At 38.0% G+C, this 144,179-nt stretch overlaps 3 protein-coding genes and 2 long non-coding RNA genes across 21 annotated transcripts; 2 read left to right on the plus strand and 3 right to left on the minus strand.

The window, feature by feature from the left end:
* Positions 1 to 4,381: 4,381 nt before the first annotated feature.
* Positions 4,382 to 41,044, minus strand: LOC117339669 (coiled-coil domain-containing protein 40-like). Its single transcript, XM_033901386.1, has 21 exons — positions 40,978 to 41,044; positions 39,615 to 39,684; positions 39,097 to 39,208; positions 36,477 to 36,746; positions 36,112 to 36,222; positions 35,586 to 35,827; positions 34,122 to 34,205; positions 32,814 to 33,033; positions 30,194 to 30,351; positions 28,851 to 28,991; positions 26,616 to 26,719; positions 25,252 to 25,495; positions 23,089 to 23,271; positions 22,083 to 22,328; positions 20,615 to 20,828; positions 20,069 to 20,238; positions 19,459 to 19,550; positions 18,811 to 18,999; positions 8,514 to 8,634; positions 6,800 to 6,958; positions 4,382 to 5,020 (listed from the first exon to the last, which is right to left on the minus strand). Exons 1-21 carry the CDS (start codon positions 41,034 to 41,036, stop codon positions 4,775 to 4,777), a joined length of 3,435 nt encoding a protein of 1,144 aa, XP_033757277.1. The 5' UTR covers positions 41,037 to 41,044; the 3' UTR covers positions 4,382 to 4,774.
* Positions 41,045 to 41,163: 119 nt separating this feature from the next.
* LOC117339680 (TBC1 domain family member 16-like) lies at positions 41,164 to 69,332 on the plus strand. 2 transcript variants are annotated; one of them, XM_033901398.1, is made up of 12 exons: positions 41,164 to 41,255; positions 49,596 to 49,861; positions 51,153 to 51,212; positions 52,448 to 53,651; positions 56,942 to 57,114; positions 59,123 to 59,290; positions 61,278 to 61,426; positions 61,952 to 62,086; positions 62,265 to 62,451; positions 63,234 to 63,331; positions 66,515 to 66,743; positions 67,209 to 69,332. In XM_033901398.1, exons 2-12 carry the CDS (start codon positions 49,658 to 49,660, stop codon positions 67,407 to 67,409), a joined length of 2,808 nt encoding a protein of 935 aa, XP_033757289.1. In that variant the 5' UTR covers positions 41,164 to 41,255; positions 49,596 to 49,657; the 3' UTR covers positions 67,410 to 69,332. The 2 variants fall into 2 exon arrangements, with proteins under 2 accessions (XP_033757289.1, XP_033757297.1); XM_033901406.1 differs by lacking the exon at positions 51,153 to 51,212.
* Positions 69,333 to 69,653: 321 nt separating this feature from the next.
* Positions 69,654 to 70,982, minus strand: LOC117339695. Its single transcript, XR_004535292.1, has 3 exons — positions 70,766 to 70,982; positions 70,136 to 70,724; positions 69,654 to 69,745 (listed from the first exon to the last, which is right to left on the minus strand). It is a non-coding gene; the product is annotated as an uncharacterized LOC117339695 (long non-coding RNA).
* Positions 70,983 to 79,516: 8,534 nt separating this feature from the next.
* LOC117339712 lies at positions 79,517 to 85,442 on the plus strand. 16 transcript variants are annotated; one of them, XR_004535301.1, is made up of 3 exons: positions 79,517 to 79,731; positions 80,883 to 84,007; positions 84,039 to 85,442. It is a non-coding gene; the product is annotated as an uncharacterized LOC117339712 (long non-coding RNA). The 16 variants fall into 16 exon arrangements; XR_004535302.1 differs by having other exon boundaries at positions 84,053 to 85,442; XR_004535299.1 differs by having other exon boundaries at positions 80,883 to 83,837; positions 83,894 to 85,442.
* A 1,372-nt stretch (positions 85,443 to 86,814) lies between these two features.
* Positions 86,815 to 118,442, minus strand: LOC117339703 (MICAL-like protein 1). The gene is made up of 12 exons (XM_033901421.1): positions 118,355 to 118,442; positions 114,908 to 115,153; positions 105,719 to 105,767; positions 104,174 to 104,315; positions 103,428 to 103,546; positions 99,772 to 101,886; positions 99,218 to 99,332; positions 95,823 to 95,916; positions 94,173 to 94,246; positions 90,532 to 90,646; positions 88,866 to 88,912; positions 86,815 to 88,307 (listed from the first exon to the last, which is right to left on the minus strand). The coding sequence occupies exons 2-12, from the start codon at positions 115,054 to 115,056 to the stop codon at positions 88,276 to 88,278; spliced, it is 3,051 nt and encodes a 1,016-aa protein (XP_033757312.1). The 5' UTR covers positions 115,057 to 115,153; positions 118,355 to 118,442; the 3' UTR covers positions 86,815 to 88,275.
* Between the last annotated feature and the right edge of the window lie 25,737 nt (positions 118,443 to 144,179).

The raw sequence follows: 144,179 nt of genomic DNA on the forward strand, positions 1-144,179 counted from the left end.
ACACGTATAGCAGGTATTGAACGATTGTCGTCAAAACAAAATATAAAAAAATTGGTCGGTCAATAATAAATCCCAAAGTTGGTCACACCTGACTGACCAGTCTGGACACGTGTTGACCGTTAGTGACACCCCACAGTGACAGTTAGGCTCCCCGGGGTGTAAGTGATGATGGGACTACCAAACACTGCCCCGGGCTGTATTGTACGTCACAACAAACCGCTTCACAGGTATAATGGTAAGTCTGGACACGTGGCGCCTTGTTTAGTGGCCAATGTATACAATGCCATTAGACAATACCGATCGATGTGTTTTCAGAGTGTTCGCGATCTCGCCAATCAAGCTCTGACATGTACTACTGCCTAGGAGGTGTTCACGTACCCAAGTACACCCCGCCCCGCCCCACCCACCCATCCTCCAACAAAACACTGATGTGTCCACGTACCCACATGGTTTTTTTTTTCTGGTTGATTTCAATAAACAATCCTTTATTTTTGGATTGCTATCTTTAACTCCATTTCATAGAAAGCTGACAACGAAATACTTCTTATCAAATTTACAGAATGAAATGCCTCAGAAAATCTCTCAATATAGATAGTCTTATTATTACTATGAAAAAAAATCAAATATCTCTAAATGTGGGCAAAGACTAAAAGAGATGCCGAATAACTCAAACAAATATCTGTAAATGTGCAAAGGACTGAAAGAAATGCTGGAGAACTAAACAATTATCTCTAAATGTGGACAAAGACTAAAAGAGATGCTGGAGAACTCTAAACAAACATCTCTAAATGTGAGTAAATTGAGTCGAAATATCTAAAGAGTACATGAATAGATTAAGTCCAGAAACATATTTACTTTACGTAATAAGGAACTCGACATTCAAGACTCGTTTTCATATGTGGGTGTTCCTCTTAATTACAATGGTAGTTTTGCCGCGGGGGAAAAATCGGCCATCTGAGCAAGTCCGAAAGACGGCACTTTTCGTGGTGTATTTAAAACTAAGAAATATTGATTTACCTTTTGATTTGAAATTTAGATTATGTTATACTCATGTAAAATATGCGGTTATAATAACTTCCTTCTTCTTAACAAAATTAATTTCCTACAGTTCCGTAAGAGAATTCTGGGTTGAAGGAACTTGAAGCACAACCAACTTTATTGGTTTATGGAGAAAGTGGAAGATATCCTGTATATAATAGGTTATCTGGTACGATAACGGTCAGGATACGGTGTAAATAACGCGTGACAGAACATGGAGGCTACAGCAGCAGAACTTGTCGTTTACGTGATGATGATATCGAGAATGAGTTCTTGTAATGACAGGATGTCCCGTTAACGAGGATATAAGCGAAACCCTATTTATTAAACTAGTAATTAAATATTGACGCTAATTTTAATCGGTTTAGTCAGGGACATATAATATATCTTATTAAATATGTTCCTGGTTTAGTAACGTTTAGAAGCTGTATTATGTTCTTTCCAACAGGCACTGTGTTAAATTCGGTGTCAATTTATGCCCTGTGTGATATTTTGAATCGCCGAAAATTCTTTTAATGTACCATTGTTTTACTTTCTGCAGACTTATATTTTTTAAATTGGTGTACATTTTTAGGTCATCTGACCCAAAGGGTCGGGGTGACCTATAGTCATCATGTTTCGTCCGTCGTCGTGCGCCGTGCGTAAGCTTTTCACATTTCAAACTTCTTCTCAAGTTCCACCAGTGGGATTGAGCTGAAACTTGCCTGAAATTATGCTGGGATGGTCCTGAGCAAGTGTTGTTATTTTTCGGGTCAGTCTGAAATCCAACATGGCCGCCATGGCAGCCATCTTGAAAAACACATTTTAAACTTCTTTTCCACTTCCACTGGTGCGATTGAGCTGGAAATTGGTGAGGATGTTAAGAAAGGAGAGCCAACAAAGTGTTGTTATTTTTTGGCCTCGTAAAAACTTTGACATGGCAGCCATGGCGGCCATTTTGTAACATTATTGCGCAATCATGATTTTCCTAAACAACAACTATTTCAAACCTCTTCTCAAATTCTACCAGTGGGATTCAGCTCTTACCAGAAATAACCCTGAGATGGTCCTGACCAAGTGTTGTCATTTTTCAGGTCGGTCAGAAATCCAAGATGGCCACAATGGCAGCCATCTTGTAAAACACATTTTAAACTTCTTCTCCAGATCCACTAATGCGATTGAGCTGGAAATTGGTGAGGATGTTAAGGAAGGAGGGCCAACAAAGTGTTGTTATTTTTTGGCCTCGTAAACACTTTGACATGGCAGCCATGGCAGCCATTTTGTAACAAGATTGTGCAATCATGGTTTTCCTGAACAACACCTATTTAAAACTTCTTCTCAAATTCCGCCAGTGGGATTCAGCTCCAACTTACCAGAAATGGTCCTGATCAAGTGTTGTTTTTTATTCGGTCGGTCAGAAATCCAAGATGGCCTCAATGGCAGCCATCTTGAAAAACACATTTTAGATAGTCTTGATTAAGTGTTTTTATTTTTCGGGTTGATCCAAATTCCAAGATGGCCACCATGGCAAACAGTGCCACTATACCTGCTACAGAGAATGTATACTACAATAGTATAAGGGTCTTTAATTAAGAGTCAGATGATCATTAAGGCCCTTGGGCCTTTTGTTATAGATGTTACATCACACAAGTTTTTCTTACTTTTAAATATGTATAGTCTTTCATACCTTCATACAGTCTTCTGACTGCGAAATCCATCGACGTCGTCAGCCAGGACCACCTCTCACTGGGCGTTTCGACTCCTATCCTGGAACGCCCTAAAGGTGGCGCGTCGACAGTGATTGGCCAAATCACTGCCCGTCGATGGATGGCTTCCAGCTCTTGTCCTCCCTTCTCCACCAAAGCCAGCTGGACGACTTCTCTGCTGTTGTTGCCAGTCGTTGTACAGCTGCCCTTCGGTCTTTCCCCCGGATGCCTACAGCAGCAAACATCCTCCACATGGACTGTGCAGGGAATCCTCTACACCCCATCTCTACTGGCATGACCCACACACACCATCCTTTTGCTCTCACGTCATCAGTAAGGTTGGCGTACTTCTCTCTTTTCCGTTCGTATGCCTCTTGACAACGCTCCTCCCAGGGGACAGTAAGCTCAATCATTATCATCCTCTTCCCTTGCTGTGACCAGAGTAGAATATCTGGACGAAGGTTGGTTTGGACGACCTCTGGAAAAGCCAGTCTTTGTCCCAAGTCAACCCACATCTCCCAGTTCTGAGCTCCGTCCAGTATCCCTCTCTGGTGTGCTGTTGTTTTGCTGCCTGTTTCTCTTGATCTTACAAAGTTGATGTAGGGTTGTTGTATAAGTGGCTTTTCTAATGAAATTTTATGTGATATTTCATATGCATGCATATCAATGTTTTCATGTTATTACAAAAACTTAGACTTTATAAAATATCGGTACCTATATCTATCGTTAAGTATGTGGGTGCTGCATTTCCCCTGTTGGGCCCCCTTTCTCTCGCCCCAAGGGTGCCACATCTTTCATTTATACAACATTGCCAAATAATTCTCAAGTCCAAATTTCATCAATCATCAAAATCCATTTAGTTGTTCAGGACTAGTAGCGATCTAAAAAAGATTGACCTCAATTTCCCCTATTGGGCCCCACCCCTTTAGCCTCAGGAAGCCACACCATCCATTTATATAACATTAGATCTCCTTGGCCCAATAATGCTCCATACCAAATTTCATCAAAATCCATTCAGGTGTTCAGGACTAGTAGGGATTTAAAGGATTTACCTCAATTTCCCCTATTGGGCCCCACCCCTCAAGCCCCTGAGGATCAATACCCTCTTTATATAACGTTAGATCTCCTTTGCCCAATAATGCCCCAGACAGCAGACGGACACTGTCCTTTGCATAAACTCGCCAGTCCTTCAGGCCATGTGACCTAAAAAAAATGTTAATAATAATATCATTACAAAGGGCAATATGACTCTTTAAGTACCTATAACTGTTGATTAGCCTAATTCCCATATCAAAAATTGTCGATATATGGCTACATACAAATATTCATTAAACTTGGCTGATATTTACTCCGGTTATCGTGTTCACAAGGTCCAATAATTATATCATTACAAAGGGCAATAACTCTACAAGTTATACAGTCAAATAATTTCCATTTTTAAACTCCTCCAAGTTCTTGTTGTTATCTGACTGCATATAAAGATTCACCAAGCCAACGGTTGATATTTACTCAAGTTGCCGCGTTCATAAGGTTATTGTTGACAGACGGACGCTGACGCCATAAGCCAACCTTGATCCTTTGGACCAGGTGAGCTAATTCATATCACATGTGTGTGTAGTCATGCGTTTGTGTAGTGACATAAGTATGAATTCTCTGGGTCTTCAGACACTGAACAGTAAGTTTATTTTATGAGTTAGATATTACATACAATACATTACATACAATTTACAAGAAGCAGTGTATGTACACATTTACAACATTGTGTTTCATTTAAAACTATGGACATTATATCACAGAAAGATATCTGTACCAGTAGTTAGCGGTACAGTTCAGTATTCCCATTAAATCCTATCAATCGGCTAGTTTTTGGACATTATAGTATAAAACTTTCTCCCCTGATTATACACACGTTTTGTGTGTCAATGCATTCTTCTTTTAATTCAATACATAATGTTTTTATTTCGGGTGATTTATGAAGAAAGACGACGGAAGATGTTCTCAAGGAAAACAATTTGAGGAGATAACACCAGTCCATTGGCTAAAAGACACTTCTAGTCCTCATTACTTTCAGTGCGTGCACTGAGTGCCAACGTTACGCGCCTCATGGCGGGCTGTACGTGGGGGAACTCCTGGTTCAGTCGGTCCACTATAGCACTTAGAGCCTGCATACGATCGACCTGTTTGGTACTCTCATTCTCCAGAGAAGATTCTGACTTGCACAACATGGTGTATTTTCCATCCTTGGCCTGTTGGAAGTATTTTGTTTTCTGTTGTTTCTCTAGAATTTCTGTCATGTTCTGTAACATAGACAAATAGGTATGTGAAATAAATGTTTACAACTTGATAAAGTCAATATCCTCCCAAAAACCAAGGATTCCAACATGGACTGTCACAAAATTGTAATTTGGAGATGGAAATCCCATCAATAAAATTGTGTTTTTAATTGAAGAAAGCTGTTGTAATTATATGCGTGTACTGGTCAGTAAGATATCTTACTATTAACTATGTATTTGTTATGATCTAAGGGCAGATAACTCTAATTCCGGAAATTTGTATTGTTTTTCATTTCATTTTATTAGTATGTACCTAATTCCGGAAAATATGAACTGGATATCGATGATGTTTTTTTATTTTTTAGTTGTGAGAGAGATGGAATAAAACGATGGAAGGCAGACGATTTTTCCGAGTGAACTTTTTGAATTAAAAACCTCACACAGCCAAGGAAGCCCCTCTAACATAACATTGTTTAACTAGAACTGTCGCCAGGATGGTTGACTAATACCCCCGCAATCTGCACGAGTCAATGGTGAATTGGAAATGTTAATTAGAGGCTACCTAAGATAACCCAGTAAAACCTGTTTATAGTGACCAGTTGCCATAGCAACCATAATTTTGTAAAAAATAAAGTGGCATGAAGTTTCATTGAAATTGGCCCTTCGGTTTAGGAGGAGTTGTCCGGACAAATTTAAAGTTATGGTTCTTATCAGAAAACCTGTTTATAGTGACCAGTTGCCATAGAAACCATAATTTTGAAAGAAAAGAAAGTGGTATGCACATCTACACATGGTCCTCTATATTTGTGTGAAGTTTCATTGAAATCGCCATTTAGTTTAGGAGGAGTTGTCCGGACAAACTTCAAGTTATGGTTCTTATCAGAAAACCTGTTTATAGCGACCAGTTGCCAAAGCAACCATAATTTTGAAAGAAAAGAAAGTGGTATGCACATCTACACATGCTCCTCTATATTTGTGTGAAGTTTCATTGAAATTGGCCTTTTGGTTTAGGAGGAGTTGTCCGGACAAACTTAAAGTGATGGTTCTTATAAGAAAACCTGTTTATAGTGACCAGTTGCCATAGCAACCCATAATTTTGAAAGAAAAGAAGTGGCATGCACATCTACACATGGTCCTCTATATTTGTGTGAAGTTTCATTGAAATTGGCCATTTAGTTTAGGAGGAGTTGTCCGGACAAACTTCAAGTTATGGTTCTTATCAGAAAACCTGTTTATAGTGACCAGTTGCCAAAGCAACCATAATTTTGAAAGAAAAGAAAGTGGTATGCACATCTACACATGGTCCTCTATATTTGTGTGAAATTTCATTGAAATTGGCCTTTTGGTTTAGGAGGAGTTGTCCGGACAAACTTAAAGTGATGGTTCTTATCAGAAAACCTGTTTATAGTGACCAGTTGCCATAGCAACCCATAATTTTGAAAGAAAAGAAGTGGCATGCACATCTACACATGGTCCTCTATATTTGTGTGAAGTTTCATTGAAATTGGCCATTTAGTTTAGGAGGAGTTGTCCGGACAAACTTAAAGTTATGGTTCTTATCGGAAAACCTGTTTATAGTGACCAGTTGCCATAGCAACGATAATTTTGAGAAAAATAAAGTGGCATGCACATCTACACATGATCATTAATATTTGTGTGAAGTTTCATCGGAATTGACCCATCGGTTTAGGAGGAGTTGTGCGGACAAAATGCGTCTACAGACAGACGGACGTACGGACGGACAGACAACCTGATTCCAGTATACCCCCCCTAACTTCGTTGCGAGGGTATAATAACACTGACCTTCTGCTTGACCTCAAGGAGTCCCTCAATATCACCATCCAGGGTGTCAGAGCTACCCTGGAGTTGTTGGACATTGACTTGGTTCTGTTCTAACTGACTGCTCAACTCCAACTGGTGGTCACGTAACTCCTGTATCTCACTATCACAGGAATTAGCCTCCTGGAAAAACAAAAATATCACAGGAATTAGTCTCCTGGAAAAACAAAAATATCACAGGAATTAGCCAAAAATTCAAGATGGCGGCCTGTTGGCCATGTTGTTTTCCGATCCGCCCTACAATGTAATATGCACAACTAAGGACGACATCTGAAATTTGAGAAAGATCGCTTCTGAAAAATAGCTGTAACCCATTTCAATTGTCAAAATCCAAGATGGCCGCTTGACATTGATAAGAAATGAATTATCTGTCAAAATACATTTATAAGCAGCAGTGCTATGAAACACTGTATCAAACCAAACATCATATTTATAACTAACACTAACAGTGCTATCACAGAACCAATCACCATACATTTATAACTAACAGTGCTATCACAGAACCAATCACCATACATTTATAACTAACAGTGCTATCACAGAACCAATCACCATACATTTATAACTAACAGTGCTATCACAGAACCAATCACCATACATTTATAACTAACAGTGCTATCACAGAACCAATCACCATACATTTATAACTAACAGTGCTATCACAGAACCAATCACCATACATTTATAACTAACAGTGCTTTCACAGAGCCAATCACCATACATTTATAACTAACAGTGCTATCACAGAACCAATCACCATACATTTATAACTAACAGTGCTATCACAGAACCAATCACCATACATTTATAACTAACAGTGCTATTATTACAGAACCAATCACCATACATTTATAACTAACAGTGCTATTATTACAGAACCAATCACCATACATTTATAACTAACAGTGCTATCACAGAACCAATCACCATACATTTATAACTAACAGTGCTATCACAGAACCAATCACCATACATTTATAACTAACAGTGCTATTATTACAGAACCAATCACCATACATTTATAACTAACAGTGCTATTATTACAGAACCAATCACCATACATTTATAACTAACAGTGCTATTATTACAGAACCAATCACCATACATTTATAACTAACAGTGCTATTATTACAGAACCAATCACCATACATTTATAACTAACAGTGCTATCACAGAACCAATCACCATACATTTATAACTAACAGTGCTATCACAGAACCAATCACCATACATTTATAACTAACAGTGCTATCACAGAACCAATCACCATACATTTATAACTAACAGTGCTATCACAGAACCAATCACCATACATTTATAACTAACAGTGCTATCACAGAACCAATCACCATACATTTATAACTAACAGTGCTATCACAGAACCAATCACCATACATTTATAACTAACAGTGCTATTATTACAGAACCAATCACCATACATTTATAACTAACAGTGCTATCACAGAACCAATCACCATACATTTATAACTAACAGTGCTATCACAGAACCAATCACCATACATTTATAACTAACAGTGCTATTATCACAGAACCAATCACCATACATTTATAACTAACAGTGCTATTAGACACTCTTTCTAACAAAATATTATTACATAATACTTTTATCCACCTTTTTCAGTGATATAAAAACATGATAATATAAACACATATATACCTGAATCGTATGTTTTATTTTCTTTCTCAGTTCAGCCATCTGTCGTTCAAATGTTCCCTTTGTAAGGACATTCTTATTTGTTTTCTGTTGGGCGTCTCCACGGGTGACAATCGTGTCTCTCCTGTTAAACACAATATTTATAGACTTCAGTCAATTTTAACATCAATAAGTCTTACTGTAAATGTGGATATTTATGCTAATTACGTCCTTTTGATCGCGATAATTCCCTCTACACGTATTATATTGATATCAATTTGCATTATCTCAAACTACCAATGAAGGTGGATTGTTTCGAAAATTACCCCCACACATATAGTTTATAATCATATAAAAATCGTGAAATTGACCCCCTGCGAAAATATCCACATTTACAGTATTAAGAAAAAATAAAATATTCAAAGTACATGTATATAATTATCTAATGAGTCTCATACAGTGAAGACATGGATACATAACTAGGTAATAGTTACATAACCAGGTAATAGTTACATAACCAAGTAATAGTTACATAACCAGGTAATAGTTACATAACCAGGTATTAGTTACATAACCAGGTAATAGTTACACAACCAGGTAATAGTTACACAACCAGGTATTAGTTACATAACCAGGTAATAGTTACATAACCAGGCAATAGTTACATAACCAGGTAATAGTTACATAACCAGGTAATAGTTACATAACGAGGTAATAGTTACACAACCAGGTAATAGTTACATAACCAGGTAATAGTTACATAACCAGGTATTAGTTACATAACCAGGTAATAGTTACATAACCAGGTATTAGTTACATAACCAGGTAATAGTTACACAACCAGGTAATAGTTACACAACCAGGTATTAGTTACATAACCAGGTAATAGTTACATAACCAGGCAATAGTTACATAACCAGGTAATAGTTACATAACCAGGTAATAGTTACATAACTAGGTAATAGTTACACAACCAGGTAATAGTTACATAACCAGGTAATAGTTACACAACCAGGTAATAGTTACATAACCAGGTAATAGTTACACAACCAGGTAATAGTTACATAACCAGGTAATAGTTACACAACCAGGTATTAGTTACACAACCAGGTATTAGTTACATAACCAGGTAATAGTTACATAACCAGGTAATAGTTACACAACCAGGTAATAGTTACATAACCAGGTAAAAGTTACATAACCAGCTCTAGGTCAAGGTCACACAGACCTGGGTAGTTCACCTTTTTTGGAGCTCTGACAAAAAAACTATTTTCATCGATTTATTGGAAACTGCGTATGATCTTTTTTGGCATAATAATGTGCGAGTGAACCGTCACCATCCTCGTAAAAATATCTCTGGATCTTTTTTTCTAAAAATGTTGATTTTGGACATGTGAAATTTGAACAATGGATTGACACCCAGCTGGTGAACACTGTTAACCAACACTACACTATTAATTACCTAGATTTACCTGGACTACACTGACTATATTCACTTTATGAACTGTATTATCTACTATACAAAGGAGTAAATATGCCTACCGGCAATCGTCATAGAAATGGAAGTACAAAGTCAGGATCGGAAAAAACCATTGATGACAGACTAGAGGAAATAACTGAAATGCTGTCCAATGTAGTTACTAAGCAGTACATGGAGGAAAGATACAACAAGCTAAAGGAAGCTATCAGAGCAGAGAACAAACAACTGGTAGAGGAGCTGAAAGGAAGGGTCTTTGATCTTGAGACAGAAAATGAAAATTTACGCCAGACTGTTAGCAGTCTTGAGGGAAAAGTTGCTGAACTGCAAAATTCGAATGAAATCATGGAGGCGAGGAGTAATGATTTAGAGCAGCATGGGAGGAAAAACTCACTCAGAATAAATGGCCTGGAAGACTCATCAGACTCGGAAACTGCTGAAGACTGTGCTAAGAAAATTGTAAAGTTTGTGAATGAAAAACTTGATGTGCAGCTTACCAGTTCTGACATTGACATTGCTCACAGACTAGGAAAATTTAACAAAGACAGACCCAGAAATATCATTGTGAAATTTGTGCGCCGTTTCAAACGAAACGAAGTGATAAAATCCCGGTACAAGTTGAAAAAATCTGGTATTACTATTTTCGAGGATCTCACAAGGACCAATCAAAGGATACTGGCGGATGCTTACAAACTTCCCTGTGTCAAAAACTCTTTTAGTATCGACGGAAAGCTTTTTGCCATACTATCAAATGGAAAAAAGAGGAGACTTTCACTGGGTACTCGGCTCACCGAAAGTTTTTTGAAGAATGATTCCAACTTCCAGTAGACTTAATTTTAATGGATAATATATCGGTATGGAACTTTGGCACCACGGTGCCGCCAGGAATTAATTCCTCCTGGTTAATACCGATAACTTTTGACAGTGTTTGGAATTTAATTGGTAATATAATGTGTACGCGTGTATATGTGTGTCTTTTCTTAGTGTGTGGCATGTTTTCCATGTGATTACGGGACATACATTTCTGTAACACCAGGTAAGATGTAGCTTTTTTGTATATGTAGCCTGTGATTTTTCCCCCCTTTATTTACTCAAAATTCTACGCACATTCCAATATGTGGAAATATACATCTAAAAGTGCATTAATCTCTTTGGAGTCTGTCCATTATATAATCAGTAACATCTGGCAGAACATACTTGCCCAGTTTTTTTGTTGTTTTTTTTGTACACTTCTTTCAAATACCAATGTTTCTCTTTTATTTATCCACTGTTTTTAGATATAAGATTTATTCAGTACATGCTCGAATTTCTTGCCAGTCTGTTTGACTACGTACATGTACATACATTATACTGGTTGTTTGTGGCATAAGAGTAGCTACAATGTATATATTTTTCTGGTTTATATTCATCTAGGTCTATATCATACCTGCCAAGGGTCCAATATTGTCAAACTGGAGATCTCCAGTTTGAGGACTTTCCTCAAACTGGGGATTGTGCGCGACGACATTTTTACAGAACATGGTGCCTTCATCAACAAAAAGCAACACAAATTAATTGATTAATATATTCACTTTAATTACACATGAATGCAACTGAGTAATTATAATGATTAGTGAATATCTACAGAATAGTTAATGAAATTACTGGTCCTGGTGTTTCTTGGCGGATAGCATGGGCTTTCCCAAGCGGGTGAAAACTGGAGAATTTAATAAAATTCGGGACCCGCAAGGGTCATTGATCTCAAACTGGAGATTTTGATTTCTGAACTGAATTTTCGGGAGTCTCCCGACCAATGCGGGAAACTTGGCAGGTATGCTATATTGTATATGTTTTATCTAATTTTCAAGGAAAAAAAATCAGTATGGGTTGTATTTATTGTTCTTGTGCAAAATCCTGTCAAAGTTACAATGTACAACGGTGTTAAATAATCAGTGACAGCTGTAGGGTTACCTACAACGTTAACACATTAAATATTGGTACTTTATATAAAATGCATACGATATCTCTTTTCCGGATTACACCAAGTCCGGAAATGTATTATACAACTTCCGGTAAGATAACTCTTGTCTGACAACAATATGGTGGTGTAGATGCTGTTTCAGAAAGAAAACGTGTGTAGTATGTTAGGTTGGCAGTGGTCTTTAGGTCGTTGACCTCACGTATGTATTTTATGTCTTTATACAGTCTATTTCTTTCTATCTACTCGCTATCTCTTTCTTTCTTTGTTCTCGGGATGGGGACAGTTAATTTGATAGCTTTGTGTTTATACCGTAGATAGCATTTCGATTATATCAGCAAATTGTCGGGGCATTGGAGAAAAAACTAAACGAACTGATATTTTTTCTTACTTTCGATCAATGCAATGCAATATTATATGTTTACAAGATACACACTTTACTGAAGAAAACGAAGGTATCATTAGAAATCAGTGGGGTTACCGATGCTTTTTCAGTTCTTACAAATCCAACTCGAGGGGTGTTGCCATTTTATTTAAAAATAATTTTGAATTTAAAATATTTAAAGAGAGAAGAGGACCTAATGGTAATTTTATTGCACTAGCAATTGGCATTGAAAATTTTAACATAACACTCATTAACTTGTATGGTCCAAATGAAGATAACCCTGCATTTTATAATCTTATATCTGAGACAGTTGAAGACTTTAACAATAAATATGTTATCATCTGTGGCGACTTTAACCTAGTCTTAGACCCCAGTTTAGACTATGATAATAGTTATAAGCATATCAATAATCCTAAAGCTAGGGACAAAGTTTTGGAAATTATTGATAATTTCTCTCTTATTAATATTTTTAGGGAACATCACGAGAATTTAAAAAGGTACTCCTGGAGGAGAAGTAACCCCAAAAAACAGGCCCGTCTAGACTTTTTTCTTCTGACTGAAAACCTACTTTCAAATACAGTAAAATCAAACATAGAAACAGGATACAGATCAGACCACTCTTTCCCATCAATATCTCTTAAACTTACTGAATTCAAAATAGGTAAAGGTATTTGGAAATTTAATAACAGTTTACTACATGATCAAAACTATCTAAAACTTGTTAAGGAATGTATTTTGGAATCTAAAAGAATAAACTGTCTGCCTTTATATAATCTTTTCAATATATCAAACATACCAGATGCAGACCTTCAGTTTACTATTGATGATTCTCTCTTTCTAGAAACCTTATTGACACACATCAGAGGCAAAACAATTTCTTATTCAACCTTTCTCAAAAAACAACGAAATCTTAATGAGAATAATTTAAAAACAGCTATTCAAAAACTTGAAGAAGAAGATGATATTAATTTTGCACAATTAGAATGTAAAAAGAAAGAATTAGAAAAAATAAGACAACATAGAATTAAAGGCAGTATAGTAAGATCAAGAGCTAAATGGATTGAAGAGGGTGAGAAACCAACTAACTACTTTTTTAATTTGGAAAATAGAAATTTTACCTCGAAAATAATTCCTAAATTGCAATTAGATGATGGAAAAGTTATTACAAAGCAAGATGAAATCTTAGATGAAGTTCGCAGTTTTTATGAAAATCTTTATAATGATGAAAATGAAATAGAAGATGTTCACTTGCAAGATTTGTTAAAAGATTGTAATGTTTGTTAACTAAATAGACAAGATGCTGAAAAGTTAGAAGGTCCTATAACTCTAGAAGAAGCAGGAAAAACATTAAAAAGCATGAAAAACAACAAGAGTCCTGGCATAGATGGTTTTACAGCTGAGTTCTTTAAATGTTTTTGGAAATATTTGGGTAATTTTGTGGTAAGATCTATAAATTCAGGGTACATAAAAGGTGAACTATCTATTTCTCAACGTCGTGGAATTGTGACTTGCATACCAAAGGGAGACAAACCAAGGCATTTTATAAAAAACTGGAGACCAATTACATTACTCACTGTGATATATAAAATAGCATCTGGAACAATTACACATAGAATAAAAACAGTTTTAGACAAAATTATAGATAAGGATCAGACAGGTTTTCTCGCTGGACGATATATTGGGGAAAATACACGGTTAGTTTATGATTTAATGAAATATACAGAGGATAATAATATTCCAGGGATGCTGCTTATGATAGATTTCCAAAAAGCCTTTGATTCGGTCTCATGGGAGTTTATTGAAAAAGTATTAAAATTTTTTGGTTTTGGGGAAAACATACGAAATTGGATAAATGTATTTCACAAAAATGTCAGTGCCGCAATCATTCAGGGAGGAAACTTGTCTTCATTCTTCAATGTTAAAAGGGGATGCCGACAGGGTGACCCGATAGCCCCGTATATCTTTATCCTATGTGCAGAAATATTAGCTATCATATTACGACATAATAAAAATATAACAGGCATTGAAGTCAATAGAAGTCCGATCCTACTCTCACAATATGCAGATGATACATCTTTGGCATTGAACGGCTCAGAGATATCTCTTAAAGAATCAGTTAATGAACTTAATTTATACGCTAAAATTTCTGGTCTTAAAATTAATGTTTCTAAAACACAGGTAATTTGGATAGGTAGTAAAAAGTTCAGTGACGATACTTTCCTACCAGATCTTAATTTGCAATGGGGCAAACACAAATTTACGCTATTGGGGATTGAATTTCATGTCAACCTACATGAGATACCAAAACTGAATTTCGATAAAAAACTAATTAAATTAAAGTCACTTCTTAAAACCTGGAAAAGAAGAGTTTTGACCCCTATCGGTAGAATCCATATTATTAAATCGCTCCTCATTTCACAATTTAACCATCTCTTTATTTCACTCCCTAGTCCTAATGAACAGTTTACTTCAACACTAAATTCCATTCTTTTTATATTTTTGTGGAATAGCAAAACAGATAAAGTAAAAAGAGAATTTATTGTTCAAGATTATCTAAATGGTGGTTTAAAAATGATAAATATAAAAGCTTTTATAGATTCATTAAAATTATCTTGGGTGAGAAGGCTTTTTCAAACTACAGCCAAGTGGCAAGCTATTTTGAAAAGTTACATTAACATTGATTTGCTAGCCAATTGTGGCAATGATTATGTGCAGAAATGTGCAAAAAGTTGCAGTAATATATTCTGGGCTGATGTGTTTAAAGCCTGGTACAATTTAAATCTATCAATCGAAAAAAATAGCATTATGAAAGATTCTATCCTAAAAACACCACTATGGTTTAATAAAGATATAACTGTTGGCCAGAAATCAGTATTTTTTAAGAATTTCTATAACAAAAACATAATTATGATAAATGACTTGATATCAGATCATAATACTGGATGTTTTCACACTTTCCAAGAAGTAACTCGCACATATCAAGTAAAAACTAATTTTCTTCAGTATCATAGCCTTTTGTCAGCAGTAAGAAATTTTTTTTCTTCAAAAGAAATTTCTGTATTAAAAATCCCATATCCTTGTTTGCCAATGAACATAGAATTATTCATGAAACACAGAAAAGGCTCAAAGGATTTCTATAATATTTTTATTAAAAATAACAATGTTCCTACAGGTAAAAAGAAGTGGAATGAAGTTTTTAACTTGAATGATACAACTTGGACTAGGATATTCAAGATTCCCTTTATTGCTACAAAAAATACCAAACTTCAGTGGTTTCAGTACAGAGTTAATCATCACATCTTAACCACAAACTCTTTTCTTTTCAAATCACAGCTAGTAATTTCTCCTCTTTGTACTTTATGCAATTCTGAAATTGAAACTATCATACATATCTTGTGGGAATGTTGTTAAGTTCAGAACTTATTAGAAAGTCTTAGAATTTTATTAGATGCTCTTTTTATCCCATTTAATTTCAATAAGCAATCTTTTATTTTTGGACTACTATCTCAAAATCCTAATAACTGTAAAGTTGACAATGAAATTCTCCTTGTTATCAAACAATATATTTATAAAATGCGATGTTTTCACAAGTCTTTAAACATCAATGGTCTGATAAGTGCTCTTAAACAATATCATGAGACGCAAAAATTTATTGCATATAGTAAAGGAGAAGCCTGTAGGAAAAAGTTTGAAAAAGAGTGGAAAAACTGGGGGAAAATCTCCGACTTATAATAACCATATCTCTTTTTTTCTCCAGTGCTGTGTTGCTGATAATCATTAAATAAGCAGATAATAATTACTTTCCATCTCCTATCAAGGTATATTATTTTAATTTTTTGTATTAAATGGTCCCATCCTTCTTTGTCTATCTTCTTTTGTCTATCCCCCCCCCCCCCCCCCCCCCCCCCCTGTTTTCCAATTGTGTGTGTGTGTGTGTGTAAGAGGTACCTATCAGTGTGGAGCGTGGTCAATCCTGCTGATGACTCGGTAGACGTGGATAGAGTTGATATGACCAACACAGAAACTGAGCCCTCGATAGGATTGATCAGGCTACCAGGAAACTGAATATGTATGTGTGTGAGGGTGTATGTATATGTATGTCTATCAGAGTACATTCACATTTATAGGAGTTTGTATGGTTTCCTATGTACATGCATTTACCTTTGTAGTTAATGATGATGATATTATGAAGATGATTAGAATGATGATTAATTATTATGATGAGTATGATGAGATTATGGTGATGATACTATGATGATGAGAGTATGTTGACTTGTATGATGATGTGATTACGATGGTGATGATGAGTATGATGATGCGGATGAGGTTGCTTTTAAGACAATGAAAGATCTTGAGGTTATTCTGATCATGATGATATATAATGGCAAACCATACATTCTGGAACTGATGTGTGTATGTTTGAGGGTGTGTATGTGTGCATGAGGTTATTATCTATTCATGTATTAAAAATGTCTTCAAAAATTAAAAATTAAAAAAAAAAAAAAAAAAAAGTTACATAACCAGGTAATAGTTACACAACCAGGTAATAGTTACATAACTAGGTAATAGTTACACAACCAGGTAATAGTTACACAACCAGGTAATAGTTACATAACTAGGTAATAGTTACACAACCAGGTAATAGTTACACAACCAGGTAATAGTTACATAACTAGGTAATAGTTACATAACCAGGTAATAGTTACATAACCAGGTAATAGTTACATAACCAGGTAATAGTTACATAACCAGGCAATAGTTACATAACCAGGTAATAGTTACATAACCAGGTAATAGTTACACAACCAGGTAATAGTTACACAACCAGGTAATAGTTACATAACCAGGTAATAGTTACACAACCAGGCAATAGTTACACAACCAGGCAATAGTTACATAACCAGGTAATAGTTACATAACCAGGCAATAGTTACACAACCAGGTAATAGTTACACAACCAGGTAATAGTTACACAACCAGGTAATAGTTACATAACTAGGTAATAGTTACATAACCAGGTAATAGTTACACAACCAGGTATTAGTTACATAACTAGGTAATAATTACACAACCAGGCAATAGTTACACAACCAGGTATTAGTTACATAACTAGGTAATAGTTACATAACTAGGTAATAGTTACACAACCAGATAATAGTTACATAACCAGGTAATAGTTACACAACCAGGTAATAGTTACACAACCAGGTATTAGTTACACAACCAGGTATTAGTTACATAACCAGGTAATAGTTACACAACCAGGTATTAGTTACATAACTAGGTAATAGTTACACAACCAGGTAATAGTTACACAACCAGGCAATAGTTACACAACCAGGTATTAGTTACATAACCAGGTCATAGTTACATAACTAGGTCATAGTTTCATAACTAGGTAATAGTTACATAACCAGGTAATAGTTATACAACCAGGTAATAGTTACATAACCAGGTAATAGTTACACAACCAGGTAATAGTTACACAACCAGGCAATAGTTACATAACCAGGTAATAGTTACACAACCAGGTATTAGTTACACAACCAGGTATTAGTTACATAACTAGGTAATAGTTACACAACCAGGTAATAGTTACATAACCAAGTAATAATTACATAACCAGGTAATAGTTACACAACCAGGTATTAGTTACATAACTAGGTAATAGTTACACAACCAGGTAATAGTTACATAACCAGGTAATAGTTACATAACTAGGTAATAGTTACACAACCAGGTAATAGTTACATAACCAGGTAATAGTTACACAACCAGGTATTAGTTACATAACTAGGTAATAGTTACACAACCAGGTAATAGTTACATAACCGGGTTATAGTTACACAACCAGGTAATAGTTACATAACTAGGTAATAGTTACACAACCAGGTAATAGAAACACAACCAGATAATAGTTACACAACCAGGTAATAGTTACACAACCAGGTAATAGTTATACAACAGGTAATAGATGTGTGCAAAAGCCACATAAAGGAGCAAGTCAGCTCATATGACATACTTATTGAAAGTGGAGTCAAAAGGAACACAACAGAGTAAACTGTCACCATCAAACACAACATTACCGTGACACTGTCACCATCAAACACAACATTACCGTGACACTGTCACCATCGAACACAACATTACAGTGACAATGTCACCATCAAACACAACATTACCGTGACACTGTCACCATCAAACACAACATTACCGTGCCACTGTCACCATCAAACACAACATTACCGTGCCACTGTCACCATCGAACACAACATTACCGTGACACTGTCACCATCAAACACAACATTACCGTGACACTGTCACCATCAAACACAACATTACCGTGACACTGTCACCATCGAACACAACATTACCGTGACACTGTCACCATCGAACACAACATTACAGTGACACTGTCACCATCGAACACAACATTACCGTGCCACTGTCACCATCAAACACAACATGACAGTGACAATGTCACCATCAAACACAACATTACCGTGACACTGCCTTTTCCATCTCCTGGATCATTTTCTCTTGCTGTTTCATTAGTTGTGTGTGGCGTACTGTCATACGATGTATCTCTGCATTCATGGCCTTAATCTCACCCTGACCCACCTCGGAGTCCACTGCTGCTCGCGTCTCGCGTGCCAGCTGGGTTTTCTTCTCCCAAAGCATTATCTGGCGTCTATAGTGGAATCATATACATAATAATCAATCATTAACAGGGGCAAACATAACTAATATCCACTCAGCCATTCTGGACAAGTAGCATTTGATAAAAGCTTGTTATTTACTTAAGATTAAAGCTTAGGACAATTAGTTATAATTAGTTATAATACGCAGGAAGTTACATCAAAAGTATTTTAATGAGTACATGCAAATAATGAATTAATCTATCATAGCACTCAAAAATGTGGATATTATAGATTGGATTGAAAACTATGTAAAATGCAGGATATTCTAGGTTTGATTTCCTCTGTAAAACTTGAGGAACCATCTTACTCCATAGTTACCGCATCGTGGTTTGTTTATACAAAAAAAGGACGGATCAGTCTGACTTAGACAGGTGATAGATTCTGCACCATGGTATAAACTTTAGACCAATTAGCTAATAGAATATTAATATAGATCGAATTATACGTACTCTGCCTCTACAAGACTGTTGAGAAGTCTCTCTTTCTCCTCCTTGATGGAGTCTAAATTGGCTTGTTTCTCAATGGATTCTAGTTCAGCTTCCTGTAACACAAATTGTAACGTGAGGACATGTCAGTGTCACAGCTGTGACTGTCCAAACATGTGACAGTTGGTTACTTCAGTAAAAATCATGAAATATAGACTTGGAATAACATAAAACTAACAACCCCATATAAAAGATGGCTGACACTCTGAGTGAGTGAGCTATCGCAGGCTTACTGCTGGATAAATACAGTATAGTTGATTGAGTGAGCTATCGCGGGCTTACTGCTGGATAAATACAGTATAGTAGATTGAGTGAGCTATCGCGGGCTTACTGCTGGATAAATACAGTATAGTTGATTGAGTGAGCTATCGCGGGCTTACTGCTGGATAAATACAGTATAGTTGATTGAGTGAGCTATCGCGGGCTTACTGCTGGATAAATACAGTATAGTTGATTGAGTGAGCTATCGTGGGCTTACTGCTGGATAAATACAGTATAGTTGATTGAGTGAGCTATCGCGGGCTTACTGCTGGATAAATACAGTATAGTTGATTGTGTGGCAGACTTGTCCTACCTTGAGTGCTCTGATGAAGTCCTGTTCCAGCAGGATATTATCTTGTTGTAGATTTGTCTGAATATTGGTTTCCTTGTGAAGATGTTGATTCAGTTTAATCATGTCATTTTGCATGTTGGTGATGTTACGTTCAATATCGTACGTCTCTCGTCTCTCCTCGTCTATGTTTCCTGTGCAAGAAAAAGCAAGTAATTGTAAAATAAATAATTCATCTAACCAGCAGTTATAAATAAGTTTGTTTTGAACTTGATTTATTGGAGGACATTAAGATCTTTCAGTTTCTGCTCAGCAAATTTATCCAGCTAGTTTACATTTCTAAAAAAACAACATGTCTAAAAGATCCATTAGTGTCGGCACAAGTTGAGGTCACATGAATAGATCATAAGTTGAGGTCACATGAATAGATCACAAGTTGAGGTCACATGAATAAATCACAAGTTGAGGCATGAAATATTATGTTATATATCTGAAACAAAACAGATACGAGGTTTGCAAACTTCTTTCATTGTTTAAAAAAAAGAATATTTTTGATTAAGCAAATCTTGCCTTGTGTACGAATCTTTTTCTGTGACAGGATTGTCAGTTGTTTCTTCAATTTCTCGACAGATTCTGATTGGCTGTCCTTTTCCTTGGCAAGGTGAACTAATTCTGTCTGTTGTCGCAGCCAAAGCTGTTGTAGTTCTGCGATCTCTTGGAGGCGAGCTTCAATAGACTTCTGTAGTGAATTGATGTTGATTTCCAGTGGCCCGAGCTCGACACCCTAAAGCAGAGACAAGAAAATTAATGTAACAGCTGATCAAGGGAAACACAAAACAGGCACAACCTAATTAATGTAACAGCTCATCAAGGGAAACACAAAACAGGCACAACCTAATTAATGTAACAGCTGATCACAGGGAACACAAAACAGGCACAACCTAATTAATGTAACAGCTGATCAAGGGAAACACAAAACAGGCACAACCTAATTAATGTAACAGCTGATCAAGGGAAACACATCCTAAAACAGGCACAACCTAATTAATGTAACAGCTGATCAAGGGAAACACATCCTAAAACAGGCACAACCTAATTAATGTAACAGCTGATCACAGGGAACACAAAACAGGCACAACCTAATTAATGTAACAGCTGATCACAGGGAACACAAAACAGGCACAACCTAATTAATGTAACAGCTGATCACGGGGAACACAAAACAGGCACAACCTAATTAATGTAACAGCTCATCAAGGGAAACACAAAACAGTCACAACTTAATTAATGTAACAGCTGATCATCCAGGAAGACGGTAGATGTTTACAATATCTTATTAACATCAACCTGTAACATTTGTGGCTAATCAACTCTGATACATGTACATATCTCCATCAGGGGCTGACATCTCATTTGAGGCAAAGAAGATAAGATTTTATAAATGGAATATCAGTGTGAGACTAACATATTCTTCGTGTGTGATTGCCCTCCACCAGTCCTGACTTACCCCAGCAATACTGATGAGTACCACCAGTCCTGACTTACCCCAGCATTACTGATGAGTACCACCAGTCCCGACCTACCCCAGCATTACTGATGAGTACCACCAGTCCGACTTACCCCAGCATTACTGATGAGTACCACCAGTCCCGACTTACCCCAGCATTACTGATGAGTACCACCAGTCCCGACTTACCCCAGCATTACTGATGAGTACCACCAGTCCCGACTTACCCCAGCATTACTGATGAGTACCACCAGTCCCGACTTACCCCAGCATTACTGATGAGTACCACCAGTCCCGACTTACCCCAGCATTACTGATGAGTACCACCAGTCCCGACTTACCCCAGCATTACTGATGAGTACCACCAGTCCCGACTTACCCCAGCATTACTGATGAGTACCACCAGTCCAGACTTACCCCAGCATTACTGATGAGTACCACCAGTCCCGACTTACCCCAGCATTACTGATGAGTACCACCAGTCCCGACTTACCTCAGCATTACTGATGAGTACCACCAGTCCAGACTTACCCCAGCATTAGTGATGAGCACCTCCAGCTTTTTGTTGTATTGGTCGATAATATTCTGTTTCCTTTCAATGATAGCATTTCGTTTGACAATCTCTGCCTCACTTCGGTTGATGATGTCATTTTTAGCACTGACTTCTTCGTCCAAACCTCTCATAATTTTGTCGAGCCTTTCGACCCTTGTTTGTACATTGGAGATTTCTAATGTTTCTGATGAGATGGTATTCTCCACCTCAGCCATTTGTGTCTCCTACAACAGAACAGGAACATGTTAATACAGAAGCTGCAATGTTCTCAGTTGATAGCTATCAAAGCCGTCCTATGTCGCCTGTTATATGATACAGGGGAGATAACTCATTCCTAATTCAGCCAAGGGAGATAACTCATTCCTAATTTAGCCAGGGGAGATAACTCATTTCCTAATTCAGCCAAGGTTGGTTAGTTAAATCAATGTATTTCTTACAGTGTTACAATCAATTTTGTCAAAAGTGTATAAGGTCGTGCGAGTTATCTCCCTTCCCGAGATTATAAGCGGTATTACCTGTACAGGTACAGGTAGTCACGACAATGCGAGGCTCGCTGTTTCAGTAAGGACGTGTTTCTAATTGTGTGCGTTTTGTGGTTGCCCCAACCTCCCACCCTTTTGGCTTTGGAGAAAATAGACTATTTTATGATTATGTTCATTGGCTTAATCGGGTAGTGATGAGGTTTGATCACACAGATCCTGGTTTTTCCTGGGCGGCGGCATTACCTGTGATAGAGGGTACCCGTCCAGTATTTACAGTTAGAGTAAAAGTCCTTACTTCATGTTATAGTACATCAACAGTTTATATCAGTGGTAAGGTTGTATTAATCGTATCAGTAAATCTTTTGTGAAATTATGTCATTATCCTGCAAATGAAAAACATGAGCCACACATCCTATATTCATGGTTTTCTTGTCTTTGATATAACTACGTAAGACAATATTTATTTTCAGACACACAGTATGGAGGGAGAAAAGCCACTTACAAGCTGTTTGGTGAGTTCGCGTTTTTTAGAGGTGAGTTTACGAGTATACTGTGAAGCTTTGTCCATAGTCAACTGACTTCTCATCTTCTCCATAATGGCGTCTTCCAGCTGCACCTTCTCCAAATATTCTCGCTCAATCTGCTTCCTCAGGGCATTGAGCTCGTTCATCCTGAGTGTCTTATCCTACAAAATAGGCAACAAAATCTGATAAACTAGGCAACACAATCTATATATCTACACCTGTCTCATAAACTAGACAACACAATCTATATATCTACACCTGTCTCATAAACTAGACAACACAATCTATATATCTACACCTGTCTCATAAACTAGACAACACAATCTATATATCTACACCTGTCTCATAAACTAGACAACACAATCTATATATCTACACCTGTCTCATAAACTAGACAACACAATCTATATATCTACACCTGTCTCATAAACTAGACAACACAATCTATATATCTACACCTGTCTCATAAACTAGGCAACACAATCTATATATCTACACCTGTCTCATAAACTAGACAACACAATCTATATATCTACACCTGTCTCATAAACTAAGCAACACAATCTATATATCTACACCTGTCTCATAAACTAGACACAATCTATATATCTACACCTGTCTCATAAACTAGACAACACAATCTATATATCTACACCTGTCTCATAAACTAGGCAACACAATCTATATATCTACACCTGTCTCATAAACTAGGCAACACAATCTATATATCTACACCTGTCTCATAAACTAGACAACACAATCTATATATCTACACCTGTCTCATAAACTAGACACAATCTATATATCTACACCTGTCTCATAAACTAGGCAACACAATCTATATATCTACACCTGTCTCATAAACTAGACAACACAATCTATATATCTACACCTGTCTCATAAACTAGACAACACAATCTATATATCTACACCTGTCTCATAAACTAGACAACACAATCTATATATCTACACCTGTCTCATAAACTAGACAACACAATCTATATATCTACACCTGTCTCATAAACTAGACAACACAATCTATATATCTACACCTGTCTCATAAACTAGACATCACAATATATATATCTACACCTGTCTCATAAACTAGACAACACAATCTATATATCTACACCTGTCTCATAAACTAGACAACACAATCTATATATGTACACCTGTCTCATAAACTAGACAACACAATCTATATATCTACACCTGTCTCATAAACTAGGCAACACAATCTATATATCTACACCTGTCTCATAAACTAGACAACACAATCTATATATCTACACCTGTCTCATAAACTAGACAACACAATCTATATATCTACACCTGTCTCATAAACTAGACAACACAATCTATATATGTACACCTGTCTCATAAACTAGACAACACAATCTATATATCTACACCTGTCTCATAAACTAGGCAACACAATCTATATATCTACACCTGTCTCATAAACTAGACAACACAATCTATATATCTACACCTGTCTCATAAACTAGACCACACAATCTATATATCTACACCTGTCTCATAAACTAAGCAACACAATCTATATATCTACACCTGTCTCATAAACTAGACCACACAATCTATATATCTACACCTGTCTCATAAACTAGACAACACAATCTATATATCTACACCTGTCTCATAAACTAGGCAACACAATCTATATATCTACACCTGTCTCATAAACTAGACAACACAATCTATATATCTACACCTGTCTCATAAACTAGGCAACACAATCTATATATCTACACCTGTCTCATAAACTAGGCAACACAATCTATATATCTACACCTGTCTCATAAACTAGACACAATCTATATATCTACACCTGTCTCAGGAAGCATACACATTTTAGTAGTAGTCTCTACTGGTATTCACACTGATAAACTATATATCTACACCTGTCTCAGGAAGCATACACATTTTAGTAGTAGTCTCTACTGGTATTCACACTGATAGAGTCTTTGAGTAGTATTTTGTATGACAAGGATTGTCATCATTATGCAAAAAATCCTGTTTGTATTTTACTTCGAAAAAAAAAAATCACAATTATAATATCCAGTTTTGGAGTAAGAAGCCAAGAAATTCAGATTGTAGAAGTAAGTAAAGAGTTTACCTACCGTAACTGCACGGTTGAGTGCCTGCTCAGTCTCGTGTAACATCCGTGTGTATGTAGCATACTCAGCCTTTAAAGCATCATGTTTGGCCTGGGATTGACTCAACAGCTTTCTCACGGTCTCGATGTCCCGCTCAGTCTTATTTAATATCAGAGTTAGTTTCTCATTCTGCTCCTGTTCCTTGAAAATAGACTTTTTATATCCTTCAATTTCAGTTTCGAGGGATAAAACTTTCTGCTGTTGTTGTCTGAAATAAAGACAGTGTCATGAAAACAAACAAATCTTACTAGAGATGGCCATACGTCAACATCTACAGGGTTTTACTAGAGATGGCCATACGTCAACATCTACAGGGTTTTACTAGAGATGGCCATACGTCAACATCTACAGGGTTTTACTAGAGATGGCCGTACGTCAACATCTACTGGGTTTTACTAGAGATGGCCGTACGTCAACATCTACAGGGTTTTACTAGAGATGGCCGTACGTCAACATCTACAGGGTTTTACTAGAGATGGCCGTACGTCAACATCTACAGGGTTTTACTAGAGATGGCCGTACGTCAACATCTACAGGGTTTTACTAGAGATGGCCGTACGTCAACATCTACAGGGTTTTACTAGAGATGGCCGTACGTCAACATCTACAGGGTTTTACTAGAGATGGCCATACGTCAACATCTACAGGGTTTTACTAGAGATGGCCATACGTCAACATCTACAGGGTTTTACTAGAGATGGCCATACGTCAACATCTACAGGGTTTTACTAGAGATGGCCATACGTCAACATCTACAGGGTTTTACTAGAGATGGCCATACGTCAACATCTACAGGGTTTTACTAGAGATGGCCATACGTCAACATCTACAGGGTTTTGGAGAAGTGTAATTTTGAGTACAAGGTGCTCTTGGAGGACAACATTTACATTCTGGTGCCATCAACTCTGTGATGTTTCAGACCATATGTTAAAAGCCCTTCATCTCCACGAGAGTAGAGTCACTATACAGGTCCAGACAACTGCCATCACAGTAGGGTTTTAAAAAGGAAATGTAGATAGATGGAAGGTTACATCAGGGGAAGTTGGAGAATCCTTCCCCACCAGTACTTCTCAAGAAATGGTGACAACAAGGAATGATTACAGATGGACCCTCTGATGATGGTGGGCTAATAAAAGGTGGCAGGAAAAGTTTAGTTTTGGAAAGATTGGCATGAAATAAAACAATTGACCATTATGAGAGTATTATAGTGATAGAATATTACAGTAATAGAAATTTAAACATTCATCAAACTATCAATGTAATATTATGAAGCCAATATACAAATAAATCAAAATTATCAGCTGTCATTAGTGACTCTTTGTTCTTACTCTAAAGCTTCCTGCATGGCAGAATGAGCTTCATCTCTCCTCCTCATCCCGATCAGCGAGCTGTTCCACTGCTGAAACAGCTGTTTCTTCTCGAGACCAATTGCCTGTCAACATAACCAAATATTTGTTTACATGACGAAGGGAAAGCTGATTCTTGTATTGGATGTCAATTGATCTACATCTGATCACATCCATTTAACATTGAGTTGTACTCTACGAGAGTGATAAAACATGCCAGTGTGCTGTCATGTCCCCTAATATCAGCCAATCAGATTTGTCAGACTTTTCTGTCAGGCTGTGCTAGAGTGTAATATGACGTTTTATCAAAGATGCAGTATTTATGACGTTTTGGTGAATATCAAGGAAATAAGACGCAGTATTTATGACGTTTTGGTGAATATTAAGGAAATAAGACGCAGTATTTATGATGTCATGGTGAATATTAAGGAAATAAGACACAGTATTTATGATGTCATGGTGAATATTAAGGAAATAACATGCAGTATTTATGGAGTTTTGGTGAATATTAAGGAAATAAGATGCAGTATTTATGATGTCATGGTGAATATTAAGGAAATAAGACGCAGTATTTATGACGTTACGTTGAATATTAAGGAAATAAGACGCAGTATTTATGACGTTACGTTGAATATTAAGGAAATAAGACGCAGTATTTATGACGTCATGGTGAATATGAAGGTAATAAGATACAATATTTATGACGTTTTGGTGAATATTAAGGAAATAAGACGCAGTATTTATGACGTTTTGGTGAATATTAAGGTAATAAGACACAGTATTTATGACGTTTTGGTGAATATTAAGGTAATAAGATGCAGTATTTATGACGTTTTGGTGAATATTAAGGAAATAAGATGCAGTATTTATGACGTTACGGTGAATATTAAGGTTATAAGATGCAGTATTTATGACGTTACGTTGAATATTAAGGAAATAAGACGCAGTATTTATGACGTCATGGTGAATATGAAGGTAATAAGATACAATATTTATGACGTTTTGGTGAATATTAAGGAAATAAGACGCAGTATTTATGACGTTACGGTGAATATTAAGGTAATAAGACACAGTATTTATGACGTTTTGGTGAATATTAAGGTAATAAGATGCAGTATTTATGACGTTATGGTGAATATTGAGGAAATAAGACGCAGTATTTATGACGTTTTGGTGAATATTAAGGAAATAAGATGCAGTATTTATGACGTTACGGTGAATATTAAGGTAATAAGATGCAGTATTTATGACGTTATGGTGAATATTGAGGAAATAAGACGCAGTATTTATGACGTTTTGGTGAATATTAAGGAAATAAGATGCAGTATTTATGACGTTACGGTGAATATTAAGGTTATAAGATGCAGTATTTATGACGTTACGTTGAATATTAAGGAAATAAGACGCAGTATTTATGACGTCATGGTGAATATGAAGGTAATAAGATACAATATTTATGACGTTTTGGTGAATATTAAGGAAATAAGACGCAGTATTTATGACGTTTTGGTGAATATTAAGGTAATAAGACACAGTATTTATGACGTTTTGGTGAATATTAAGGTAATAAGATGCAGTATTTATGACGTTACGTTGAATATTAAGGAAATAAGACGCAGTATTTATGACGTCATGGTGAATATGAAGGTAATAAGATACAATATTTATGACGTTTTGGTGAATATTAAGGAAATAAGACGCAGTATTTATGAGGTTACGGTGAATATTAAGGTAATAAGATGCAGTATTTATGACGTTACGGTGAATATTAAGGTAATAAGATGCAGTATTTATGACGTTATGGTGAATATTAAGGAAATAAGACACAGTATTTATGACGTTTTGGTGAATATTAAGGAAATAAGATGCAGTATTTATGATGTTACGGTGAATATTAAGGTTATAAGACGCAGTATTTATGATGTTTCGGTTGATATTAAGGTAATAAGATGCAGTTTAAATGGAATGGGATCATGCCTTAATACTCTGTGCTCTTGTTTTGATACAGAAATAAAACAGTTACGACACTATATTTCTATCAATATCAGGATATATGGAGCTCAGATTACCAATATCAAACTTGGTCTCCGGACTCCGCCATTATTGGTTATCCTCGCTCCCTAAATCATCACACCAATAGAAAAACGTCTATAAAATGTCTTGTATTGATAATTCTCACACAGTACAACACTGACTGATGTTTTTGGGGATAATAACCTCGATCTCCATGTGAGCTTCAGTGAGAGCCTCTTTGGCGGCTAATGTCTCCTCAGTTTGTGCCGTGATCTGTGCCTCGTACATGGCAATCTCCTCTTTCAACTTGTCGACTCTTTCCACGAGACGATCCACAAATAAATCCTACAAACACAACAATAGATGATAAATATGTACCAGACACTATCCCGAACATCACAAAACATTATCAATAATCACATACTGTATACCTGGTATTTTTCACCCCAGGTTATTTTCGCCCTTGAGCAACACAAAAGATATTCGTCCCGTTTTAATTTCGCCCTAAATTACTTTTACAATCGGAAAATCAGGTGTGAAATATACAACGTTTACCTGTGTTCAGATTTACTTTTGGCCTATATTGATTCAAATAGTATCAGGTATGCATGGTCAATTTTAAGCAACCATGATGAGTGGTAAGTTCACCGTGCCGTGACTAACTACTGACCAGTGTTTTCTCTTGTTCATTTGTCATCGATGGAAGCCACAAGCGACGGTGAACTCATAAAATAAATCTTCACAATGGCAGGAATTTGATGCTATTTTGTGTGCATCATTTTAAAAATGACTTGATTTTAAAGGTCACTTAGTATTAGTTTTTTTTTTAAATCAAATATACTAAACCTAGTACGCTGGCTTAGCCCTTATTCTCGATTTAACTCAACGTGATATTGCAAATTTACTAGGTCTAGATTTAGATCTAGATTTTATTTCACATGTATAGATTGGAATAAAAAACAATACATTATTTTGTAAATTTAGCGTAAAGATATAACACCTGTTGCTTGTAATTTTATAGAATAAAACACACTTGAAAAGTACGAGGGTATGTTTTGGATCCGACTACAATTAGCCTATGTATGATAACTTGTAAATCCTGCAATTGATCTTGAAATTTTCGCTGTCATCTTAAATTCGCCCTATCATCAAAGGGCGAAAATGGCGAAAATTAAACGGGGGCGAAAATTACCAGGTATAGAGTATATTATAAGTTATTTCCAGCTGTGATGAACACTTCATTTGAAATAGACATATGGTTGAAAACAACACCATGGTAACAGAACTGAAATTATATATCATCATCTTATATCCAGGCTGCAAATTTTATTTCACAGAAATTCAAATTCCATGTAAAAAAAAATCACGAAACTTTTAAACACCAACAGATATTTCTGGTAATAATATATGTACAAAGGATAATCAAATTGAGGAGTGTGAAAGGTCTAAACTATCTCATACCTACCTATCGCACGAGGACAAACCTTCATAAAAACTTACATTTGCTTGCCTACAGGAGTTCTATGTAATAACAAACATTTTTTCACCTGTTTTTGTTTTTCTATTTCTGACTTAGACACTTCAGTCTCCGCCTTCTCTGCCGCCCTTCTCATTATGGCTATATCAGATCTCACATCTTCCTTCGCATTATCCATGTAAAACAGACGAAGTGCAAGGTTCTCAACTTCGCTCTGGAGTTCAGAATCTGTGGAAAACAAAAACAAATAACTATCTAAAACAGTCAAAGGGAATTTTGTGGAAAGCAAAAAAAAACGTGTGTATCAGTATAATTTAGGAAGTGTTGTAGATGTGTGGGTATCAGTATAATTTAGATGTGTTGTAGATGTGTGGGTATCAGTATAATTTAGGAAGTGTTGTAGATGTGTGGGTATCAGTATAGTTTAGGAAGTGTTGTAGATGTGTGGGTATCAGTATAATTTAGGAAGTGTTGGGGATGTGTGGGAATCAGTATAGTTTAGGAAGTGTTGTAGATGTGTGGGTATCAGTATAATTTATAAGTGTTGTAGATGTGTGGGTATCAGTATAATTTAGGAAGTGTTGTAGATGTGTGGGTATCAGTATAATTTGGGAAGTGTTTGAGATGAGTGGGTATCAGTATAATCTAGGAAGTGTTGTAGATGTGTGGGTATCAGTATAATTTAGGAAGTGTTGTAGATGTGTGGGTATCAGTATAATTTAGGAAGTGTTGTAGATGTGTGGGTATCAGTATAATTTAGGAAGTGTTGTAGATGTGTGGGTATCAGTATAATTTAGGAAGTGTTGTAGATGTGTGGGTATCAGTATAATTTAGGAAGTGTTGTAGATGTGTGGGTATCAGTATAGTTTAGAAGTGTTGTAGATTTGTGGGTATCAGTATAATTTAGGAAGTGTTGTAGATGTGTGGGTATCAGTATAATTTAGGAAGTGTTGTAGATTTGTGGGTATCAGTATAGTTTAGAAGTGTTGTAGATGTGTGGGTATCAGTTTAATTTAGGAAGTGTAGTAGATGTGTGGGTATCAGTATAATTTAGGAAGTGTTGTAGATGTGTGGGTATCAGTATAATTTAGAAGTGTTGTAGATGTGTGGGTATCAGTATAATTTAGGAAGTATTGTAGATGTGTGGGTATCAGTATAATTTAGGAAGTGTTGTAGATGTGTGGGTATCAGTATAATTTAGGAAGTGTTGTAGATGTGTGGGTATCAGTATAGTTTAGGAAGTGTTGTAGATGTGTGGGTATCAGTATAATTTAGGAAGTGTTGTAGATGTGTGGGTATCAGTATAATTTAGGAAGTGTTGTAGATGTGTGGGTATCAGTATAGTTTAGAAGTGTTGTAGATGTGTGGGTATCAGTATAATTTAGGAAGTGTTGTAGATGTGTGGGTATCAGTATAATTTAAGAAGTGTAGTAGATGTGTGGGTATCAGTATAATTTAGGAAGTATTGTAGATGTGTGGGTATCAGTATAATTTAGGAAGTATTGTAGATGTGTGGGTATCAGTATAATTTAGAAGTGTTGGAGATGTGTGGGTATCAGTATAATTTAGGAAGTGTTGGAGATGTGTGGGTATCAGTATAATTTAGAAGTGTAGTAGATGTGTGGGTATCAGTATAATTTAAAAGTGTTGTAGATGTGTGGGTATCAGTATAATTTAGGAAGTGTAGTAGATGTGTGGGTATCAGTATAATTTAGGAAGTGTTGTAGATGTGTGGGTATCAGTATAATTTAGGAAGTGTTGGAGATGTGTGGGTATCAGTATAGCTTAGAATTGTAGTAGATGTGTGGGTATCAGTATAATTTAGGAAGTGTTGGAGATGTGTGGGTATCAGTATAATTTAAGAAGTGTAGTAGATGTGTGGGTATCAGTATAATTTAGGAAGTATTGTAGATGTGTGGGTATCAGTATAATTTAGGAAGTGTTGTAGATGTGTGGGTATCAGTATAATTTAGGAAGTGTTGGAGATGTGTGGGTATCAGCATAATTTAAGAAGTGTAGTAGATGTGTGGGTATCAGTATAATTTAGGAAGTGTTGTAGATGTGTGGGTATCAGTATAATTTAGGAAGTATTGTAGATGTGTGGGTATCAGTATAATTTAGAAGTGTTGGAGATGTGTGGGTATCAGTATAATTTAGGAGTGTAGTAGATGTGTGGGTATCAGTATAATTTAAAAGTGTTGTAGATGCGTGGGTATCAGTATAATTTAGGAAGTGTTGTAGATGTGTGGGTATCAGTATAATTTAGGAAGTGTTGGAGATGTGTGGGTATCAGTATGATTTAGGAAGTGTTGTAGATGTGTGGGTATCAGTATAATTTAGAAGTGTAGTAGATGTGTGGGTATCAGTATAATTTAGGAAGTGTAGTAGATGTGTGGGTATCAGTATAATTTAGGAAGTGTTGTAGATGTGTGGGTATCAGTATAATTTAGGAAGTGTTGTAGATGCGTGGGTATCAGTATAATTTAGGAAGTGTTGTAGATGTGTGGGTATCAGTATAATTTAGGAAGTGTTGGAGATGTGTGGGTATCAGTATGATTTAGGAAGTGTTGTAGATGTGTGGGTATCAGTATAATTGAGGAAGTGTTTGAGATGTGTGGGTATCAGTTTAATTTAGGAAGTGTTGGCTCTAAGTAGGTACAAAATTATGTAAAATTTCCATTAAATCTTACATTTCTTTTTCTCCTTATTAACAGTTGTCTGAGAATCCTTGTACATGGAGCGGACGTCCTGAAGCTGTTGTTCTTCCTGAAGTCGTGCTTGAGCAAGTTGGGAGTATTCGTCATGGTTTTTCTCCAGCATCATTTGGTATCGGGCCAGTTCCTGCTGAACACCGTACAACTCTACGCCAAGATCTTCTCGCTCTTTCTTACGATTCCTCAATGCTTCTTCCTACAAATATTAAACACATGAGAACCTCTTCCTTACAGTAAAACACCACCCCACTCACTACCAGTATATATCTCACTCTATTTTTTCGACATTAAGGCCATATTTGGCAATAAGCCCACCCCTACCTTCTGAAGTTCTTCCACGTTTTGTACAGGGAAACCATCCTTTTGTTCAAGTTCAAGGACATTCAATTTCAAAACAAGTGTTAAATATAAATGGGCTCATCACAGAAGTTCCCATGGCACAACTACCCCAATAGTCACTAATGAAGCTTAAAGAAACCACAATATTGTTCAAGTCATATTACCATTAAACATGATATTTCATCAAGATTGAAAATCTAAATTTCTACTGATTTGAAGAAAGCAAACAGTGGCAAAATTTTCAAATCTAAATATGGAGAAAAAAAAATCCAAATGTTGAAGTCAAAATTGTAACTGCAGTATGAGGAATCATTTTTTCGATCAATCAGAGGCTTCTGTTTTATTATCATAGTCACAGCAAACAAACTTTCAAAATTGTTGACACTATGTTCAGCATCCCTCAAGATCCTTATTATATGTACCTATTTTCGACAAAATTATATATCATCTAAATTACTACCAATCAGAGGCCTCCGTTTCACTTTCATCTAAATTACTACCAATCAGAGGCCTCCGTTTCACTATCATCTAAATTACCACCGATCAGAGGCCTCCATTTTATTATCATCTAAATTACGACTAATCAGAGGCCTCCATTTCACTATCATCTAAAATACTACCAATCAGAGGCCTCCATTTTATTATCATCTAAATTACGACCAATCAGAGGCCTCCATTTCATTATCAATGCAACTGACCTATTCAAAACATTTGCCATTGTTTTAAGCATCCTTCACAATCCCTAAATATCAAAATTCCAAAACATCAAAATCCCTAAACATCAAAATAAGGCAATACCTATATTTCCACCAATCAGAAGTAAAGAAATGGTGGCCATCTTTTAAAATCCAGAAATAGAAGTCAGGCGTGTTTGTAGTGTCATCATACACCTACATACCAAAATAATACAATTCCGTACTTTGTTCCACAGTGTAATGTACTCACCAACTCTCTCAGCTCCAGAGATACTTTTTCATTCTGCGTGTTCAGGTGGGATTTCAAAGCATTCTGGAATCTTTGCATCAATGGCTGAAATAAAAGAACACATTGTATGATTAGAACACATTTTAAAATTGAATTTCCAGGTATATTAAAGCCATCCACAGTGATGTATCAACAGGTGTGTAACCAGGCGTGTAACCAGGCCCATAACCAGGCACATAACTAGACGTGTAGCCAGGCATGTAACTAGGCGTGTAACCAGGCATGTAACCAGGTATGTAACCAGGCGTGTAACCAGGTGTGTAACTAGGCGTGTAGCCAGGCATGTAACTAGGCGTGTAACCAGGCATGTAACCAGGCATGTAACCAGGTATGTAACCAGGCGTGTAACCAGGTGTGTAACCAGGTGTGTAGCCAGGCATGTAACTAGGCGTGTAACCAGGCATGTAACCAGGCATGTAACCAGGCGTGTAACCAGGTGTGTAACCAGGTGTGTAGCCAGGCATGTAGCCACGCATATTCTATAACGCACAGGGTTCCACATCAATTTGTCGAGATAACTTTTTTTCATTTTATGATTTGATTAAGAATTTATTCTTTTAAAAATATGAAAATATTAATATTCCTGCAGATGGTGTTCTGTCAAACCCTATGATAACTTGCAATGCAATTCGTTGTATACATATAACAGCTCCAGTCAGAGTCTGACTAATGATTCCCGTCCAGGTCAGTAGATTTAGACACAGTGGTGACCAAGTTTGTTGAAGCAAACAAACAACGATTGACATTGTATCATAACAATTCAGGATTGCCATGATAGTTATTGAAGACAGTATTAGTCCATCATCTGTTAAAATACACGCCTTAGTTTCCATATACATGTACAAACTGTATATGACATTTGTATGGTTTCTCACCTGAATATGTACCGAATGTCCCTTTTGGTTACAGGATATAATATATCATCATTACATGATTTACAACATATCACAGAACATTAGTCGTGACTTTCACGGTATGTTTTGTGAATGTGTCATTAAATTTCTCAGTCATTACCGTCAGAATTGCTCAAATGTCACCTCAGTGCATCTAGAAATACCAAACATTTCCTGGGGAGACTTCCTGTATCCCCCATACAAGAGGGCAGCTACAACGGCCTTCCGTCAGACTTTTGGTTCGACTGAGCTTCCACTTTCATTAAGGTTTTGCTACACCATGCCAAGACCTTGTGTTAACATCACATCCCAACCAATTTTTATTTTCATAATTTTTTCCCATTCCATAACTTTACTGCTTCAGCAATGAGAAGCCATTGTAGTGAGGTGACAAAGTGGACTTGGCTCATATAAGTTTTTTTTACCTGTATAAAGTGAAAACCTCTGTACAAAGTCCCGTTTACATTGCTCTACTATTATCAGTCATTGTACAGGTTTGACCGTAGTGAATTATATAAAACGTAGAACTTACATGGTCGGGGTCAAGGACAACCATGTCTCCATCATCATCACTTCCCTCAGATCCTCCTTCTTCTACATCTTCCATTTCTTCATCGTCGTCCTCATCGCCATCACTGTCACCATCCCCGCCATCGTCACCGCCGTGCCCTCCTGTGGAATGATGCACCAGTGCCCCGTAGTCTGTGGTTGGGGGCTGCTGTTGTGGAGGTTGATAGGTGTATGTGTCTTGTTCAGGAGGGGCCCCTTGTCCACCTGATCCAACAACAATGGTTCAAATCACTTATGCATTCGTACATTTTTTGCATGTTGTAAAATTTTATAAAATTAGTGCAATGAATTTGAAGGATACATGTTGGAGCATCTAATATAATATTCCCAATAAAAAGCAATACTAGGTATTCTGTATATCATATAGGGGGATATCTCAGAAACAATTTTCTGAAAACTGAAACATTATACTAAAAAAAAAGTTTGGAAGCACTGTGAGCTTTTACCTATATTCTAAGAAGAGAAAGTTTAATAAATGAGATGCTCACCCTCGGCAGTCTGTGGGGGTGCTGTAATACCATGCTGCGGTGAAGCGAACTCTTCAACAGGCACATCAGGTACCGGGGCTGACTCAGGTGGCTGGTCCGGTTCTACCACAGCTGTGGAGAAACATGTATGATACTGAGGAACAAACTATCAATACAAATATTAAAACACGTTAGTAAAATAATATAGAAAATCAAAAATGAATAATGTCAATGAGTTTTATTATGGTAAAGGTAATTTGTCTTGCTCTACTCCTACAGTGTCTGAGTGATAAAATCAGAAACCTGCCATGCAATAAAAATTAAAAACATAAATCACACATGTATGCAGTCATGATAGAAACAGCCACCGATCAGAAGTTACGTACGTTTAGCACTAGTTGGTTGTGACCTAGATTTGGCACTCGCTGGCCTGGATCCCTCCTTTGATGCTGGCTTTGCTGCTGATGTCGGACGACTACCGGTCTGAGATGGGGCTCTCTGTCCTGATGTCGGACGACTACCAGTTTGAGATGGGGCTCTCTGTCCTGAGGAAGGACGGACTGCTGAAGGTGGTCTCTCACCTGTGGCGGAAGCTCTCCCGCTGCCAGCGGGCGAGGCCGGCTTGGCTGATGTTGGACGAGACCCTGACTTTGATCCTGTACAATCATAAAGCATTTACAATTACAAAAAGTTATTTAAAAAATCTTAAATCATGTCTGCTTTGACATTCACTAGTTTGGTTATAAAACACCTGGGCCCATATTCATAAAAAAACTTAAGTTAAGTATTTCACTTAAGTAAATACTTAAGTAGGACATTTGTACTTAAGTACTAAAATAAACTTAAGTATTTACTTAATTCAAGGTTTTATCTTAAGTTGTATTCATAAAACTACTTAAGCTTAAGTATTACTTAAGTTTTTACTTAAAGTTAAGTAACGTCATGAGGATGTTTAACTTCCTTTAAAAATACTTAAGTAAATACTTAACAACTCAGAAGAAAGATGACTTCACGAAATCGACAGAAATCAACTTGTTTTTAAGAAAAAAATCATTAACTTCAGATTTTGTTGTATTCAATCATTTAAAACAAGATGTAAAGGTTTGAATCGAAGATGGAGGAGTCAATCTCACTGTCGTTAAGGCCCATTACGAAGTCAATACTACAACGACACGGAGCAATTGTAGTTTGTAAGGAACATACCCACATACCAATCAAATTCTATTTAGATAAAACTTCAGTTTTGTTTCTCTTGCTGACTTTCACAAACCAGAAATACTGCCTCAAAGTTTTATTGTATCTTTTATTCATTAATTATAAAAATGTATATCTATAGAGTTCTTACCTGTATATTAAATAGACATTGAGGTTACTTGTACTTTAACTTGAACCCGTTCATGTGCATTCCGGCCCTGTCATGTATTTAGTACTCCCCTGCTTTGATAACGAAACGAAAGTTTTAAATAACAGTTGATTGTTGTGACAGTTCTAGCGTGTTTGCGGAGCGGGATTTTACAGATCGTACAATGTAACTAGGGGTTTGATATGTACATTTCAACTGATGTTTGGTTTAGTGGAAATCAACTAAAACGTACTTGTTCTCTTTGACTCTACGATGAACACGCTATATGCATTTTTGGCCTGAATGACGAGGTTAGTCTAATTTTCGTGCATTCTTCCGGCTCTCTCCTGATTAATGCATCTGATCTGTTCAATCTGCCGGCAACCTGAACCCACGCTTGCCTATTTGCCGATGCCGACATTCCGTCCTTAAATCGTCCACGTATGACATGTTTTCTTTCACTTGTAAACATGTACTAGCCTCACCATCGCCAGACATTATTCGTCCTTTGTCAAGTTTGGTCATCTCGTCTTTTTTGCTGTTGCCATTTCCGGATTCTGATCGTCTTGGAATGCCAGGAACGCCGGTGCCAAATTTCACGTTTTACGAAAGACATCACACAGCTACTTAACAACAACATAGCAACTACATGAAATACTTAAATATTCATACTTAGCTAAGTATGCACTAAGTAAATACTTAAGTCGTTTATGAATAGTACTTAAGTTCTAACTTAAGTTTTATTTAACTAAGTAAAATATTTATAGTTAAGTATAACTTAAGTCAAACATAAGTATTTAACTTAAGATTTTTTATGAATATGGGCCCTGGGCCCAGTTGTTCAAAAGGTGATTAGCTTATTATAATTATTTGATAGGTGAAATCTCATTTCTCCTTTACTTCAAAACCTCAGAGTTTGGTCCTTACATTAAACAGGCAGGAAAGGATTAAGGAGTGCTACAGATTTTTGTAAAAAATTGTCAAGTTAGTTTTACCAGAAATGATTAATCAAGAATTTAAAACTGTCGTTGAACTGTGTTTAGCATAATCACCATTTGAACAACTGGATGCTGATAAGTATTCAACATTAAATCATTTTTAAGTAAAAAATATCTAATTCTATGATAGAGCATGTACAATTGGTTAGTAGTGTTTTGATTAATTGATGCCGTCGAGTATCACTGAAGTGTTTAACCAATTATTGTGTAAGAAATCTGTAATCAAGTTTCGTCAGAAATGCCCAACATCATGATAAAAGGATATTAGCTGATTGGTACAATATGTGAAACAAATTTCAGGTGATTTCCATGATTATCAAAGTGTACACAGAACAAAAACTGTATACATTTAGATTTATTCCCCAAAGAAACATGACTTTTCAGTCGACAACGCTATCAAAATCAGATCATCCAGTAACGAGACACCAATCCCCAAAGTGCGCGATTTGCACCTATCAATCTAGAAATGGGGTCATCACTGTCGTGCTACAGTTGCGATTTCCAGTAAAATCACGATTTCGCTGAAACGAAAGTCGCTGTGGCATTCGCACTGCCTCGACATTTGTTTTAAGAAATGGTGTATTTTCAAACTTGATATCATAAATCATTCTGAGTACACTTTAGGTAAAAATGTGGTACAAATATAAAACATCTCCGGTTTGGTACCTGGTCTGGCCGAGGTCGGACGTGATCCTGACTTTGCTGAGGTGGGACGGACTGGATCTGTTGTTTCTTTGTCTGTAGCAGGCTCAACCTGTTCCATGTCTCCAGTGTCAAACTGGCAATAAACAAATTTATAATCACTGAAAGAGACTAACAATTAGCACAGATGACACACATCTGATTCACTTTTATTACTTAACAACATTATACCAATCACTCAAGTATGAATCTTAAAGTTTAGTACAATGTATTTGGCTAATCATCAGGACATTCTTCAAAATTTTACATCAGAGTTGAGATGTCTTCTTTTACCATATAGGACAATACATTATGTTATACATGTGTATATAGATGTAAGTACAACATAATTTCACTCATTGACTCTTATAGGTCCATGGAAAAAAATATTTCTTGAAACAACTACCTAGTAATGTTTCAAAAACACTAAAACTAAAATAATTTGATATCTTATCAAACATTCTAAAATCATACTTAATACACGGACATATTAACATACTCACCTCCTGTAAAGCTTTCACGGTAGCATCTGCTACAACATTTTGCATGCCCGGTTTTTCACCAGATGGTGGTCTGCGGCACAAAAAAAACAAAACCTGAATGAGAAAGGCTTAGAACCCGCTAAATGGCTCACTGAGGATAATTCTGTGTAATTCCGCACATTAAACAGTTAAAAACAAAATGACAAAATAACAAAAAATATGTTAAATGACAGAATAAACATTCAAATGATGATCTCATTGATGTCAACAAAGCTGATATACATGCACATTTGTATTTGTAGGTTGACCAGTAGATTAATGTACTGAACATTAGACCTATATTTCGGTACACAACTACACACGTCTGGAACATTCCATTCTCATGGCTATGCCAAGTTCAAAATGGCATTTTTTTTTTATCAATTTTCTTTATTGTCATTACTCAGGGGTAATTAGCGACTGTCACTAGATCCCATCTTATTCCTGACTGGCTTGCCAGTTCTTAGTGTTTGGATTTCCTTTGGTGCCAATGATTTTTCTGATATTATATAGTTTGATTCCATTATGTCTTAAAATCAGTAGGGCTTTACCAATTTTACCAGTAAAAGTAGAGAGTATTTATAAGGTCGAATTACTAACTCTAGTCAATAGTTTGAAGCCTGGCAAGCTATTTTTCATCACTCTTTCCTTTAACAGATCATCTGGACACAACAATTTAGTTATTAAATGCCACCATGTTAACAACCCAAATCAAGTCAGCTTTAGAGGTGTTTGATAATGTGGTGGTGGTGGTGGTGGTGGTGGTGGTGGTGGTGGTGGGGGGGGGGGGGGGGGGGGGGGGGGGGGGGGGGGGGGGAGGCATAAATACACCAAGTAGCCTATTTGGAATGTGGTTGAATATCAACCCCAAATGATTTATAGGAACAAAAACACTGTTAATGAGAATTCACAATCTAACTGAAACATTGGCAGACCTACTCCAGAGCTATTGCTTACAGTACTGTATGACAATGACATGTACCACTTTGGTTATGGGTCAATGTTATAAAGAACTTTATGTGTTTCTATTTCAAATTACCCTGCCTTTGACAGGTAAACAGGTTTCTTAAATGCAGGAATATTATCCCCACGAAGAAGTAACTGTTACTTAAATGCTGGAATAACCTAAACTGAGTATGCGTGGTGTCCAAAATGTTTTATCGTTTAGGAATTTATGGAGTGGTTTAGTGGTTCCTTCCATCACAGTTTACACTTAATGACATTTTTAACAAAGTTTCAATTTCATGAAGCATGGTTATTTGCTGATAGTAAAGTTATTATACAATGCGAACTGCATTCGTGTTCAATGCTTTGTCTAAATCCGTATAACAATAACATTATTTACCTCTCTTCTTGGTCTGCCATGTTGTTTGTTGCTAAGCAGGAAATAACATTACTATACATGTATTGTGGGTAATTTACATTCGGTCTACTCTAGACCTTTGTTATAACAGTTATTATAATCTCAGAAAAGTCCGAACGGCAGATATTAGCCAATCAAATAAGGCGTTTCATCAATAGCTATAATTAGATGATTTTTCCGAAACAAAATAACACCATGATTTTATAAACATGCCAATTAATTTATGGAGATATTTTTACGTTAGAATGGAGAAACGCTGGGTAAGTCACCGATTGTATCGAACCTTATCATTACGTATTGGTCAGGTAGAGGCGTGTGTGTTGGACCATGAAAGAATTGGAACAAACAGGAGTTGAAGAAGGAGAAAACGATCGATATATCCAACCACCTCATCCACTGATCCACCTACTCATGTAAACACTTACCTAGTAGGATTTGACAATAATTAAGAGGTTTATTTTCCTGTTATATCAACTGTTTCACAAACACAAGCTTATTGGTAGAGTAGATGTGTTTGCCTATTGCCATTACAAAATACCATCATTTGATGGCGAGGATGAAAATGTACGAGTATTGATCTAAACAAGATTAGGACACAAACTATAATGGCTACCGTGTATACAGTATAGTACCAGCTGCGGCAAATCCCTGTGTTTGTTAAATGTTATTGTTATAAGAGAGGGGACATATGTAAGTTGACAAGAGGTTGAAGATTCAGACCCATTCACTGCATGACATTCACTCGTTTCATGTTTCTCGCCATTTTTACCCCAAAAAACTTGATAGGTTGACATATTACATAAGTACAGAATAGGACACATGGAAGTAAGATAATAATTTATCTTTCATGAAATGAGATTACTGCACACCCATGAACACCGACAAAGTATGTGATAATTGTTAGCTCACCTGTCCGAAGGGCAAGTACTCTTATGGCATGGTGCGGTGTCTGTCGTCTGTTGTCCATCCATGCAGCCGTCAACATTTTCCTTTAAACAGCTTCTTCTCAAAATCCAAGAGGCCTAGAGACCTGATATTGGTCAAATGAATGACCTTGACCCTCATTCAAGGTCACAGAAGTCAAATATGCTGAAATCTTTAAACGCCTTCTCAATAACCAAGAGGCCCAGGGACTTGATATTGGGCCTGTAGCATACTGGGTAAATGGGTGACCAAGTTTGTTCAAATGAATAACCTTGACCTTCATTCAAGGCCACATAGGTGCAATAGGTTAAAAACTTAAAATGACTTATTCCTAATTACCAAGAGGCCCACCCAGGAACTTGATATTGGGCTTGCAAACTGCTGGGGTGAATGGCTACCAAGTTTGTTCAAATGCATGACCTTGACTTATAATCATGGTCACAGGGGTCAAATAGGCGAAAACCTTTAAACAACTTATACTCAATAACAAAGAGGCCCTGGGACTTGATATTGGGTTTGTTAGCTTACTTGGATCACAATCTAGGATTGTGATGTGACAGCTAGATAGGTCACAATCTGGGATTGTGATGTCACAGCTAGATAGGTCACAATCTAGGATGGTGACGTCACAGCTAGATAGGTCACACTCTAGGATGATGTCACATCTAGATAGGTCACAATCTATGATAATGTCACATCTAGATAGGTCACAATCTAGGATGATGTCACATCTAGATAGGTCACACTCTAGGATGGTGACTTGGCATCTAGATAGGTCACACTCTAGGATGGTGATGTCACATCTAGATAGGTCACAATCTAGGATAATGTCACATCTAGATAGGTCACAATCTAGGATGATGTCACATCTAGATAGGTCACACTCTAGGATGGTGACGTCACAGCTAGATAGGTCACACTCTAGGATGATGTCACATCTAGATAGGTCACACTCTAGGATGGTGATGTCACATCTAGATAGGTCACAATCTAGGATGATGATGTGACAGCTAGGTAGGTCACACTCTAGGATGATGTCACATCTAGATAGTTCACACTCTAGAATGGTGATGTCACAGCTAGCTATACTAGATGTTATTGATTTATGCAGTGTCGTACCTACTACACATAGACGTAGATAAATCTCTGTACAATCTGTAGGATGACAATTACAGTTGTAGATAAATCTCTGTACAATCTGTAGGGTGACAATTACAGTTGTAGATAAATCTCTATACAATCTGTAGGGTGACAATTACAGTTGTAAATAAATCTCTATACAATCTGTAGGATGACAATTACAGTCGTAGATAAATCTCTATACAATCTGTAGGGTGACAATTACAGTCGTAGATAAATCTCTTCACAATCTGTAGGCTGACAATTACAGTCGTAGATAAATCTCTGTACAATCTGTAGGGTGACAATTACAGTTGTAGATAAATCTCTATACAATCTGTAGGGTGACAATTACAGTCGTAGATAAATCTCTGTACAATCTGTAGGGTGACAATTACAGTCGTAGACATCTCTGTACAATCTGTAGGGTGACAATTACAGTTGTAGATAAATCTCTGTACAATCTGTACGGTGACAATTACAGTCGTAGATAAATCTCTGTACAATCTGTAGGGTGACAATTACAGTCGTAGATAAATCTCTATACAATCTGTAGGGTGACAATTACAGTCGTAGACATCTCTGTACAATCTGTAGGGTGACAATTACAGTCGTAGACATCTCTGTACAATCTGTAGGGTGACAATTACAGTCGTAGATAAATCTCTATACAGTCTGTAGGGTGACAATTACAGTCATAGATAAATCTCTGTACAATCTGTAGGGTGACAATTACAGTCGTAGATAAATCTCTGTACAATCTGTAGGGTGACAATTTCAGTCGTAGATAAATCTCTACAATCTGTAGGGTGACAATTACAGTTGTAGATAAATCTCTGTACAATCTGTAGAGTGACAATTACAGTCGTAGATAAATCTCTATACAATCTGTTTAGTTTAAACATATTTTATTGTATCAAATATATACAATAGGATTGGGCACAAGTTTTCCAACTTATATCAAGCCCTTTCCATACAATATTATATAACACATACAAAATATACAAGATGACATTAACAATAAAATAATTATTTAGTGTGGGAGTGTGGATAAGGGAAGGGTAAGGATGGGGTGTAAGAAGGTGCAAGTATGTGAAAAGAATGTGACAATCTCCATTTTAATTCTTTTATGAAATAATTTAGACATTTCCACTAGTAATTGAAACATCTTTTTTTTAAGACTGCGTGAATGATTTTTCTCGACCCAGATGGCACAAGTACACAATCCACTACTCGTAACTTTCGGCTTTTCAATGTTCATCATATCCCCTGCCACGGTTTTCTTTCGCTTTGGTCTTTCCTTTCCTTCTGATATTTCCGTTTCCCAAGTGCCATATGAGTCGAGAAAGATAAAAGACGCAGACTTTGATAGAGTTAAAGGGGTTAAACAATTTACATATATATATATGATTTTTTTCTTTTTCCCTTTTTCAAAAACACAATATATCAAATATATTAAGTACTGAAGAGAGATATGTTGAAAAAAAAAATTAAAAAAAATGGGGAGACTTGCACGAATGGAGTGATAGAGAGAGGTAGGTGGTAGAGAAAGTACAAATGTAAAATCAAAATCTATTTGTATCGTGAATATATTTCTGAGTGTGCAGAAATATTTTTTCGTTGTCTGCTTTGGATAATTCATGACTGCCATGTAGAATAAGCTGTAGGTCCAGTGGGATGAAATCATTTAACTCACGGTACCACTTTATTCTCTGATCTATGTACTTGTTGCAAATAAAAAAGAAGTGAAATGCATTTTCAATAGAATGTCCACAATGACAAATTTGAAAATCAATTAAGTTAGCATGAAATAAGTCGTCGTTTAGAGTACTTGAATTAGTTCTTAATCTAGCATGCAAAATATTAGATTTTCTGTCACCAAACAAATAATAAGAGGGGATATTTATGTCATTAAGCTTACGAAGAGAGTTTTTAAAAGCTGGGGCTGACCTACTCTGTCTTATGCCAGGGTCTAAATTATTCCAAAGTCGAATAGTAGACGGGAAAAAAGAACTATTAGAAAGTTGAAGTCTGAAGTTAGGTAAGGAGTAATGATTTGCATTACGGAGGTTATATTCTACATTTTGTGACACTAAAGGAGGTAGTAAAGCTGAAAGATAATTCGGCGTGAGGTTAGCTTGAATTTTGAAAAAAAGTTGTAGTTTTCTGTTCTTTCTTCTATTTACTAGTGGTTCGAGTCCACTTTCTGAATATAATGAAACCCTACTTGCATAAGATGGTAAACCTGTTATAATACGGATAGACTCTAACTGTAGTTTTTCTAGATTGTCTGCGTCACCGAGGGTACATCCGTCCCAAACTTCACAACAATATTCTAGTAAAGGAAGAATATATGCTCTGTAAATTTTGTCTAAAGTTCGTCTATTTAACAAATACTTCAGTTTTCGTAAAACACTTACCTGTTTTGACACATTTTTACAAATATTTTCTATATGCATACTCCATTTACAATTTTCACTTAATACTACTCCAAGGTGCTTATGATTTTCTACAAAGTCTACATTTACATTATTAAACCTAATTTCAATTGCATATTCAAGTTCAAAGTTGGAAACAAGTAATGCCTCTGTTTTAGAAGGGTTGAAATTTACTAACCACTTACTAGCCCAGTGTTTAATTTTATCTAAATCGTTATTTATTTTTCTTTCAATAGTTTGAGGAGATGTATCACAGTATAATAAGGAGGTATCATCTGCGAATAATTTACAAAGACTTTCCAGGTTATCAGCTATGTCATTAATATATAGAATGAATAAAAGAGGGCCTAATACAGAACCTTGAGGAACTCCGGCATTGGTAGATTTAACCAAAGACTTCGTATTTCCCACAAAGACTTGTTGTTGTCTATCACTAATATAATTTTTGAACCACGCTAACAATTTTCCGGAAATGCCATAATTTGCTAGTTTAACTTCCAATCCCCTGTGCCATACACGGTCGAACGCCTTTGAAATATCACAAAAAACTATACATGAAGGACGTTTTTTTTCTAAGTTTTCGCATAAAGTGTGATATAATTCAATCATTTGATGTACTGTCGAATGACCTGGCTGGAAACCAGACTGATATTTATATATTAATGAATGATCTAATAAATAGTTGTGCAAATATTTCACTACCAATCTTTCAAAAACTTTACCAACAGTGCTTAATAGTGAAATAGGTCTATAATTTGAAACTACCTGTTTATCCCCCTTTTTGAATATAGGCATTACTAATGCTTTTTTCCATTGTTTGGGAAAGATACCAGTTTCTAAAGAAGATCTAAAGATAAGAGAAAGAGGAAGAGCTACTGATAGTGCTGTGTTTTTTAACATATGATGACTTATGGTATCAATACCTACAGCTTTACTAATATTTAACGATTTAAGGATGTCGATAATGTCGTTCAAATTGAAAGGTATGTCAGATAGAGTAGCGTCCGTCCTAAGTTGTACAACAGGCACGTCGGTATTGGAATCGTCGATAGTAGAAATGGAAGCAAAGTAATCATTTAAAGTGTTAGCTTTACCGTCTTCTGTAATTTCGATTTGACCAAATTCATTCATTCATACAATCTGTAGGGTGACAATTACAGTTGTAGATAAATCTCTGTACAATCTGTAGGGTGACAATTGCATGTAAGTATATAAACATGTAGACAATGATGTTTGAAGAATGAAATTAATAAAGATTTTCTCTGAATTTTTAGCTCACCTGGACCGAAGGTCCGGTGAGCTTATGTCATTGCGCGGCGTCCGTCGTCTGTCGTCCGTCGTCTGTCGTCCGTCAACATTTGCTTCAAATCGCTACTAGTCAAAAAGTTCTTATTGGATTTTGACCAAATTCAGTCAGAAACATCCTTGGCAGAAGGGGATCAGATTTTGCATAAATGGTGACTCTGACCCCCAAGGGGCATAAGGGGTGGGGCCCAATAGGGGAAATTGAGGCAATTCCTTTAAATCGCTACTAGTCATCAAGTTATGAATGGATTTCAACCCAATTTGGTCAGAAACATTCTTGGGGGAAGGGGAACAGATTTTGCATAAATGGTGACTCTGACCCCCAAGGGGCCAAAGGGGCGGGGCCTAATGGGGAAATAGAGGTAATTCCTTTAAATCGCTACTAGTCATCAAGTTATGAATGGATTTTAATCCAATATGCTCAGAAACATCCGTTTGGGAAGGGGAACAGATTTTGCATAAATGGTTGACTCTGACCCCCAAGGGGCCAAAGGGGCGGGGCCTAATGGGGGAAATAGAGGTAATTCCTTCAAATCGCTACTAGTCATAAAGTTATGAATGGATTTGAACCCAATTTAATCAGAAACATTCTTGAGGGAAGGGGAACAGATTTTGCATAAATGGTGACTCTGACCCCCAAGGGGCCCGAGGGGTTGGGCCCAATAGGGGAAATTGAGGTAATTCCTTAAAATCGCTACTTGTCATAAAGTTATGAATGGATTTGAACCCAATTTGGTCAGAAACATTCTTATGTGAAGGGGAACAGATTTTGCATAAATGGTGACTCTGACCCCCGAGGAGCCAAAGGGGCGGGTCCCAAAAGGGGAAATAGAAGGAATTCCTTTAAATCGCTACTAGTCATAAAGTTATGAATGGATTTGAACCCAATTTGGTCAGAAACATTCTTGAGGGAAGGGGAACAGATTTTGCATAAATGGTTACTCTGACCCACAAGGGGCCAAAGGGGCGGGGCCTAATGGGGAAATAGAGGTAATTCCTTCAAATCGCTACTAGTCATAAAGTTATGAATGGATTTAAACCCAAATTGGTCAGAAACATTGTTATGTGAAGGGGAACAGATTTTGCATAAATGGTGACTCTGACCCCCGAAGAGCCAAAGGGGCGGGTCCCAAAAGGGGAAATAGAAGTAATTCCTTTAAATCGCTACTAGTCATAAAGTTATGAATGGATTTGAACCCAATTTGGTCAGAAACATTCTTGAGGGAAGGGGAACAGATTTTGCATAAATGGTGACTCTGACCCCCAAGGGGCCTGAGGGGCGGGGCCCAATAGGGGAAATTGAGGCAATTCCTTAAAATCGCTACTTGTCATAAAGTTATGAATGGATTTGAACCCAATTTAGTCAGAAACATCCTCCAGGGAAGGGGAACAGATTTGGATAAATGGTTACTCTGACCCCCAAGGGACCAAAGGGGCGGGGCCTAATGGGGAAATAGAGGTAATTCCTTCAAATCGCTACTAGTCATAAAGTTATGAATGGATTTCAACCCAATTTGGTCAGAAACATTCTTGGGGGAAGGGGAACAGATTTTGCATAAATGATGACTCTGACTCCCAAAGGACCAAAGGGGCGGGACCTAATGGGGAAACAGAGGTAATATCTTTAAATTGCTACTAGTCATAAATTTATGAATGGATTTGAACCCAATTTAATAAGAAACATTCTTTGGAGAAGGGGAACAGATTTTGCATAAATGATGACTCTGCCCCCCGAGGAGCCAAAGGGGCGGGTCCCAATAGGGGAAATAGAAGTAATTCCTTTAAATCGCTACTAGTCATAAAGTTATGAATGGATTTCAACCCAATTTGGTCAGAAACATTCTTGAGGGAAGGGGAACAGGTTTTGCATAAATGGTGACTCTGACCCCCGAGGGGCCAAAGGGGCGGTGCCCCATATGGGAAATAGAGGTAATTCCTTCAAATCGCTACTAGTCATAAAGTTATGAATGGATTTGAACCCAATTTGGTCAGAAACATTCTTATGTGAAGGGGAACAGATTTTGCATTAATGATGACTCTGACCCCCAAGGGGCCAAAGGGGCGGGGCCTAATGGGGAAACAGAGGTAATATCTTTAAATCGCTACTAGTCATAAAGTTATGAAAGGATTTGAACCCAATTTGGTCAAAAACATCATTGGGGGAAGGGGAACAGATTTTGCAGAAATGGTGACTCTGACCCCCGAGGGGCCAAAGGGGTGGTGCCCCATATGGGAAATAGAGGTAATTCCTTTAAATCGCTACTAGTCATACATTTATGAATGGATTTGAACCCAATTTAGTAAGAAACAATCTTTGGGGAAGGGGAACAGATTTTGCATAAATGGTGACTCTGCCCCCCCCCCCCCCCCCCCCCCCCCCGAGGGGCAAAAGGGGTGGGGCCCCATATGGGAAATAGAGGTAATTCCTTTAAATCACTACTAGTCATAAAGTTATAAATGCATGTTGTAATCTCAGAGAGTCTGGACTTCATTATTTCTTTAAAGCAGTTGGGATACCCACGCTATAACCAAATATAGCATTGTTTGAGGTTAACAAACAAAAGGAATTGAACATGAACATTATTTTGACATTTGGTCAAATCCAACCAGGTGAGCGATACAGGCCCCATGGGCCTCTTGTTTATGTTCATGGTGTAGTTATAAAGTAAGCTAAAAAACATTGAAAAACTTAGTGTCCAAATTTCGTTCATTCATTATAGTTAATTTGGAATTGTTGTTGATTCTGTTGTGTAATCATTGCTCCTATTGGACATTCCAAATCTCCCAAAAGATTTATAAGATTATTTTTTGTAGGAGATTGATATCTCAGGAGTGAAGGCTACACAGTGGAGAAGTTAGAACCAACAGCCGTCTCCATGGACCCGGTGATGGCATTCAGCACCATATTCAAGAAAGCCTCCAACTTTCTGGGGATTGGGTCAGATTCACCCAAACACCCTCCCCTTGATGGAGAGATCATTTATTGTAAGAACAATGTGTGTGTACATCCTCCAGCTCCCATGACGATGGATACAGAGCACCATCCTGGCTACCTCACTCTCCGATCACAACACGAGGAGGTAAGGTCATCATCACAGGTACAAGCTTAAGGGTCACAGACAATCATCACTTCAAATTTACTCTGGAGGAAAATTTGTAATACCAATTTACTCTGGAGGAAAATTTGTAATACCAATTTACCCTGGAGGAAAATTTGTAATACCAATTTACTCTGGAGGAAAATTTGTAATACCAATTTACTCTGGAGGAAAATTTGTAATACCATCTTCAGGAGTTGGGCTATTCAAATCGCTGGTTTGTCATCACTCTGTCTGATCTACGCCGTCTGTTGTCTGTGCATGTACACTGTATACACCTTTAGGGGCCTCAGACAGGGACACTCGGGACAGCTGATGACTATATACACTGTATACACCTTTAGGGGCCTCAGACAGGGACACTCGGGGCAGCTGATGACTATATACACTGTATACACCTTAAGGGGCCTCAGACAGGGACACTCGGGACAGCTGATGACTATATACACTGTATACACCTTTAGGGGCCTCAGACAGGGACACTCGGGACAGCTGATGACTATATACACTGTATACACCTTTAGGGGCCTCAGACAGGGACACTCGGGGCAGCTGATGACTATATACACTGTATACACCTTAAGGGGCCTCAGACAGGGACACTCGGGACAGCTGATGACTATATACACTGTATACACCTTTAGGGGCCTCAGACAGGGACACTCGGGACAGCTGATGACTATATACACTGTATACACCTTTAGGGGCCTCAGACAGGGACACTCGGGACAGCGGATGACTAAATACAATGTATACACCCTTAGGGGCCTCAGACAGGGACACTCGGGACAGCTGATGACTATATACACTGTATACACCCTTAGGGGCCTCAGACAAGGACACTCGGGACAGCTGATGACTATATACACTGTATACACCTTTAGGGGCCTCAGACAGGGACACTCGGGACCTGCTGGTAACTGTATACACCTTCAGGGGCCTCAGACAGTGTTTGTTTGAAAAGGGTCTCCATGATAGAAACAAATTAACTCCTTATATGTCATGTAACATTAATTATTTGGTTTAAAGTGTAATGAACACGTATAGTAGAGTTAACCATGTTCGCGTTTATGTGTGTATGTGTATGATCTATAAATAAACCACGTGTAATCATTGTCATGTGGCGTTCGATTGTTTGTGCATGCAAGTAGGTATAGGATGAAAGCGCTCGTAAGACCAGAATGCAGGTGACGTCACGAGAAATGGGATAACCTGATTTACCCAGAAATGGTTTAGGCCGGCTGTATATAAGAGCGGGTTTGTTTCATTCTAGAGGAGAAAATCTGACAGAAGCTGGGTTGTGTTTACGACTGGAAAAGACTACAGACTACAGGTAATACTGCAGAGACTGAATAAGTCTCTGGGGAAAGACTGTACAGGTAGTGGTCGCTGAGTAAGTGACCAGTGGTCGTAAGGCAGCAGGGAGGTCAGTGTGGCTACTGCGCTGTATAAGCTGGTGCAGTGTTGGTGCTCGAGGTAGCCGGTGCGCTGTGCAAGGGCCAGGAGCACTTGTAATAGGCGTGCTTGACCTGGTAGTGTTGGTGCGCGAGGTAGCCGGTGCGCTGTGCAAGTGCCGGGAGCACTTGTAATAGGCGTGCTTGATCAGGCATTGCCGGTGCGCAAGGTAGCCGGTGCACAAGGTTACAGTGCCGGAAGCACTTGTAATAGGTGTGCTTGATCTGGCACTGCGGTGCCCGAGGTAACCGGCGTGCTTGATTGGTCATTGCCGGCGCGTCCGACAGCCACGGCTCGTACCAGTGCACGGAGAGAGCACATGCATTAGGCGTTTGCGAGCGTCAGTGCCTGCTATAGTTGTATTTGTATGGTAGTTTTAGAGGTCCGTGGCAAGCAGCACGACCGTTTCACTTGTTCTTGTATGTCATATATAGATTAATCATTTGTAAATATTACTGATTCCATACCTATTGAGATAGGACTAGTCAAGTGCGCTTAAGGCACAGCGTATCCCAGAAGACACTTGGGACGGACTAGGTGCACGTTACAAAATGTACCCTAAACAATATTCTTTTCATAACACAAAGTATATTTTTTTAGCTTAAATTGTAACTGCTCAAAACAAGTAAAGAACACTTTATTGATAATCAGGCCAAAGACAACAGCTGTAGGTGTGTTACAAACTGTAGTTTATTCAAGCATTGATGTCAATTTTTTTAGTTTCATGGGGGTATGAAAAAAATTTTGTTTGCAAATAATTTTTTGTTCATACCCCTATGAAACTAAAAAGATAATTGACATCAAAGCTTATAATTAGTTTTGGAAATAATTTTCTAATTTAAAACATGTTTTATGTACAAATTTACTGGTTTTATATGGGATTCTTTTTCTCAAATCAATACGCAAACTCAATTGTCGCATTAATTGTGACATCACATTTTTCGCTCCATTTTCGGAATTTTTTTCATAGTGGTATGAAATAAAAAATCTCAACCAATCAGAAAGCCGCATTCTGCGTACAAACAATGGAAAATTAATTACATTATTGTATAATGTAAATGTTGTCTACATTTAACTCTTTAAAAACTCATCTAATGAAGACTTTCCTTACAGAACAATGGCCCCACACTGATTCTGACCTGGATACCGAATTCTTCACTGAAGAAGAATCCTCGCAGCATAGAGAATAGTCCCAACCGAACCGATGTGTCGACCCCTAAGGTCAGTCCACGGCGCCCTCCACGCCCAGACTTCGCCCGGTCTGATCAGCCAACTCCTTCCCCCAGCAGTTCTCCACGCGGATCTTGTGTTTCCGTCAGCAGTGACGTGTGTGATGTTGCTAGCTCTAAGGTACATAAACGTATAAGTATTGACAATGGCAGCATGGTGTCTGAATGTTCCCGTGAAGATTACTGCGACAGCTGGGGTCCACACGAAGACCTGGGACGCAAACTCAGTACCAGTAACAAGTCACAAACTGACTCGGGGATCGGCCCTGACGAGGTGTTACAGAATAATGAGTTACCCGCCCCTAGTTTAAGTAAAGGGGTGCGAGTGGGACTAACTGTCAATAATCTCCATTGTCAAAAGGAGGGAAATACCAACGGGAAGATGCCCCCTTGTCTCGACTCCTCTTCTCCTGACACCAGTGATGGTCTGACGCCGGAGGAACAGCTGGCCGCAATGCTCAATAGGAATAAACTACGCGCAAAGCCAACACGTGATCGCATCGACTCTAATAAGTCTGTGAGTATTGAAATGAATGGTGACAATCTGGTAGTGGTAACCGAGGAAGTGGACAGGGCTGAGAAATATGATTTCCAGGACTGTAATATTAACAAAAATGACAGTAAGTTTGACAGCAGCAGTTCCACAGATATAGAACAGAATAGTCTGAGTTCTGACTCCACGCATACAAGTCCTTCAGGGGGACATTACAGTCGGATGGTACAGGAGCTTTGTGAGGACACCAACAGTCTTACAGAATCACCAAAGACAGGTCCAAATGTTCCAACACAGTTACAATTAGTTACTGACAATCAGGTTTATCAGCACGATCTAACAACACCGGACATCAGTGTTACAAGGTATCGTTTGTCTTCCTCCTCGACCAGTACATCTGGGCCTGATTCTGGCCCTCCCAGCCCTTCACTTGTCTCATCACCTGACTGGGACCAGCCTCCCGATACACCTTCAAGCTGCGAATCTGGTGCACACAACCTCACCTTCCCTCACAACTCACTAGGCCCCGGTGGAGTACGACACGAAAACAAATGTGCTAAGGATCAAGTATGCGGGGTATTCTCTGTTGATTTAGGTACGTACAACTGAGGTAGTATGTGGGGTGTTCTCTGTTGATTTAGGTACAACTGAGGACATATGTGGGGTGTTCTCTGTTGATTTAGGTACAACTGAGGACATATGTGGGGTGTTCTCTGTTGATTTAGGTACAACTGAGGACGTATGTGGGGTGTTCGCTGTTGATTTAGGTATGTACAACTGAGGACGTATGTGGGGTGTTCTCTGTTGATTTAGGTACAACTGAGGACGTATGTGGGGTGTTCTCTGTTGATTTAGGTACAACTGAGGACGTATGTGGGGTGTTCTCTGTTGATTTAGGTACAACTGAGGTAGTATGTGGGGTGTTCTCTGTTGATTTAGGTACATACAACTGAGGTAGTATGTGGGGTGATCTGTTGATTTAGGTACAACTGAGGACGTATGTGGGGTGTTCTCTGTTGATTTAGGTATGTACAACTGAGGACGTATGTGGGGTGTTCTCTGTTGATTTAGGTATGTACAACTGAGGACGTATGTGGGGTGTTCTCTGTTGATTTAGGTACAACTGAGGACGTATGTGGGGTGTTCTCTGTTGATTTAGGTACAACTGAGGACGTATGTGGGGTGTTCTCTGTTGATTTAGGTACAACTGAGGTAGTATGTGGGGTGTTCTCTGTTGATTTAGGTACAACTGAGGACATATGTGGGGTGTTCTCTGTTGATTTAGGTACGTACAACTGAGGTAGTATGTGGGGTGTTCTCTGTTGATTTAGGTACGTACAACTGAGGAAGTATGTGGGGTGTTCTCTGTTGATTTAGGTACAACTGAGGACATATGTGGGGTGTTCTCTGTTGATTTAGGTACAACTGAGGACATATGTGGGGTGTTCTCTGTTGATTTAGGTACAACTGAGGACATATGTGGGGTGTTCTCTGTTGATTTAGGTACAACTGAGGACGTATGTGGGGTGTTCTCTGTTGATTTAGGTACAACTGAGGTAGTATGTGGGGTGTTCTCTGTTGATTTAGGTACAACTGAGGTAGTATGTGGGGTGTTCTCTGTTGATTTAGGTACAACTGAGGACGTATGTGGGGTGTTCTCTGTTGATTTAGGTACATACAACTGAGGTAGTATGTGGGGTGTTCTCTGTTGATTTAGGTACGTACAACTGAGGAAGTATGTGGGGTGTTCTCTGTTGATTTAGGTACAACTGAGGACATATGTGGGGTGTTCTCTGTTGATTTAGGTACGTACAACTGAGGTAGTATGTGGGGTGTTCTCTGTTGATTTAGGTTTGTACAACTGAGGTAGTATGTGGGGTGTTCTCTGTTGATTTAGGTATGTACAACTGAGGACGTATGTGGGGTGTTCTCTGTTGATTTAGGTACAACTGAGGACGTATGTGGGGTGTTCTCTGTTGATTTAGGTATGTACAACTGAGGACGTATGTGGGGTGTTCTCTGTTGATTTAGGTACGTACAACTGAGGAAGTATGTGGGGTGTTCTCTGTTGATTTAGGTACAACTGAGGACATATGTGGGGTGTTCTCTGTTGATTTAGGTACAACTGAGGACATATGTGGGGTGTTCTCTGTTGATTTAGGTACAACTGAGGACATATGTGGGGTGTTCTCTGTTGATTTAGGTACAACTGAGGACGTATGTGGGGTGTTCTCTGTTGATTTAGGTACAACTGAGGTAGTATGTGGGGTGTTCTCTGTTGATTTAGGTACAACTGAGGTAGTATGTGGGGTGTTCTCTGTTGATTTAGGTACAACTGAGGATGTATGTGGGGTGTTCTCTGTTGATTTAGGTACGTACAACTGAGGACGTATGTGGGGTGTTCTCTGTTGATTTAGGTACAACTGAGGAAGTATGTGGGGTGTTCTCTGTTGATTTAGGTATGTACAACTGAGGACGTATGTGGGGTGTTCTCTGTTGATTTAGGTACAACTGAGGAAGTATGTGGGGTGTTCTCTGTTGATTTAGGTACAACTGAGGTAGTATGTGGGGTGTTCTCTGTTGATTTAGGTACAACTGAGGTAGTATGTGGGGTGTTCTCTGTTGATTTAGGTACAACTGAGGACGTATGTGGGGTGTTCTCTGTTGATTTAGGTACATACAACTGAGGACGTATGTGGGGTGTTCTCTGTTGATTTAGGTACAACTGAGGTAGTATGTGGGGTGTTCTCTGTTGATTTAGGTACGTACAACTGAGGAAGTATGTGGGGTGTTCTCTGTTGATTTAGGTATGTACAACTGAGGACGTATGTGGGGTGTTCTCTGTTGATTTAGGTACAACTGAGGAAGTATGTGGGGTGTTCTCTGTTGATTTAGGTACAACTGAGGATGTATGTGGGGTGTTCTCTGTTTCATATGCAGGTACCCCTTGGTCCGTAGTTATGCATATTACATTTTGGGACCGATCTAAAAACAACATGGCCGACAGACAGCCATCTTGGATTTTGACAATTGAAGTTTTTTTATGGCTATTTCTCAGAAAGTACTGAAGGGATCTTTCTCAAATTTCATATGTACGTTCCCCTTGGTCTGTCGTATTGCATTTTGAGACCAATCTGAAAACAACATGGTCAACAGACAGCCATTATCGCAAAATCTCAAATTTCAAATATAAGTTCCCCTTGTTTGAAAAGTACTGGAGGGATGTTTCTTGATTTACACTGATTAGTAAGAGGAAGGGAAAATAGAGAGAAGCTCAATCTGACATGGAACCTATAAAGATCATTCAATGGTGGGCACCAAGATCCCTCTGGGATCTCTTGTTGATCAACAAATCAAAGTGGCCAACAGGAGGCCATCTTGGATTTTGGGAATTGAAGTTTGTTATCACATTTCTTCATAAGTACCGGAGGGGTATTCCTCCAACTTCATGTGTGGATTCCCCTGGGTCCCTAACTGTGCTAATTGTATTTAGATTTTTGATCTGAAAAACAAAATGGAGGACAGGTGGCCATCTTGGATTTTGAGAGTTGAAGTTTGTTATTGATATTTCTTGGAAAGTATAGCGGAGGGTAGCTAGCGGAGGGATGTTTATTGATCTTCACATGTAGGGTTCATGTGCTTGTGTTATCAGATTAGTAAGAGGATATAAAGAAAGAAAGGGAAAAATTGAAAGAACCAATGGTCCACGCCAAGATCTCTCTGGAATCTCTAATGTTTGTAATGACATAATGAATAGATCAAAAGTTTGACAAAATTATCATCAGATAAAATAGTGCTAGCTTATATTTGTAACAGATATGTGAGTTTCTTTAGTAAAATATTTCAAACTGAAATACAATTAAGTTGTCAAATTTGTTGTTACAGGGCAGATGCGGTCACTGCGACTCTTTTATAGTGATCGAGGCTGTAGTAAGGGACAGGTCGTCATCGCTAGCAGAGAAAGCCAATACAAAATTCTTCATTTCCATCATGGAGGCCTTGATAAACTTGCTGAAATCTTTGATGATTGGAACTTATTTGCAAAAACGCAGGAAAAGGTAGCTGTACACCAATTTACATTTAATTCATTTTGGAAATTTTTGATGATTTTTTTTCTATTATTGAAATTAAATTTTTAGAACTAGACTAATTCCACTTCAACTTAAAGTTTCTAACTTGTCTGACCCAAAGTTTGTGTTCACCCATGGTGAAGTCTCCATTATTTGTCTATTGTTTGTGTTCACTCTTGGTGAAGTCTCCATTATTTGTCTATTGTTTGTGTTCACTCTTGGTGAAGTCTCAATTATTTGTCTATTGTTTGTGTTCACTCTTGGTGAAGTCTCCATTATTTGTCTATTGTTTGTGTTCACTCTTGGTGAAGTCTCCATTATTTGTCTATTGTTTGTGTTCACTCTTGGTGAAGTCTCCATTATTTGTCTATTGTTTGTGTTCACTCTTGGTGAAGTCTCCATTATTTGTCCATTGTTTGTGTTCACTCTTGGTGAAGTCTTCATTATTTGTCTATTGTTTGTGTTCACCCATGGTGAAGTCTCCATTATTTGTCCATTGTTTGTGTTCACTCTTGGTGCAGTCTCCATTATTTGTCTATTGTTTGTGTTCACTCTTGGTGAAGTCTCTGTTATTTGTCCATTGTTTGTGTTCACTCTTGGTGAAGTCTTCATTATTTGTCTATTGTTTGTGTTCACCCATGGTGAAGTCTCCATTATTTGTCCATTGTTTGTGTTCACTCTTGGTGCAGTCTCCATTATTTGTCTATTGTTTGTGTTCACTCTTGGTGAAGTCTCTGTTATTTGTCCATTGTTTGTGTTCACTCTTGGTGAAGTCTCCATTATTTGTCCATTGTTTGTGTTCACTCTTGGTGAAGTCTCCATTATTTGTCTATTGTTTGTGTTCATCCATGGTGAAGTCTTCATTATTTGTCTATTGTTTGTGTTCACCCATGGTGAAGTCTCCATTATTTGTCTATTGTTTGTGTTCACCCATGGTGAAGTCTCTGTTATTTGTCCATTGTTTGTGTTCACTCTTGGTGAAGTCTTCATTATTTGTCTATTGTTTGTGTTCACCCATGGTGAAGTCTCCATTATTTGTCCATTGTTTGTGTTCACTCTTGGTGCAGTCTCCATTATTTGTCTATTGTTTGTGTTAACTCTTGGTGAAGTCTCCATTATTTGTCCATTGTTTGTGTTCACTCTTGGTGAAGTCTCCATTATTTGTCTATTGTTTGTGTTCACCCATGGTGAAGTCTCCATTATTTGTCCATTGTTTGTGTTCACCCATGGTGAAGTCTCCATTATTTGTCCATTGTTTGTGTTCACCCATGGTGAAGTCTCCATTATTTGTCTATTGTTTGTGTTCACCCATGGTGAAGTCTCCATTATTTGTCCATTGTTTGTGTTCACTCTTGGTGAAGTCCCCATTATTTGTCCATTGTTTGTGTTCACTCTTGGTGAAGTCCCCATTATTTGTCTATTGTTTGTGTTCACCCATGGTGAAGTCTCCATTATTTGTCCATTGTTTGTGTTCACTCTTGGTGAAGTCTCCATTATTTGTCTATTGTTTGTGTTCATCCATGGTGAAGTCTCCATTATTTGTCCATTGTTTGTGTTCACTCTTGGTGCAGTCTCCATTATTTGTCTATTGTTTGTGTTCACTCTTGGTGAAGTCTCTGTTATTTGTCCATTGTTTGTGTTCACTCTTGGTGAAGTCTCTATTATTTGTCCATTGTTTGTGTTCACTCTTGGTGAAGTCTTCATTATTTGTCTATTGTTTGTGTTCACCCATGGTGAAGTCTCTGTCATTCGTCCATTGTTTGTGTTCACCCTTGGTCCATTGTCACACTGTTAGAAAATCGAACATTGAGTTTGTAGTGACAGATGAGAGTGATAGCATGCTAGATAACCACTCTGAAGGTGATCCAAATATTACTTTAATGCAAGATAGATAATAAGACACTCATACTCTTTTTTGTAAAATGTAATAAACTCATTTTCCTTAGTACCAATGAATAAATATCTGAGGAAATGTCCCATCTTGTTTGTCACATAGAACAAGGAGACTGATCGAAACTACAGCCAGTTTCTGATTGTGCGACCACAGCTAACGGACGAGCAGTGTCACCCAGAGGAAGGTGTGTACAGTGTTGTTTGTGACGAGATGTGGAAACGTCATATGACCGTGGATGGCATTATAGAGGAAGACTTCCAACTCCGTAAGGTAAGTCGTTGTTAATTACCACAACAAGATCACAATAGGCGGTGTTCCATAGGACACTTCCAGCTCCGTAAGGTAAGTCGCTGTTAATTACCACAACAAGGCCACAATAGGCGGTGTTCTATACGACACTTCCAGCTCCGTAAGGTAAGTCGCTGTTAATTACCACAACAAGGCCACAATAGGCAGTGTTCCATAGGACACTTCCAGCTCCGTAAGGTAAGTCGCTGTTAATTACCACAACAAGGCCACAATAGGCAGTGTTCCATAGGACACTTCCAGTTCCGTAAGGTAAGTCCCTGTTAATTACCACAACAAGGCCACAATAGGCGGTGTTCTATACGACACTTCCAGTTCCGTAAGGTAAGTCGCTGTTAATTACCACAACAAGGCCACAATAGGCAGTGTTCCATAGGACACTTCCAGCTCCGTAAGGTAAGTCGCTGTTAATTACCACAACAAGGCCACAATAGGCAGTGTTCCATAGGACACTTCCAGTTCCGTAAGGTAAGTCCCTGTTAATTACCACAACAAGGCCGCAATAGGCGGTGTTCTATACGACACTTCCAGTTCCGTAAGGTAAGTCGCTGTTAATTACCACCACAAAGCCACAATAGGCGGTGTTCCATAGGACACCTGATACAGTTACAATATTATCATTAGTCTTGAAACTGTTTATTCAAAGGAAGGTGTTATAATGCCATTTAATTATCATGTCACTTCTGTAGGCTGCTAATAAACATTTGCTTTATCAATGTCATAACAAATAAATACCAGTAACATCAAGGCAAAGAGCATTTGTCAACTAAAAAGATTTTTCCGGTTTTTTGTTTGTTTTTTTTTTGCTGCTGGTCAGCGTGGAACTCGCGATCTCAGAATGTTAAGGTAGACTCCACTTTAAATATAGATATTGCTGTCATTGTCAAATTTGTTGAAATTAAACAATTTCGTTTAAAAAGCTGTGTTACTCACATTAAAAAAAACAGCAACAAATAAAATTTTGTGCAAAATTCAGGATATATATCGACAACGTTCCCACTCAAACACAAATGAAAAACAAAATTAACTGACAAACATAACTGCAAAAAAAACCGCTAAAGGCAAAATGCAAAACGAAACAGGATAGACCGGAAGGTGATAACCAATCTGTGACAAATAATCACAATCTTTGACAAATAATCACAGTCTTTGACAAATAATCACAATCTGTGACAAATAATCACATTCTGTGACAAATCATCACATTCTGTGACAAATAAACACAATCTGTGACAAGTAATCACATTCTGTGACAAATCATCACAATCTGTGACAAATAATCACATTCTGTGACAAATCATCACATTCTGTGACAAATAAACACAATCTGTGACAAGTAATCACATTCTGTGACAAATCATCACATTCTGTGACAAATAATCACATTCTTTGGCAAATAATCACAATCTGTGAAAAATAATCACATTCTGTGACAAATCATCACATTCTGTGACAAATAAACACAATCTGTGACAAGTAATCACATTCTGTGACAAATCATCACATTCTGTGACAAATAAACACAATCTGTGACAAGTAATCACATTCTGTGACAAATAATCACATTCTGTGACAAATAATCACATTCTTTGACAAATAATCACATTCTGTGACAAATAATCACATTCTTTGACAAATAATCACAATCTGTGACGAGTAATTGCAATCTGTGACAAATAATCACAATCTGTGACAAATAATCACAGATAGAGGCCAACACCCATAAAGATAAACAAATACTTGTTATAGCTGCTATCATCATCACATGTATAAAACATTTATAATTTATGTGTTCCAACTTTGATTCAATGTACATAACAGAACCTTTTAGCTGAAACAAAATACTGTTAATTTCATTATATACAAAGTTACAGAGTTAAGATTATTCTCTTCGTCGGCCTGGAGTCGTCCTTACTTTATTTCAGTCAGTAATATGTTGCCATGGTTACAGAGTATTTTCTTCGGTGGCCTGGAGCCGTCCCTACGACACGAAACATGGCCTTTCCTGTTACATTATTATCCCTATCGTTCAACATATGAGGAACGTGAACACATTCGTAACGACCGCTACATCGATTATCAGAACATCAGAAAGATTGGGTGAGTAAAATGTCTCGAGTCAATTAATAAGTTTAGTTGAAAGAAACATAACATGTTGTCATTTTGATATATTTGTATATATTGTGTGATTACGACATTTCAAACACTGAATATTTGTATATATTGTGTGATTACGACATTTCAAACACTGTATATTTGTATATATTGTGTGATTACGACATTTCAAACACTGTATATTTGTATATATTGTGTGATTACGACATTTCAAACACTGTATATTTGTATATATTGTGTGATTACGACATTTCAAACACTGTTATTGTATATTTGTATATATTGTGTGATTACGACATTTCAAATACTGTATATTTTATGTTAACATGTTTAGCCTTTCAGTACATATAGTAGTACAGATGTACTTTGATTGACATAATTAACCAGTATTTAATTTGCTATCAGAGGGGTAAGATTCGGTTGATCTGAAACTTCTTGCTTTAAGTCAAGATACAAGCGAATGATTCCAGTGTGATTTGCTACAAGGAAATGACTTTTGCTTCTGTTTAGGGAATTAATGACAGAGGAAGAACAAGATGAGTTCTGGCGTAAAATTCAGTCAATTGTGGAGAAGGACGTGGTGAGAACTGATCGAACACATCCATATTTCCGCGGAGAAGATAACCCAAACATCGAGGTGCTCAAGTAAGTACATCAATTCAGAAAAAAATGTAAATTTTCGAAAGCACCAGTAAGTAACAATCAGATTAGTAACAGGTGGCCATAACAGGCCCTCTGGGCCTTTTAGTTGTATACAATTTCATAAATTCTCCAAAAAAACTTGATCAAAATTTTATAATTGGCATTTTCATTTGTTGACTAGGAATATATTGTTGAACTATGCAATGGCGAACCCCCACATGGGCTACACACAAGGGATGTCGGATCTATTGGCCCCAGTCCTCGCAGAAATCCAGAATGAGGCTGATGCTTATTGGTGCTTCACAGGGCTCATGCAGCGTACATTATTTGTCAGCTCTCCAAAGGACTCTGACATGGACAAACAGTTGGTAGGTGGTAAAACAAGTCAGCAAATCAGTTCATTATCAATGTAATTACAGAAAAAATGTCCTCAGAAACGACTAGTATAATTAATGATGGGATATGTATCACAGTAAACTAACGAAATGTATCACATTATCACTAAAGAAATATGTCGCTGTAAACTAACGAAATGTGTCGCAGTAAACCAACGAAATGTATCACAGTAAACTAACGAAATGTGTCGCAGTAAACTAACCAAATGTGTCGCAGTAAACTAACGAAATGTATCACAGGAAACTAACGAAATGTGTCACAGTAAACTAACCAAATGTGTCGCAGTAAACTAACGAAATGTGTCACAGTAAACTAATGAAATATATCACAGTAAACTAATGAAATGTATCACAGTAAACTAACGAAATGTATCACAGTAAACTAACGAAATGTGTCGCAGTAAACTAACGAAATGTGTCGCAGTAAACTAACGAAATGTGTCACAGTCAACTTACGAAATGTGTCGCAGTAAACTAACGAAATGTTTCACAGTAAACTAACGAAATGTATCACAGTAAACTAACGAAATGTGTCACAGTAAACTAACGAAATGTGTCACAGTAAACTAATGAAATGTGTCACAGTAAACTAACAAAATGTGTCACAGTAAACTAACAAAGACCTGCATAATCCATGATGGGAAATGTGTACAAATTAACTTATTCGTAAAGAAAAAAAATGTGTGACATATTGTTTCTGTATCTAAAGAACTACTTATATCTTCTTACTATTACTATTTTTTTCCATTTGACAGAATTACTTGCGAGAACTGATACGTATCATGTTACCAGATTTCTATATGCATCTCAAGAGACTTGGCCAGGATGCCATGGAGCTGCTTTTCTGTCACAGGTATGGACCTATAATACAGGTATGGATCTATAATACAGGTATGGACCTATAACACAGGAATGGGCCTATAACACAGGTATGGATCTATAATACAGGTATGGACCTATAACACAGGTATGGGCCTATAATACAGGTATGGACCTATAACACAGGTATGGGCCTATAACACAGGTATGGACCTATAACACAGGTATGGACCTATAACACAGGTATGGACCTATAATACAGGTATGGATCTATAACACAGGTATGGGCCTATAACACAGGTATGGATCTATAACACAGGTATGGACCTATAACACAGGTATGGATCTATAATACAGGTATGGACCTATAATACAGGTATGGACCTATAATACAGGTAGCTCCCTATAGGGACCACCGAACCAAATGATTTCCCATAGACGGTAATGTTAACGTTTATCACTATACTGCTTAAATGGAGTTTTCAACACTGGTCCAGTAGCAATAATTTTGAAGTATGTCATCTCGGAAACCTCTAAATGGAATTATAAAAAAATCTACCAATTTGAACTTTTTTTATATGGGGGCCGCCATCTTGTATTGAAATCAGCACCAAAAATTCATCTAAATTAACAACAAAATACACACTTACTTACCTCCCCCTGACAAAAACAGGCTAGCAAAAAAATAACTGTTTTTCTATATATTTTACATCTATATGTATTGCCCGACCCACATATTAAAACTTTGGAAACTTCTCTCACCTTAATATCCAATCAGTAGGCCCCGATGTATTCACCTTCCTATTAAATCTTCTGCCCAAATGGGGAAAACCCACATTCTATTTTTGATTTGGTTCTGTGGTCCCTATAGAATCGTACACATTTTTCAAATTTAACTTTTCTGGGACAGGATAGGACCTAAGGGTATGATGGCCAAATAGGAAGTGGCTGGCTGCAAGTCTTGGGCTGCTAGGTCAAGTCTTCTAACGGTACCGGAGATGGAGATTCGTATTAGAAAAGGACATAAGAATTGAAACAAATTTTTAGCTAAAATAGAAATATCTTGCTGAATTTAAAATCCAGACAGATGTCTTTCGGTCATATAAGATTATTGATATTGTACTACTGAAAAATATAAACAAATAAGAAATACCCTGAAGATCAAGGGGAGATAACTCCATGCTATCTCCCCACCCCCCCTTATTTCTCGCTTTTATCTAAAAAAAACTAAGACAAGAGCATTTTTGTATATAATTGAGTCAAACCACACACACAGGACAGTAGGCCGGGCTAGGGACAACAAAACTACCAAAATAACCACCAGAAATCGAACCGGGGTAGTGACAACAGAACAACCAATCACATCACCGAACACCGAACCGGGCTAGAGTCAAGAGTACAACCAGAAAAAACACCAAAAATCGAACCGGGGTACTGACTACAGAACAACCAGTCACACCACGGGACTACGAAACACGCGTTATACAGCTACCATTGAAATAAATACTATATTTTCCTATTAACCTGGTCTATGGCCCCCTTTACACTATACACAGGCATATATTTTCATTATAAACAAGCTCAGAATCTAATTTCCTGCTTAAATTCTGCCAAAATACCTCCATGATGAAAATCCCAGCCGAACATGTTCAGATGGGTCCCGTAATCTGGTGTCCAGGGACGCTGAACGGCATAAAATGTCAAATCAGGTAGCTCCCTATAGGGACCACCGAACCAAATGATTTCCCATAGACGGTAATGTTAACGTTTATCACTATACTGCTTAGATGGAGTTTTCAACACTGGTCCAGTAGCAATAATTTTGAAGTATGTCATCTCGGAAACCTCTAAATGGAATTATAAAAAAATCTACCAATTTGAACTTTTTTTATATGGGGGCCGCCATCTTGTATTGAAATCAGCACCAAAAATTCATCTAAATTAACAACAAAATACACACTTACTTACCTCCCCCTGACAAAAACAGGCTAGCAAAAAAATAACTGTTTTTCTATATATTTTACATCTACATTGTATATGTATTGCCCGACCCACATATTAAAACTTTGGAAACTTCTCTCACCTTAATATCCAATCAGTAGGCCCCGATGTATTCACCTTCCTATTAAATCTTCTGCCCAAACGGGGAAAACCCACATTCTATTTTTGATTTGGTTCTGTGGTCCCTATAACACAGGTATGAACCTATAATACAGGTATGGACCTATAAGTATAGTATAGTACTGTGGTAACATCCTAGGTGGTTGGGACACCCCCACCCCACCCCCCAACCCCCAGGGGCCTGAGGGGAAGGGCCAAAAGGGGTACATTTGACAATATTGATATAAACGACTTTAAACATTTTAAACATTTTAATTAAAAAATTAATAATTAATTAAATTTAATTTTTAATTAAACATTTTTGGATTTTGACATCTATCTTGGACTTGACATGTACGTATAAACTTGACTTGGTTGTACGTATAAACTTGACTTGTTTGTACGTATAAACTTAACTTGGTTGTATATATAAACTTGACTTGTTTGGGTATAAATCTGACGGGTTTGTAGTCACTCATTAAATGTATTTGACAGGTTTGTAGTCACTCATTAAATGTCTGACAGGTTTGTAGTCACTCATTAAATGTCTCTGACAGGTTTGTAGTCACTCATTAAATGTCTGACAGGTTTGTAGTCACTCTTTAAATGTCTGACAGGCTTGTAGTCACTCATTAAATGTCTGACATGTTTGTAGTCACTCATTAAATGTCTGACAGGTTTGTAGTCACCAATTAGATGTCTCTGACAGGTTTGTAGTCACCCATTAAATGTCTCTGACATGTTTGTAGTCACCCATTAAATGTCTCTGACAGGTTTGTAGTCACCCATTAAATGTCCGACAGGTTTGTAGTCACCCATTAAATGTCTCTGACAGGTTTGTAGTCACCAATTAGATGTCTCTGACAGGTTTGTAGTCACTCATTAAATGTCTGACAGGTTTGTAGTCGCCCATTAAATGTCTCTTACAGGTTTGTAGTAACTCATTAAATGTCCGACAGGTTTGTAGTCACCCATTAAATGTCTCTGACAGGTTTGTAGTCACCCATTAGATGTCTCTGACAGGTTTGTAGTCACTCATTAGATGTCTGACAGGTTTGTAGTCACCCATTAAATGTCTCTGACAGGTTTGTAGTAACTCATTAAATGTCTTTAACAGGTGGATCCTCCTCTGCTTTAAGCGTGAGTTCCCTGAAGGTGATGCCCTGAAGATTTGGGAGTCATGCTGGGCCCATTATCAGACCGACTACTTCCATCTATTTATTTGTGTAGCTATTGTTAGTATCTATGGTGATGATGTCATTGACCAGGGTCTCCCAGCTGATGAAATTCTGCTCCACTTCAGTAGCCTTGCCATGCATATGAATGGAGATATGGTGCTCAGAAAGGTATGATCACTTTACATTATTGTTCCTGTAGAGGAGACATTTTACTCAGTAAGATGAGGAAAGAATATTTGTACCAGAAACTCTAGAGATGCTGTATTTAAGATAGACACCAATCTAATACCCCTACAAAGGCTAATTTATTCCTTGGAATTCAAATAAAAAATGATAATATCTGTCTTTGGATATACTACAAATAAAAGTTATTACCTCCCTTGAATTAATAACTACTTCGTAAATATGACATCTCTATATTGACCACTCTATATACATATTTATATCATTATTTGATTCTGAATCAATTTGTTCTATTTAATACCTATGGTTAATTTCATCTGTAAATAACTGGAGGTCTGCTATCTAAACCCATTGTATTGTTGTTTTACACAATATGTTATGCCACCAAATGTTTTAGTCTCATTACACAATTTTCCATATAAATCCAACTCATTATTTATTTATTTTCAGGCAAGAGGTTTGTTGCACCAGTACAGAAAGATTCCAAAGATTCCCTGTACACTACATGGCCTGTGTACCCTGTGTGGGCCGGGTATGTGGGACAGTGGACATGTTCCTATAGTCGCCTGTGTTGGAAATCACCCTGATGGGGTCTGTCCTTACCACAGTAACCCTAGTACTCCAAACTCACCGGACCACCAACAACCATAGTTATCAGTACTCCAAACTCACCTCACCACCAACAACCATAGTAACCCCAATACTCCAAACTCACCTCACAAACAACAACCATAGTTACCAGTACTCCAAACTCACCTCACCACCAACAACCATAGTTACCAGTACTCCAAACTCACCTCACCACCAAAACCTTAGTTATCAGTACTCCAAACTCACCTCACCACCAACAACCATAGTTACCAGTACTCCAAACTCACCTCACCACCAACAACCATAGTAATCAGTACTCCAAACTCACCTCACCAACAACCTTAGTTATCAGTACTCCAAACTCACCTCACAAACAACAACCATAGTTACCAGTACTCCAAACTCACCTCGACAAAAACAACCATAGTTATCAGTACTCCAAACTCACCTCACCACCAACAACCATAGTAACCCCAATACTCCAAACTCACCTCACAAACAACAACCATAGTTATCAGTACTCCAAACTCACCTCTCCACCAACAACCATAGTTACCAGTACTCCAAACTCACCACCAACAACCATAGTTACCAGTACTCCAAACTCACCTCACCACCAACAACCATAGTTACCAGTACTCCAAACTCACCTCGACAACAACAACCATAGTTACCAGTACTCCAAACTCACCTCACCAACAACCATAGTTACCAGTACTCCAAACTCACCTCACCACCAACAACCATAGTTACCAGTAATCCAAACTCACCTCGACAACAACAACCATAGTTACCAGTACTCCAAACTCACCGACCACCAACAACCATAGTTACCAGTACTCCAAACTCACCTCACCAACAACCATAGTTACCAGTACTCCAAACTCACCTCACCAACAACAACCATAGTTACCAGTACTCCAAACTCACCTCGACAACAACAACCATAGTTACCAGTACTCCAAACTCACCTCGACAACAACAACCATAGTTACCAGTACTCCAAACTCACCTCGACAACAACAACCTTAGTTATCAGTACTCCAAACTCACCGGACCACCAACAACCATAGTTACCAGTACTCCAAACTCACCTCACAAACAACAACCATAGTTACCAGTACTCCAAACTCACCTCACAAACAACAACCATAGTTACCAGTACTCCAAACTCACCACCAACAACCATAGTTATCAGTACTCCAAACTCACCTCACCACCAACAACCATAGTTACCAGTACTCCAAACTCACCTCGACAACAACAACCATAGTTACCAGTACTCCAAACTCACCTCACCAACAACCATAGTTACCAGTACTCCAAACTCACCTCACCACCAACAACCATAGTTACCAGTAATCCAAACTCACCTCGACAACAACAACTATAGTTACCAGTACTCCAAACTCACCGACCACCAACAACCATAGTTACCAGTACTCCAAACTCACCTCACCAACAACCATAGTTACCAGTACTCCAAACTCACCTCACCACAACAACCATAGTTACCAGTACTCCAAACTCACCTCGACAACAACAACCATAGTTACCAGTACTCCAAACTCACCTCGACAACAACAACCATAGTTACCAGTACTCCAAACTCACCTCGACAACAACAACCTTAGTTATCAGTACTCCAAACTCACCGGACCACCAACAACCATAGTTATCAGTACTCCAAACTCACCTCACCACCAACAACCATAGTTACCAGTACTCCAAACTCACCTCACAAACAACAACCATAGTTACCAGTACTCCAAACTCACCTCACAAACAACAACCATAGTTACCAGTACTCCAAACTCACCACCAACAACCATAGTTATCAGTACTCCAAACTCACCTCACCACCAACAACCATAGTTACCAGTACTCCAAACTCACCTCGACAACAACAACCATAGTTACCAGTACTCCAAACTCACCTCACAAACAACAACCATAGTTACCAGTACTCCAAACTCACCTCACCACCAACAACCATAGTTACCAGTACTCCAAACTCACCTCGACAACAACAACCATAGTTACCAGTACTCCAAACTCACCTCACCAACAACCATAGTTACCAGTACTCCAAACTCACCTCACCACCAACAACCATAGTTACCAGTACTCCAAACTCACCTCGACAACAACAACCATAGTTACCAGTACTCCAAACTCACCGACCACCAACAACCATAGTTACCAGTACTCCAAACTCACCTCACCAACAACCATAGTTACCAGTACTCCAAACTCACCTCACCAACAACAACCATAGTTACCAGTACTCCAAACTCACCTCGACAACAACAACCATAGTTACCAGTACTCCAAACTCACCTCGACAACAACAACCATAGTTACCAGTACTCCAAACTCACCTCGACAACAACAACCTTAGTTATCAGTACTCCAAACTCACCGGACCACCAACAACCATAGTTATCAGTACTCCAAAGTCACCTCACAAACAACAACCATAGTTACCAGTACTCCAAACTCACCTCACAAACAACAACCATAGTTACCAGTACTCCAAACTCACCACCAACAACCATAGTTATCAGTACTCCAAACTCACCTCACCACCAACAACCATAGTTACCAGTACTCCAAACTCACCACCAACAACCATAGTTACTAGTACTCCAAACTCACCTCTCCACCAACAACCATAGTTACCAGTACTCCAAACTCACCACCAACAACCATAGTTACCAGTACTCCAAACTCACCTCTCCACCAACAACCATAGTTACCAGTACTCCAAACTCACCACCAACAACCATAGTTACCAGTACTCCAAACTCACCTCACCACCAACAACCATAGTTATCAGTACTCCAAACTCACCTCACCACCAACAACCATAGTTACCAGTACTCCAAACTCACCTCACCACCAACAACCATAGTTATCAGTACTCCAAACTCACCTCACCAACAACAACCATAGTTACCAGTACTCCAAACTCACCACCAACAACCATAGTTACCAGTACTCCAAACTCACCTCACCACCAACAACCATAGTTACCAGTACTCCAAACTCACCTCGACAACAACAACCATAGTTACCAGTACTCCAAACTCACCTCACCAACAACCATAGTTACCAGTACTCCAAACTCACCTCACCACCAACAACCATAGTTACCAGTACTCCAAACTCACCTCGACAACAACAACCATAGTTACCAGTACTCCAAACTCACCTCACCAACAACCATAGTTACCAGTACTCCAAACTCACCTCACCACCAACAACCATAGTTATCAGTACTCCAAACTCACCTCACCACCAACAACCATAGTTATCAGTACTCCAAACTCACCGGACCACCAACAACCATAGTTACCAGTACTCCAAACTCACCTCGACAACAACAACCATAGTTATCAGTACTCCAAACTCACCGGACCACCAACAGCCATAGTTATTAGTACTCCAAACTCACCTCACCACCAACAACCATAGTTACCAGTACTCCAAACTCACCACCAACAACCATAGTTACCAGTACTCCAAACTCACCACCAACAACCATAGTTACCAGTACTCCAAACTCACCTCACCACCAACAACCATAGTTACCAGTACTCCAAACTCACCGGACCACCAACAACCATAGTTACCAGTACTCCAAACTCACCTCACAAACAACAACCATAGTTACCAGTACTCCAAACTCACCACCAACAACCATAGTTACCAGTACTCCAAACTCACCTCACCAACAACCATAGTTACCAGTACTCCAAATTCACCTCACCACCAACAACCATAGTTATCAGTACTCCAAACTCACCTCGACAACAACAACCATAGTTACCAGTACTCCAAACTCACCTCGACAACAACAACCATAGTTACCAGTACTCCAAACTCACCTCGACAACAACAACCTTAGTTATCAGTACTCCAAACTCACCGGACCACCAACAACCATAGTTACCAGTACTCCAAACTCACCTCTCCACCAACAACCATAGTTACCAGTACTCCAAAGTCACCTCACAAACAACAACCATAGTTACCAGTACTCCAAACTCACCTCACAAACAACAACCATAGTTACCAGTACTCCAAACTCACCTACTGGGGACATCATGGCTGTATCATGTGTAATAGAGGTGTTACTGGGGACATCATGGCTGTATCATGTGTAATAGAGGTGTTACTGGGGACATCATGGCTGTATCATGTGTAATAGAGGTGTTACTGGGGACATCATGGCTGTATCATGTGTAATAGAGGTGTTACTGGGGACATCATGGCTGTATCATGTGTAATAGAGGTGTTACTGGGGACATCATGGCTGTATCATGTGTAATAGAGGTGTTACTGGGGACATCATGGCTGTATCATGTGTAATAGAGGTGTTACTGGGGACATCATGGCTGTATCATGTTACTGGGGACATCATGGCTGTATCATGTGTAATAGAGGTGTTACTGGGGACATCATGGCTGTATCATGTGTAATAGAGGTGTTACTGGGGACATCATGGCTGTATCATGTGTAATAGAGGTGTTACTGGGGACATCATGGCTGTATCATGTGTAATAGAGGTGTTACTGAGGACATCATGGCTGTATCATGTGTAATAGAGGTGTTACTGAGGACATCATGGCTGTATCATGTGTAAAAGAGGTGTTACTGGGGACATCACAGCTGTATCATGTGTTACTGGGGACATCACAGCTGTATCATGTGTAATAGAGGTCTGGTGTTACTGGGGACATCACGGCTGTATCATGTGTAAAAGAGGTGTTACTGGGGACATCACAGCTGTATCATGTTACTGGGGACATCATGGCTGTATCATGTGTAATAGAGGTCTGGTGTTACTGGGGACATCATGGCTGTATCGTGTAATAGAGGTGTTACTGGGGACATCACAGCTGTATCATGTTACTGGGGACATCACAGCTGTATCATGTTACTGGGGACATCACAGCTGTATCATGTTACTGGGGACATCACAGCTGTATCATGTGTTACTGGGGACATCATGGCTGTATCATGTGTAATAGAGGTCTGGTGTTACTGGGGACATCACAGCTGTATCATGTGTAATAGAGGTCCGGTGTTACTGGGGACATCACAGCTGTATCATGTGTTACTGGGGACATCATGGCTGTATCATGTGTAATAGAGGTCTGGTGTTACTTGGGACATCATGGCTGTATCATGTGTTACTGGGGACATCACAGCTGTATCATGTGTAATAGAGGTCCGGTGTTACTGGGGACATCACAGCTGTATCATGTGTAATAGAGGTCCGGTGTTACTGGGGACATCAGGGCTGTATCATGTGTAATAGAGGTCTGGTGTTACTGGGGACATCACAGCTGTATCATGTGTAATAGAGGTGTTACTGGGGACATCACAGCTGTATCATGTGTAATAGAGGTCCAGTGTTACTGGGGACATCACGGCTGTATGATGTGTAATAGAGGTCTGGTGTTACTGGGGACATCACGGCTGTATCATGTGTACTAGAGGTCTGGTGTTACTGGGGACATCACAGCTGTATCATGTGTAATAGAGGTGCGGTGTTACTGGGGACATCACGGCTGTATCATGTGTAATAGAGGTCTGGTGTTACTGGGGACATCATGGCTGTATCATGTGTAATAGAGGTCTGGTGTTACTGGGGACATCACGGCTGTATCATGTGTAATAGAGGTGCGGTGTTACTGGGGACATCACGGCTGTATCATGTGTAATAGAGGTCTGGTGTTACTGGGGACATCATGGCTGTATCATGTGTAATAGAGGTCCGGTGTTACTGGGAACATCACAGCTGTATCATGTGTAATAGAGGTCCGGTGTTACTGGGGACGGCTGTATCATGTGTAATAGAGGTCCGGTGTTACTGGGGACATCACAGCTGTATCATGTGTAATAGAGGTCTGGTGTTACTGGGGACATCACAGCTGTATCATGTGTAATAGAGGTGTTACTGGGGACATCACGGCTGTATCATGTGTAATAGAAGTCCGGTGTTACTGGGGACATCACGGCTGTATCATGTGTAATAGAGGTCCGGTGTTACTGGGGACATCACGGCTGTATCATGTGTAATAGAGGTCTGGTGTTACTGGGGACATCACAGCTGTATCATGTGTAATAGAGGTGTTACTGGGGACATCACGGCTGTATCATGTGTAATAGAGGTCTGGTGTTACTGGGGACATCACAGCTGTGTCATGTGTAATAGAGGTCTGGTGTTACTGGGGACATCACAGCTGTATCATGTGTAATAGAGGTACGGTGTTACTGGGGACATCACAGCTGTATCATGTGTAATAGAGGTGCGGTGTTACTGGGGACATCACAGCTGTGTCATGTGTAATAGAGCTCTGGTGTTACTGGGGACATCACAGCTGTATCATGTGTAATAGAGGTCCGGTGTTACTGGGGACATCACGGCTGTATCATGTGTAATAGAGGTCCGGTGTTACTGGGGACATCACAGCTGTATCATGTGTAATAGAGGTCCGGTGTTACTGGGGACATCACGGCTGTATCATGTGTTACTGGGGACATCACAGCTGTATCATGTGTAATAGAGGTCTGGTGTTACTGGGGACATCATGGCTGTATCATGTGTAATAGAGGTGGGGTGTTACTGGGGACATCACAGCTGTGTCATGTGTAATAGAGGTCTGGTGTTACTGGGGACATCACAGCTGTATCATGCGTAATAGAGGTGTTACTGGGGACATCATGGCTGTATCATGTGTAATAGAGGTGTTACTGAGGACATCATGGCTGTATCATGTGTAAAAGAGGTGTTACTGGGGACATCACAGCTGTGTCATGTGTTACTGGGGACATCACAGCTGTATCATGTGTAATAGAGGTCTGGTGTTACTGGGGACATCACGGCTGTATCATGTGAAAAAGAGGTGTTACTGGGGACATCACAGCTGTATCATGTTACTGGGGACATCATGGCTGTATCATGTTTAATAGAGGTCTGGTGTTACTGGGGACATCACGGCTGTATCATGTGTAATAGAGGTGTTACTGGGGACATCACAGCTGTATCATGTTACTGGGGACATCACAGCTGTATCATGTTACTGGGGACATCACAGCTGTATCATGTTACTGGGGACATCACAGCTGTATCATGTGTTACTGGGGACATCATGGCTGTATCATGTGTAATAGAGGTCCGGTGTTACTGGGGACATCACAGCTGTATCATGTGTTACTGGGGACATCATGGCTGTATCATGTGTAATAGAGGTCTGGTGTTACTGGGGACATCATGGCTGTATCATGTGTTACTGGGGACATCACAGCTGTATCATGTGTAATAGAGGTCCGGTGTTACTGGGGACGGCTGTATCATGTGTAATAGAGGTCCGGTGTTACTGGGGACATCACAGCTGTATCATGTGTAATAGAGGTCTGGTGTTACTGGGGACATCACAGCTGTATCATGTGTAATAGAGGTGTTACTGGGGACATCACGGCTGTATCATGTGTAATAGAAGTCCGGTGTTACTGGAAACATCACGGCTGTATCATGTGTAATAGAGGTCCGGTGTTACTGGGGACATCACGGCTGTATCATGTGTAATAGAGGTCTGGTGTTACTGGGGACATCACAGCTGTATCATGTATTACTGGGGACATCACAGCTGTATCATGTGTAATAGAGGTGTTACTGGGGACATCACGGCTGTATCATGTGTAATAGAGGTGCGGTGTTACTGGGGACATCACAGCTGTGTCATGTGTAATAGAGGTCCGGTGTTACTGGGGACATCACAGCTGTATCATGTGTAATAGAGGTCCGGTGTTACTGGGGACATCACAGCTGTATCATGTGTAATAGAGGTCCGGTGTTACTGGGGACATCATGGCTGTATCATGTGTTACTGGGGACATCACAGCTGTATCATGTGTAATAGAGGTCCGGTGTTACTGGGGACGGCTGTATCATGTGTAATAGAGGTCCGGTGTTACTGGGGACATCACAGCTGTATCATGTGTAATAGAGGTCTGGTGTTACTGGGGACATCACAGCTGTATCATGTGTAATAGAGGTGTTACTGGGGACATCACGGCTGTATCATGTGTAATAGAAGTCCGGTGTTACTGGAAACATCACGGCTGTATCATGTGTAATAGAGGTCCGGTGTTACTGGGGACATCACGGCTGTATCATGTGTAATAGAGGTCTGGTGTTACTGGGGACATCACAGCTGTATCATGTATTACTGGGGACATCACAGCTGTATCATGTGTAATAGAGGTGTTACTGGGGACATCACGGCTGTATCATGTGTAATAGAGGTGCGGTGTTACTGGGGACATCACAGCTGTGTCATGTGTAATAGAGGTCCGGTGTTACTGGGGACATCACAGCTGTATCATGTGTAATAGAGGTCCGGTGTTACTGGGGACATCACGGCTGTATCATGTGTAATAGAGGTGCGGTGTTACTGGGGACATCACAGCTGTGTCATGTGTAATAGAGGTCTGGTGTTACTGGGGACATCACAGCTGTATCATGTGTAATAGAGGTCCGGTGTTACTGGGGACATCACAGCTGTATCATGTGTAATAGAGGTCCGGTGTTACTGGGGACATCACGGCTGTATCATGTGTTACTGGGGACATCACAGCTGTATCATGTGTAATAGAGGTCTGGTGTTACTGGGGACATCATGGCTGTATCATGTGTAATAGAGGTCAGGTGTTACTGGGGACATCATGGCTGTATCATGTGTAATAGAGGTCCAGTGTTACTGGGGACATCACAGCTGTATCATGTGTAATAGAGGTGCGGTGTTACTGGGGACATCACAGCTGTGTCATGTGTAATAGAGGTGTTACTGGGGACATCACGGCTGTATCATGTGTAATAGAGGTCTGGTGTTACTGGGGACATCACAGCTGTATCATGTGTAATAGAGGTGTTACTGAGGACATCACAGCTGTATCATGTGTTACTGAGGACATCACAGCTGTATCATGTGTTACTGGGGACATCATGGCTGTATCATGTGTAATAGAGGTGTTACTGGGGACATCACGGCTGTATCATGTGTAATAGAGGTGTTACTGGGGACATCACGGCTGTATCATGTGTAATAGAGGTCCGGTGTTACTGGGGACATCACAGCTGTATCATGTGTAATAGAGGTCTGGTGTTACTGGGGACATCAAGGCTGTGTCATGTGTAATAGAGGTCTGGTGTTACTGGGGACATCACGGCTGTATAGTGTAATAGAGGTCTGGTGTTACTGGGTACATCAAGGCTGTGTGATGTGTAATAGAGGTCTGGTGTTACTTGGGACATCACGGCTGTATCATGTGTAATAGAGGTGCGGTTTTACTGGGGACATCACAGCTGTATCATGTGTTACTGGGGACATCATGGCTGTATCATGTGTAATAGAGGTCTGGTGTTACTGGGGACATCACAGCTGTATCATGTTACTGGGGACATCACAGCTGTATCATGTTACTGGGGACATCATGGCTGTATCATGTGTAATAGAGGTGTTACTGGGGACATCACAGCTGTATCATGTTACTGGGGACCTCATGGCTGTATCATGTGTAATAGAGGTCCGGTGTTACTGGGGACATCACAGCTGTATCATGTTACTGGGAACATCACGGCTGTATCATGTGTAATAGAGGTCTGGTGTTACTGGGGACGGCTGTATCATGTGTAATAGAGGTCCGGTGTTACTGGGGACATCACAGCTGTATCATGTGTAATAGAGGTCCGGTGTTACTGGGGACATCACAGCTGTATAGGTGTGTCTGGACATCGCGATCAGTTAAAGAGGTCGGTGTTACTGGGGACATCACATGCTGTATCAGTGTAATAGCATGTTCTGGACTCAGTGTATAGAGGTCGGTGTACGGGACATCACAGCTGTATCATGTGTAATAGAGGTGTTACTGGGGACATCACGCGTATCAGTGTAATAGGTTGGTGTTACTGGGGACATCAGGCTGTATCATGTGTAATAGAGGTGTTACTGGGGACATCACAGCTGTATCATGTTTAATAGCAAGGTCTGGCGGTTGCATTGTGTAATGAGGTTACTGGGGACATCACGGCTGTATCATGTGTAATAGAGGTGTTACTGGGACATCAGCGGTATCATGTGTAATAGAGGTCCGGTTACTGGGGACATCACGCTGTATCATGTGTAATAGAGGTCTGGTGTTACTCGGGGACATCACAGCTGTATCATGTTGTAATAGAGGTCTGGTTACTGGGGACATCACGGCTGTATCATGTGTAATAGAGTCGGTGTTACTGGAACATCACGGCTGTATCATGTGTAATAGAGGTCCGGTGTTACTGGGGACATCACGGCTGTATCATGTGTAATAGAGGTCTGGTGTTACTGGGACATCACAGCTGTATCATGTATTACTGGGGACATCACAGCTGTATCATGTGTAATAGAGGTGTTACTGGGGACATCACGGCTGTATCATGTGTAATAGAGGTGCGGTTGTTACTGGGGGACATCACAGCTGTGTCATGTGTAATAGAGGTCTGGTGTTACGGGGGACATCACAGCTGTATCATGTGTAATAGAGGTCCGGTGTTACTGGGGACATCACGGCTGTATCATGTGTAATAGAGGTGCGGTGTTACTGGGGACATCACAGCTGTGTCATGGTAATAGAGGTCTGGTGTTACTGGGGACATCACAGCTGTATCATGTGTAATAGAGGTCCGGTGTTACTGGGGACATCACAGCTGTATCATGTGTAATAGAGGTCCGGTGTTACTGGGGACATCACAGCTGTATCATGTGTAATAGAGGTGTTACTGGGGACATCACGGCTGTATCATGTGTAATAGAGGTCTGGTGTTACTGGGGACATCACAGCTGTATCATGTGTAATAGAGGTGTTACTGAGGACATCACAGCTGTATCATGTGTTACTGAGGACATCACAGCTGTATCATGTGTTACTGGGGACATCATGGCTGTATCATGTGTAATAGAGGTGTTACTGGGGACATCACGGCTGTATCATGTGTAATAGAGGTGTTACTGGGGACATCACGGCTGTATCATGTGTAATAGAGGTCCGGTGTTACTGGGGACATCACAGCTGTATCATGTGTAATAGAGGTCTGGTGTTACTGGGGACATCAAGGCTGTGTCATGTGTAATAGAGGTCTGGTGTTACTGGGGACATCACGGCTGTATCGTGTAATAGAGGTCTGGTGTTACTGGGTACATCAAGGCTGTGTGATGTGTAATAGAGGTCTGGTGTTACTTGGGACATCACGGCTGTATCATGTGTAATAGAGGTGCGGTTTTACTGGGGACATCACAGCTGTATCATGTGTTACTGGGGACATCATGGCTGTATCATGTGTAATAGAGGTCTGGTGTTACTGGGGACATCACAGCTGTATCATGTTACTGGGGACATCACAGCTGTATCATGTTACTGGGGACATCACAGCTGTATCATGTTACTGGGGACATCACAGCTGTATCATGTGTTACTGGGGACATCATGGCTGTATCATGTGTAATAGAGGTGTTACTGGGGACATCACAGCTGTATCATGTTACTGGGGACCTCATGGCTGTATCATGTGTAATAGAGGTCCGGTGTTACTGGGGACATCACAGCTGTATCATGTTACTGGGAACATCACGGCTGTATCATGTGTAATAGAGGTCTGGTGTTACTGGGGACGGCTGTATCATGTGTAATAGAGGTCCGGTGTTACTGGGGACATCACAGCTGTATCATGTGTAATAGAGGTCCGGTGTTACTGGGGACATCACAGCTGTATCATGTGTAATAGAGGTGTTACTGGGGACATCACAGCTGTATCATGTGTAATAGAGGTCTGGTGTCACTGGGGACATCACAGCTGTATCATGTGTAATAGAGGTGTTACTGAGGACATCACAGCTGTATCATGTGTTACTGGGGACATCATGGCTGTATCATGTGTAATAGAGGTGTTACTGGGGACATCACGGCTGTATCATGTGTAATAGAGGTCTGGTGTTACTGGGGACATCAAGGCTGTGTCATGTGTAATAGAGGTCTGGTGTTACTGGGGACATCACGGCTGTATCATGTTACTGGGGACATCATGGCTGTATCATGTGTAATAGAGGTCCGGTGTTACTGGGGACATCACAGCTGTATCATGTGTAATAGAGGTCTGGTGTTACTGGGGACATCAAGGCTGTGTCATGTGTAATAGAGGTCTGGTGTTACTGGGGACATCACGGCTGTATCGTGTAATAGAGGTCTGGTGTTACTGGGTACATCAAGGCTGTGTGATGTGTAATAGAGGTCTGGTGTTACTTGGGACATCACGGCTGTATCATGTGTAATAGAGGTGCGGTGTTACTGGGGACATCACAGCTGTATCATGTTACTGGGAACATCACGGCTGTATCATGTGTAATAGAGGTCTGGTGTTACTGGGGACGGCTGTATCATGTGTAATAGAGGTCCGGTGTTACTGGGGACATCACAGCTGTATCATGTGTAATAGAGGTCCGGTGTTACTGGGGACATCACAGCTGTATCATGTGTAATAGAGGTGTTACTGGGGACATCACAGCTGTATCATGTGTAATAGAGGTCTGGTGTCACTGGGGACATTAAGCTGTATCATGTGTAATAGAGGTGTTACTGAGGACATCACAGCTGTATCATGTGTTACTGGGGACATCATGGCTGTATCATGTGTAATAGAGGTGTTACTGGGGACATCACGGCTGTATCATGTGTAATAGAGGTCTGGTGTTACTGGGGACATCAAGGCTGTGTCATGTGTAATAGAGGTCTGGTGTTACTGGGGACATCACGGCTGTATCATGTTACTGGGGACATCATGGCTGTATCATGTGTAATAGAGGTCCGGTGTTACTGGGGACATCACAGCTGTATCATGTTACTGGGGACATCACGGCTGTATCATGTGTAATAGAGGTCTGGTGTTACTGGGGACATCACGGCTGTATCATGTGTAATAGAGGTCTGGTGTTACTGGGGACATCACGGCTGTATCATGTGTACTAGAGGTCTGGTGTTACTGGGGACATCACAGCTGTATCATGTTACTGGGGACATCACAGCTGTATCATGTATTACTGGGGACATCACAGCTGTATCATGTGTAATAGAGGTGTTACTGGGGACATCACAGCTGTATCATGTGTAATAGAGGTCGGGTGTTACTGGGGACATCACGGCTGTATCATGTGTAATAGAGGTCCGGTGTTACTGGGGACATCACGGCTGTATCTTGTGTTACTGGGGACATCATGGCTGTATCATGTGTAATAGAGGTGTTACTGGGGACATCACAGCTGTATCATGTGTAATAGAGGTCCGGTGTTACTTGGGACATCACAGCTGTATCATGTGTTACTGGGGACATCACAGCTGTATCATGTGTTACTGGGGACATCACGGCTGTATCATGTGTAATAGAGGTCTGGTGTTACTGGGGACATCACGGCTGTATCATGTGTAATAGAGGTCTGGTGTTACTGGGGACATCACGGCTGTATCATGTGTAATAGAGGTCCGGTGTTACTGGGGACATCACAGCTGTATCATGTGTTACTGGGGACATCATGGCTGTATCATGTGTAATAGAAGTCCGGTGTTCGAGAATTATATCATATGAAATGGCACTTTAGATGACACATTATATTTTAACATTATGAATATAAAGCTATAGTTTTTATCTAGTGTACACAAAGTTAACATATTGATATTTTGTGATGTTTGTAGAGATGGTTGTGTTCTCGATGTTAGATTTTTTGTGTTTGTGCAATAGAATTACGTGATTAGCTTCTGTCAGTGTAAAAGACCTACCATTGAGTGGTAGTTTGTGGTCAATATTGAAGATATAATGTATCGCAGCAGTATGATCAAAATAGATGAAACTGACATCACAGACTGGATTACCGGTATTGAAAATCAGAATGTTTAATAATTGGAGATGAATCTCATCACGTTAGCGAGCATGATAGGCAGATGTTGACCTATAGGGATCACCATGTCCATCTGCCTGTCCATCACCCTGTCCATCTGCCTGTCCTTTTTATCACCAATACTGTTATTTACAGACTTATTTTCATACATTATATGTGTACTACTGTGTGTGTATTTACGTTGTCAATGTATGTTATCCTATACACAGTATATCTGGAAATAAAGCCTAGATCAATCAACTATCAATGACTTTACAAAGCAAACTCATAATAATTAACAAATAAATGTTCAACAATCAACTCATTTTTTTTATTAATGTTAGGTGAGCGGTACATGCCCATTAGGCCTCTTTTTGATGATCATGAATGTCTATCAGCCAAAAACTGCCAAGATCTGTGATGTTTGATATTATTATGTTGAATCATGGCCTTTCCGATCAAAACATTCCCCTGTCTACACTCCAAAGAATACCTAGTGTATCAACGCTACCTAAATATTGATGTCATTTTCAATATTGTGTAAAGTGTATTTATTTTTCCTGCATTTTAGTATTTTGGTACATTCTACAAACCATTCATTTATATGCATAGTGGTTTGTTGTTTTATGATGAACAAATACTTTAAACCAGGTGAATGGGGCTATATATATCCCTGTGGTACATGTTGTTGTACTTGTGAATATTATGTTGATAAAGTTGGTAGATCGAACACGCCAATTAGGTGATGGTTACACATGACGTCATAGACATGTGGGTACGTTATAGGTTAAGAATGACGTCATAGATATGTCGATACATTATAGGTTAAGAATGTCATTATAGATATGTCGGTACATTATAGATATGTCGAAACATTATAGGTGAAGAATGACGTCATAGATGTGTCGATACATTATAGGTGAAGAATGACATCATAGATATGTCGATACATTATAGGTTAAGAATGACGTCGCAGATATGTCGGTACATTATAGGTTAAGAAGGACATCATAGATATGTCGGTACATTATAGATATGTCAATACATTATAGGTGAAGAATGACGTCATAGATATGTCGATACATTATAGGTACAGAATGACATAATAGATATGTCGGTACATTATAGATATGTCGATATATTATAGGTTAAGAATGACGTCGTAAATATGTAGGTACATTATAGGTTAAGAATGACGTCGAAGATATGTTGGTACATTATAGGTTAAGAAGGACATCATAGATATGTCGGTACATTATAGATATGTCGATACATTATAGGTTAAGAATGACGTCATAGATATGTCGGTACATTATAGATATGTCGGTACATTATAGATATGTCGATACATTATAGGTTAAGAATGACGTCGTAGATATGTCGGTACATTATAGGTTAAGAATGACGTCGAAGATATGTCGATACATTATAGATATGTCGATACATTATAGATATGTCGGTACATTATAGATATGTCAATACATTATAAATATGTCGGTACATTATAGATATGTTGATACATTATAGGTTAAGAATGACGTCGAAGATATGTCGATACATTATAGATATGTCGGTACATTATAGATATGTCGATACATTATAGGTTAAGAGTGACGTCATAGATGTGTCGGTACATTATAGATATGTCGGTACATTATAGGTTAAGAGTGACGTCATAGATGTGTTGGTACATTATATGTTTAGAATGACGTCATAGATATGTCGGTACATTCTAGGTTAAGAATGACGTCATAGATGTGTCGGTACATTATAGGTTAAGAATGACGTCATAGATATGTCAGTATATTATAGAAATGTTGGTACATTACAGGTTAAGAATGACATATGTCGATACATTATAGGTTAAGAATGACGTCATAGATGTGTCAGTACATTATAGATTAAGAATGACGTCATATATATGTCAGTGCATTATAGGTTAAGTATGACGTCATAGATATGTCAGTGCATTATAGGTTAAGAATGACGTCATAGATATGTCAGTACATTATAGATATGTCGGTACATTATAGATATGTCAGTACATTATAGATATGTCAATACATTATAGATATGTCGGTACATTATAGATATGTCGGTACATTATAGGTTAAGAATGACGTCATAGATGTGTCAGTACATTATAGATTAAGAATGACGTCATATATATGTCAGTGCATTATAGGTTAAGTATGACGTCATAGATATGTCAGTGCATTATAGGTTAAGAATGACGTCATAGATATGTCAGTACATTATAGATATGTCGGTACATTATAGATATGTCAGTACATTATAGATATGTCAATACATTATAGATATGTCGGTACATTATAGATATGTCGGTACATTATAGGTTAAGAATGACATATGTTGGTACATTACAGGTTAAGAATGACAGATATGTCGGTACATTATAGGTTAAGAATGACGTCATAGATATGTTGGTACATTATAGGTTAAGAATGACGTCATAGATATGTCGGTACATTATAGATATGTCAGTACATTATAGGTTAAGAATGACGTCATAGATATGTCGGTATGTTAGAGGTTAAGAATACATTATAGATATGTCAGTACATTATAGGTTAAGAATGACATCATAGATATGTCGGTACATCATGGATATGTCAATACATTATAGATATGTCAATACATTATAGATATGTCGGTACATTATAGGTTAAGAATGACATATGTTGGTACATTACAGGTTAAGAATGACAGATATGTCGGTACATTATAGATTAAGAATGACGTCAGAGATATGTCGGTACATTATAGATTAAGAATGACGTCAGAGATATGTCGGTACATTATAGGTTAAAATGTCGTCATATATTTGGGTACATTATAGGTTAAGAATGACATCATAGATATGCCGGTATGTTAGAGGTTAAGAATGACGTCATATATATGTCGGTATGTTAGAGGTTAAGAATGAGGTTGAAGATATGTCGGTACATTATAGGTTAAGAATGACGTCATAGATATTTCAGATTTATGTTAAGCACAAAGTCGTATATGTGTCTGTTCATTGTAGTAATAATGATATTGTAATTTAGCTGTATCATCTTAAATGTTGTCACTGCTATTTTATTTAAAGAGACAATTCAGTCATGTTTGAAATTAAGATAATGCTGAAACTATACTACTCCTTATAAAAGTCAAATTTGAGAGTAAACATTCTATATTCTGAGTGTTCAGAGTTCTGTCTCAACAAAAGCTTGGTGATGAGTATTATATATGATGATGTCTCTCGACTCGGTGATGTCTCACGAATCGGTGATGAGTATTATATATGATTATATCTCTCGACTCTTAGCATTCCATTCAAACTACCATGTTCTTTGTATAATTTATCACTTTAAAAACACATAACCACATACTCATGTTGGTCAAAATGTGAGAAAAAAATCGTATAAACCATATAATCATATGATAAAGGATTTCTTAGTTTTCAATTAAAATTCCAAGAAAACTATTGTGATATTGGCTTGGATTGTACAGTCACTATATATATATATTCAATGGAGTTTGTGACATACAAATAATGAAGGCAAACAACACTTTATTGTCTCTTTAAAGTTGATGTCTGGATTGTACCATGATAGTTTGTATTTAAAAGCTTAATGCATAATTTTTCATGTACAATTTGTGTATCTGAACATTCATGAATATCAAAAATTTGAATTGTTCCGATAATTTGTAGATCTATGTATAATGTTATTGTACAGATAATTTTGTGTATTTCCTAAATTGGACAGTTTCTGTGTATATCTTGAATTTTACAGTCAGTGTATAAGTTATACTGCCGTTATAGATATATTAATGCTGATGAATAAGGTGCAATAGTCTACATTACTATGTTATTACTGATTTCACTAGTTTTATTTATTAAAGTTGGTTGTATTGAATTGTGGCATTTTCTTTGGTTGAGATTTTTTAAAAGAGCTGTTTTGTAGCACGAGACTAAGGCAGTGGAAATCTAGGTCATCAATATTAATACAGTAAAACTTGTTTATAAAGAACTCCAAGGGACCTTGAAATTGAATTCGTTATCAAGTAGTTCGTTGTATAAATAAAACGAACGGGAATAAAAGTTGATAAAACTCGTTATATGTGTTAATCCTACTGTTACTAGCGAATTTGTAAGACTACTACTGTTAAAACAAACAAGAGTAATAAAAGATTGAACAGTGTGCATAGCACTAAAAATGTCATCTGGTACATTCGACTGTGCCTCGACGAAACGTCGCAATTGTCCATGATGTTCATTGGCCAAAGTAATTCTTGGTATAGGCAACAGGTAATTCTATCTGTGATTGGCGATTCGTTATGCGAGTGCTTATTTACTAAGACGGAGAGATGAAGGGACCCAAGAATTAGTTTGTTATGAATAAAAATTTGTTATATAAATTTCGCTGTACAAGTGGTTACATTACTAATATTATAAAGTGCTACAGTCGGGGAATAATTTCTATTTCGTTATACGTGAAAATTCGCCCTAAGCGAGTTTGTTGTATGTGAGTTTTACTGTATATGCCAAGATGATCTTATGTCCTGTGGGTTTCCCTAACCAAAAGGATCACCATTAATAGCAGCAAGTAAACGAGGAATTCTGGCACGATGAGATGTCCTCCATGAAGGCAGGGCGACTAGAAATCACATTGATCCTCTAAAGATGGCGTCTTTATTTCAGGACAGTCCATTGTGTCAGGACCAGAGTTGTAACCTCGGTCATTAATTCGGGACAGTCCATTGTGTCAGGACCAGAGTTGTAACCTCGGTCATTAATTCGGGACAGTCCATTGTGTCAGGACCAGAGTTGTAACCTCGGTCATTAATTCGGGACAGTCCATTGTGTCAGGACCAGAGTTGTAACCTAGGTCATTAATTCGGGACAGTCCATTGTGTCAGGACCAGAGTTGTAACCTAGGTCATTAATTCGGGACAGTCCATTGTGTCGGAACCAGAGTTGTAACCTAGGTCATTAATTCGGGACAGTCCATTGTGTCAGGACCAGAGTTGTAACCTTTATGGTCATTACTTCGGGACAGTCCATTGTGTCAGGACCAGAGTTGTAACCTAGGTCATTAATTCGGGACAGTCCATTGTGTCAGGACCAGAGTTGTAACCTCGGTCATTAATTCGGGACAGTCCATTGTGTCAGGACCAGAGTTATAACCTCGGTCATTAATTCGGGACAGTCCATTGTGTCGAGACCAGAGATGTAACCTTGGTCATTAATTCGGGACAGTCCATTGTGTCGGGACCAGAGTTGTAACCTAGGTCATTAATTCGGGACAGTCCATTGTGTCAGGACCAGAGTTGTAACCTAGGTCATTAATTCGGGACAGTCCATTGTGTCGGGACCAGAGTTGTAACCTAGGTCATTAATTCGGGACAGTCCATTGTGTCAGGACAGGAGTTGACATTGACAAAGGAGTTGATAACAAGTTAGATAAAAGAATAAATCCAGAACAAAGTTAAACAATGAACCTGTTTATTACATAGGCCAAACATCAGATCTATATATATATATGGTAAGTAAAACTTATAAATCATAACAGCTCTCTACAATCTTGTTCTATGGAATGATAATTTTTACCCCGTAGCCACAAAGTATTCATGCCCTTCATTTGTCGCAGATTTGAGTTGGGAAGTTTTGTAGTTTGTCACTGAATAATAGTGATATGTAAGGACAACATGTGGCAGACAGACAAAACAAAATAACCCTCACTTCACGTAATGGGGGAATATCTTATAATAACAGATTTATGGTCAGACAGACGGACATACTACCTCTTTACGTAATGGGGGAATATCTCATAATAACATACGGACAGACAGGCGGACAGAACGATGGACGGACAGACATATCACCCATTCCTAATGTGGTGCGGGGATATGATATTATAATTACAGACATTTTGACAGACAAAACATAATACCCCTCACTTCACATTGTTGAGGTATCTACTACAGAATTATAGACACCAGGTAGTTTGATTAGATGTTATATTTACGGAATGTACAGACAGACAAAAAATAGACCTATTTCTTCATTTTGTGGAGAGATATATAGTTAGATATGGCAATAGTAGCTTCATGTGGCGGGGTACAAATATGACACAAAATTAGGCATCATTGTCACTGATAACAATAAAATCTGGCAAGTATAACAGTATATGGCCATCGGGAACTAATCACAGTACATTATCAACCCTTTACATCTGTGATACCATCAAACAGTTTGTGGTAGTTACAAATAATGTCCTAGCAGACAATAATCTGACATAACAATTGAACCAATAACAGAAATAATCAACTGTACATATCCCTACCAGCGGGAGTATTCGCAGATAAAGCACCATATTACATTTTCCACTCAGGAAAAGTAGTTTTGATTCTAGCACACACTTGCGTAACTTACTTACTAGAAAGGAGGGTATTTGGTCCCTTTACCTATTTATAACAAAATACAGTAAAAAAGTGAAGTGAAATGGAATGTTTCTAGTAGTCTATAGAAGATGATTGATCCTGGTTCTGATCTACACAGATATCCTGGTTCTGATCTACACAGACATCCTGGTTCTGATCTACACAGACATCCTGGTTCTGATCTACACAGATATCCTGGTTCTGATCTACACAGACATCCTGGTTCTGATCTACACAGATATCCTGGTTCTTATCTACACAGATATCCTGGTTCTGATCTACACAGAGATCCTGGTTCTGATCTACACAGATATCCTGGGTCTGATCTACACAGAGATCCTGGTTCTGATCTACACAGACATCCTGGTTCTGATCTACACAGAGACCCTGGTTCTGATCTACACAGAGATCCTGGTTCTGATATACACAGAGATCCTGGTTCTGATCTACACAGATATCCTGGTTCTGATCTACACAGAGATCCTGGTTCTGATCTACACATTCCGTCAACACTTTAAGTCTTTTTTCTTTGCATAACCTACAAAGCAAAACAAAATCAACATTTAGCACTAATGGAGGGTTAAAAGGGACATAATTCTGTGTTTAACTTTTCTTGTTTGTTTAACCATTTAACTTATTATTTTGATTATTGTTCCTTTATCTTTTTATTTTTTCAATTTTTATTTTTACATGGTGATAAGTGTTGATATCTAATTTCTTTTATTCAGCGTTAGAACATTTTTTGTTTCTCTATTTTACATTCCTATTGCTGTTGCAATTGGAAAAGTATAAAAAGTAAAAAAAAAAAAGTAAAAAATAAGAATGAAAATATTATGTTTTACTTATGTCCCTTTTAACCCTCGATAGTTTTGACACTTAGTACATTTCAACACATATGTCCTGCTTCTAAGTAAAAATAGTGTACAATAATTACCATACTACATATATATTAATTGATAACCACAAACCAATAAAAAAAAAGTTTTTTAGTTTCAAAAGGTGTGTTTATTGTATCTAGTAGACTTTGTGTATAGAATTGTTAACCACTTTTATGATATGATAAATTATATGTTAAATTTTGTTAAACAATTCTCACCTTTAGATTCAAGCACAACTGCAATATCATGGTCTTCTTCCAGATATCTATGAAAAAAAAAAAAAAAAAAATTTGAGGAATAAACTATACTGAGAAAACTTGAATTTGAGGTGGAAAACCCAGCGTTAGCTCACGGCAAATTTTAACAAGTGAGCTTACAACCCAAAGAGATCTTCAAATTCAAACATCCAGTCAAGGAAAATGTCCATAAAAGATCTATGAAGTGTTATCAATAACAAAAGGCCCAGAGGACCTGTATCGTTCACCTGGATATTTCAAGATCCCAATGGACCAAAATGACATTCACCTTTGACCCTTTGGTCAGTTGATCACTCGTTTAATTCCGACTAAACAATTATTCATAAGTGAAAAGATACAAATTTGACTTGACCTCTGACCTTCATATGTGACCTTAGTGCATGTATGTAGTTGCCTGAATTGAACATGATGATTACATTTCATGTAAATCAGTCAATAAATACATAAATACTTAAGTCAGGAAGTAAATTGGTGGATGGACAGAGAATTAAAGGGCACCTGTATTGTTGACAAAAGAGCACCTGTATCTCTGATAAAGGGGGCCTGTATCTCTGATAAAGGGCACATGTATCTCTGACAAAGGGCACCTGTATCTCTGATAAAGGGGGCCTGTATCTCTGACAAAGGGAACCTGTATCTCTGACAAAGGGCACCTGTATCTCTGACAAAGGGCACCTGTATCTCTGACAAAGCGCACCTGTATCTCTGACAAAGGGCACCTGTATCTCTGACAAAGGGCACCTGTATCTCCGACAAAGGGCACCTGTATCTCCGACAAAGGGCACCTGTATCTCCGACAAAGGGCACCTGTATCTCCGACAAAGGGCACCTGTATCTCCGACAAAGTGCACCTGTATCTCCGACAAAGGGCACCTGTATCTCCGACAAAGGGCACCTGTATCTCCGACAAAGGGCACCTGTATCTCCGACAAAGGGCACCTGTATCTCCGACAAAGGGCACCTGTATCTCTGACAAAGGGCACCTGTATCTCTGACAAAGGGTACCTGTATCTCCGACAAAGGGCACCTGTATCTCCGACAAAGGGCACCTGTATCTCCGACAAAGGGCACCTGTATCTCTGACAAAGGGCACCTGTATCTCTGACAAAGGGCACCTGTATCTCTGATAAAGGGCACCTGTATCTCTGACAAAGGGCACCTGTATCTCTGACAAAGGGCACCTGTATCTCTGACAAAGGGCACCTGTATCTCTGATAAAGAGGACCTGTATCTCTGACAAAGGGCACCTGTATCTCCGACAAAGGGCACCTGTATCTCTGACAAAGGGCACCTGTATCTCTGATAAAGAGGACCTGTATTTTTAAATCCAAGAAAAGAAGTCTGCTCAACATTTTTTTTCCCAATCACTTCTGAAATTGCACATCTTGAAACTATGGGTATCCAATATATTAATCTTAATAAAATATCTTTAAACATTCTGATCATGAATTCGAAGTAGCTGTAACAAGGATTGTGTATGTACGGGTGACAGTGGCACCCTCTGATGATCAATGATAAAATGATAGGAGAATATCCTGTGTGGTACAACATGATCTAATGAGCTCATTAAGTACCCAGGACTAATTTCTGTCATACACTGCTAACCCCTATCGTACCAGACACCCACCTGATCCTGTCATCGTCCTGACTGTCCACGATGATACTGCGTTGATTTACAACATCTATCAGCTTCTGTAACAATAATTCTTCTTCCTGTCTCTCTTCTTCTGTCTTCTCTCCATCTGTCAATATTTTAATTTGAGTTTGTGGACTTTAGGTGAAAATGTGATTATACTAACCTAGGAAGGAGATATTCACTGAATCTAGGTCAGTATCTAGATCAACTCTGCTGACTGATATTTTATAAATATTTCTCAGATCTATACAAGAGGCCCCTAGGACCTGTATCGCTCACCTCGTTGGATTTGACCAAACATCAAAATAATGTTCATGTTCAATTCGGTAATATGTAGCTTAATTTGTCAATCTTGAACAATGCTATAAATATATGGTTATAGTGTGGGGATCGACAACAGCTTTAAAGAAATAATGAAGTCCAGACTCTCTAAGGGTGTGAAAAGACCTCAGGGATTGTTTTTACAACATGATTGTGTTTTAACTAAGTCCCTTAGGGTGGGGAAAGACCCTTCTGCCTACTTTTACATCAGAATTGTGTTTATACCTTAACGTCCAGCGATGCTATACATGGTTATGGGACGGATGGTCACAACAATCATTCATGCAAAATCTTTTCCCCTTCCCCCAAGGATCTTTCTGACCAAATTTGGTTCAAATTCACGCAGGACATTTTGACAAGTAGCGATTTAAAGGCATTACCTCTATTTTCAAAATCGGGATCCGCCTCTCTTGCACCATTTATGCAAAGTCTTTTCCCCTTTCCCCAAGGATGTTTCTGACCATATTGGGTTCAAATCTATCCATAACTTTATAACTAGTAGCTTTTAAAAGAAATTACCTCTATTTCCCCTAATTGACCCTACTCCTCTGGCCCCTTGGCGGTGAGAATCGTCATTAATCCAAAATCTGTTCCCCTTCTTCCAAGGATCTTTCAGACTAAATTTGGTTCAAATCCATCCATAACTTTATGACTAGTAGCGATTTAAAGGCATTATCTCTTTTTCTCCTATTGGGCCCCGCCCCTCTGGCCCCTATGGGCCAGCACCACTGTTTATGCAAAAACTGTTCCCTTTCTCCCAAGGACATTTCTGACCAAATTGAGCTCAAATCCATTCATAACTTTATGACTAGTAGCGATTTAAAGGAATTACCTCTATTTCCCGTATTGGACCCCGCCCCTCTGTCCCCTTGGTGGTCAGAATCTTCCTTAATGCAAAATCTGTTCCCCTTTCCCCAAGCATCTTTTAGACTAAATTTGGTTCAAATCTATTCATAACGTTTTGACTAGTAGTGATTTAAAGGAATTACCTCTATTTCCCCTATTTGACCCCGCTCCTCTGTCCCCATGGGAGTCAGTCACCTTTTATGCAAAATCTGTTACACTTCTGTCAAGGATGTTTCTGACCAAATTTGGTCAAAATCCAGTAAAAACTTTTTGACTAGTAGCAATTTGAAGAAAATGTTGACAAAAGAAGGATGGATGACGTGCTATGACATTCGGTCAGGTGAGCTAATAATGCAACTTTGCTGCCTGCTATATATATTTTATAGACATAAACATTTTGTAAGAATACCTGGTTTTTGATAAATGTAATATTTTGTGAGATTACCTGGTTTTGATAAAGGTAATATTTTGTGAGATTACCTGGTTTTTGATAAGTGTAATATTTTGTGAGATTACCTGGTTTTGATAAGTGTAATATTTTGTGATTACCTGGTTTTGATAAGCATAATATTTTGTGTGATTACCTGGTTTTGATAAATGCAATATTTTGTGTGATTACCTGGTTTTTGATAAAGGTAATATTTTGTGAGATAACCTGGTTTTGATAAGCGTAATATTTTGCGAGACTACCTGGTTTTGATAAATGTAATATTTTGTGAGATTACCTGGTTTTTGATAAATGTAATATTTTGTGAGATTACCTGGTTTTGATAAATGCAATATTTTGTGTGATTACCTGGTTTTTGATAAAGGTAATATTTTTTGAGATTACCTGGTTTTGATAAAGGTAATATTTTGTGAGATTACCTGGTTTTGATAAGCGTAATATTTTGCGAGACTACCTGGTTTTGATAAATGTAATATTTTGTGAGATTACCTGGTTTTTGATAAATGTAATATTTTGTGAGATTACCTGGTTTTGATAAATGTAATATTTTGTGAGATTACCTGGTTTTGATAAATGCAATATTTTATGTGATTACCTGGTTTTTGATAAAGGTAATATTTTGTGAGATTACCTGGTTTTGATAAAGGTAATATTTTGTGAGATTACCTGGTTTTTGATAAATGTAATATTTTGTGAGATTACCTGGTTTTGATAAATGTAATATTTTGTGTGATTTCCTGGTTTTTGATAAATGTAATATTTTGTGAGATTACCTGGTTTTTGATAAATGTAATATTTTTTGAGATTACCTGGTTTTGATAAATGTAATATTTTGTGAGATTACCTGGTTTTGATTAGCGTAATATTTTGTGAGATTACCTGGTTTTTGATAAATGTAATATTTTGTGTGATTACCTGGTTTTTGATAAATGTAATATTTTGTGAGGTTAACTGGTTTTGATAAAGGTAATATTTTGTGAGATTACCTGGTTTTCATAAAGGTTATATTTTGTGAGATTACCTGGTTTTTGATAAGTGTAATATTTTGTGAGATTACCTGGTTTCTCATAAATGTAATATTTTGTGATTACATGGTTTTTGATAAATGTAATATTTTGTGAGATTACCTGGTTTTGATAAATGCAATATTTTGTGTGATTACCTGGTTTTGATAAATGCAATATTTTTTTTAGATTACCTGGTTTTGATTAAGGTAATATTTTGTGAGATTACCTGGTTTTTGATAAAGGTAATATTTTGTGAGATTACCTGGTTTTTGATAAGTGTAATATTTTGTGAGATTACCTGGTTTTTGATAAGTGTAATATTTTGTGAGATTACCTGGTTTTGATAAAGGTAATATTTTGTGAGAATACCTGGTTTTGATAAGCGTAATATTTTGTGAGATTACCTGGTTTTGATAAGCGTAATATTTTGTGAGACTACCTGGTTTTGATAAATGTAATATTTTGTGAGATTACCTGGTTTTGATAAATGTAATATTTTGTGTGATTACCTGGTTTTTGATAAATGTAATATTTTGTGTGATTACCTGGTTTTTGATAAATGTAATATTTTGTGAGATTACCTGGTTTTTGATAAATGTAATATTTTGTGTGATTACCTGGTTTTTGATAAATGTAATATTTTGTGTGATTACCTGGTTTTTGATAAATGTAATATTTTGTGAGATTACCTGGTTTTTGATAAATTTAATATGTTGTGAGACTACCTGGTTTTGATAAAGGTAATATTTTGTGTGATTACCTGGTTTTTTATAAATGTAATATTTTGTGTGATTACCTGGTTTTTGATAAATGTAATATTTTGTGAGATTACCTGGTTTTGATAAAGGTAATATTTTGTGTAATTACCTGGTTTTTGATAAATGTAATATTTTGTGAGATTACCTGGTTTTGATAAATGTAATATTTTGTGTGATTACCTGGTTTTTGATAAATGTAATATTTTGTGTGATTACCTGGTTTTTGATAAATGTAATATTTTGTGAGATTACCTGGTTTTTCAAGCAACTCTCTGATCTGTCTGTCAATGTCTTGCTGTTCATCCTCAAGTTCCTGCGTCCTTGATCTAAAAATGACAGTTTTAAAGCTGTTTTATGATATGACAAGTATTAATGTTCAACGATAAATATGATGAAATTCCTCAGCATTATCAGTAAACCTAATGCAAACTCTTGTACTATTATATAATTAAAGTTTTGTGCTAAGCAAGCACAGACAAATTGGATAGTAATCAAGATCAGATCTTAGTGAAGGATCAACAGTTGTATTACTATTAATAATGTAATCAACATTGAGATTTGACAATGGAATCCTAGTGTGTGTCTCGTCTGTGTCACAATTAAACATGGACAACAATGTCCTTCGTGGATACATGTTGTCTCACAATTAAACATGGACAACAATGTCCTTCATGGATACAAGTTGTCTCACAATTAAACAAGGACAACAATGTCCTTCATGGATACAAGTTCAAATTTACCAGAAACAGTGACAGTGATATTTTCAAAATGGTTGCCAAGATTGCCGTTTTGGAAGTGACATGGATGAGAATGCAGACTAACACTGAGCAATATGGCCCTTCTCGCTGGTGGAGAGTTTAGTTTGGTTTGGTTTATTTTGTTTAACGTGCTATTAACAGCCAGGGTCATTTAAGGACGTGCCAGGTTTGGAGGTGGAGGAAAACCGGAGTACCGGGAGAAAAACTGACGGGCTACGGTCAATACCTGGCAACTACCCCACGTAGGTTTCAAACACGCAACCCAGAGGTGAAGGGCTAGTGATCAAGTGTCGGGACACCTTGACCACGCGGCTACCACGGCCCCTGGAGAGTTTAGGACTAACACTGAACAATAGGGCCCTTCTCACTAGTGGAGAGTTTAGGACTAACACAACAATAGGACCCTTCTCACTAGTGGAGAGTTTAGGACTAACACAACAATAGGACCCTTCTCACTAGTGGAGAGTTTAGGACTAACACTAAACAATAGGGCCCTTCTTACTAGTGGAGAGTTTAGGACTAACACAACAATAGGACCCTTCTCACTAGTGGAGAGTTTAGGACTAACACAACAATAGGACCCTTCTCACTAGTGGAGAGTTTAGGACTAACACAACAATAGGACCCTTCTCACTGGTGGAGAGTTTAGGACTAACACTGAACAATAGGACCCTTTTCACTAGTGGAGAGTTTAGGACTAACACTGAACAATAGGACCCTTCTCACTAGTGGAGAGTTTAGGACTAACACAACAATAGGACCCTTCTCACTAGTGGAGAGTTTAGGACTAACACAACAATAGGACCCTTCTTACTAGTGCAGAGTTTAGGACTAACACTGAACAATAGGACCCTTCTTACTAGTGGAGAGTTTAGGACTAACACAACAATAGGACCCTTCTCACTAGTGGAGAGTTTAGGACTAACACAACAATAGGACCCTTCTCACTAGTGGAGAGTTTAGGACTAACACATCAGAAGTTATTACAACACTTTGGCTATCATTAATAAGCAGACATTTTATGTGGTCTGAATTTAGATTAAAAGCCTGAATGTCATGAACACATTTAATTAAATTTAATAAAAGTTAAATTTAATAAAAGTTAAAGACAATGTGGCAGAAAAAAACATAATCAAACCCTCACGCATATATCAAGTCGGCCTCCCTCCGCACAAGTTCATTTTTTTCGTTGACCATCTGAAACCACTCCATCATCATTGTCTCATCCTCCTCAACAGCTGAAACAGGTAAAATGGGTAAAAACAAGCAAAACAAGGCATCGCAAACAATACAAATCCCCTCGCGTGCTAACACTGTTACATGAACTCTGACGCAAAATGGAGGGTGGGGTTATTGCAGGACATTGAAATAACATCAGTTGTCATTTGCACTGAACTGCAATAGACATGGATGGGCTTATTATCAGGCATGGGCTAACGAGGTATTGCCATGCTGGACCAATATATGAAGTTTGGTCAGGATCCGTTCAGAAATGAAGTCGCAACAACGCTGACAAAGATTTTCTATAAATAGTAACCGTCACCTTGACCTTAACCTTGGCGCCCTGAAACACGAACTTGTTTGAGGTATTGCCATGCTTGACCCATATATGAAGTTTGGTCAGGATCCGTTCAAAAATGAAGTCGCATTACAGCGCTGACAAAGATTTTCTATAAATAGTAACAGTGACATTGGCCTTGACCTTGGCGCCCTAAAACACGTACTCGTTCGAGGTATTCCCATGCTGGACCCATATATGAAGTTTGGTCAGGATCCGTTCAGAAATGAAGTCGCTAGAGTGCTGACAAAGATTTTCTATAAATAGTAACGGTGACCTTAACCTTGACCTTAGCACCCTGAAACACGAACTCGTTCGAGGTATTCCCATGCTGAACCCATATATGAAGTTTGGTCAGGATCCGTTCAAAAATGAAGTCGCAAGAGCGCTGACAAAGATTTTCTATAAATAGTAACGGTGACCTTGACCTTGACCTTGGCACCCTGAAACACGAACTCGTTCGAGGTATTCCCATGCTGGACCCATATATGAAGTTTGGTCAGGATCCGTTCAAAAATGAAGTCGCAAGAGCGCTGACAAAGATTTTCTATAAATAGCAACGGTGACCTTGACCTTGACCTTGGCACCCTGAAACACGAACTCGTTCGAGGTAATCCCATACTTGACCAAGAGCGCTGACAAAAAGTGAACATATTACGTACGCACGAACGGAACACTACATCCCCTCCCCGACTTTCGTCGCGAGGGGATAATAAGTAAATCAGGAAAAAACAAGCAAACCAGCAGAAATAGGTAAAACAGCTGAAATAGGTAAAAACAGGTAAAACAGGCAACCATGTAAAACAGGTAAAACAGGTAAAACAGTTACAGGTAAGACAGTAAAAACAGGTAAAACAGTTACAGGTAAGACTGTAAAAACAGGTAAAACAGGTAAAACAGGTAAAACAGTTACAGGTAAGACAGTAAGAACAGGTAAAACAGGTAAGACAGGTAAAACAGTTACAGGTAAGACAGTAAAAACAGGTAAAACAGGTAAAACAGTTACAGGTAAGACTGTAAAAACAGGTAAAACAGATAAAACAGTTACAGGTAAGACAGTAAGAACAGGTAAACCAGGTAAGACAGGTAAAACAGGTAATACAGGTAAAACAGCAACAGGTAAGACAGTAAAAACAGGTAAAACAGATAAAACAGGTAAAACAGGTAAAGGTAAGACCGTAAGAACAGGTAAAACAGGTAAACAGGTAAACAGGTAAAACAGGTAAAACAGTTACAGGAAAGACAGTAAGAACAGGTAAACCAGGTAAGACCGGTAAAACAGCAACAGGTAAGACAGTAAGAACAGGTAAAACAGGTAAAACAGTTACAGGAAAGACAGTAAGAACAGGTAAACCAGGTAAGACCGGTAAAACAGCAACAGGTAAGACAGTAAGAACAGGTAAAACAGGTAAGACAGGTAAAACAGCAACAGGTAAGACAGTAAGAACAGGTAAAACAGGTAAAACAGGTAAGACAGGTAAAACAGGTTATACAGGTAAACCTAAAACAGGTAAGATCTAAGTCAGTTTGACCATAAACTACCTCTCAGCTCCTGTTGTACTCATACCTGTAGGACTGACATCTCATTCTTATGACTCCGATAAAGTTTGAATCATTCCCAATTGAAAATGCTTAAAAACATTATTCAAAAGTATCAATTTCCATAAGGCATATTAAGACCATTTAGTCTATCAAGGCCTTTGAAAAGGATTATTAACAAGAGATCCCAGAGGGATCTTGGCGCCCACCATTGAATGATCTTTATAGGTTCCATGTCAGATTGATCTTTTCTCTATTTTTCCCTTCCTCTTACTAATCTGTGCAAATTGAGAAACATCCCTCAAGTACTTTTCAAACAAGAGGAACCTATATATGAAATTTGAGAAAGATCCCTTTAGTACTTTCTAAGAAATAACGATAACAAACTTCAATTGTCAAAATCCAAGATGGCTGCCTGTCGGCCATGTTGTTTTCCGACTGGTCCCAAAATGCAATATGCATAGCTAGGGACCATGGGAAACCCACATATGAAATTTGAGAAAGATCCCTTCGGTACTTTCTAAGGAATAGGTATAACAAACTTCAATTGTCAAAATCCAAGATGGCTGCCTGTCGGCCATGTTGTTTTTTGATTGGTCTCCAAATGCAATATGCATAACTAGGCACCAAGGGGAACATACATATGAAATTTGAGAATGATCCCTTCAGTACTTTCTAAGAAATAACGATAACAAACTTCAATTATCAAAATCCAAGATGGCTGCCTGTCGGCCATGTTGTTTCCCGATTGGTCTCAAAAAGCAATGTGCATAACTAAGGACCAAGGGAAACCTACATATGAAATTTGAGAATGATCCCTTCATTCAGTACTTTCTGAGAAATAGCGATAACAAACTTCATTTGTCAAAATCCAAGATGGCTGCCTGTCGGCCATGTTGTTTTCCGATTGGTCTCAAAATGCAATATGCATAACTAGGCACCAAGGGGAACCTACAAACAAAATTTGAGAAACATCCCTTCAGTACTTTCTGAGGATTAGCGATAACAAGAATTGTTTACGGACGGAGGGACGGACGGAGGGAGGGACGGACGGAGGGACGGACGGAGGGACGGACGGAGGGACGGAGGGACGGAGGGACGGAGGGACGGACGGACGGAGGGACAGAGGGACGGACGGACAGACGGACGGACGACGGACCACGGACGCAGGGCGATTTGAATAAAAATTAAGTGAATTCGACCTTCTTTGACCACAGAAATCCTGCCTGAGGGGACGGGAGCCATGTGATTAACAAAGTTAGTGCATCTACGACTTTAGATGGCCTCTGCAAAATTAGATCAGGGGTTTCTGAGAAGTCGAAAAAGTAACTTGTTTATATTTGGAGGACAGACCACAGAAGAGAGAAAAGACACTTACTGTACAACAAGTCACTTGAGGTTTCATGTCCGGTAACCTATTAAAATTGTAAATAGACGTTCACCTTTTCTAATCGAGTCCTCCAGATGGCGTCCTCGAACTTCTAGGTCTGTAAGCTTGGAGTCAATATGGGCAAGTTGAGTTTGGATTTCAAGTGGTGACATCTTCTGGAAATCTCCCTAGAATAAGATATACAATAACAGAGATGTATCCATGGGGCCTGTAAGGTGTTCATGACTGTTTTCAAAGATTACTGATATCCGGTGTTCATGACTGTTTTCAAAGATTACTGATATCCAGTGTGAAATCAACTCATTTATTGTTAGTTAAACAGAAAAAAGTTTTGAGAAGTGAAACAGACTGAGAATTTCCATATTCTGTCTGGTAAATATTCATCAATATTCTAACATAAATAATTTGAAGATAATGAATTCTGTTTATTTTATTATTTTATGCAGTGGAATATTTTGTGACAAAGTTATTATTGATATCATGAACTTCATGACTAATACCGATATTTCCTACAAAAATAAATGTAAAATAAAAATGAAAAAGAAATCAGTGATTTCACAGTAGTCATTGCTAATTGTTTAACAAAAGCTTAATTGTAACACTTACATCCTTAAGCCAGCCACCCGGAGATCCAGGAACGCTTCGTTCTTTGTGTTTCTTTATGGAACGTCTTGGTTCCTTGATGTCGTGAGGCGATGGTTGCGGAGGACGTGGAGGGGGCGATTTAGAACCTTCTTTTATACCAGTCTCTTCAAAATCAAATTTAATGTTTACAGCTATTTTCTTTTTCTTATTTCCAATTTTATCTGTTTCTGGCAGTGTATAATGTTCCATTGGAGATGTTCTACTCTCCTGTACCGTTTTCTGCCCTACTGTGGGTACATCTCTTTTATTCTCCTTTGATTTGTGTGACCCAGACTGTGTGTTTTCTGCTGACCTCACTACACCTTTGACCTGTTTCCTCGACATGATTTCTGGAGTCTTTGGTCGGGCTGGTCGCTCTATTTTTGTTTTTTTATCAGCACTTCTGTCCACGTTTTTGTTGATTTTGTCCTCATCTTTCCATCCACCATACTTTTTGTCTTCGTCTCTCCAATCACCACACCGTTTTCCGTCTTCCTTGGTTTTCTTGAGTTGGTGATTTTTCCACGGAGGATCACTACTTTCCGATTTGATTTCATTCCCAGTTTTGATCTCACTGTTTTTTTTAGCAGGCTCTATTTTAGTATTGTTTGTTTCTGTTAATTTGACAGTCTCCGTTTTGCTGGGTGGTATTACGGCCCTTCTCATCACACGAGGCACTTTTGGTTGATCAGTATGAGATGCGTCAGTGGTCGGTCGATCAGTGTGATTTGCGTCAGTGGTCGGGCAATCAGTGTGATTTGCGTCAGTGGTTGGTCGATCAGTGTGATTTGCGTCAGTGGTTGGTCGATCAATGTGATTTGCGCGAGTGGTCTTGCTAGTGGTATCAGCCAATTTTCCCCGATGATTTGAGGAATTTACATTAGCACCATCATCTTTGTCCCGAATATTGGCTAGATTCTTGAGGAGCCCTTTGAGCACATTTTCATTCTTATCTTTCTGTGGCCTTATGGTCCCTGGCTCGACTAGCTCATGGTCTGACAGCCTCATGGCTTGCTCCATGTCTTTAGGAGTTGTGCCCCTTGGAAGAGACCTCGGAGGCTTCTGAGGTGGTGTATTGTCTACTGCGGGATCCTGTTTTTGTATGTTGGAAGATAAAACAGTGTTCCTTTTGAAATTTTGATCAGTCAGAGATTGTGAATTCATTGGCGTGGTTGTTACATTTCTGCCAGTTTTCAGATTCTTTTCAGGTTTTGAGATTTCCTTAAGAGATTCAGAATTTGATGGAGATTTGAACTTTGAGGGTGAAGTGGTTGTATCAGAAGGACTTCTTGCTGATGAATGCATTTCTTTTGACGAACCTTTGATGTTAGCCGGTACCAGAGACGGGCACCCCCCAGCCAATGAAGGTGGCATGGAGGTCGGTAATGGAGGTGGAGATCCCGACGACATCGGCGATGATTTAGGAGACTTTTTTCTCGGAGGAAGAGCGACAGATTCTTTCTCGTTATTGACTGGTTTGGAATCATCTTTTGATTTGATACTGCCCCTTGGTACAGCTCTAGGTTTCAGTTTTCCTCTTGGTGACACTGGAGACTCACTCCGTGGGGATCCTGGGGATTTACCCTGTGGGGTCAAAGGCTTACCCCATGAGGACATAGGTCGTTCAACCCTGGGCAACACTGGGGACTTGACCCGTGTCGACGAAGGACTTGTATCCATCGATTTGGTTTCCTCCAGTTGCCCCTGTGACAGGCCGATCTCTCCACCTTTCACGTTAGTTCTTTGAGATCCTATGTCAGACAGTACCGGTTTTTGCTGCGTATAATTTTTGCTGCTGTCTATCTTGTTTTTAGTGAGATCTACTGATGGTTGAGGGGAAGCAGTACTCTTTTTTAAATCATTCAGTCTAGCAGCAAGATTAGCAGACTTTTCACTACCCTTTGATCGCTGTTGCCAGTAACTTGGTTGATCAGGTGAACCTGGATTGGAGCGAGCGTAAATCTTACTCGTGGGAGCCAAGTCACTCTGACGAAAACACGTACGATGGTAGAGTTTGTTACTCTCCATAAGGCGCTCCATCAAATAGACTTTCTCATGGCAGATTGTACACTTATCACCGATAGAACCCTTTTTCTCCTGTAAACATGACAACCATTAAACATTAGTAATATCTGGCATTATTGCAGCAATTTTGAAGCATGTGATCAGTTTCAAGTTTAAACATGCACAACTATAATTATAGAATCAAAATGTTTATAAGCTTTTCCACCAAATAAAATACATTCTATATCACTTAACATCACAATTTAATTGTTACGCTATTTTTATATCAATTACTTGGATGTACATTTTGGCCATTATCTTCCTGATGAGAGAAGAAAACAAGTCGTAGACATTTTTTACTAACAGATGATAAGTTGAAAATATAATAATTACTGTATTTGACCTAATAAGCTTACTAAGCAAGAGATCCAAGAGGGATCTTGGCGCCCACCATTGAATGATCTTTATTTGTTCTATGTATGATCTGTTCTCCATTTTATTGATTCGATAATAACAAGGTGAATCTAAGAGAGATCTTAGAGAAGAATTTTCTGTGAATTAGAAATAGTAAAGCTAAATTTCAGCTGTCAGCAATTTTACTTTCTGGATCAGGCAAGGGACCAAGGAAAACCTACTCATGACATCTAAGAGATATCTAAGAATTTTTAGTGAATTAGAAATCGTAATGTTACTTCAACTGTTAGCCATTTTGCTTTCTGTATGAGACTCATCATGTGGCATGTGAGTAAAATATACGTCATAAACATCCACCTCCATATCTGTTGGGCTGACAGAAATGGCAATTCATGTATAAAAGTCTTTTGTTAGATTTGATTTGTTTCATTTTAATCCTAAATTTGTCTTCCACAAAGAACTGAGGTCATATTTAGAGATCCACTTTGTCCTTGACCTTTTCAACCAAATTTTACGTTTAACCTAGTGACCTTGATCTTTAGAGAGTTGATTCCTTGTTTGATTCTGACCAATTTTGCTACATAACAAAATGTTAATCAGTGATACCATCAAAAATGTGACCTTGACCTCTACACCATGACTTTAACATTTGGTCAGGTGAGTCCTTGTTTACTTCTGAACAACTTTGATTACATCAAGACAAAATGTTCATGAGTAAACAATATAAAATGTGACCTTGACTAAAAACACAGCAGGGGTTCACTTAATACCATGTACATGTTTCCTTATGAAAACTGAGCAGACATTGTTTCCACCCATTAACCTACCTTTATGTAGCAAAAACAATTCAGAACAATGTTAAAAGACTGAAGATACTATTAGCACTTCATATATAATTCAATTAACACTCCCATCCTCTTAACCTGGAGAAAGGTTGGGGTACACATATTATATAAATTCTTAGATGTTGGTCAAATGTCAAAATGTAGGTCATAGTGACCTAATTTTGACACTACATACTGCCTCATCTAGGTAAACCGAAGTATGCACCAAGTATTAAAATCCAGCGTCCAAGTAGTGGAGGATATAGAGCTCAGACAAAGATATGCAGAACGACAAACAGACAGATGGATGGATGGACAGACTCAGCCAAAAATATCCCAGCATACACAGCCCCTCCCCCCACACACACCCCCAAGGACTAATTACACTTTACGTACCGTTTTTTGGTCACCATTTTCTTTCTGAGGTGTCAGACGTTTAGGTTGTGGACCTGACAAATCCTCCGGACTCTGGTGTCGTTTGAGTGAAGCAGCCTTTCTCACGCCAGGACCTCCCACTGTAACACAAACAGTGTGATGTACTACGGTAGTACTACTACAAACTTAAGGTCTCACACAAGGACCCCCCACTGTAACAGTGTGATGTACTACGGTAGTACTACTACAAACTTAAGGTCTCACACCAGGACCCCCCACTGTAACAGTGTGATGTACTACGGTAGTACTACTACAAACTTAAGGTCTCACACAAGGACCCCCCACTGTAACAGTGTGATGTACTACGGTAGTACTACTACAAACTTAAGGTCTCATACCAGGACCCCCCACTGTAACAGTGTGATGTACTACGGTAGTACTACTACAAACTTAAGGTCTCACACCAGGACCCCCCACTGTAACAGTGTGATGTACTACGGTAGTACATATGTACTACTACAAATTTAAGGTCTTTAAAAGTGTAATGCATTGTTTATCTGTGTAGCTGTTACATTTTAAAAACAATTCCCACAAAAAGAAAGTAAAAGTGTCTGGCCAAAATCGACCTAAACAGCAGATTTACATATTGTTCATTATATGCATTCATAAATATTCGTAAATATTCATAAATATTCATAAAATGTATGAATACTGAATAATTAATTGTGAAAATTAACAGGTGAGTACAAACTGTTAAAGTGCCTTACACTGTGGTTTGTTGTGGAAGTAGTTGTAGTACTGAGAGACATAGGTAACCACACTGAGTCGGTCCGGTACTCGGATTGCCACCATGTCCTCCGCTTCAAGTAACGCTGGAATCCCTAACTCAGTCTCGGCCACCTCAAACGCCTGCAAAACAAAAACTCATCAACATATAAATCATTCATCAGTCTTTGACAAATTTAATGTCACCTTCTTAATGATTCATGATAACAATAGCCAAGAGGGCCTGTATCGTTCACGTGAGAGAGAATATATTTTAAAGAATTTGCTGTGTTTCCCATTGGGCCTCAGGCCCCTGAGGGGAGGGGGAGATCCACCATTTGAGGGGAGAGGAAGACCCACCATTTGAGGGGAGGGGAAGACCCACCATTTCAGGGGAGGGGAAGACCCACCATTTCAGGGGAGGGGGAAATACACATTTTGAAGAAAGGGGGGAGACCTACTATTTGAGGGCGGGAGGAGATCCACCATTTGAGGGGAGGGGGAAACCCAACAACAGTTATGGGGTGATAAAGTCAACAACAGTTATGGGGTGATAAAGTCAACAACAGTTATGGGGTGATAAAGTCAACAACAGTTATGGGGTGATTAAACAAACAACAGTTATGGGGTGATAAAGTCAACAACAGTTATGGGGTGATAAAGTCAACAACAGTTATGGGGTGATAAAGTCAACAGTTATGGGGTGATAAAGTCAACAACAGTTATGGGGTGATAAAGTCAACAACAGTAATGGGGTGATAAAGTCAACAACAGTGATGGGGGTGATGAAGTCAACAATAGTTATTGGGGTGATTAAACAAACAACATTTATGGGGTGATCAAGCCAAAATCAGTTATGAGTTGATAAAGCAAACTACATGTACAGTTATGGGGGTGATAAAACCTAAAACATACAGGGCAAATTGAAATCCTGTAAAAATCATTAACAGTATGTTATTCTGATTCTTGTCTTTTGAGAAGTTTTATAATGGATTTCAATTGACATATTGTTAAAGAGATTGATTGAACTCTTTCAGTACCGTTGTCGACTATAGTCGACATAAAAATGTGCTCCCTCTTCCCCGTTGTCGACTATAGTGGACAGCCTAGTTGACGTAATTAAAATGTTGATTTGTTGAAACCATCACCTGACATATACAATCATCTGATGCAATGACAAATAAAAGGTGGTCAGAACTTTTGAAACAAACATTTTTGTTGACAAATTTGTTTTGATTTCGTTTGGGTTACATGTTTTTGTGTTAAAGCAATAGGTGATAATTTCTTGCTACATTTGTATTTCAGATATCAGTGTATAGGACGTTACAGAGTGTTCAATATGACATCTAGGTCTTATTTAGTTAAATATTTCTTAATTATGTACAAAGATAACACTAACCTTTGTGTTTTTATATGAAAAAAACAACACACCAAAAATGCACATGTTGTCTGCCATTCTGTTTAAACTTCTAGGGGCGAGCCTAATAACTACTTCCGGTACGGAATCCGGAAAGAACACAAAGTAAGGAAAGAGTTAATGTTCTTACCAACTGATTGTTCTCAAAAACATTGGCCTTGGAAAGTGAATCAAAATCTCTGCAAAGAATCAGAACAAATCAGCAATAAACAGCAAACAAACAAATAATTCTGTGCACATGATATTCCACAAAATAAAACAGCAAACTCAATGTGATATCCTCAGTACATGTACAACTCACACAGTGATATCCTCAGTACATGTACAACTCACACAGTGATATCCTCAGTACATGTATAACTCACAGTGATATCCTCAGTACATGTACAACACACAGTGATATCCTCAGTACATGTACAACTCACAGTGATATCCTCAGTACATGTACAACTCACACAGTGATATCCTCAGTACATGTACAACTCACACAGTGATATCCTCAGTACATGTACAACTCACACAGTGATATCCTCAGTACATGTATAACTCACAGTGATATCCTCTGTACATGTATAACTCACAGTGATATCCTCAGTACATGTATAACTCACAGTGATATCCTCAGTACATGTATAACTCACAGTGATATCCTCAGTACATGTATAACTCACAGTGATATCCTCAGTACATGTACAACTCACACAGTGATATCCTCAGTACATGTACAACTCACACAGTGATATCCTCAGTACATGTATAACACACAGTGATTTCCTCAGTACATGTATAACACACAGTGATATCCTCAGTACATGTACAACTCACACAGTGATATCCTCTGTACATGTATAACACACAGTGATATCCTCAGTACATGTATAACACACAGTGATATCCTCAGTACATGTATAACACACAGTGATATCCTCAGTACATGTATAACACACAGTGATATCCTCAGTACATGTATAACTCACAGTGATATCCTCTGTACATGTACAACTCACACAGTGATATCCTCAGTACATGTATAACACACAGTGATATCCTCAGTACATGTACAACTCACACAGTGATATCCTCAGTACATGTATAACTCACAGTGATATCCTCAGTATATGTATAACACACAGTGATATCCTCTGTACATGTATAACTCACACAGTGATATCCTCAGTACATGTACAACTCACACAGTGATATCCTCAGTACATGTACAACTCACACAGTGATATCCTCAGTACATGTATAACACACACAGTGATATCCTCAGTACATGTATAACACACACAGTGATATCCTCAGTACATGTACAACTCACACAGTGATATCCTCAGTACATGTACAACTCACACAGTGATATCCTCAGTACATGTATAATTCACACAGTGATATCCTCAGTACATGTACAACTCACACAGTGATATCCTCAGTACATGTACAACTCACACAGTGATATCCTCAGTACATGTACAACTCACACAGTGATATCCTCAGTACATGTACAACTCACACAGTGATATCCTCAGTACATGTACAACTCACCCAGTGATATCCTCAGTACATGTATAACTCACAGTGATATCCTCAGTACATGTATAACACACAGTGATATCCTCAGTACATGTATAACTCACAGTGATATCCTCAGTACATGTACAACTCACACAGTGATATCCTCAGTACATGTACAACTCACACAGTGATATCCTCAGTACATGTATAACACACAGTGATATCCTCAGTACATGTACAACTCACACAGTGATATCCTCAGTACATGTATAACTCACACAGTGATATCCTCAGTACATGTACAACTCACACAGTGATATCCTCAGTACATGTACAACTCACACAGTGATATCCTCAGTACATGTATAACTCACACAGTGATATCCTCAGTACATGTATAACACACAGTGATATCCTCAGTACATGTACAACTCACACAGTGATATCCTCAGTACATGTACAACTCACACAGTGATATCCTCAGTACATGTACAACTCACACAGTGATATCCTCAGTACATGTACAACTCACACAGTGATATCCTCAGTACATGATGTTGTACAACTCACACAGTGATATCCTCAGTACATGTATAACTCACAGTGATATCCTCAGTACATGTATAACTCACAGTGATATCCTCAGTACATGTATAACTCACAGTGATATCCTCTGTACATGTATAACTCACAGTGATATTCTCTGTACATGTATAACTCACAGTGATATCCTCAGTACATGTACAACTCACACAGTGATATCCTCAGTACATGTATAACACATAGTGATATCCTCAGTACATGTATAACTCACAGTGATATCCTCAGTACATGTACAACTCACACAGTGATATCCTCTGTACATGTACAACTCACACAGTGATATCCTCAGTACATGTACAACTCACACAGTGATATCCTCAGTACATGTACAACTCACACAGTGATATCCTCAGTACATGTATAACACACAGTGATATCCTCAGTACATGTACAACTCACACAGTGATATCCTCAGTACATGTACAACTCACACAGTGATATCCTCAGTACATGTACAACTCACACAGTGATATCCTCTGTACATGTATAACTCACACAGTGATATCCTCAGTACATGTACAACTCACACAGTGATATCCTCAGTACATGTACAACTCACACAGTGATATCCTCAGTACATGTACAACTCACACAGTGATATCCTCTGTACATGTATAACTCACAGTGATATCCTCAGTACATGTACAACTCACACAGTGATATCCTCTGTACATGTATAACTCACAGTGATATCCTCAGTACATGTACAACTCACACAGTGATATCCTCAGTACATGTACAACTCACACAGTGATATCCTCAGTACATGTACAACTCACACAGTGATATCCTCAGTACATGTATAACTCACAGTGATATCCTCAGTACATGTATAACTCACAGTGATATCCTCAGTACATGTATAACACACAGTGATATCCTCAGTACATGTACAACTCACACAGTGATATCCTCAGTACATGTACAACTCACACAGTGATATCCTCAGTACATGTATAACTCACAGTGATATCCTCAGTACATGTATAACTCACACAGTGATATCCTCAGTACATGTACAACTCACACAGTGATATCCTCAGTACATGTACAACTCACACAGTGATATCCTCAGTACATGTATAACTCACACAGTGATATCCTCAGTACATGTATAACTCACACAGTGATATCCTCAGTACATGTATAACTCACAGTGATATCCTCAGTACATGTACAACTCACACAGTGATATCCTCAGTACATGTACAACTCACACAGTGATATCCTCAGTACATGTATAACTCACAGTGATATCCTCAGTACATGTATAACTCACACAGTGATATCCTCAGTACATGTATAACTCACAGTGATATCCTCAGTACATGTATAACTCACAGTGATATCCTCAGTACATGTACAACTCACACAGTGATATCCTCAGTACATGTACAACTCACACAGTGATATCCTCAGTACATGTATAACTCACAGTGATATCCTCAGTACATGTATAACACACAGTGATATCCTCAGTACATGTACAACTCACACAGTGATATCCTCAGTACATGTACAACTCACACAGTGATATCCTCAGTACATGTACAACTCACACAGTGATATCCTCAGTACATGTACAACTCACACAGTGATATCCTCAGTACATGTACAACTCACACAGTGATATCCTCAGTACATGTACAACTCACACAGTGATATCCTCAGTACATGTACAACTCACACAGTGATATCCTCAGTACATGTATAACTCACACAGTGATATCCTCAGTACATGTACAACTCACACAGTGATATCCTCTGTACATGTATAACTCACACAGTGATATCCTCAGTACATGTACAACTCACACAGTGATATCCTCAGTACATGTACAACTCACACAGTGATATCCTCAGTACATGTACAACTCACACAGTGATATCCTCTGTACATGTATAACTCACAGTGATATCCTCAGTACATGTACAACTCACACAGTGATATCCTCTGTACATGTATAACTCACAGTGATATCCTCAGTACATGTACAACTCACACAGTGATATCCTCAGTACATGTACAACTCACACAGTGATATCCTCAGTACATGTACAACTCACACAGTGATATCCTCAGTACATGTATAACTCACAGTGATATCCTCAGTACATGTATAACTCACAGTGATATCCTCAGTACATGTATAACACACAGTGATATCCTCAGTACATGTACAACTCACACAGTGATATCCTCAGTACATGTACAACTCACACAGTGATATCCTCAGTACATGTATAACTCACAGTGATATCCTCAGTACATGTATAACTCACACAGTGATATCCTCAGTACATGTACAACTCACACAGTGATATCCTCAGTACATGTACAACTCACACAGTGATATCCTCAGTACATGTATAACTCACACAGTGATATCCTCAGTACATGTATAACTCACACAGTGATATCCTCAGTACATGTATAACTCACAGTGATATCCTCAGTACATGTACAACTCACACAGTGATATCCTCAGTACATGTACAACTCACACAGTGATATCCTCAGTACATGTATAACTCACAGTGATATCCTCAGTACATGTATAACTCACACAGTGATATCCTCAGTACATGTATAACTCACAGTGATATCCTCAGTACATGTATAACTCACAGTGATATCCTCAGTACATGTACAACTCACACAGTGATATCCTCAGTACATGTACAACTCACACAGTGATATCCTCAGTACATGTATAACTCACAGTGATATCCTCAGTACATGTACAACTCACACAGTGATATCCTCAGTACATGTATAACTCACAGTGATATCCTCAGTACATGTATAACACACAGTGATATCCTCAGTACATGTACAACTCACACAGTGATATCCTCAGTACATGTACAACTCACACAGTGATATCCTCAGTACATGTACAACTCACACAGTGATATCCTCAGTACATGTACAACTCACACAGTGATATCCTCAGTACATGTACAACTCACACAGTGATATCCTCAGTACATGTACAACTCACACAGTGATATCCTCAGTACATGTACAACTCACACAGTGATATCCTCAGTACATGTACAACTCACACAGTGATATCCTCAGTACATGTATAACTCACAGTGATATCCTCAGTACATGTATAACTCACAGTGATATCCTCAGTACATGTATAACTCACAGTGATATCCTCAGTACATGTATAACTCACAGTGATATCCTCAGTACATGTATAACACACAGTGATATCCTCAGTACATGTACAACTCACACAGTGATATCCTCAGTACATGTACAACTCACACAGTGATATCCTCAGTACATGTATAACACACAGTGATATCCTCAGTACATGTATAACTCACAGTGATATCCTCAGTACATGTATAACTCACAGTGATATCCTCAGTACATGTATAACACACAGTGATATCCTCAGTACATGTACAACTCACACAGTGATATCCTCAGTACATGTACAACTCACACAGTGATATCCTCAGTACATGTACAACTCACACAGTGATATCCTCAGTACATGTATAACTCACAGTGATATCCTCAGTACATGTATAACTCACAGTGATATCCTCAGTACATGTATAACTCACAGTGATATCCTCAGTACATGTATAACTCACACAGTGATATCCTCAGTACATGTACAACTCACACAGTGATATCCTCAGTACATGTATAACTCACAGTGATATCCTCAGTACATGTATAACTCACAGTGATATCCTCAGTACATGTATAACTCACAGTGATATCCTCAGTACATGTATAACTCACAGTGATATCCTCAGTACATGTACAACTCACACAGTGATATCCTCAGTACATGTACAACTCACACAGTGATATCCTCAGTACATGTACAACTCACACAGTGATATCCTCAGTACATGTATAACTCACAGTGATATCCTCAGTACATGTATAACACACAGTGATATCCTCAGTACATGTACAACTCACACAGTGATATCCTCAGTACATGTATAACACACAGTGATATTCTCAGTACATGTACAACTCAACAGTGATATCCTCAGTACATGTATAACTCACAGTGATATCCTCAGTACATGTATAACACACAGTGATATCCTCAGTACATGTACAACTCACACAGTGATATCCTCAGTACATGTACAACTCACACAGTGATATCCTCAGTACATGTACAACTCACAGTGATATCCTCAGTACATGTATAACTCACAGTGATATCCTCAGTACATGTATAACTCACAGTGATATCCTCAGTACATGTACAACTCACACAGTGATATCCTCAGTACATGTACAACTCACACAGTGATATCCTCAGTACATGTATAACACACAGTGATATCCTCAGTACATGTACAACTCACACAGTGATATCCTCAGTACATGTATAACTCACACAGTGATATCCTCAGTACATGTACAACTCACACAGTGATATCCTCAGTACATGTATAACTCACAGTGATATCCTCAGTACATGTATAACTCACAGTGATATCCTCAGTACATGTACAACTCACACAGTGATATCCTCAGTACATGTATAACTCACAGTGATATCCTCAGTACATGTATAACACACAGTGATATCCTCAGTACATGTACAACTCACAGTGATATCCTCAGTACATGTACAACTCACACAGTGATATCCTCAGTACATGTACAACTCACACAGTGATATCATCAGTACATGTACAACTCACACAGTGATATCCTCAGTACATGTACAACTCACACAGTGATATCCTCTGTACATGTATAACACACACAGTGATATCCTCAGTACATGTACAACTCACACAGTGTAATCCTCAGTACATGTACAACTCACACAGTGATATCCTCAGTACATGTATAACTCACACAATGCAAATATCCTTGTATGTACACACACAATGTCATGACCTTCACCTCTTTACTTACATAAGGGCTTGACCTTCTTAACTCTCACAAGGTCTTGACCTTTACCTCTTTACTCGCACAATATCTTGACCTTTACCTCTTTACTCAGACAATGTCTTGACCTTTACCTCTTTACTCTCACAATGTCTTGACCTTTACCTCTTTACTCACACAATGTCTTGACCTTTACCTCTTTACTCTCACAATGTCTTGACCTTTACCTCTTTACTCTCACAATGTCTTGACCTTTACCTCTTTACTCTCACAATGTCTTGACCTTTACCTCTTTACTCTCACAATGTCTTGACCTTTACCTCTTTACTCACACAATGTCTTGACCTTTACCTCTTTACTCACACAATGTCTTGGCCTTAACCTCTTTACTCACACAATGTCTTGACCTTTACCTCTTTACTCTCACAATGTCTTGGCCTTTACTTCCTTATTCACACAATGTCTTGGCCTTTACCTCTTTACTCACACAATGTCTTGGCCTTTACCTCTTTACTCACACAATGTCTTGGCCTTTACCTCTTTACTCTCACAATGTCTTGGCCTTTACCTCTTTACTCTCACAATGTCTTGGCCTTTACCTCTTTACTCTCACAATGTCTTGGCCTTTACCTCTTTACTCACACAATGTCTTGGCCTTTACCTCTTTACTCACACAATGTCTTGGCCTTTACCTCTTTACTCACACAATGTCTTGACCTTTACCTCTTTACTCACACAATGTCTTGACCTTTACCTCTTTACTCTCACAATGTCTTGGCCTTTACCTCTTTACTCACACAATGTCTTGACCTTTACCTCTTTACTCACACAATGTCTTGGCCTTTACCTCTTTACTCACACAATGTCTTGACCTTTACCTCTTTACTCTCACAATGTCTTGACCTTTACCTCTTTACTCACACAATGTCTTGACCTTTACCTCTTTACTCTCACAATGTCTTGGCCTTTACCTCTTTACTCACACAATGTCTTGGCCTTTACCTCTTTACTCACACAATGTCTTGGCCTTTACCTCTTTACTCACACAATGTCTTGGCCTTTACCTCTTTACTCACACAATGTCTTGGCCTTTACCTCTTTACTCACACAATGTCTTGGCCTTTACCTCTTTACTCACACAATGTCTTGGCCTTTACCTCTTTACTCACACAATGTCTTGGCCTTTACCTCTTTACTCACACAATGTCTTGGCCTTTACCTCTTTACTCACACAATGTCTTGGCCTTTACCTCTTTACTCACACAATGTCTTGGCCTTTACCTCTTTACTCACACAATGTCTTGACCTTTACCTCTTTACTCACACAATGTCTTGGCCTTTACCTCTTTACTCACACAATGTCTTGGCCTTTACCTCTTTACTCACACAATGTCTTGACCTTTACCTCTTTACTCTCACAATGTCTTGACCTTTACCTCTTTACTCTCACAATGTCTTGACCTTTACCTCTTTACTCTCACAATGTCTTGACCTTTACCTCTTTACTTACACAATGTCTTGACCTTTACCTCTTTACTCACACAATGTCTTGGCCTTTACCTCTTTACTCACACAATGTCTTGACCTTTACCTCTTTACTCACACAATGTCTTGACCTTTACCTTTTTACTCTCACAATGTCTTGGCCTTTACCTCTTTACTCACACAATGTCTTGACCTTTACCTCTTTACTCACACAATGTCTTGGCCTTTACCTCTTTACTCACACAATGTCTTGACCTTTACCTCTTTACTCTCACAATGTCTTGACCTTTACCTCTTTACTCACACAATGTCTTGACCTTTACCTCTTTACTCTCACAATGTCTTGGCCTTTACCTCTTTACTCACACAATGTCTTGGCCTTTACCTCTTTACTCACACAATGTCTTGACCTTTACCTCTTTACTCTCACAATGTCTTGACCTTTACCTCTTTACTCTCACAATGTCTTGACCTTTACCTCTTTACTCTCACAATGTCTTGACCTTTACCTCTTTACTCACACAATGTCTTGACCTTTACCTCTTTACTCACACAATGTCTTGGCCTTTACCTCTTTACTCACACAATGTCTTGACCTTTACCTCTTTACTCACACAATGTCTTGACCTTTACCTCTTTACTCTCACAATGTGTTGACCTTTACCTCTTTACTCACACAATGTCTTGACCTTTACCTCTTTACTCACACAATGTCTTGACCTTTACCTCTTTACTCTCACAAGGTACTGATCTACACCTCTTTATTCACAAAAGGTCTTGACCTTCACCAGATTTACAAGTTTTGACCTTTATACTTACATTAGGTCTGGTCTGAAGCGATGGATAATTGCACAGCATGCCAGTCCATCCTTCCATGACGAAGTCATGTCAGTCACAGACACATCGTGATATCCATCCACAATTGTTTTACACCACATCTGGAGCTTCTTCACTTTTGTCATCGCCATGGTGATGTTGTGAATATATACCTTCAATCAAGTGCCAACTTACAGTGTCCTAAGACTGTAAGTCTTCATCTAGATCTCATATTTCTTTGAAATATTTCTGAATATAGAATATAACAGTCAATAAAACTTCTGAAAAAAAATATCATGAAATTTGGTCAAAGATATGGAATAATTTTTAGCATGCCACTGTTTTGCCATATATTCACTGCCATGTCCAGGTGAGCAATACAGGCCCTCTGCACCTTTTATAATCATATTATGACTATAACAAGAGACCCAGAGGGCCTGCATCACTCACCTGGATATGTAAGTAGTTACTGATAATTCTCTCATTTAAGATACATTTCAATTATTTTCTTGCGTTTGCACTGCGTCTCCTAAAAATGGTTCAAACCACAGGTGGACCAACTTCAGTCATTCTTGAAAAAGAAGAGGAATTTTATCAATTTTGCTATATTTCTCCTTTTGGGCTCCTTTCTCCCGCCCCAGCCACACAGCAATATGACGAGACCTTGTGAAACGTCTTTCAAGTGAACATGTTAGCCAATCAAAACTCATTGATCCACCTGATTAACAAGAGGCCCATGGGGCCTGTATCGCTCACCTGGTTGGATAAGACCAAATGTCAAAATAATGTTCATGTTCAATTCGTTTTATTTGTAAATCTCAAACAATACTATGTATGGTTATAGTGTGGGGATCCCAACTGCTTGAAGGAAATAATGAAGTCCAGACTCTCTAAGGTCTCAAAGATCTCAAGAATTGAGAGCTTTTAGAACGTGAATTCATCACTTTATGACTAGTCGAGATTTAGATGAATTACCTCTATTTTCCCTATTGGGCCCCACCCCTTTGGCCCCTCGGGGGTCAGAGCCACCATTTATGCAAAATCTGTTCCCCTTCCCCCAAGGATACTTCTGACCAAATTGGGTTTAAATCCATTCATAACTTTATGACAAGTAGCGATTTAAAGGAATTACCTCTATTTCCCCTATTGGGCCCCACCCCTTTGACCCCTCGGGGGTCAGAGCCACCGTTTATGCAAAATCTGATCCACTTCTGGCAAGGATGTTTCTGACCAAATTGGGTTTAAATCCATTCATAACTTTATGACAAGTAGCGATTTAAAGAATTACCTCTATTTCCCCTATGGGGCCTCGCCACTTTGGCCCCTCAGGGGTCAGAGTCACCGTTTATGCAAAATCTATTACCCTTCCCCCAAGGATGTTTCTGACCAAATTGGGTTCAAATCCATTCATAACTTTATGACTAGTAGCGATTTAAAGGATTTACCTCTATTTCCCATATTGGGCCCGGCCCCTTTGGCCCCTTGGGGGTCAGAGTCACCATTTATGCAAAATCTGATCCACTTCCGCAAGGATATTTCTGACCAAATTTGGTAAAAATCCAATAAGAGCTTTTTGACTAGTAGCGATTTGAAGCAAATGTTGACAGACGGACGACAGACAGACGGACGGATGGGCGGACGGACGGACGACGCGCCATGACATAAGCTCACCGGACCTTCGGTCCAGGGGAGCTAAAAACTAGTCATAGTCAGAAGGTCACCAGGCCAACCAATCAAAACTCATTTAGAGTTAATTCCATGTATGGCATAAAATGAATGTTGTTCAACAGTTGAAATGATTAACCCTAACCCTAACCCTCCAGGAAATAACTCGTACCCAGGGATTACAGAAATGCTTTCACAAGTACCCCCAGGTATAATTCCCGGTACACCGGGTCCCTACGTATACACTGCCACCAATGTAACTGGAACACATTATTCAGTTAAATTTAAATCACTGCCTCCGCTAGGAATCGCACCCTGGATCTCAGGCTTAATTACTAGACTTACGCTCAACTTATCGAGCTAAAGAGAAGATCTCTCTTGTCAAGCAGAATACATTTCATAACTTAGGAGTTGAATACACCCTGCCACCCAACTAATGTGGCAGAAACGTTATTTACCAATGTCTCTCACAAGCATGGAGATACTCGATCCATAGCAACTTGAGAATTTTAAAAAGTTGGCAAGTATGCCAACACACGAGTCATTTACTATAGTATGTGTAAAAGGGTTGAGTTTTAAAGAGCTTTGACTTAATTAGATGTACAGTAAATTCTCACTTACTTGAACTCAGTTATATTACCTTTTAATCGATATGTATCATATGTTCATGTTGAAAGGAATGGGGGAAAATGTTAAATCGCCGTAAAGCATCTTTAACGGTGATTTTAAAATGAGAACCCTTTGGATCACTCTTATCAATCCTTTCTTTTTAATGTTACATAATTAAGAATATCAGATAATTCTTCAAACAGCGTATATTGGTCTATTATTGCTCCATTTCGGCAACCTGTTTTTGTGACGTCGGTAAACAACATGCCTCAGAGACACGATATTAAATAAATAAATATAATTGACTATATGTTTTAGTACATTGACATTTAAATTAACTAGAACTATGAGCGATATGTTAATTTGTGTTCCATTTAGGCGCTTTTTTGCTCCATTTCGGAATTTCCAACTCCTTTTCGGCACATTTCAGTCATTATAAAACATATCTGCTTTCAGCGAGCTACGTTCTGTTTACACTGAAACCAGCCAAGATTCTAAACCGGGCCATGAGATACAAAGTATACAATAAGTATACTGGCCATGTGTGTCTGACGGTGGGTTGGGAAAAAATCCTCTTTTTCTGTATGTCATTATATATCATTTCTGACATATCTGCATAGCATGATCGCCAGAAAATTTGGACTAGATATTGATATATACACAAGGGCTTTTTAAACCAAAAAGTATACTTAAACATTTGTTTTATGCCAACAATCCTGCATACATTTCTAAATCAAGTTTTAGAATTGATAAACAGGTGTTCAAGTAACGTAATATAGCTAGCTGAAAAGTTTCTGTAATTGCGCAGAATTTTATCTACAGTACAGTGTGTAGGGATCATCGTCAGTTGTTCTGTACCAGAAAATAATAACATATGTGATGTGTGAAGAACAAAATATTTCTTTAAAACGTCGGTCATTTCTATTGTAGAATTATCTATAAATCAACCGTGACCGACACGTGATAATTTAGGGGTCGACAGGTCATCAATTGCTGATGAGGAAAGGGGAACATTACCGAACATCATGATGGTGATGTCGAAGGTGAATCAAGTAAAAAAAAAACTCTTTCCGTGCTAACGTATATGTAAATTCCTCGGCTGCTAGACAATTTAGACCTACTCTGTTAATACCACATTGTTGAAGCTGTGAAAACATAATAAAAACAAACATCTACCTGTGTTTCTGACTTGACGGCTTCGATGGTGTAGATCAGGAAGCCTGCAGCCGGAAGTTGGTAGTCGGCTGTCATCGATGGGTGATACTAAAATCCGGACTGAACACGTATCCGTAGCGATTAACAACTTGATATTATTTGTAAACGGTGATATCTTTCTCCTTGTTTCTAATGTCTATCACTTCCCGTACCATTGATGTCTTTCTTATGGTGGCTGATTTGTGCCATTTTCGCTTTTTCGCTTTTTCGCCATGGAAAAACCGCGAAAAAGCGAAAATCTAATATTAAAATTTCGCTTTTTTTGCGTTAAACTAACACGAAAAAGCGAAATAGCGAAAAAGCGACAAAGCGACAAAATGCACGCGAAAAAGCGAAAACGTTTTCGTCCTACAATCCGGCGCTTTTTCGCGGTATTTTTTCGCTTTTTCGCTTTTTCGCTTTCCGGTTGACATGCGCAGCATTTCCATATCATTCGCAATTTGTAAGAAGATGGCTCCCGTTTATTCTTTCCTATCAGGAGATGATTATGACTTTGTGGAACGTATCCTTAAGCAAACTCTTGTAGTTTTGTATGATTTTAAAACATTTTAATTTATATGTATATTTCGATTAAATGCCTTAACGCAAGCAGGAAATGATTTGATAAGATAATACTTTTTCGCTGGTTATACCAGAGACCTATATAGAACTACTAAGTCTCTGGTTATACGTACTCTATAATTATAATCATCTTATTCTGTCGACACTCGATATCAATAAGGTGAGTATATACATGTTTGTGTCTATATACATATATATATGAAGTATATGTGTCAATTACTCTCTGGTGCATATTAACAGCACGAACGATTTCAAATATTCAGAAGTAGAGTAAATAAGTTGGATATCTAGCATTTATTAATGAAGCCAATTGGAGTTGTAAGATGCATTCATATATGGTACCGCGCGCCACGGGATATGTAGCTAGCTACAGGTATTCATAGCCGCAATGAAAATTTTAAAAATCTATTCAATTCATATATTTACATAACCTTGATTTAAAAAATTCATATCGAGAAAACGAGAAATTTCATTAAAAAGACAAATTTGTCATGTATACGACGAAACGCCAAATTATTAGAACAGCCGGGAGATCCCGCCTATGCACCATCGTTTATCCGTGTCCTTCCGCTCCGCGGTTTGCAGTAGTTTATTTATTTATTTTTTGCTTGTTATTTAAAACAAAGAGACATGAAATAACATCGAATACAATAATTTGTGTTAAATTATATTTAATTTATGTAAATAGATTACAAAGAAAACATAATTTACGGAAATGAAACGAGGACTATTTTTCAAGCGTATTGATATTTTTCTGATGTTATGTGTGGAAAATCAGCACGAGAGACAACGTTTTTCATAGTGTATTCATGGTCATATGTTTGTTGTTTTCACTTGGTATGTTCATATCAGCAAACCAGATTAGGAATGTAAATACATTTTTTTTACAAATCTTTGGAATTATCCAGTTTTACAATACTTTGATTGCTATTCATTACAGTTGCAGTATTGTACATTATGTATGTTATATAATTCACTGTTGTAGCTTAAGCCAGCTGAATCGAGTTTTAAGAAGGTATGGGCTATATAGAAGAAACGATATTCCTCTGTCTGCAGTTGAAATAGCAATGCAAGTAAGAAACATTGGTTTTATTATTCTAAATAATCTTAAATCACTAAAAAAACAAAATAACATTGATATAATACTTAAATAAATGTCCTATTAGATGCTCCATAGAAAAAGAAAAAAAAACCTTAATCACTATTTGTATGTTACCCATTTTTTTCAAATTGAAAACTTCATGTCAAGATCCCAATACAGTGGGAAGTACTAATTCCAAGCTATATACGGTTATAATAAATTGAGTTTTTTTGATGATTTTTTTTTTTAATAATTACAAATTTGTTCAAATGCTTAACTAAGTAACAGTAACCTACTCTTTGGTTAGGGTTTTCTTAAACATTTTTCATTTCATTTTAAATGAAAATAAAGTGGTACGGCGGTCTAGCGGTAGGACGCCGGGCTCGAGACCGATGGTTGCGAGTTTGAGTCCCGGTCACGACACTTATGTTGTATCCTTGAGCAAGATACTTTACTCTACTTGTTCTAGTCTACTCAGCTGTAAATGAGTACGTGGTGGGGCAGTGCTAGAAATTGTAGAATGCTAGCTGTGAGCGCCGAAATGACAGCACCGGCTGTATGCTCCCCAGGGAATTGAGAACGATATTGGCTGGTTGCCAAGGCCCTATAGCCACGGATAATAATTTGTAAAACGCTTTTAGACGGCCTCTAAGATCGTGATAAAGCGGTATATAAGAACCTCGAATTATGATTGTTATTATTATTATTATGTTATAAGACTACGTCTTACGAATATATATTTTCCTCGTCGAAAAATTATTCGGGTATGTGCAGTAACATTCGTACTTTCGCCATTGACAGAAATGCATTCTCACCTTCGATTCGTTTCCTATCGGTGGGTACCGAAGAGGGCATTTTCATGTATGTTTCGTCTTAATTGATTAAATGAAGAGTCAACGGTTTCGGTATTAAGTTATTTTACAGATATATAATTTCGGGACGGAATGGCCCTTTCAGCACTGAAATTACAAGGAACTCAGAAAAAATGATGTTGTGAAATGCATTAATCTTATCACTGGGGAGTTGCAGCAACGCCCACATTGATACGCCCTCATTGATACGCCCTCATTTCACTTGTTTAAGAGAAGACATATATGTAATCTAGATAAATTGTAGAGTATGTTGTCAATATGAATATGCTTACATTCATGAAGAGACTACAAACAGACAAGGTTTTTTAGGCAGAGCCTATAAATTTACTTTTGATACCGGATATGACGCGACAGGTGGCGCTGCTGGTATATTTGATGTCTGTGATTGGTTAATGTAGCGATAAAAACGAAGCGCACTGATTTTGCTGTCTCTGATATGTGAATATAACTGTAAATACAGAAATAAAATGCGAAGTTAGAGTTTAAATGTAAGCTGGATAATTACATGTTTCCCTTTGATTTATACATGTTACCGTCAATTACCCGATTCGAGATTCCCTGAAAAACAAAAAGGCGCGAGGCCAACAAAACAGTCAACTGACTCAGTTCCCTAGAAAATCGATAAAAGCCATTATTTGCGAGTTACCTCCTTTTAATTTCCACACTATGAGACTTAAATCAACAGATTCATTTTTAAGTACATAAAATGGATACCTGATACATAATGTATCGACGTTAACATACATAATTGAATACTATCCCTTATCAGTTGATGTGAATTTAGTCTTTTCAAAAAAATGAAATAATCATACGTAAACCCCAATGAAACCATGCAACCTGCATTAAAATGATTAAGATTCTGCCATTTATCTTTTTCAGATTTCATTGGTAAAATATTCTTTAAATTTCACTATAGCATGAACTTCAAAACAGTGGATCTTGCCTTGGATACAGAAGTATGACACGCAGACTTTTGACAAGACACGGAATTGTGGTTCCGAGGTATATACGTATATTGTGCATATGCTTCCCATTTTGTTATTTTTCATCTATCGTGTAGTTTTCGTTTTATATTTCGTTAACTATTGACAGAATTCTTCATTGCATGGCATCGAATTCTAAGGTAAAAATTGCTCAACCAGGTCTACTTTTCCCGATTGTCACTCAATAATCAAGTTATGTTTAAACATATTTCATTGCAAAATTTAGACAAGAGGATTGGGCACAAATTATCACAACTTACAAATCGCCCTTCCGCAATATTGTACGAAATATACAAGAATGCAATTCTCATATTTTGAATAGTTTTACATGCAAACATTTAATTTATAATACAATAGATGATATCGCTAACACTTACTGATTCAATAAGCGCATTTTTGAATTTTCTGTTCTTCATTGAGAACTGTTGTATCAGATGTACTGAGAAACTTGGATCCCGAGGGTGTCTCAAGAAGACGACATCAGTTCAGCAGGCGGATATATATTAATAAAGGACCAAATTATTTGATACACATCGATGGATATGATAAATTGAAGCGTTACGGATTTCCTATCCATGGGGCAATTTGTGGGTAATTATTTTTGAAGAATTGATGCCTTTCATAAATGATTTGCAATCAATACTTTTTGTATATAAAACAAATGGTCGAACATTATATATGGAAATATCAGTACTGAGTTAAAAAATCTTGTTCCGACTTTTGTAATATGAGATAATACATAGTTTGTAATACACTAGCTACTGCCACTTGGCATACCGTCTCCGAAACTATAGAGCTGTAAATTAACGTCAAATAAAAATCGTTGACATTTCATCTACAATAGTTTTAGAAAATTTCAATTATGACGTAACAAACAGTAAAAACAAATGTTTCCTACGTAAAACTCCCGAAAACCGAGAGACGATGAAAGGTTTCTTGAATATTCCAGTTTCATCTTCGGTGACAAATTTTCATATCACTCGGATGCTCCTTTAACAATTGCAATGACCTTTCGATACAAGAGCATAGTGTATATGTGGCTTTTATTTTTCTTCAGTTTCTCCCGTCGGATTTTATGGCTGAAGGTAGCAAATACCAACAACAATCCGAAAATTATAGGGACGTTTTTCTTGGAATACTTGAACAAAATTAAAGGTATTGAAATAATAAATTGTGTATACAATACGATATTAATCATAATATGCTTATATGGTTCTAACTCGTAATCTTATGCGTTCATGGTTATGTGACATATACTATATAATTATATTGACCAAATCTAAACATATATTGATGAAGTCATATTTGATAATGAAATTATAAGCCAATATTGTATTTTTGTTCCATCTGTGGCAACCATGGCATTCCATAAATGTCTGTAAACCATGCGGATTTGCTGGACGTTTAAATTGCTTTACCAATGTGATGTTTGTGAATTATTTTTCGGAGGTGTTCCACGATGTGTTCGAATGGACGGTGGAACAGAAAACATTTTGGTTGAAGACATGCAAAAGTCATTTCGATGGGAACATGAAGATGAAATGGCAGCAGAAAACAGCGTTATAAAAGCCTCCTCCCACTCCAATCAAGTATATTGATTTCTTATATTAAAAAATGAAAAATAACTTCAATATTTATATGCAAGAAGTTAAACCATGAATTTATTGTGAATGGTCAATTGTACTAGAAAACGAAGTTCTCAGTTAGTAAAATAATTAAAAGTTGATTCCGTAACGTTATTGTCAAACTTCTAGTTGTCACAACATCTAAATCGCTAATTTTGACCAAACAGAATGTGGTGTTTTTTCAGTAGTAATTCATTAGTGATCATTGCAAGAATATCCAATTCGTGAATAAATACACCATAAATAGTTTTAGATACCTAAATAGTAATTATTTGCCCTGTAAATATGGGATCGAATTTAGATACACGCTTAAAATTAAAAAAGAAATAAAATAAAATAAAAAATATTGATCAATTTTAGCGTATTGAGCGCTGGTGGTTGTCCAATAAGCAAGGTGGATGTCAGTTTTGGATGGACCTGTTCAGTGATATGGAAGCGTCTGGGTTTTTGTGTACAACTAACATCATGCATATGTAAGTGACCTATTCTGTTGTGTATCTTTGTGTCGTTTCTTTTACCAAGACCGTATTTTAACATCTGATTATTTGAATGAACATGCCACGTTAAAATCAGTTTAAAACGCAACACCAAATTTGTTATTTTTATTATTATTTTGCTGTGAACTTGCCCTGGGGTTTTCGGTGTGACACAGATAGTATTTACATTAAAATTCAATAGTATGTTTTTGGTGTGCAACAAAAATATCGAATACTGACATTGACTGAATAAAACACAACGTTGCGACTGAAGGGAGTTATATGGGAAATTTTGGAGAGTCATTTGTTGTTTTTATCAAATATTTAGCGTTTGGAACGTTTCTTACAAAACTAAGTATATTTCGAACTGCATGAAATGGTATATCAACGGATCGATATTGTTTTCCAGAGAATGCATGAGGTTTTGCTTTATGGATTTGCTGCAATACGAGTTGGATACAATTCGAATAGAATGAAATCATCATAGTGTAAGGAGGTATAGACAAGAAACACCATATGGTAAACCAGATATGCTGTTCTACATCCCAAGTTTGTACGGTAAAATATCGTATTTTTGTAGTCACGGCTGTAAATCATTTGTTATGGGATACTAAAACCTGGCTTTGTTCTCGAAGTGACCTAGTCATAAATTAATGTTTACATATTATATTCATTATTATCTATTTACTACATGTACATGATTTTTTTTTTATTTTGCGAGATGTATCTTTTGATTCGAGTTAAGAATTATATTAATAATGATATATTTATATTTTCACTGGTTTGTGGTGTGTATGATGTTCGAAACACACGATGAAAAAATGGATAATAAAATAATATTTAATTTACGTTTTAATCACAGGAGCAATTGACTATAAAATAGCTGTTGATCAAGGGGATTTGGATGCAGTAACTACAGAATATCAGGTGCCCATTCCGAGAGGTTGTATGGATATTAATGCAGCACAATTCCACACTTTTATGAGTGAAAGAGGTTTACGTATGCCATCTTCAGCGGATGAAGCAGTCGAGCTCTTCGGACAGCTTGTTGGGAACACTGATGGTGCGATCCTGTGATTTTGTGCGAAATTTACTGCTTGTAGAGAAATTGGTTGATTTGTTTAAATGTACTTTTGTTTTCAATTATGCATTTAAAATCAACAATGATTTGGCATTTAAAGTTGTTTTGAAGTTAATTAAAATAAATAAAAGAGGAATAGTAAATTCTGTGTTGTACCATCCTGTACACGTGAATTCAACATTGTCACACTATCATATTCTCCTCTTGAATTAGGTTATGTTTGGACAATTAAGGACTTCGTAGATGCTTTAACTATATATTATACATTGTAATTAGTGATTTGTTTTCAATCTGTGCAAAGGAAAAACGTATGGTTAGTAAGTAAGGGGAAAATATTGTATGTTAAACACAACTAGACGCCAATAGAAGAGTGCGTGATTTAAGGGGTGTACTTTTTCAAGGTTTCAGACTAGTTTAAATCTCATTTCGAGACGTCTTAATGATCACTTGACCCATAGGAAAATAAAATCATATGATAATTCAATGAACGGAATCACAAGACATATTTAGAAGCAACGACACAAAATCACTTAAGGAGTTTTGCCCGAGGTGATCATGGCGACGGTAGAACTTTGTCACAACCTTCACCATCTTGCAGGTTTCGAACCATCTCTATGTAGTTCATTTCTCCGTCAGAAGGTGACATCTGTCATCCGTCAAAAAATTGTGGTGTTAGGAACAGATCTGATTTGTTACCAAACTCAACGAATATGTTATCGAATAGAATATGCTCCTGCAAAGTTCACAACTATGAACTTGTAATGCCTTTCTTGGAAGGAAAATATACCTCTCATAACTAGAGAAATAAGACATTACTTAAGTTTGGAATGGTAAAGATTATAGATAAATAAAACATTTTGACTGAAGAAATGATCGTAGGATGGTGTATGTCCTAGATGCCACAAAGATCTGCGGAATAAACATTCAATTCATCCCACCTTCGGAGTAAACATTATTCAAATAAAACTGCATTCATTATGACGGAAAGTGCATTTATAATGACCAATGCTTGACGACTAAGGTGCTATACAGTACGATATTCGAAATTGCTATTGTTCTTCTAACCGTCATATTCATAAATTTGAAACAACTTCTTGATATTTCACAATATTAACGCAGCTTTATTATTATGTAGGTATTGCCTATTATTTATCAAATAATGATTCAATTCAAAGATCATGAGCCATTACGGATAAAATTTATTTGTCAAATGACTTCCAAATATATTTTTAGCATTGGTATGTCTACATACCCTATATCGGTAAGTCAAAGGTAATACTTTTACCTACATGTACATGTCACCGGTTGCTCAGATTACTTCAACACTGACAATTTGTGTTTCCATACATTCGTCTATATTCGCACATTCCACACAGACCTACAAATACGGTTCACAGAGGTGTACTGTGACGTCACAGTGATTATGACGTCATAAACGCAATATTAACTCGGTGTTTCTAAAAGTAGAAACATCAGGTCAATATCACAAAATATTAACCTCCATGTGGCCAAGTTTTAGCCTATCAGAAAGTGTAAAAAATATAAATTTATAATAAAATACAATATACTTTCACTCTCGCATGTACAAACAATAATTAGAAAGAAAACTCGCGCTGACCAAGGTACCTGACCTCTGAGTAATTACAACGATGTAATGTTAATTTAATAAATTAATCGTTATATTCACGATGGAGGACTTTATATTAACTGTACATACCTGTACTATACCCGTATAGTGGTAAAAGCTGGTTATGGTGCATCTCTATATGCCATATATATATATGAATATATATACATTATGTATATAAGCAATGAACTGTTACCAGATGTAGTATACAGTCGATATGAATACAATTTGGGTGATACATAGATAAAATGTCGCCCGTTACCACTGTATACTACATCCGGTTACAGTTAATTGCTTATATTTACATTAAGGATATTTTTTTTAAATATAACTGTGTCTATTTCTTTGGAATATAGTCTGTAAACGTCCTTTCTTCTTTCTGTGTGTTTATTTACTGGAAGAGTTTGATTTAAATCAATGTCATCTAAGCTATTGATTTAAAGCCATTGTATATGTTATCTAAGGCAAAGTACAAAGCGTTGCCGTAACGTAGTCCAATATAGCGTCAGAAATGACGTCATTATAGCCTGATTTAAATAAGGGTCATCTAAGCAATTGATTCAAAGCCATTATACATGTTATCTGAGGCGGAGTGCAAAGCTTTGATATTATGAAGTCCAACATGGCGTGAGAATAACGTCATGTGACGGGGCATTGCAAATTGTAGTATAGTGTGATATACTGCAATTAAGTTTACTAATGATGTATAGGCGACGGCAAAACAGAATGTAAATATATGTTTATGTATATCTACCTTATAAAAGATGCATACTTCTATTTTGCTAGTAAGTCGCATATAGATTAAATTTATTATTAATAATTCATGATTCATGATTCTTTATTCACTCAAGACACAAACAATTAATAAAACAAATGAAATCACACACACACATTCTACATTTAAGTGTTTTATTTCATAGATGAACAAGACATGTTAGCTTGCTCATTTTAAAGAATAAAACAAAAAACAGAAATAAAAAATTTCAACACTTACAAAACGCATTTTTATGTCATTTTGTAGAATAGTAGTAACACAACTTACAAGATTTGGGAGGAACTATCACAACAATGCAAATACAATGTACAATACATTGATCCGTTTACAAATAATCTGAACAAACAAGATGCCACTTACTTCCCAGAGTATCACAATACGCCTTTTAACTTACGACTTCATGATGATCAAATGTCATTATGTGTGAAAAGCTGGTCTTTTTATGTATTAAAAAGAAGTGGTTAATTAGTTTTAAGTTACTAGCGACAATCATATCAGATGTTCAGGTGTTGAAAATGCCCATGCCCTAATAGGTGTCACATTCTTACATTTCTCAAAGGATTGTTCTGTGTTAAACCAGAACAACATGGAAACTTACCAAGCAAGGTAATATTTTGTATATTCTTATTTTCATTTAGTTATAATGATAGTCCCAAACTAAAGTATACATCGTAGTTATGCAGCATGTTACCCGTTGAAAGTAAGCAAATTCGATAATAACAAAAAGGGCGTCTGCTAAAGTAATCAAGCATTGATGATAGATGACTCTTTTTAAAGCAAATCGCTTGAAATCATAGCGGCATGTATTTACTAAATACATCAAGTCGACACTAACAGTAGGGGTATGCCGGAAAATGCAAAACATGAATCCTAGAATATAAACACTCAATTGAACAAAGTTAAAGGTATATATCTAATATATAAAAGCAATGTTCCTTTTAGCCCGTACACACTATGATCAACGTGAATCAAACGTTTTAGTTTAGTCTTGATGTTTATCTATTAACAAGGTAAATTTTGACAATGGTTTCTCCTTATTTACCTGAAACTCATGCAAATCAACATAATACATAATAATCATAAAAAAATAATAATCAAACATGTGTAAAAAATGAATATCTATATCCATTTTACCCATTTATATTTATATATAAATGGCACAATAGACTGTAATAAATTTCTCATGTATTTACATATCTGAACATGTCATAGAACTGCAATTCAGACACAGTAAAATCCTGTATACCAGTTTCACAAATGCTCGTTCAAATAGTCAATGCAAATTGGGTATCAAGATGCAATGTTCAATAATATCACAATAGTTTACCGAATTTACCTGAAACTCATGAAAATTAACATAATACATAATAGTCATAAAAAATAATAATCAAACAGGTGTAAAAAAAATGATTATCTATATTCATTTTACCCATTTATATTTATATATAAATGGCACAATAGACTTGAATTAAATTTCTCATGTATTTACATATTTATATATGCAAGTTCAATAATATCACAATAATTTACTTAACGAACTCAATAACCTGTCAATTTCAGCATTATGACGTTTGGAAATCCTATAACAAAGTAGAAAATATTAATCATTTCTTAAAACGAATCGGTTAAAAGTAATCTCGAACAGGTCGAAAATTAAAATATTTGCATGTGTGTAAAATTACTTTTGTCAATTTCTATTTATTTCATGATACGTTAAAATGTTACAGTTGCATTATTGCTAAGCGTGCTGCACGAAAGTTGTATGTTTTGATATGATCATTCGAATAAGATGTCTTAATAGTTTTCAACAGAGAATAGTCAGTTTAGAAAAATAATTAAGTCAACCAAATACAATAGATTAAAATTCATGCACCTAAATCAATGTAAAACTACATGACAGGCTTAAAACCCACAAACAAAACAACATACTATGTAATTTTAAAAAGTTGATAATTTTGATATTTGAAAGAAAAAGCACACAAACAAAACGTTCTACTGCTCAGGTATTTGCCAATGACATCATTTATCTATCTATTGTTTAATAAAGGATGAATTAAAGCATTAATGTAATCGCCTTAAGTCCAATATTGCATTCATTCACTATTATTCTGTTATGTTAAAGTTTTATATGACGTAACATTCATGTGCGAGAATATCATCGAAAGCTTAAAATTTGGCATTTCTTGCAACAATACCAAATTAATGAAGTCAATTCAATTCATTTTATTGACTTTAAGCCTTACAGCTCATCAGTACATGTCGCATATATACAATACAATAAATTGGCGGTCACAGCGATATAGCAGTGACATAACAATTTAAATTATATCAAGTTTTTCCTTAATTGTGTGGCATCATATACATATTTACATAACATTGTTAAATCTTTGAAGTTAGTTGTACTAATTAATTGTATCATCTTAAATACTGATGGTTTTTTCCAATAATACGTCTTAATGCATCTTGATCTTAAGGCTTGAAAGTTTGGACAAATGAAGAGGAAGTGATATTCATCTTCTATGTCACCAGATTGACAAAGTTTACACAAACGTTCACTTCTTCCAATATTTTGATATCGACCAGTTTCAATGTACAGAGTATGTGCTGAGAGACGTAATCTACTAAAAGCAATTCTATTGCGTTTTGTTATATATTTACTTAAATAATGTTGTAGTGATATATCATCTACTACAAGTCTATACAAATTACATTTTGAGGAATTCTCCAATATTGCGAACATGTCTTGTCGTGCAGCGTCAAAAATTCTTTGCTTAATATATGGCAAGTCTACAGATATATTTAAATTATTTTGATTTGTCCACATATCACCAAGACCGAGTGAAAAAAATTTATCTTTTACAAAAGTTAACCAATTGAATATACTATTTTGCTTTGGCATATACATTAATTCATCGTATGTAGCTCTAAGGATACAATTCTTAGAACTTATAGCTTGAACCAGTACTTAATTACATTATAATACTGGGTATACACAATTATAAATCTACCCAGTTCAAAATAAATCATTACATTACATGTGGATTTTTTAACACGTAAAATCTTTTTACAAAACTCCAAGTGGACTTTTTCAATAGCATGACCCTTGCATGAACCCCAAACTTCGGATGCATAACACAATATGCTGGACACATAGGTATCGAAAAGTTTAATTAATGTATGACAATTTAAATGTTTTTACACTTTTTAAGTAATGCAAACACAGCCTTTCGACCTTGCACTGAAAGTTGTTTTTGTACAATATTGAATTTATTATTATATTTAAAGATAACCCCCAGGTAAGTAAAATGTTCAACAACTTCAAGTTGCTTTCCATCAAAAAGCCAACTCTCCTCATTTCTTAACCGACCCCCATTTCTAAAAACCACAATTTTACTTTTATCAGTATTTACTGTCAGTTTCCATGCACTTGCATAATCAAACAACCTATTCAGCATGTTTTGCAGCTCTTTAGCTGATTCAGCAAGAAGCACCAGATCATCAGCATACATTAATAAAAAGAGGCTAAGTTCACCAAATTCGTATGGCTTAATACCATTAATTATGAAATCATTTTCAAAGTCGTTAACGTACATTGAGAAGTCAACATGAGCGGAAATATAGAAAAAAAAACTAAAAAAAAAAAAATATAGCCAAAGGATAAAAAAAATCGGAGATCAAAGTGTGCTGCGCGTGCATGACCCGAGTGGCCGTTCACTAACAAACAAACACGTTGTCACGAACAAGTGGTCGAACGAAGATACACACAAAAGAAATAAAGCGGAGAGACAAAGGAGAAATCATGCGATCTCCGCGATAAAATAGCGGATATTCAATGGCTTTCCGTTGAATGTAACATATATTTCACAAGTTGGACATAATATTGATATTGATATCGAAATATACTGTCATACGAGTGAAATATATGTTACATTCAGGAGGAAACCTTTCAATGTTCTTTTATTGCATTTAAAGATAAAAAGCAAACTTAACAGTAGGAAATATTACATTCATAAATTTGAAACAACTTCTTTATATTTCACAATATTAACGCAGCTTTATCATTATGTCCTCCATGAGCTTTGCATTTGCTGCGCATGTCAACGGGAAGGCGAAAAAGCGAAAAGCGAAAAAATACCGCGAAAAAGCGCCGGATTGTAGGACGAAAACGTTTTCGCTTTTTCGCGTGCATTTTGTCGCTTTTTCGCTTTTTCGTGTTAGTTTAACGCGAAAAAGCGAAATTTTAACATTAGATTTTCGCTTTTTCGCGGTTTTTCCATGGCGAAAAAGCGAAAAAGCGAAAATGGCACAAATCAGCCACCATACTTTCTCCTTGTTACTAATGTTTATCACTGAATGTATTGAGAATTATCTGAGACTAAAGGTGGAAGGAGGTGTTATATTGCGTTTGTGTGGCCGTAATTAAATTAATGACTGACTCTGTTGTATATGCTAACTACATGTTTATTGATACATGGCTATGGTGCCTTCTGATACAGATACAGAATACAGTGTCGGTGCAATTATCAAAGGAAATCCTTGTGCAGTAAGTTTACAATATTCTATTTGAAATTTTGTCGTCCTCTGTCGGCTGTCAGTGTCAGTACTGGTCAGTAGGCCTACTGAGTATATAGCTACATATACCATTCGATTCTGTTACACCATTTAATTATGAGTATTTATATTAACTTCATAGGAGTGGTCTTTATTGTTTTTGAGTTTTAGTCATGTATTCACCGGTAATCACAGGCTATGCACGTACAACCGATCTAGATCCGCCAATTCCGATCGGAAGTATTTTCAATTGCACATATAAGTTACCGACAGTGAGTACATATTTCTACTTCATCAGTTCATCGGTATCTATATTAAGATCTTAATAATTAAGATACTGCTTTAAGTTTTCATTCACACCTGATCATGTTTTGTCAAGATGATTTAATCAATATTAGATAATTGTTGTTCAATTATTATAATTGTATTTTTTTGCAAGCACATTATCACACTTACACTGATGCTAATACAAATTCTTATATCTTAGAATTTTCTGTATTTTTAGGTTTCTATGTCCAGTCTACATACGTTTTCATCGTATACTAGAGGAGTCTGACCAGTGTTATATGGCTTAAAAGCTAGCAAGTCCAACAGTCAAAGACAAATGAAGTGAACTGAAAGACACCGGGACTGATTATTAAAACTGATGTACAGAAGTCTAACTTGCTGTCAAATAACTGTTGATGATAATGTAGAAACATTATTATGAGTCTTGAAGATGAAGTGTGTGTGGATAGGATGCCAGAAGTATATCATACTTTTGACAAAGGCAGATATATTACACAAGGAATTTGCTGGATAACAGGTCCCCAATTATGTGATAATAAACTTTGACCAAACTTGTGATCATATAGTGGACATCTCATCAAAGGTTTTAATTTATGGAACATCTTCAAGAATTTATGGTCCAGTTACTGTAATTTAGCTATGGACATACTGGAAATGTGGACTTTTTAGTTTTGTATATGTAACTTAATATAGCTTGTCAAAAAGTATCAATGTGTTTTCAACCAAACTTGGGATTGTGGTATGCATATATCTTGACACACCCTATAGAGATTACATGAAAATTAATTTTTGCTGTATTTTTGGATTTAGATTAGATTTTGAGAAATTGATAGACATGCATATTTAAAAGTTTCTCCAATTGATTTATGAGTTTATGAGTAGTTTATAGCCGAAACAGAATGAATTCTATAAGAAATCAGATGTATTGTATTTTGACTATTCAGAAAGTTTTTTGGGGGTAAAAATGACATATTTAGGTGAATTTGAGAATTGGTACTTTTGAAACATTTCTTACTTAATTTTGTGTTATTATTTAACAACAACACTTCTCTATAATATATACATGGTGCTTCAATATTATCTTGTTGAATTGTCGTTTTTGAAAAACAAATGCAGATGATTTATTGATTGGGATTTTTTGTCAAACTCAACAGGTAGGTTCGGTTCCTCTTGGTTCCTAATTGTGCCCAACTGATTTTGAGTCTAATCAGGAAACAAAATGTAAGCCATCTTGGCTTTTGACAATTGAAGATTGTTATCGCTATTTCTTAAAAAGCGCTGGAGCAGTATTTCTCAGACTTAACATATAAGCCCTTGGTCCCTTAAGATTTGCCCATTCAATTTTGAGCCTATCACTATCAGATTAGGACAGCATAAAGGGTGACACGGTGGCCATATTGGATTTAGAGAATTGAAGTTTGTTATCACTATTTCTTGAAAATCACTGGAGTAATATTTCTCAAATTTCATGTGTACAATCCCCTAGGTCCTTATTTGTGTCAATTCAATTTTGATTTTTACCAGGCAGTCATTTTTGATTTTGACAATTGAAGATTTTTATCGCTATTTCTTCAGAAGTGCTTGGGGAATATTTCTCAAACTTCACAAGGTCCACCCTGGTTACTATAGTTGTGCCAAGTTGATATGGATGTGTATGGTGTATATTTTACTCCCTTGCCACATTATGGGGACCTTAATTTGCTAACCTGTCTGTCTTTTAGTTTTATTTTGTCTGAACCAGAAAACAAAATGGCTGACAGTCAAAATTTAGTATTAAGTCTTAGATATCTTTAAGGTTTCATATTTTCCCCTTGGCCCTGGACATTCTTCCCCAAGACCTCTTTTAGATTTCATGTTAGACTTCCTTGTTTTCAGATCATTGAGTAGAAAAAAGATCATATATTACATAGAATAAATAAAGATAATTCAATTGTGGATGTCAGGATCCCTACTGCATCTCCTTGTTTTAATTATGTTCAAAATATGAAGTAAGCATTCTGCTTTTTTATTTTAATTTCTGTATAAGAAAAGGTACTTTTCAGCTCAGTCTTGTGTTGAATTTGGAATGTGCTGTATCCAACTAATTTGTGATATTTAAATTGGAATGCCAGTGGTAAAATCTGTCTGTATTCAACTGGTAAAGGCATTGGTACTCAAATGAAATATAAATCTTGCATAAATATTACAGAGTCAGCATGTTGCTTTTGTTTTCTGTTTGATTATGGATAGATTTGTGTGTGTACAGAATTAGTGTTTTATTACAACATGCATTTACTTGTGCATTTACATATTTTTTGCAATCAATTAAATTAAAACCAGTCTGGATTAGTCTAGACTAGTCTAGAATTGTCTTCACTAATCCAGATTAATCCATTGTATAAGTCTTGTAATATCCATAGATATCCGTGAGGATTTCTCTGGATTTCACAAGATTTAATCTCTGGATAACCCACGACGGTATTGGAACAGGATATCTTGGAAAATCCAGACTTTCCTCATCTCTGTGTTGAGTCCAGACTAATCTCTGGATAACCCATTACGGTATTGGAGCTGGAAATCTTGGAATATCCAGGAAAAAATCCAGACTCTCCACCCTGGATTTTTCCCTAGATATTCCTAGATATCCTGTTCCAATACCGTCGTGGGTTATCCAGGGATTAAATCTTGTGAAATCCAGAGAAATCCTTACAGATATCTATGGATATCACAAGACTTAAACAATGGATTAATCTGGATTATCCAGGGATATCCTTGCATATTTTCGCAGGGTAAGGAGGCATGTGTTACATCAGGACTCGTGCAGGTTAATGTATGTGTGCTGAGAGCTAATGCCACATGCTAGTTGCAGGCTTGTCACTAGCTAGTCGCGAGCTTGTAACTAGCTAGTTGCAGGGTTGTCACTAGCTAGTCGCGAGCTTGTCACTAGCTAGTCGCAAGCTAGTCTCTAGCTAGTTGCGAGCTAATTGGTAATAATCATCATGCAGTGTTTTAGTTCGCAAGCTAGTTTTAAGCGCGTAGAAAGGTTCCAAATACTTGCTAGTGAATAGGTAGTGAAAGCAGCACGCGACTAGCTTGCTGCGAGCTATTCAGTGACGAGCAAGTAAATAACTATTTTTTTCTGTTTGGGGGGTAAGAGGGGTAAGATTAAATAATCAGTTTGACCAATATCATGTACTGCACTGATGATGCCACAGAAAATAAAAAGGTTGCCTTCAGTGAACGGAAAGATGAAGAATTATTTGCACGCAAGTACTAAAGTATCTTACTACTGCATACATATATACATCCATACCGGCCTCGAATGGTTGATAATCCTACAATGGATCACAACCACCAACACAATGAAATTTGGCACCAATCAGAATGGAAGCAAGCTTAAAGTGGTAGGAAGAAGATAACAGAGGATTTTACCCCCAACAGATCTTGATATAAACGACATCTCAAAACTTTAAACAAAATAGGTGGGCGTAGAAGACATCAAAATCTAATATAACGAAAGCATGGTTAAACAGAATACCTCGGATAGTTCATGTGGCGACCATTAAAGGCAGCGAGACAGCACGGCAGTACAGTATATCACAGAGAGACAGCACGGCAGTACAGTATATCACAGCAAGTCAGATCGGCAGTACAGTATATCACAGCGAGACAGCACGGCAGTACAGTATATCACAGCGATCGAGACAGCACGGCAGTACAGTATATCACAGCGAGACAGCACGGCAGTACAGTATATCACAGCGATCGAGACAGCACGGCAGTACAGTATATCACAGCGAGACAGCACGGCAGTACAGTAAATCACAGTGACAAATTGAACTAAATTACAATAGTTAATATTATATTAAATACAAATTATATATTCTGGCCTTTATTTTCCGAAGTTTCAATATTAAAGGTGAGGAGAATTCAAATGGATTTCTTCTGTGGCAAGAAAACAATAATTAAACATTATAATAGATTCAGGCAGTTATATATCTTCGGTATAAGATATGTAAAGGACAGTATAAAGATTCCCAGTCCAAATAAGACCGAAGACGGAAATCGTTACAATATGTAAAGGACAGTATAAAGATTCCCTGTCCATATAAGATATGTAAAGGACAGTATAAAGGTCCCCCGTCCAAAGAAGATATGCAAAGGACGGTATAAAGGTCCCCGTCCATATAAGATATGTAAAGGACAGTATAAAGTTTCTCGTCCGTATAAGATATGTAAAGGACGGTATAAAGGTTCCCCGTCCATATAAGATATGTAAAGGACAGTATAAAGGTTCCCCGTCCATATAAGATATGTAAAGGACAGTATAAAGGTTCCCCGTCCGTATAAGATATGTAAAGGACGGTATCAAGGTTCCCCGTCTGTATAAGATATGTAAAGGACAGTATAAAGTTTCTCGTCCGTATAAGATATGTAAAGGACAGTATAAAGGTTCCCCGTCCGTATAAGATATGTAAAGGACGATATAAAGGTTCCCCGTCCGTATAAGATATGTAAAGGACAGTATAAAGGTTCCCCGTCCGTATAAGATATGTAAAGGACAGTATAAAGATTCCCCGTCCATATAAGATATGTAAAGGACAGTATAAAGGTTCCTGTCCGTGTAAGATATGTAAAGGACGGTATAAAGGTTCCCCGTCCATATAAGATATGTAAAGGACGGTATAAAGGTTCCCCGTCTGTATAAGATATGTAAAGGACAGTATAAAGGTTCCCCTTCCATATAAGATATGTAAAGGACGGTATAAAGGCCCCCGTCCGTATAAGATATGTAAAGGACAGTATAAAGGTTCCCGTCCATACAAGATATGTAAAGGACGGTATAAAGGTTCCCCGTCCATATAAGATATGTAAAGGACGGTATAAAGGTCCCCGTCCGTATAAGATATGTAAAGGACAGTATAAAGGTTCCCCGTCCATATAAGATATGTAAAGGACAGTATAAAGGTTCCCCGTCCATATAAGATATGTAAAGGACAGTATAAAGGTTCCCCGTCCATATAAGATATGTAAAGGACGATATAAAGGTTCCCCGTCCATATAAGATATGTAAAGGACGATATGAAGGTCCCCCGTCCGTATAAGATATGTAAAGGACGGTATAAAGGTTCCCCGTCCATATAAGATATGTAAAGGACAGTATAAAGGTTCCCCGTCCGTATAAGATATGTAAAGGACAGTATAAAGGTTCCCCGTCCGTATAAGATATGTAAAGGACAGTATAAAGGTTCCCCGTCCATATAAGATATGTAAAGGACGGTATAAAGGTCCCCCGTCCGTATAAGATATGTAAAGGACGATATAAAGGTTCCCCGTCCGTATAAGATATGTAAAGGACAGTATAAAGGTTCCTGTCCATGTAAGATATGTAAAGGACGGTATAAAGGTTCCCCGTCCATATAAGATATGTAAAGGACAGTATAAAGGTTCCCGTCCATGTAAGATATGTAAAGGACGGTATAAAGGTTCCCCGTCCATATAAGATATGTAAAGGACAGTATAAAGGTTCCCCGTCCGTATAAGATATGTAAAGGACAGTATAAAGGTTCCCGTCCGTATAAGATATGTAAAGGACAGTATAAAGGTTCCCCGTCCGTATAAGATATGTAAAGGACGATATAAAGGTTCCCCGTCCATATAAGATATGTAAAGGACGGTATAAAGGTTCCCCGTCCGTATAAGATATGTAAAGGACGGTATCAAAGCCCCCGTCCGTATAAGATATGTAAAGGACGGTATAAAGGTTCCCGTCCATACAAGATATGTAAAGGACGATATAAAGGTTCCCGTCCATATAAGATATGTATATGACGGTATAAAGGTTCCCCGTCCGTATAAGATATGTAAAGGACGGTATAAATGTTCCCGTCCATATAAGATATGTAAAGGACGGTATAAAGGTTCCCGTCCATATAAGATATGTAAAGGACGGTATAAAGGTTCTCGTCCATATAAGATAGGTAAAGGACGGTATAAAGGTTCCCGTCCATATAAGATATGTAAAGGACGGTATAAAGGTTCCCGTCCATATAAGATATGTAAAGGACGGTATAAAGGTTCCCCGTCCGTATAAGATATGTAAGGGACGGTATAAAGGTTCCCCGTCCGTATAAGATATGTAAAGGACATTATATAGGTTCCCCGTCCGTATAAGATATGTAAGGGACGGTATAAAGGTTCGCCGTCCATATAAGATATGTAAAGGACAGTATAAAGATCCCCGTCCATATAAGATATGTAAAGGACATTATAAAGGTTCCCGTCCATGTCAGATATGTAAAAGACGGTATAAAGGTTCCCCGTCCATATAAGATATGTAAAGGACAGTATAAAGGTTCCCGTCCGTATACGATATGTAAAGGACAGTATAAAGGTTCCCCGTCCATATAAGATATGTAAAGGACAGTATAAAGGTTCCCGTCCGTACAAGATATGTAAAGGACGGTATAAAGGTTCCCGTCCGTATAAGATATGTAAAGGACGGTATAAAGGTCCCCCGTCCATATAAGATATGTAAAGGACGGTATAAAGGTTCTCGTCCGTATAAGATATGTAAAGGACGGTATAAAGGTTCCCGTCCGTATACGATATGTAAAGGACAGTATAAAGGTTCCCCGTCTATATAAGATATGTAAAGGACGGTATAAAGGTCCCCCGTCCGTATACGATATGTAAAGGACGATATAAAGGTCCCCCGTCCGTATAAGATATGTAAAGGACGATATAAAGGTTCCCCGTCCGTATAAGATATGTAAAGGACAGTATAAAGGTCCCCTGTCCGTATAAGATATGTAAAGGACGGTATAAAGGTCCCCCGTCCGTATAAGATATGTAAAGGACGGTATAAAGGTCCCCCGTCCATATAAGATATGTAAAGGACGGTAGAAAGGTCCCCCATCCGTATAAGATATGTAAAGGACGGTATAAAGGTCCCCCATCCGTATAAGATATGTGAAGGACGGTATAAAGGTTCCCGTCCATATAAGATATGTAAAGGACGGTAGAAAGGTCCCCCGTCCGTATAAGATATATGTAAAGGACGGTATAAAGGTCCCCCGTCCGTATAAGATATGTGAAGGACAGTATAAAGGTTCCCGTCCATATAAGATATGTAAAGGACAGTATAAAGTTTCCCGTCCATATAAGATATGTAAAGGACGGTATAAAGGTCCCCCGTCCGTATAAGATATGTAAAGGACGGTATAAAGTTTCCCGTCCATATAAGATATGTAAAGGACAGTATAAAGGTTCCCCGTCCGTATAAGATATGTAAAGGACAGTATAAAGATTCCCCGTCCATATAAGATATGTAAAGGACAGTATAAAGGTTCCTGTCCGTGTAAGATATGTAAAGGACGGTATAAAGGTTCCCCGTCCATATAAGATATGTAAAGGACAGTATAAAGGTTCCCCGTCCGTATAAGATATGTAAAGGACAGTATAAAGGTTCCCGTCCGTATAAGATATGTAAAGGACGGTATAAAGGTCCCCCGTCCGTATACGATATGTAAAGGACGGTATAAAGGTTCCTCGTCCATATAAGATATGTAAAGGACGATATAAAGGTTCCTCGTCCGTATAAGATATGTAAAGGACAGTATAAAGGTCCCCCGTCTGTATACGATATGTAAAGGACGGTATAAAGGTCCCCCGTCTGTATACGATATGTAAAGGACGATATAAAGGTTCCTCGTCCGTATAAGATATGTAAAGGACGATATAAAGGTTCCCCGTCCGTATAAGATATGTAAAGGACGGTATAAAGGTTCCCCGTCCGTATAAGATATGTAAAGGACAGTATAAAGGTTCCCCGTCCGTATATGATATGTAAAGGACGGTATAAAGGTTCCCCGTCCGTATAAGATATGTAAAGGACAGTATAAAGGTTCCCCGTCTGTATACGATATGTAAAGGACGGTATAAAGGTCCCCCGTCTGTATACGATATGTAAAGGACGATATAAAGGTTCCTCGTCCGTATAAGATATGTAAAGGACGATATAAAGGTTCCCCGTCCGTATAAGATATGTAAAGGACAGTATAAAGGTTCCCGTCAGTATAAGATATGTAAAGGACGGTATCAAGGTCCCCGTCCGTATACGATATGTAAAGGACGGTATAAAGGTTCCCGTCCATATAAGATATGTAAAGGACGGTATAAAGGTTCCTCGTCCATATAAGATATGTAAAGGACGATATAAAGGTTCCTCGTCCGTATAAGATATGTAAAGGACAGTATAAAGGTCCCCCGTCTGTATACGATATGTAAAGGACGGTATAAAGGTCCCCCGTCTGTATACGATATGTAAAGGACGATATAAAGGTTCCTCGTCCGTATAAGATATGTAAAGGACGATATAAAGGTTCCCCGTCCGTATAAGATATGTAAAGGACAGTATAAAGGTTCCCGTCCGTATAAGATATGTAAAGGACGGTATAAAGGTCCCCCGTCCGTATACGATATGTAAAGGACGGTATAAAGGTTCCCGTCCATATAAGATATGTAAAGGACGGTATAAAGGTTCCTCGTCCATATAAGATATGTAAAGGACGATATAAAGGTTCCTCGTCCGTATAAGATATGTAAAGGACAGTATAAAGGTCCCCCGTCTGTATACGATATGTAAAGGACGGTATAAAGGTCCCCCGTCTGTATACGATATGTAAAGGACGATATAAAGGTTCCTCGTCCGTATAAGATATGTAAAGGACGATATAAAGGTTCCCCGTCCGTATAAGATATGTAAAGGACGGTATAAAGGTTCCCGTCCGTATAAGATATGTAAAGGACGGTATAAAGGTCCCCCGTCTGTATAAGATATGTAAAGGACGGTATAAAGGTCCCCCGTCCGTATAAGATATGTAAAGGACGGTATAAAGGTCCCCCGTCCATATAAGATATGTAAAGGACGGTAGAAAGGTCCCCCGTCCATATAAGATATGTGAAGGACGGTATAAAGGTCCCCATCCGTATAAGATATGTTAAGGACGGTATAAAGGTTCCCCGTCCATATAAGATATGTGAAGGACAGTATAAAGGTTCCCGTCCATATAAGATATGTAAAGGACGGTATAAAGGTTCCCCGTCCATATAAGATATGTAAAGGACAGTATAAAACTTCCCCGTCCGTATAAGATATGTAAAGGACAGTATAAAGGTTCCCCATCCGTATAAGATATGTAAAGGACGTATAAAATTTCCCCGTCCATATCAGATATGTAAAGGACGATATAAAGGTTCCCCGTCCGTATAAGATATGTAAAGGACGATATAAAGTTTCCCCGTCCGTATAAGATATGTAAAGGACGGTATCAAGGTTCCCCGTCCGTATACGATATGTAAAGGACGGTATAAAGGTTCCTCGTCCATATAAGATATGTAAAGGACGATATAAAGGTTCCTCGTCCGTATAAGATATGTAAAGGACAGTATAAAGGTCCCCCGTCTGTATACGATATGTAAAGGACGGTATAAAGGTCCCCCGTCTGTATACGATATGTAAAGGACGATATAAAGGTTCCTCGTCCGTATAAGATATGTAAAGGACGATATAAAGGTTCCCCGTCCGTATAAGATATGTAAAGGACGGTATAAAGGTTCCCCGTCCGTATAAGATATGTAAAGGACAGTATAAAGGTTCCCCGTCCGTATATGATATGTAAAGGACGGTATAAAGGTTCCCCGTCCGTATAAGATATGTAAAGGACAGTATAAAGGTTCCCCGTCTGTATACGATATGTAAAGGACGGTATAAAGGTTCCCCGTCCGTATAAGATATGTAAAGGACGATATAAAGGTTCCTCGTCCGTATAAGATATGTAAAGGACGGTATAAAGGTTCCCCGTCCGTATAAGATATGTAAAGGACGGTATAAAGGTTCCCTGTCTATATAATATATGTAAAGGACGATATGAAGGTTCCCCGTCCATATAAGATATGTAAAGGACGGTATAAAGGTTCCCCGTCCGTATAAGATATGTAAAGGACGGTATAAAGGTTCCCCGTCCGTATAAGATATGTAAAGGACGATATAAAGGTTCCCCGTCCGTATAAGATATGTAAAGGACGGTATAAAGGTTCCCCGTCCGTATAAGATATGTAAAGGACGGTATAAAGGTTCCCCGTCCTGTATAAGATATGTAAAGGACGGTATAAAGGTCCCCCGTCCGTATAAGATATGTAAAGGACGGTATAAAGGTTCCCCGTCCATATAAGATATGTAAAGGACGGTATAAAGGTCCCCCATCCGTATAAGATATGTTAAGGACGGTATAAAGGTTCCCCGTCCATATAAGATATGTGAAGGACAGTATAAAGGTTCCCGTCCATATAAGATATGTAAAGGACGGTATAAAGGTTCCCCGTCCATATAAGATATGTAAAGGACAGTATAAAGCTTCCCCGTCCGTATAAGATATGTAAAGGACAGTATAAAGGTTCCCCATCCGTATAAGATATGTAAAGGACGTATAAAGTTTCCCCGTCCATATAAGATATGTAAAGGACGATATAAAGGTTCCCCGTCCGTATAAGATATGTAAAGGACGATATAAAGTTTCCCCGTCCGTATAAGATATGTAAAGGACGGTATCAAGGTTCCCCGTCTGTATAAGATATGTAAAGGACGATAGAAAGGTCCTCCGTCCATATAAGATATGTAAAGGACGGTATAAAGGTCCCCCGTCCGTATAAGATATGTAAAAGACGGTATAAAGGTTCCCGTCCGTATAAGATATGTAAATGACGGTATAAAGGTTCCCGTCCATATAAGATATGTAAAGGACAGTATAAAGATCCCCCGTCCGTATAAGATATGTAAAGGACAGTATAAAGGTTCCCCGTCGATATAAGATATGTAAAGGACGGTATAAAGGTTCCCCGTCCGTATAAGATATGTAAAGGACAGTATAAAGGTTCCCCGTCCGTATAAGATATGTAAAGGACAGTATAAAGGTTCCCCGTCCGTATAAGATATGTAAAGGACAGTATAAAGGTTCCCCATCCGTATAAGATATGTAAAGGACGGTATAAAGGTTTCCTGTCCATATAAGATATGTAAAGGACAGTATAAAGGTTCCCTGTCCATATAAGATATGTAAAGGACGGTATAAAGGTTCCCCTGTCCATATAAGATATGTAAAGGACGGTATCAAGGTTCCCCGTCTGTATAAGATATGTAAAGGACAGTATGAAGGTTCCCCGTCCATATAAGATATGTAAAGGACGGTATAAAGGTTCCCCGTCCGCATAAGATATGTAAAGGACAGTATAAAGGTTCCCGTCCATATAAGATATGTAAAGGACGGTATAAAGGTTCCCGTCCATATAAGATATGTAAAGGACGGTATAAAGGTTCCCCGTCCATATAAGATATGTAAAGGACGGTATAAAGGTTCCCCGTCCATATAAGATATGTAAAGGACGGTATAAAGGTCCCCGTCCGTATAAGATATGTAAAGGACAGTATAAAGGTTCCCCGTCCGTATAAGATATGTAAAGGACGGTATAAAGGTTCCCCGTCCGTATAAGATATGTAAAGGACGAGTATAAAGGTTCCCCGTCCATATAAGATATGTAAAGGACAGTATAAAGGTTCCCCGTCCGTATAAGATATGTAAAGGACAGTATAAAGGTTCCCCGTCCTATATAAGATATGTAAAGGACGGTATAAAGGTCCCCGTCCATATAAGATATGTAAAGGACGGTATAAAGGTTCCCCGTCCATATAAGATATGTAAAGGACGGTATAAAGGTTCCCCGTCCATATAAGATATGTAAAGGACGATATAAAGGTTCCCCGTCCGTATAAGATATGTAAAGGACGGTATAAAGGTTCCCCGTCCATATAAGATATGTAAAGGACGGT

This window comes from Pecten maximus, chromosome 1, assembly GCF_902652985.1.
Source record: "Pecten maximus chromosome 1, xPecMax1.1, whole genome shotgun sequence".
Lineage (NCBI taxonomy): Eukaryota > Metazoa > Mollusca > Bivalvia > Pectinida > Pectinidae > Pecten > Pecten maximus.

Excerpts from the sequence above, each read along its gene's own strand:
- LOC117339703 (XM_033901421.1), bottom strand. The coding sequence starts at position 115,056 with ATGGCGATGACAAAAGTGAAGAAGCTCCAGATGTGGTGTAAAACAATT. Across the intron at positions 104,316-105,718 it reads TTTTTGAGAACAATCAGTTG|GCGTTTGAGGTGGCCGAGAC; the intron begins GTAAGAACATTA and ends TTTGTTTTGCAG. Across the intron at positions 95,917-99,217 it reads GGAGGACTCGATTAGAAAAG|CTGTTGAGGAGGATGAGACA; the intron begins GTGAACGTCTAT and ends TACCTGTTTCAG.
- LOC117339669 (XM_033901386.1), bottom strand. The coding sequence starts at position 41,036 with ATGTATAGTAATGTTATTTCCTGCTTAGCAACAAACAACATGGCAGAC. Across the intron at positions 30,352-32,813 it reads TAATAAGGAGAAAAAGAAAT|ATTCTGAACTCCAGAGCGAA; the intron begins GTAAGATTTAAT and ends TGTTTTCCACAG. Across the intron at positions 20,239-20,614 it reads GAAAAAGATTCGTACACAAG|GAAACATAGACGAGGAGAGA; the intron begins GCAAGATTTGCT and ends TTTCTTGCACAG.
- LOC117339680 (XM_033901398.1), top strand. The coding sequence starts at position 49,658 with ATGGACCCGGTGATGGCATTCAGCACCATATTCAAGAAAGCCTCCAAC. Across the intron at positions 57,115-59,122 it reads TTGCAAAAACGCAGGAAAAG|AACAAGGAGACTGATCGAAA; the intron begins GTAGCTGTACAC and ends TTTGTCACATAG. Across the intron at positions 61,427-61,951 it reads CAGAACATCAGAAAGATTGG|GGAATTAATGACAGAGGAAG; the intron begins GTGAGTAAAATG and ends GCTTCTGTTTAG.